Below are 131,118 nucleotides of genomic sequence, written 5' to 3'. Positions count from 1 at the left end.
GTGGGGGGAGGGTACAGACCCCTCTAGTAGTTGGCAACTTCCAGAGCGCTGCTAGGTCTGGAATTTCTCCGACAGCCTCTCCTCGCAGGTCTCTCCTCGTTGAGCACCCACAGCTAGACTCCCAGCTCTTTGGTAGAGAGGCTGTTCAGTTGGCTTGCACACAAATAGGCTAGCTGTCTATTATACTAACTAGATGGATAAAAGGTGTGTGTAAACCAATCAAATTGCAAATCAACCTCTATTCAATTTAACCACACTCACCCAGTACTAATCACAAACAGTAAATCACCTAATTAAAATAACACCACCTTTATAATGTTACTTAAATACAGATAATGTTAATTACTTGAAGCAGGATCACTTATCTATCTGCCTCTGACTCAGGTTACCGCCTTCACTCTGGAGAACCTCTGTTCCTTTGCCACCATTCACTCAAGCAGTAATGGCGTGCTGGCTCCAGTTAGATCTCCCCCTGGCTCCCTCTCCTATGCTGCGACCGTCCGTCAAGGTGAGAGGTGTGGTGCATCTATGCCGTCTCCCTCTGGCTGGAACAGTCCTGCCATTCTGCGTCAGCATGCTGTGCTCCCTCTGGCTCCTCTGCCCTGCCTGGACGAGCCCTACCATTCTGCTTCGGGGTGGCAAGCTTTCTCTGGCTCTGCTCCTCTTCTCCTTCCAGCGAGGCAACACAATCCTTCTACCACTCTCTGGATACAATTTGTTCCTTTGCTGAAATCCACTAGAGCAGTAATGGAATGCCAGCTCCGGTTAGGTCTTCCTCTGGCTCCCTCTCTCCATGTTCAATGCTTTCTTTCTATTCCACCCTGACACCAATGTAACACTGAGTGAAAATAAGGAGACAGATGACCACAGCAAGATCTTGTTCGCTAAACAGCAGGCTTTATTTAACAAGGGTCAGCACACAACAACACAGCCCATAGCAGCGTGCAAGCTGCCCCTTTATACAGAAAAAACAGTGAAAACATGTAACATTTAGAAATAACAAGACTCATTATTGGACCCCACAAACTGAACAAGAGACAAGCACAACACGATTGGAAAACATTCACAAGCACACTGGGGTCACGACTTGATCACACTCCCCCCCACCCCACAGGTGCACTCGCTCACATGCACAGGCACTCAGGACATAGACAAAACACAGAACAGTGACACAAAACATACGTTTGGTTTTATACAAATCAGTGTTGGTGTTTTGTTTTGGTGTTAGCTGTCCTGTGCGTTAGTCAGGGACCTGCATATGTTTAGTTAGTGCTCCAAATAGGTGCTATGTGTTTGTTTTTGTTTATTTCATTTTGTTTATTAAAAGGGCATGTGAGCTTTGTTCCTTTCAATCTTGTGTGTTGGGTCGTGACTTTGAAGGGAAAAGAACCCATGCGAGCCTGTGTGGGGAGTTGCCAGTTCACTATATATATATATATATATATATATAATATATATATATATATATATATATATATACACTTAACTATACACTTGCCTACGGATTTTCCAAAATCATTTTTTGCAACACATTTGTCATCTTCTCTAAAGAGGTAACATTGTTGCAAGTTACACCAAAACACAAAACAAAATGATTGGGTTAGAAAGACAGGAATATAGGGCTTTACTGCACACTGTCCCTGAATAGGAAAGCTTTTCGACCATCAAGGAGGGCTCTTGTGGCAGTGATTTAACTTTCCAACTGTTTTTTTGCTCCGAACAAAAATCTAAAATGGCCAAGTAGGATGATAACAGAGGCAAAACCCCTGTGGTATAATAAATTCCAATTCCGACAGTTTGAGGGATTTTATGCAAATGAAGTGGGTACCTAATTAACATCAAATGTTATTCATTTTCATAAAGTGCAACTGGGTTCATGAAACTATAATTGATGTTAAATTATTGTTATTATCAGCTCTCTAACTTACCTTCTATCATTTTTCTCTTTGCCCTGAAGTGCTTGCTTTATTATGTTCTGTTAATATATCTTCTCTTCTTTCTTCGTATCTCCTGAAACACATGACTGTTTTGTTTTTCCCCACCTTACTACCTTGCTTCAATCCCACCTGTCAATGAGTGAAATCCTGAAATGATGTAAAAACTGTAATTTGCATCATTAACATATGCACTGCTGTGCAAAAGTCTTAGACATGTTATATTTTTCTACTTTAATTTACTCAAAGCCTCCACTAGTGTTTTCTACTATTATAACAACCTTGACTTGCATAAAGAAGGAAAAACATTGGAGTGAAAGAGCTTGCACCACCTGATTTTCAAGGTGTGGTATCCAAAGCATAATCAACAAGTACAGAGAAACATCATCTCTAATTGACAAACCCAGGACTGGAAGACCCAAAAAGCTGTCTAACAAGGATGAGCAATTGTGAACATGTGGTTGGTAGTACAGAGGTGTAGTTGGTGCAGTGCAATAATAACACACACACACAGACAGTTAAAGTTTAATAAAACAGCTCCTTTATTCGGCTGGGTTGCGTGTCAACAACACTTAACTAATAAACACTGATGCTAGACAGACATGTGTATCTGTGCAAAACAAAGGTTTACAGTCCCGAAAACAATAAGACACTTGAATTAACACACAGCACAGACACGGTCAATTCTCCTGATAGTGAGTGCAGGTGTGGTGAAAGACAGTTCGTGAATAAATTGTGCAGTGTAGTCCGAGTTTAGTCCTGGCTCGTAGCGACAGCGCCCAGTTAGTGTTTAGCCATCTGACAACACAAATGACAAACAGTTAGCAGAACAAACAAATACAATACGAAACACTTACGACACAAATAGATTGTTTCCTTTTTCAGTCCTAGTGGTAACCACATCAAAAGGAACAGATCACTGGGGACACTTCCCCTAAATACACACTGTCACACCCGCTTTGGCCAATCCCGTCTCCTCCAATCCGTAACTGACACATCGCCTACTGGATTAAGGAGCTGACTTCTGGTTTCATGGCCCCTCCCCCTTCCTGGATGGCCGGCTTCTGGCTGAACCTGGAATGAGCTGCCAAACCATTCATTACAGGGCACTCTGCTCCTGTTATACAATGACCTCAGAGGTCGAGAGGGAGATTGTTGGCTAGGGTTCATTCGCTCTCTCTCTCACAGCAATACTTAAAGATAATATCCTTAAGGAATAGAAAGAAGACAAACGTTCAATTGACAATAGAACTGATAGAAGGCACAGGTGTTGTTGTCCATCCATCAACAGTCCAAAGCACCTTTGATCATTGTTCCATAGTCCAATTTATGTGTTCTTGTGCATATTTTATCTTTTAGTTTTGTTCCCCTTTCTTAACAGTGGTATTCTTACCGCAACACATCCTTTAATTCCTGATTTTGCGAGCTATTTCACTTAGTGTTTTTCCTTTTTTATGCAAGTCAAGGTTGTTTACAGTAAAAAACACTAGTGGAGACTTTGAGTAAATTGGTGATTCTCATAATGCATCAAAGTAGAAAAATGGAACATGTCTAAGACTTTTGCATGGCAGTGTAGGTTTTTCTTTTAAATACTGAATAGTTATTCCACCACCTCATGTAAAACAGGTTAAAACACACAGACACAGCAAGTTTCAGACTGCCGGAAGACACTTTTGATATATTCAGGGCCACAATAGAAACAACATTTGTTTATTATTTATTAACTTCTTTTATTTTACAGCTATGCATTAAACACAGTAATAATATTTGATATACAGTATATACAGTATATATATATATATATATATATATATATATATATATATATATATATATATATATATATATATATATAATACACAGTGCCTTGCAAAAGTATTCAGACCCCTGACCAATTTTCTCATATTACCGAATTACAAATGGTATATTAAAATTTTGTTCTGTTTGATATTTTATTTTTAAACACTAAAACTCAGAATCAATTATTGTAAGGTGACATTGGTTTTATGTTGGGAAATATTTTTAAGAAAAATAAAAAACTGAAATATCTTGCTTGCATAAGTATTCAACCCCTGTGCTGTGGAAGCTCCCAGTTTGCACCGATGAAAGAAATTGCCCTAACGAGGACACAATTACCTTACCATTGGCCTCCACCTGTGAACCATTAAAGTTGTTGTCACATTTTCTGGATAAAAACCCCACTGTTGAAGGATCATTGGTAAGGCTGTGAATCTGAAGGAAAATGAAGACCAAAGAACATTATACAGAAGTTAGAGATAAAGTAATACAAATGCATAGATTAGGAAAAGGGTACAAAATAATATCCAACTGTTTGGATATCCCAGTGACCACAGTTGGATCAATAATCAGGAAGTGGAAGCTGCATCACACCACCCAGGCACTGCCAAGAAAAGGCCGTCCCTCAGTCAAGAAGGAGACTTGTGAGAGAAGCCACAGAGAGGCCAACAATCACTTTGAAGGAGCTACAGAGTTCAGTGGCTGGGAGTGGAGTAATGGTGCACCAGTCAACCATATCAAGAGCTTTGTATAACACTGGCCTGTATGGGAGGGTGGCAAGAAAGAAGCCGTTACTCAAAAAGTACCAACTGAAAGCACATCTGGAGTTTGCCAGAAAGCATGAGAGTGACCCAGCTGCGATGTGGGAAGAGGTTTTGTGGTCAGATGAGACAAAGATAGAGCTTTTTGGCCAAAACTCAAAGCGCTATGTGTGGCGCAAACCTAACACTGCCCATGCCTCAAGACACACCATCCCTACAGTGAAGTATGGTGGTGGCAGCATCATGCTGTGGGGATGCTTCTCATCAGCAGGGACTGGGCATTTTGTTACAATTGAGGAAGAATGGATGGAGCAAAATACAGGAAAATACTGCAAGAGAATCTGCTTCAGCCCGCTTGGGATGAAATTCACCTTTCAGCAGGACAATGATCCCAAGCACAAGGTCAGAGCAACATTGGAGTGGCTCAAGAACAGAAATGTGAATGTCCTACAGTGGCCCAGTCAAAGTCTTGATCTCAGTCCCATTGAGAATCTGTGGCCCTATTTGAAAATTGCGGTCCACAAGCGTCGTCCAACCAACCTGAACAACCTGAAGCAAATCTGCCAAGAAGAATGGGCCAAAATCACACCGACACTGTATGCAAAGCTGGTACATACTTACCCCAAAAGATTTAAAGCTGTTATTGCAGTGAAAGGTGGCTCTACCAAATATTAATGTGTGGGGGTTGAATACTTATGCAAGCAAGATATTTCAGTTTTTTATTTTTCTTAAAAATATTTCCCAACATAAAACCAATGTCACCTTACAATAATTGATTTTGAGTTTCAGTGTTTTAAAATAAAATATCAAACAGAACAAAATTTTAATGTACCATTTGTAATTCAGTAATATGAGAGAATTGGTCATTGTAGCATTGTTTGCATGACATTTATATCTTTCAAGAAAATAATATAACAAAGGTATTTCAGTGGCAGGTCTTAAGGAAAGACCACCAAAGGGACATATTAGGAAGAGTAGTTCAGCATAGGAGTATTCTATATTTTAAAATGGATATTTTTAAATTGTGTCACTTGACCACATTCAGACATACTATCATGAACTGAGCTAATCAGAGTTTGAACCCAGTGATAAAACCCTAGTGCACCCAATATATCACCTAGTCATTGATTGGTTTAGTTTCAATGTTATACAATACAATTTGGTTTTATTAAGTTCGCTTACCAATAGAATTATCTCAGAATGTAGTGTGAAAATACAGCTAAAATTGAATTAGTGAGCATAGGCATTATCAAACAAGTAAGCTGTAAGCTTTGTCTCTGGGGGTTTACATTAACTTATTCTGGAGTAAGTGGGAAAATCCATTAACGCAGTTTAACCATGAAAATGATACAGCATCTTAAAATCTGTCAAAAAGAACACAGGGTCACAGGAAGGGACATGCAAGCTCCATTCCATTACCATACTGTATGAAACACCTCTCACATTTTTTTTATTATTATTATTTTGCCCTGCATTGCTGTAATTAGTCGGCACCAGGTATCAATCCATCTTTAAGAGTCCAATAAGGACCTTTGAAACTTTATGTACATTTTGAAGATTAGATCACTTAGAAACCTACCATTGAGGATTCGTGAAATCCCAATGCATCTTAATGGGTTGAGTTGTAAAATGTCATCAATAACATACACGTGTAACCTGTGCTTTACTGTTTACACTGATTAAAGAAATGTACTATAAAAATCACAGACAGTAAGGAGCCCAAGTGTTGCAAAGGTTATATGCCAATGTCTGACTTTAACACAGAAAGATGTCTCTGATGTTAGATGAGTTTACCCAGGCTGAACATATAAATAATGACAATTAAGACAGAATGGATCCCTGCAAAATGTTCCAATATAAGATTATAGGTATAAGGTTTGGCACTAGGTGAGGAACAGTCAAAACCAATTGACATCTAAGCTGGATACATCAATAAAGCTATCTTAAGCAATAAATTAAGACATCATTGCCAGTGGTATCAAAAGCTACTTCCAGTATAAACAGAAGACCAGGAAAGACACCCCTGTCAATGTCGATCAGAAGACCACACACCACTTCTCATATTTATATTTGAGACCTGATGATAGCTCTGGCGTTCTATGTGATTTTGTCCCTGTACTTTTTGTCCTTAGACCTTCTCATATTATAACATCCATATTTTTCCTTTTTGTTCTCTCCCTTTTCTCACTGTTCGTCCTTTGTTTTCATTTGTTAGGGTCTCTCTCTCTCTCCCATTTTCTCTTGCCCTGTCTCCCACTTGTTTGGCTCTTGCTTGCACTTGCTGTAGCTCTCAAATTATGACACAGGTTGCTACCAGGGAGATCATATTCAAACAAGCAGGGTGACTGTGGACACATTGCTTTCAGCACACTGCTGTTCTCCCTTAGCAAAACACAAAAGAGCACATTGTATTTTTCCTTTTTATGGCAATCCTGCATCTCTTAGTAAAGGCACTAGTCTTCAGTTAATTGTGGTATACTGCAATATAAAGGCTAAATTTCATGAATCGTTAATGGTTTCCCTTTAATATTCATTCATACTAAGAATAAACTTAACTATACAGCGAGACATATACACTAAAGAGAAACTCTGGCCTGCTAGAGGTACTGTATCGTTTTTAGTTATGGTTCACAAAGGACTATTTTAATGATATAATGACAAATGGAATTAAATCTCCCATTGTACATACTGCATTAATTGATATTATTACTTTTATCAGTAAAATATAAATTGGTTTCCAGCCATTTGAAATGCAGCATGATTATGAAAAGCAAAAAAATACTAGACATATAGTAGGTCAGTGCTGAAGAAATAGTTTACACACTATGTTTTAGCAGCTTGTTTCCAGTGTACTGTTTTCAATTCAGATTTCACTGGTATATCACCTCCCACAAACCAGCAGCAGTGTGATTCCTAACTAGTATCAACATGCAAGTTCATTTTTATGCAGCAAAGGAGCATGGACAAAACTCAGCATGCAGCTAGGTAGCATTTGTGCTGTCTATAAAAATATAATAATAATAATAATAATAATAATAATAATAATAATAATAATTATTATTATTATTATTATTATTATTATTATTATTATTATTAAGTATTATTATTATTATTCTTATTATTCTTCTTTTTCTTCTTCTTCTTCTTCTTCTTCTTCTTCTTCTCTTTCTTATTATTATTATTATTATTATTATTATTATTATTATTATTATTATTATTATTATTATTATTATATATTGATTTCCATTACATGAGAGTAGATGTTAAAACTTCATGCTGATTTGAACTTGGCTCTCGCCAAAATAAGCACCAACTAAGACGTAGCTTTACAGTAAACTAATGTGTTCCATCTGCATCCATATGTGTTTCTTTCCATCTGATGATGTAAATATCCTTCTGCCTGGTGTCAAAGGCTGAAGTTCCAGGGATCAGCTTATTTTGCCTCCCCAGCGCATCAGCACACACAACAATTTATACAGCACAAAAGGTGCGTAATCTTTCCTGGTGATTTATTCATTTTTCAGAAAAATATGTAAAAAAAATCTATAATTATCTATAACACCTTTTAACAAAAATAATATTTTAAATAGTTTTTTTTTTTTTTTTTTAATCTTATTTTGCGGTTGTGAATTTACAGCTGGTCCATAATTTCTTCCGAGGTCCTATTGTAAGCGTAGCGGCAGCTGTGATGCACAGTTCACCCCACAGTCTCTGTAAGTCACTTTTGATAAAAGCATCTACTAAATGTCAAATTAATTCATTCTTTCACACATTCGCATGTGTACTGTATATATTTGTAGTAGTATTCACAATAAACTTTTGGTTGTTTTAAAAATCTTTTATTGATTTTACTTAAAATCGGTGCTGTAGCTGTGAATTGTTACAATAAGACCACAAAACTAGAATATGACTTTTTAACAAGGTGTGTGCTTTGCAGGAGTTTGAGTCGAGTTTGTGAAGCACCTTACATTGCTTTTACTTTACTTTCTGAGCCACACTCAGTTGCCTAGGGAGAAAACATGCACTGACCTTCCAGGGAATCAAATTATCAAGATTTATGGCTTTAACCTACTCGACACAAATTTCTGCAGCTGTAGTAATGTCTTCCACTCTAGCACACACAGTATACCCTCCAAAACAAGCCCCTGTTTCACTTTGCTTTCACTTTGTTAGGGTTGTATGAGGCAAGAATAAAAACTAGGTTAATTTGCTCAAAAACATCAGTGTGTTGGAAACACGGACAGCAAATAACTACAGCACTCATGAAAGCACCAGAGACTGGTATCATGCCAATCAATCCACAAAGCAGGGGCAGCACATAACAAAGGAAACAACTTTTGGGAGTACTTAATTAATTTGTTCAAGGTTTGAGCTGGATTAATTAAAACGGTTTTGAGTACGGTTCTCGAGAGCGGTTATATAGTGTGGATAGGGCATTAGATTGCTTTGGTGGGCCGAAAAATTAACTTCTATTACTAGTTTGTGATGCGCTTTTAATTTCTTGATATAAAACTAGTACACACAAATAAAACACAGGCAAAATTCAAAACAAAATGTATTAGTAAGATTTGACTGGTACGATTTTCCACACATGTCAGTAACACATAAGATTGGAAGAAGAAGAAGAAGAAGAAGAAGAAGAAGAAGAAGAAGAAGAAGAAGAAGAAGAATAATATGAAAATCCATCAAGAGCTTTCTATAGGTATTATCACATATATACGAGATAGATTCAGTGTTGTAATTAACACAGGGTCCTTCTATTGCTAAAATCCAACACAGACGCTCTCCATTCCGATTTTCAGATCAACTTTTGGCGTTTATATATACTGTAGCGAACACTTTAGTAATTGACACACAAGGCAAGACTCCTTCATGTACAATGCGTTTTTTTATTGACAGCTAACAGCAGCTAGCACCATGCACCATATTGGCTGTGGTCAATAAATTGAATAAAAATAGCTGTTGTTTCTGATTTTATTTTAATACTAAGTTTTTGTAAAGGTGTTCAAAGTAACATTGCCGTTAAAATGGAAGGCTCTTTTTTAATGCCCACCCATTACCATTAAAGATTGTACATTATTTATCGAGATTATGACTTTAAGGTAATGTTGCATTTTACCCCCTGAAAATACGTTTTACTCTTGATGTTAAAATTAGAGGTAAGTTACTAAATTGACAGACGTGGCATATTATTTCATATTTTTTTCTGTGATTTTTTTTATTTATTTTTTTATAATTATTATTATTTTCCTGTGAGAAAAATGATAACATTTATTTCACTCAAAAGAAAGTAACACATTAAATTATGAATGGTATATACATATTGTATTTGATTGTATTCTGGAAAGCATAGACTGCTCTAATATAAATTGCATTCCTGAAATATTATACATTAGGTTGTTTGTTTTCTTATCAAGTGCTGTCTTCACTTAGATAGAAGAATATGTCTTATTTTAACTAAAACTACATCCTTTGGCCTTCCGGAAACAAATTACATTTATATTACTGAAGGAATGCAACTCTAAATTGCATCTGCTCCTCCCCTTGACAACAGATCTACTACCAACTGCTCTAAAAATAGCAGGCTCTTAGAAATGACCTTGGCATGACTGAAATAAAGCACAGCTGGTTAATTCTAATCATTCTAGTCTTTGACTGGTTTCAAATGTAATATTCACATAGGCATCCTAACCTATTTCAGTTTTATATTTTACTTGAGTTTTCCTTAACTGACATCAATGAACCTACCTATGCCCTCACCCCCACAGTCCCACCCATCCCTACATTGATTTTGGTTAGGTCCTTTGACCAAAAATTAATGTACTTGTTAGTACGGTATAATCTTAGCAGAAGGACCAGTTACTATGCCCTTTTGTAAGTGCAAAGCTTGACATGTCCTCAATTTGTTGAGATTAGCTTTCTAGTAATGGTGAGCAGGTCTTCTGTGCAGCACTCCTTATACAGATGTCTTTAATAAGGTCAAGTATGCAATTCCTGGCAACCTGTCTAAAGCCAACAACCACCAATGTCTGTTGGCTGAACCTAAAAGTAAAGTTACATGAATTAGTGAAATCCTCAGCTTGTGTGCCGAAACTGATAAAGCATTGCTCGTCATGCGAACTGATAATAAAGCACTGCTCGTCGTGCGAACTGATAATAAAGCATTGCTCATCATACGAACTGATAATAAAGCATTGCTCTTCATGCAAACTGATAATAAAGCATTGCTCGTCATGCAAACTGATAATAAAGCATTGCTCGTCATGCAAACAGATAGTAAAGCATTGCTCATCATGCAAACTGATAGTAAAGCATTGTTCGTCATGCAAACTGATAGTAAAGCATTGCTCGTCATGCAAACTGATAGTAAAGCATTGTTCGTCATGCAAACTGATAGTAAAGCATTGCTCGTCATGCAAACTGATAGTAAAGCATTGCTCGTCATGCAAACTGATAATAAAGCATTGCTCGTCATACGAACTGATGCATAGAGTGCAATTAATGACTAAACCACTGTTCTGTTAGATCCCTATGGTATTCAATGCTTCCCAATTATATCCCAATGCTTAGGGATGTCTCATTATCAAGGTCATAATGTCGGTGCACAGGACCACCGATTCTCAACCTAGTAAGTATAGTATTAAAAGTTAGAGAATCTGTCTGTGGGTGTTTATGAACAATGATTCTAAATTATGATTACAGGTGGTTTTGTGAACCTCTGGCTGTATTTTAGTGATGCATATTTGAAATGCTGGTAAACCCAAAAACCTAAAATGTTTGAAATGCATAAACATGCCTTCAGGAGTTGGTAGGAAATTATTAAATGCTGATAAACCCGTAAAGCTGATAAACGGTTACAGTGGTGCAAATCTCAAAGAAACAGTCAGAAGGAAAGGTACATCCCAAGTAACATAAGCTCAGAGGATGAGGAGGACCAACTGGTACTAAATCATTCCAGTGACTGGGCTGACATTCTATATATATATATATATATATATATATATATATATATATAATATATATATTGAAAAGTGATTAGTTTGAGCCAAAGTATAAATCTATTGTATTTTTTTAAAACTTGGCATGCCTTTCAGACGTAATACAATATGGGTTTCAGCTGGCTTTTGACTCATTTTTGGTTCAGACAGACATCCTTAATGAAAGAGAAACACTTCAAATCATAATTGTGTGTGTCATTGTATAAAAGTAACAACTGGAGTCATTTAAATGGGATGCTTTCTATATATATATATATATATATATATATATATATATATATATATTATATATATATATATATAGCATCCCAACAAATAGTTACGATTTAAACAAAACAAAAAACAGCAATGGCTATTCTATGGTTTCGGGCAGTGAGGAAAGAGTGCACCAGCTATTTTTGAAACACACTAGTTTTTGTAGATTGTATTTGTACACAGCTATATTAAGTAAAATACAGAATTATAGCACTTTTTGGGACATCTGAAATGCTGCTAAAAAAATAAAATCCATCCACAGTACTGCACAACTTGATCAGTCAGAAGCTTTAAACAACATTACAAGCTTGCCTAAGGGTTTTAACACACATTAACTGACTTGCTTTAATTCTTTATAGCTCATTGCCCTTTCATTTCATATTTGCAATAACTGAAGCATTAGCAGCTTCAACAGCAACAGTGAGATTGTGACATGTACTCTACCGTGTAATCTATTTTGGTTAAATCACAATCATACATGCACATCACAATGAAAAAAGCCAACAATGACCTTCAATTACAATTACTACAACCAGCATATCTTAATATAGAATATATACCATATATATATATATATATATATATATATATATATATATATATATATATATATATATATATATATATATATATCTAGTGCTGGGACAAATAGGAGCATCAAGCAGGACTGGTTAGGAGATGGAGAGACTTACGATGAGCTGGAGTGGCTGCTCTAATGCAAGAAGGAGCTCGAAGGGGCTTGGCCTGGTGGAGGAATAGGCAGGCCAGGATCAGCAAGAAGAGATGAGTCTAGGCCAGTGCTGGAGAATGGCGTTCACCGCAGGCAAAGTGCATGGGGCCCAGTTGTGTCCCACAGAGCGGCAGCCTGGCCACGTGTGCTTCTACTGCCTGGGTTTAGTGCTGGCCTTTGGCGACAGCTCCGGATCGTGTTAGCCATCTAAATAACAAACAAGTAAAATTTAGACATGACAAACAAAACATGGGGGTCACAAATCTCCACCCAAATATCAGCAAGGAGAGAACCAGTATCGGGGCGCATCTCCATCTAAACTGCTGGGTGCAGGATGTGTCACGTTGATCTATACAGGATCCTGGTCAGGCCCGACGTCTTCCAGCAGGGAGGTGTTAATGCCATACTAACCACCTGTAAAATCAACCATACAAGAACTGTGTTGAGAATATTCAAATATTCCTTTGGAACTTCCTCTCCTTGAAAAACACGTTGCCACATAGCAGTAAATCACAGCACAAACACAAGCAAAGCAGGCTTGTGCGACAGGGTCAACACACAGGTGGACACACAACAACAACGCACCCAATTCATATTTATTTTTATTTCGCCCAAGCTGTGCAAACGGCAGCCAGCAGAGTCACTCAACTGCATAGATAACGCAAGCCGAGCCCCAGCGGAGGAACGGTGTTCTCCCTGACAGTGTAGGATGGAAAGACAACACACACTTTAACCAAATACTGCACAGGCAGTCACTTACATACGACAAACAGTTGTAGTACAAACAGCCTGTGATGCAAGCAAAGCAGGCTGTGAAAGAAAGAAGCTAGAAATAAACTAAAAAATAGATCCACTGATTCCACGAACGAGGCAAAGTCATCTGTCAGCATGAATGCAAGGGAACTGCAGTCGACTCAGAAGAGCTCTTTCAAAAACACACTCAGGTTTAGTAACACAGAAGTTTACCTTACCGTAGGTGAGAGGCAAAGGAGGAAATGGTCTCTGCGGGTTGACTGTTTAATCGCTCGGTAGGCGGGACCGAGGACGTCACCCCACGGAGGGGCCTATCGGCAGCCCTGACATAAAATGCTCAGTGAGTACCTGACGTGTGGCAGGCATGACCCAAAAGTAATGTTGGTGGTCATTTTTTAGTTGAAAGGGAAATCTCATTCTCCGGGCAACTTCTCTCACAGAGACCTTCAATCATGCCAATAACATTACTCAAGCGGGGCATGGTCATATCTTTTGCTGTTCTTGCATTAATTAAAATCATGTCTTTCCAAATGACTGTTTATACAGAATCTTAATCAACTAATTTTGGCAATTTTAACTCAACTCAAATACCAAACACTGAGCACACGGGCGTTTTTATGAAATCACATGACTTGAGCTCAGTATTTTGTACACAGGAACAATACTGCTCAAAACAATCAGCAAACATATCTGCTCACTATGTAAAATGTAAATAACTATGTATGTGCCCAATGAGCTATTGATGTAAAACTTAGACTGTTGTGTTTTCATTGTGCGTCAGTTAAAACCCAAAACATGTCATCTTAATTTAAACATAAATTTTATATTGTTATGTTCGCCAACAGTACGGTTGTTTTTGGATATTTATGTGAAGTGTTTCAAAACTAAAGCTTGCGTTTACGAGGGAAATCTTATTCATACACATGTTGTATCAACTTGACAACCACGTCGACCAAGAAACTCTGGACTATATCTTGATATATTATATCTATATATATATAGATATATATATATATATATTATATATATATATATATATTATATATATCATATAATCCAGTAGTGTACATCCTTTAGGCCTTGTACCCATGGACGACAAGATCCGGATAGGCCTATCGTCCAAGAAAAAACCCATTACTATCTTTTTTTATTTTTAATATTTAGTAGTGTCTATAATTAAAATTCACGTACTATGTATAAATTTTATATATAAAGTTCTTAAAAAAACTTAATTTGTAAATGTAACCCCATACATTTGAAAACTGATGTATGACAACTGACCATGTGTGTGTGTGTGTGTGTGTGTGTGTGTGTCTGTGTGTGTGTTCTTTGTGAAAACATGTTTGGAGAACCATCTAAAATAGAAGTATTCCAAAATTAAATGTTATTATTAGTATTATTATTATTATTATTATTATTATTATTATTATTATTATTATTATTATTATTATTATTATTATAATAATAATAATAATAATAATAATAAACTTTGTATATTTATACCATGTAGAGTAGGTGCCAGTGCCATCTAGTGTACAGCACAGCCACTGTGAATCGGGTATTCTGTAGCTGGCAAAGAATGACAAGGCTGTGAGTGATACTGGCAATGCAGGACCAAAGCCATTTTTAAGTTCGTAACTTAGATATAATATCCAATTTTATACACTCGTAGGACTTGCTCTTCTGTAAGATCCAAACAGGTGGTCCTTTGACGATATACAAGTGGGGTACAGTGGCTTGCGAAAGTATTGACCCCCCTTGGCATTTTTCCTATTTTGTTATTAAAATGGATTTTTATTTGGATTTCATGTAATGGACATACACAAAATAGTCCAAATTGGTGAAGTGAAATGAAAAAAATAACTTGTTTAAAAAAATTCTAAAAAATAAATAACGGAAAAGTGGTGCGTGCATATGTATTCACCCCCTTTTCTATTAAGCCTCTAAATAAGATCTGGTGCAACCAATTACCTTCAGAAGTCACATAATTAGTTAAATAAAGTCCACCTGTGTGCAATCTAAGTGTGACATGATCTGTCACATGATCTCAGTATATATACACCTGTTCTGAAAGGCCCCAGAGTCTGCAACACCACTAAGCAAGCGGCACCACCAAGCAAGCAGCACCATGAAGACCAAGGAGCTCTCCAAACAGGTCAGGGACAAAGTTGTGGAGAAGTACAGGTCAGGGTTGGGTTATAAAAAAATATCCAAAACTTTGAACATCCCACGGAGCACCATTAAAGCCATTATTAAAAAATGGAAAGAATATGGCACCACAACAAACCTGGCAAGAGAGGGCCGTCACCAAAACTCACGGACCAGGCAAGGAGGGCATTAATCAGAGAGGCAACAAAGAGACCAAAGAATACCCTGAAGGAGCTGCAAAGCTCCACAGAGGAGATTGGAGTATCTGTCCATAGGACCACTTTAAGCCGTACACTCCACAGAGCTGGGCTTTACAGAAGAGTGGCCAGAAAAAAGCCATTGCTTAAAGAAAAAAAATAAGCAAACACGTTTGGTGTTCGCCAAAAGGCATGTGGGAGACTCCCCAACCATATGGAAGAAGGTACTCTGGTCAGATGAGACTAAAATTGAGCTTTTTGGCCATCAAGGAAAACGCTATGTCTGGCGCAAACCCAACACCTCTCATCACCCCGAGAACACCATCCCCACAGTGAAGCATGGTGGTGGCAGCATCATGCTGTGGGGATGTTTTTCATCAGCAGGGACTGGGAAACTGATCAGAATTGAAGGAATGATGGATGGTGCTAAATACAGGGAAATTCTTGAAGGAAACTTGTTTCAGTCTTCCAGAGATTTGAGACTGGGACGGAGGTTCACCTTCCAGCAGGACAATGACCCTAAGCATACTGCTAAAGCAACACTCAAGTGGTTTAAGGGGAAACATTTAAATGTCTTGGAATGGCCTAGTCAAAGCCCAGACCTCAATTCAATTGAGAATCTGTGGTATGACTTAAAGATTGCTGTACACCAGCGGAACCCATCCAACTTGAAGGAGCTGGAGCAGTTTTGCCTTGAAGAAAGGGGAAAAATCCCAGTGGCTAGATGTGTCAAGCTTATAGATACATACCCCAAGAGACGTGCAGCTGTAATTGCTGCAAAAGGTGGCTCTACAAAGTATTGACCTTGGGGGGGTGAATACTTATGCACGCTCAAGTTTTCTGTTTTTTTGTCTTATTTCTTGTTTGTTTCACAATAAAAAATATTTTGTATCTTCAAAGTGGTAGGCATGTTGTGTAAATCAAATGATACAACCCCCCCCCCCCCAAATCCATTTTAATTCCAGGTTGTAAGGCAACAAAACAGGAAAAATGCCAAGGGGGGGGGGGGGGGTCAATACTTTCGCAAGCCACTGTATATTTGGCTGCGATTCCATACGGGGGTTACCAACTTCAGCAGAAAAGTGTTTCATTTTTTGATGGTAATAACGTTCGTTATAAGAGTCGGTTGATAAAACAGGCTGCCAGCGAGATTCGGACTGTCGGAAGAAATTTTTGATATCAGGGACATGATGTACAAAACCAGTTATGGTGGGGATGTAAAATTTGAATAACCCAAAACAAATATAAATAAATAAAGTTGTGTATACAATGTAGTGCACTATATGCATAATACAATATTAACACGTGTACTCAATTGGTTATAATGTTACACAATTTCCACTGCATACTGTTTTTATCAAGCAATTGATTTTTGCATCAAGAGGTACAAAGGAAGTGCATCACGTGTGGGAGTTGCGTCACTGTGTGTCTGAGACGGAAATGCTATAGTCTAAACAATCTGCAGGCAACCAGCGTCCATTTTTATAGAGAGGCTGGAAACAGATAACAGAGATGGGGGCTGTACTCGGACTCTGCTCCATGGCCAGCTGGGTAAGAAAAAACAGAAAGGCAATCTGATAGCTAAATACAAATTAAATTGAATAAAACAAGTTGTAAGGACCTAAGAAGTAACCTGTTGGTACATAAGACAAAACGGCACTGTTCAGCAAACGACATCATGCCTGAGATGAGACAGAAACATAATGGTGCTGCTGGGCATGACTGTGATGACTCATGCGCAGTAATAATAACATCATTCGTATAATAATGACAATGAAAATAATATCCTGTGGATAGACTTGATTTTAACGTATTACCGGTATAGCATTTACAGAAAATGTGTGGAACAGCGTTCTTTAAAGAAAAATATTAGCTAATGTCAATACTTTTAGTTTGTATGTATGAATAAGTTACAACTGACACAGATCAAAGCGGAATTAACCAACTTTAATGGGTTGTTGTTATTTTCCAACCCCCCCCCCCCCCTCGCCTCCAAAATTCCTTTTCTAGGAAAGAAAAGAATAATAATGCTGTCCGGCAGTAAGCAGAGAAATGAGCTGGCAAGACCGCTAATTATTCTACCTGTAAAATAAAACCGAGCGGACTCCAGACGTTATCTCTGGTTAAATTTACATCAACGATGTCTTAAAAACGGTACTAAGTGTACCTTTGCATCCTTTTCTTTGCCATTTAGATATCCTACTAGACCAGGCCGATCAGGCGCTGCCCTTTTGTTTTCCTTTGCGATATTATTAATCAAAAAATCAATAATAAATATACAAATAGGAACATTTCAAAAAGGAAGGATTAAAAGAAAACAACTGATAAAGAACTGACAAAAACTCAGTGCTAAATAACATTAATATACAGGTATATACACCGTGATTATGGTAATGTTTTTGTTTTCAAGATTCAAAACTTTCGCAATGTCCTGCAGCATCAGATGTCAATTTTGGCAGGTAGCCTGTCATGCCCAGCATTTGTGCCTACAAATTAAAAAAAACAAAACACACACATTAGCCTGGTGAAGGCAAATGTTTTACATTAGATATTTGGTATAATTATAGGTTTGTTTATATATATATATATATATATATATATATATATATATATATATATATATATATATAGCTTGAACAACCCGTTTCCTGTTGGGTGATTTGTCGCAGAATGATCCGTAAACTACTCTGATACTCTGACCCTGCTATTATTACACAACCCAAACTATACAAAACTGTTATGAAGTGACATCTATTTATAATATTGCTGATTAAAATAAAACACATTGTTTTTCTAACCTTATGGAAGTATTGCATTTCTTTTTTTAGATCCCTTGCCTATGTGGCAGTGCGCCCTGCCTGCTGTGCAGTTGCTGCCCCAGTGGGAACAATTCCACAGTGACCCGACTCATTTATGCATTCTTCCTTCTCCTGGGAGTAGGGGTTGCTTGTATTATGTTGATGCCAGGAATGGAAGGACAGTTAAACAAGGTAAGGTCAGCTACAGCTACTCTAATACTGGAAAGTGTTCTACTTGTTGAAGCAAATGTTTTGTTTTGTTTTTAATTAAAAAAAATATGAATTAAGCTGTTGATGCAATGGGTCAAGCCTATGACCCAAATGTAAGTGACACAAATATTTTAATGAGATGTTTTTTGCACCAGATTCCTGGATTTTGTGATGGAGGCATGGGGACATCTATCCCTGGAATTCAGGGACATGTGAACTGTGATGTCCTGGTTGGCTACAAGGCAGTGTACCGGGTTTGCTTTGGCATGGCCATGTTTTTCCTGCTCTTTTCATTGCTGATGATCAAGGTGAAGAGCAGTCAGGATCCCAGAGCTTCAGTACACAACGGGTAATAAAGTGTGTTTCCACTAATGCATGAATGTCCACAAAACTGAAATATTAAGTTGGCTGTTGTGCTAATTTTCTGCACGGAGATGGTGTTTGTGAATCTGCTGTACTAATCAGGACAGTACATAAGCCTTACTTGTGACATTAGCTCCATTCCATGAAAATGTACAGTTTGGCACACTGATCTTACTTAAATATTTATGAAAAATGTAAACTATATTCAACAGTGTGTGAACACTTAATGAACTCTGTTCAGAGAGCTTTAGCTCTTGGGTTATTTAAAGAATAGAGTTTGATACTCATAAAACTTTCAGACTGTAAGCTTCAGTAGAGGAAAGTTTTGTAAATGTCATCTTTTTTTATTTATAAAAAGTCACAGTGAAAAAACAGTTATAATAATAATTAAAGCCTTGCGAATAAGATCAGACCATATACCTCTTCAATTGGGTATTTCACAAGCTCTTAAATGTTTTCCAGGTTCTGGTTCTTTAAGTTTGCATCTGCTGTAGCCATCACTGTTGGAGCTTTCTTCATCCCGGAGGGGCCCTTTACCACAGGTAATATAAGTATCTGTACACTAGCTGTGAGTGGTTTCCGTTCTGAGCATTGGCAAATCAGTTGTTGAAATATCATTTGTATCAGTGTTCCTTTCTGTGGTTGAGAGCTGTAACAAGTTTGCACCCTGTATTGCACCCATATTTTTTTTGCTATTTTTTGTTATAGGATTAATTTTGGATAAATTGGAAACATCTCTTTATATTAGTTAATAATAGTAATTAAAAAACGTAGTTCATTAATATGAATGAAGTTCAGTGAGCATAATATTTCTGCTAATATTACAGTTAAAATTAAGAGATGATTCAGGAGCTGCAGTTCTAATGTTGTGAATGCTGAAAGTAGCTGTGGATTAAACTATGTGTATTTGTTGGCTTGATTGGTGTACATTTCACACTGTAAAAAAGAGTTTAAAGTAAAGGTCTTTTGTCTGTAACCCACAGTGTGGTTTTATATCGGCATGGCTGGGGCTTTCTGCTTCATCCTGATTCAGTTGGTCCTGCTGATTGACTTTGCCCACTCTTGGAACGAGTCCTGGGTAGAAAAAATGGAGGAAGGGAACTCCAGATGCTGGTATGCAGGTAAGTGTTTGAAAAATAAGAATCTGGGAAATAGAAGCGCATTTCTCCTAGTGTGCACTGTAGCAATCTGCCTAAAAAGGATTTAGATACCAATATTATTATACAATGTCAATCATACATCCTTATTTTGCAAAAATAAGCCTTAGATCTTTACAAGTTCCTTTTTACATGATGTGATAAAAAAAAAAAAAAAAAGATCGCTATCTCACTCAATACCTTCACGGGAACAGGCACAGAAGAACAACAAGTAGTATTTTACATCAGTGTTCCATAGAACCATGCCTCCCAGTGGAATCATGCCTACCATGTGAACTATGCATATGTTTGTTAGAGCTCCTCCCATAAAGGATGTCTCCAGTATTGTCCGACATTTTACTTAATGTACATTTCATTCAGGATATAACAGGTAGGATCATTCTTTATTATGGTCTGTTCATTTAACAAATGTTCATATTCTTTAAAAAAAGTGTACAGAAATAGTACACACCATTCAAATAAAGGAAAAATAAGTCCATACTAAAACATCAGTTTAATACTAAGCACAATTATTCATACATTTACAAACTAAACATCACTTTATAAAAGGAGACGATAAGACACACTCTTTCTGAAAATGTAATGCCTTCTCTCAATAACAGTAGCTAAGGTAAGGGTATTCAGAATAACTCGTAAACATCTTAGTTTACCATCCTGTAGACAAAGCCAACTGTAGCAAGTACAACACAATTTCCCCTCACCAGGTATCATTAAAGAATATGTCCAATTATCCCCTTATTATATGTAGGCTATTATTTACACTATCCCTGTGTTAAAGTGGTTATTACAGTATTATAAACAACAACAACAAAAAAAGACTAGAATGCATATTCCTTGTGTAATAACTGGGGAATACATATTCGTCATCACCAACTCCTAAATAAAGGAGCATGACACGTATTTTTTATTTACTGTGTGGATGTTGTTCTGTAATATTGACTATGTAATTGTTTGGTTTGATTTTCTGAATGCATTGTGTGTGATTGCGTGTTTAAATAAATTCTGCTGTTTTGAGTAGATTCCTAGTAAATCGTTCACTGCATAACAAACAGGGGCTGTGAACTTTAGATCAAGTAGTTATAAGAATGTATTCATATGTAAATCTGATATCGTTTTCAGAGAGTGGTATCAAGAAAAGGTTTATACTTAGTAATAAATGTAATTTATTATTCCAATAATAATTTGAACCCTAAAATAGCACAATTCTGGAGCAATATTAACTACAGCAAGAAGTTCAGACTGGTTACAATAAGATGCAAAAGGTAGCTTCATGATACTTTACAGTAAGAACTCCAGAACGTTTCACTGTATGTATTGTATTCATGTTAATCAGCAGATCAGTAGCCATCACTGGCTGGAACCCCAAGCTAGGTTAATGTAGCTGAAGCTGAAGAAGGTGTTAAGATCATTAAAATAGACTCACCTTCTTTTTATTCTGTTCCCAGCTCTCCTTTCTGCTACAGCTCTGAATTACATCCTGTCCGTGGTTGCCTTGGTACTGTTTTATGTCTATTACACCCACTCTGATGGCTGCACTGAGAATAAAGCCTTCATCAGCGTAAACATGTTGATCTGCATTGGTGCCTCTGTGTTGTCTATCCTGCCCAAGATCCAGGTGCTGAAACTTTCTAACTTTCACATTTCCTTTGAGATTGTTACTGTTCTGTGGTGCCTTTTATTTATTTTTTCTTTCCGTTTCACAGGAGTCCCAGCCACGTTCTGGTTTGCTGCAGTCTTCCATTGTCACTTTATACACCATGTATTTGACCTGGTCAGCCATGACTAATGAACCAGGTACTGTATATTTCAAGACTTCTTGTTATACAATTCAATTTTTATATTTCCATGAACATAGAAATGTAGAGATATACTAGTTACTTGGGGGGGGTTCCTCATTAAGCAGATCTTTTTTTAAATATTATAGATCTAGCTTTTCAGACTTTATTTCAGAGTGTGCCTAAAATTAGTATTAGTTTTTTTGGAAACATGTTTATAGTCTATTTTTATGTACATTTATAAAATAAATGTGTACTCTTTTCATTGTACTACTCTTAACACGGTTCAATTCATAGCCCCACTCATAGGGTTAAATTGAAATATATATTTCTTCTGTTATTTGGTGACATCTTCAACTTGAGCAGTGGTCAAATGCTGCCACTCTTTATTTTAACACCATTCTTAGAAACCATTTGAAAAATATACTGTTGCTTTTTATTATTATTTCTTTCTTACCAGATGCCCTTATCCAGGGTGACTTACAGCTGTTACAAAATAACACATTGGAGATAAGAGCAGTATAAAATACAATAAAGTCAATCGTAAATAAGAGCAAAATCAAATAACAGAATATAAATAGAGTAAATAATTATGTTTGAGGGTGATTTCGACTAAGATTAGTTAAACTTATAGTAAAACTATTTGCTTATAAGAGTAAATTCCATTAAGAGCACGTGGTAAATACAATAAATAATACAGTCATTGCTCAAATAAGAGCAATTACAAAAAACATGAATACGGTTACCTTTAGGAGTGAAGTCAAGTACAAGATACAGAAAATCTAATTGTAATTGAGAACATTGGTAGAATACAACAGTGGTGGAGTTAAGTGCAACTACAAACTGATGCAAATGCTGATACAATTGGGTGCCATGTAGTCCAGTATAGTCGAGAGTTGTGAGGTTTACAGGTGCTGTCTGAACAGGTGTGACTTGAGGAGGTGCCGGAAGGTCAGGGACTGAGCAGTCCTGATATTCGTGGGATGCATATTCCTTTTGCTTGTATTTTTTTTGCTTATGACTTTCAATGATGTGTTTATTTCCAGACAGAAAATGTAATCCTAGCTTGCTGAGCATAATTGGCTATAACAACACTGGCTCTCCAAGCCACGGTCAAGTTGTTCAGTGGTGGGATACTCAAGGAATTGTTGGCCTGATTCTGTTCTTACTGTGTGTTCTCTATTCCAGGTTAGTGCTGTTAGATATCTAGATATCCTTACTGATACGTCCCTCATTGTGTTATTAATTAATACGGATGTTCACCAGAAGCTAATTCATTGAGTTTTTTTTTCTTTTCTTTATGGTAACAATTGTACATTTGCCAATCTCTTCTTTTTTCTGTGTAAATGTTTAGTGGTACATGTTTTGTTACACATGACTTACTGAGTCTAGGGTACTAACTTCAACATATTTTGTGTTTACAGCATTCGCAACTCTTCCAACAACCAGGTGAACAAACTGACACTGACCAGCGATGAATCCACGCTGATAGAGGAAGGCATCAACAGGAGCGATAGCTTTGACGAGGGAGATAATGTGAACCATGCAGTAGATAATGAAAAGGATGGGGTTACTTACAGCTACTCCTTTTTCCATTTCATGCTGTTTTTGGCTTCACTGTACATCATGATGACACTTACTAACTGGTACAGGTATGTGGCCTTTGCGGCTTCCAGTTGATGTTTCCTGTTTCATATTAAAACTGTAGCTTTGTTTGGCACTGCTAGCGGCTTTTTTTTTTTTTTTTTTTTTAAGAGTACCAAATAAGAAAAAAATGGGATAACTATATGCGTGGTTTTCTACTTTTTAAAGCTGCTTTAGGATCAGCACCACTGTTATTAAAATATAATCCTAGGGTATGTTACTTTTAAGGCGTGTATTTTGTACAAGGGGCCTTTCTTCCCAGATTTAAAGTAAAGAAAAAAAAATGGTGAGAGATGATCTCTGTAATGAAGGAAAGCGAGATGCTAAACTTGCAGCTGATCATTGACTTATTAAAATATAACATTTACTCTTTATAGGAAAGGCTGGTAAAATGGAGATTTATCAGTTATTCTTGGTGTACATCGGAAATGAATTGTGATCGCTGCCAAATACACTTCAACAATTCCCGTTGCCTAAAGGGCTTGATTTGTACAATAAAAAATGCATTTCACTTATTTTTTGTTTTACAGCCCTGATTCTACATATGAAACAATGACCAGCAAATGGCCGTCAGTGTGGGTGAAGATTTCCTCCACGTGGATCTGCATTGCCCTGTATGTGTGGACTCTTGTTGCTCCACTGGTTCTTACAAACCGTGATTTTGACTGAATAGTACAGTTTAACCGTTCTGTGCTTGATGCATTCTTACTCATGACTAAAAAGTAGTTACAGTAACAGGATTCAAAGCTGAAACAAATTTGTAAATATGCATGCTATCATTGTGCTTGATCTTACATACTTGTTTTACTGCATGTTTGAGAATAGTTGTAAGTCTCACATATAGAGCCTAAAGAAAGGTAGTATTAAGACCTTAATGTTATCAAGAAACTTGTGGATTTATGAGGGTTGGAGCAAGATATCAATATACTGGAATATAGAATTTCTAGTTTGTTACACTGATGTTTGGCAAGTCCTGTAAGTGATACAAAGGATGAGAAGAGCTGATGAATAAAACATTTATTATCTAGCTGTTTATGAAATGCTGTAGATTTATGAAGTAGAGTAATATATAAAAAATAGTAATTTGAAAAGTACTAATTACTTGTGAAGTGTTGTGTAGTTCCTTGACCTGCAACCTCTTTAATTACCTACAGTATTCTGATTTTATATTTGATTTGCTGTGATTTGTTTTCGATGTGCATTTTATGGTTTCTACCATGTATTTTAACTTGGTACTGCATTATATATGTACATGTATCTTTTCTTTACAGTAATATCAGATAACTGACTTGTTTATTATTGTTATTGCCTTAAACACAGCTAACAGTATTACTAAAGGAGGAAAAAATGTCAGCAACAGCATTTTTATTTCTTCAATATAATAATTAATATTTAGGATATGTTCTAGCCATTTAAAACACACACATCCTGCACTGGGTATTTTAAATTTAATTTATTGTCATTAAAAAGAACACCTTAAGATTTCACTGATATGTTAATTTTACATAACTGAAGAAAAGAATGTGGATACAAATCAGGAACCGTTGTGTCTATGAACAAGCTCTTGACAATGTTGTCCTGGGCAGTTGTCAGTTTAGGGGGGTCAGAGTTAAAGAAATGGTGAAACTACATTTTGAGAAATATGACAATTGTTGCATCTGCTTGACCTGTAACTGTTGTAACCCTTTGATAATTAAATGAATCAAATAATAATTTGTAATCTGTTTGGATTAATGGATGAATGCACTATACATAAGTGGCTTTCTACAGGTTTAAATATAGCCCACAGTACACAGATGACAAATATATATCAGCAATCACATTATCGTTAGTATTTTTTGTTTATTTTATTTATTTAGTGACTTCACATGGATTTGTTTTGTTCAATATATATATATATATATATATATATATTTTTTTTTTTTTGATCCCTGGACTAGAAATACTGACCTGAACCAAAATGTATGGTATCCGTAGTACTGTACGTAGACACATTAGGAACTGTCAAACACCATTGTGAATTATATCCTTTAAATCAAGCTCATACCCATGAAAACTGACGCATGTGTAAAAGGATAAGAAAAATAATATTCAAAATGACCAGCAGTTTGTGGACCATGTAGCACCAAATACCACTGCATGTATACAGATAGACAACATCAAAAGCAAAACATTAAATTGTTGGCTCTATACATTACCAAATTAATGAAAAACTAGCAACACTGAACTTACAAAGACAGGAACCAAACAAGATACAGGCACTTCATCTCTTTTTGTAAACTCCCAAAGCTTTCAATATAAAATCCAGTAACAACATTTTAAAACATTCTTTCTGGAGCTTTTACAGCAAATGGGTTATGAACAATTCATATAAAAAATTACTAATGTGTCAACTAGCAACAGAAAAAACTTAATTCCATTACCACTCAGCTTGCTGGTAGGTAAATCCAAGCCAAATGTACAAGTTTTGTAATGTTAATGTAGAATTAAAGATACAGTACTCAAAATACATTAGATTTTACTTTTGTCTTATGGAATTGCAGCCTTTTAATTGAATGTTTATGAAAAAAGATTTTTACAACCTCCTTTTTCCTTTGGGATAATATGCATCAATGAACAGCAGTGTACTGCACTACATGTCAAGTTGCATACAAATACATACGCAGTTTACCTTAAAAACAAACTTGTGTTTTTCATTTTAAATTACAACCAATCTGCATAACAAAACAGACTCAGTTCTGTAAATTGACTTGGTTTGACCTCAGCTATGTATTAACAATGGACTGGAATCAAGAGTACATTTATTTGCAAAATCAAATAATAAGTACTACTCATCGTATTTGCACAGAAAAGTACCAAAAGAAACTAGCAAATACATAGATCATCATTTTGATGAATATTTACAAGAAGCATACCCCTTGCTATTCTTTTAAATGTCCAAAAGTGGTGTTTCTAGAGGACTCAGGTCACATAAATTGAACAGAGTTGCTTCAGTGGCTTCAGCTTCCGTCAGGGGCTCCAGCCTAATCAGCTTGCTCTGAGTCGGTTCGTCCACTTCAAAGGCGGTGTCAAGATCACTTGATTCTTTAGGGTGCAGCAACAGCGATTCACTTAATTGAGGAATGAAGGTGTTTGTTTCAGTGATTAAAGTGGAATCTCCATCCAGGAAAGCCATAAGTGGACAGGATTTGTACTCGATCAACTGTTTATCTGAAGGAATAGATAGAACATATAAATCACCACTACACTATGCTCCACTTAAATACAGATTCTGATTAATATATGTAAAATGGTGTCACTTACAGACACCTCCACTTCACTGGATATTGCACCATTTTTTTTGTCATAGAACAGTAAAACATCCTTGTAATAAGATTCAAATAAAGACAAGGTTAGATTTTCCAAAGAGTAACATTTGCTCCTACTGGTATAAAACTGCTTACTCTAGCTCAGTTTCACAAGGTCTAGCTCCAATCAGGCCATGTAACCTGTAGATACAAGCAAGAAATCTGTTTTTGATATGTAGTGTTGACTTTTTTTTTCTTGAACAGATTTAAGGCAAGGGGACCAGTGTAAATGCTGCTAATCCTAATAAACACTCCTTTAATAAGAGCATTATTTATTTTTTCAAGGCATATTTTTCTGAGCATTTCCCTGTAAACCATACTTGAGAATCCTTCTGTTCGTCTTTGCTATCTATTATCAACTTACCAGCATGGGTTTTAGAAGGCTTGTTTTCTTCATCCTTAGGAAGTTCGGTCCCCTAATATTTGCACAGTAAACAGAAACATTAGCACAGGATTACCTCAAGCAATATGATATTACAGAAATAACATCCCAATGAAACACGGTCAGAAACTGAATTGTAATTAAAACATTTATAAAGCATTGCAATTATTGTGGTGTATTGCTCATTTAGATTCTTCTAGTTATACAAATATAAAAATACAGTAGATCTTCGCTAAACCGAGGACTGGTTACCGGGATAAGTGTCTGGTTTTAAAAAAAAAAAAAATAAAGCACATTTAACTGCTCACTTTATTTTAAATGAATTTCCCTTTATGCTAAAATACCATTTCTGTAATGCATGTTCTTTGTACACATTACATTCAGAATGATAGTATACAAATACAGTACATATTGGAACACCTCTTAAGAGAGCACTTCGCCTAAGGGAACACCCTTGTGGTGAAACTGATTTTTCCCCATTGTAAATGCGCCAGCTAAAAGGAACAGGATCTTCGCTTAAAAGAACACCTTATTGGCACCGACAGCGATCCATTCACAACATACACGGTACTGATTTGTAAAAAAAAATGTGACTTGTCATTGTGAGTGTGTCTTGAGAGACACCGATTGGTTTATTAAATCTTTCAAGAACCGCTGTCATATCATTGAATTGTTTTGCATTCCGATTTCTACGAGTGCACCTCATTACTACAAAATGGCAAATAAACAAACAGCAAGATGTGCCACTGTTTCTCTTGCTACACGTAGATGGAAATCATTCGAGCACTTAAAAAAAAAAAAAACTGAAATCAGACAAGTCACCGAGCAATTTGATGTTTCCTGTTCTGGTGAGTTGCTTCACCATTGTTAAACAACGACCTTGTCTTGTATATTGCTGCTGCCTTTTGTATCGTGTGTAAGGGTGCTGTGTTAATTTAGTTTGACAGTTAGTTTATTAATGTTAAGTTAACCCTAAGTGACCATTATTTTTGCCTCTGCCATTGTGATAGACCGAAACACACCTACCAGCTAATTTTATAGTACTGTCAGCACTCTGATATCCGTTAATCAGATGCACATCAGTTGTGTTTTACTGTCTTTGTATTAAGAATAAAATCAATCCCCATTTTATATATAACAAATTAATGCATTCACCCGTTTACGACTCCGTCACCAGTCTTCTGATACAAAGCCCATCTCTTCAATTTTACAATGTACTTGTTTATCCATCACAGTCCGCGTTTTTTTTTTTCTTGCATGCCAAATAAGTCGGTTTTTATTGTGCAGTTACACAGCGCTTCCTCCAAATTCACATGAAGCAAAAAAAAAAAAAAAAAAAAAAGACAAGCTACGGTAATATAAAAGTTCATTATTAAACAAGTTTCAGATACTGTGATGCATTTTAAAATCTGCGATCTTTAGTTACTTTTGTGCATTTTCATTTGCAAGTAAACTGTGACATTAGGGCCTTATCGAGCACTATATTCTGCAATTTTGAATACTGATTTTGGATTCTGTTTCAAGTCTAGAAACTGGTGTTTTTTAACCTTTTGCTAAATTGCATTGCCTTTTACGCTTTACACAGTTTGATTTCATTTTGCTGTTGGGCTGTTAATGGTGAATTTTACATACTGCTACAATATGTACTGGATTTAAAATTACAGTATGTATTACAGTCCACGTGTCCTTTGGCAAGATATATTTTCAGAATCATATTCTGAATTAAAGTTCTTCTGTTGAAAATAGTACTGTACGAACAAAACCAACTACAGTACATCTATCTACATGGAAGCCTACTTAGTTTAAAAGCACAGCTCTTTCAGCTATGTATTTTTGACATTGTACCTTTGTGTTCCCTGAAAAAAAGGACAAGGGTTGGAACGGACCAAAATGAAATGACCAGATATGCGTCACGTGTGTTTAAGTGTCACTGAAGTCAAAAGTCAAAATGTTATAAGGTCGGATATGTGAGTGCTGTCTGTACATAGCGATTTAAGTTTTTTGACCGTGTTGTTTTGCTTTAGTTTTGTTTACATTAGATTGTCTGTTACTTTATTATAGTTTAACATACACTTGCCTATTGTTTTGGTTTTACTTATTCCTATAATTTCATGTTGATGCACTTGCGTCATGACAAGTAATACATATTTATTCATTAATTTATTTACTGATTCATATTGTGTCTGGTGGCTAACTCAGTCTTAGAGAACACTTCGACTATAAGTACATTCTTCTCAAGGGGTGTTCTCTTAGCCGGAGACTACCGCAGTAAAATCTGTAAATACTGAAATAACTAACACAAAATAAATCATGCCTTCCTTGTAAACATTACTGTAGAAATCAGAAATAAAATATTATTTTAAAAGCTGAAACTAAAGGAATTTACCCAGCTAAACAGTATACAAAACAACAAACTAGTTAATGTTGCTGCATTAGCAAGCTATGATACCATACAGTACCTTACATAAACTGCATGCCATAAAGAAATAATAAATCCATTTTAAATGTACATAGAATAGTTTACAGTATATGCGTGACTGCAAGCCTAACTGCAAGTTTCTAAAAAAAGTCCACAATTATTTTCTGTTGGTATGATAACCGTAGTGTAGCATATCTTCCACAGTGTACCTCCATTTTCTCCAATACAGAAATAGATACAGAACTCGTAGTGTTTTTCTTTTTTAATAAGCTGTTTTGAAAGTGTGCTCACTGATGCTTTCACTCACCTCCTTCTCTCAACTAAATCTCGCAAAAGCCTTACAATCACTGAGTCATCGTCCCAACTGCACTAATACAGTAAGACGCAGTGGCACTGGAACAATTTTCAAAGTGGGGGTGACAAAAGTCATTGAACAAAACTGTAACCCCTGTATATCATGGAAGCCATGCAAAGCCAGGGGGTGCTGCCGCACCCCTAGTTCCAGCGCCCCTAACAAGACCTACTAATGAAATATTACTATAATACTTTGAATTACTTGTGGAATAATTAAACCAACAATATCATAAATTCAGTTATCATTAAAAATTGCGATAATAAATACAATTTTTCGATAACTCTGCAATAATTTTTATAATGCTATTTTTTTTTTATTGTGACTTTTGATCGATACAATATTACAAGTTATCGTAAATCGTCCCAATCCTAATAAGTTGTGTTGCTTTATTTTAATTAAATACATAAACCTGCTCTTTCACCAACTTCATTTTACTGAATTTGTATTATGTTGTGAAAAATTCTACCAGGACTGACATACAATAGTAAAAGACCATAGTCTACATTTTTTTAAATAAATATTTAAACCATCCATTGTATTTTTGTCTTTGAAAACACTGGGCGGATAAACTATATGAACATGAATCCATTAGGGGTTAAGTGCTGGTATATTTTAGAGGCCAAACTGGACCATTTCATCACATTTAACACTAGAACCGCTGCTGGCAGTCATTATGACGGTTACATTTTAAACAACATCAGTATTAAAATGAAAGACAAACTATTGGATACAACTCAAGTTTTATTCAAGCACATCATGTCAAACACCTGCACAGCCGAAACACCATACAATTTTTTTTAATTTTTTTTATAGTTTACCACATATGAAGAAGAACTACTTAAAAAAATAAACTATAATAAAAATAAAACATTTCAAAAGCACCTGTAATTTGTCTTTTCACTGTTAACATCCTGACAACTTTTTACACTTTAAAGTCTGTAACAAAGCTCTTTACAGCTCTGTTCCGTACTGTTTGACAATGTGAGCAATAACCCTTACACTATCAATGTACTAGAGCGGACATTTAGAAAAGAGCTTTGAAACAAAGTTATTTTAACAGTTGTAACATTTGGGAATGTGTAATGCTATATTTTCTCGGAACCCTACTACTTACTTTTAAGGCTCCAGAATCTGGCTATACAATGTGCATCAGGACACAATAGTGTGAAATACTGCTTATTCTAATAGCAGGAACGTTTATTCTCAACTATAGGTCACTACAAGATACAGTATATGATAATGCCATGTTTCTTACACATCACAAGTTATGGACTGCAACTCACTTTTGTTGTGCAGATGTTAAAATCGCTTGAGTTCATCTGGCAATTTGGATTGAATAGCTGGGCGGGGGAAAAAAATGAAATAGGTTGTAAGATTGAGGTTTGTTAGAAGGAATACCCAAAACAACCCCGAAACACTGGATTGAAGTAAAAATAAATAAATAAAAAAGCCTTAAGCGTTTCATCATTATGGGGCAACGTCAATTTTAAGTTTGTGCTTAAAATTTGCTTACATCTTGCATGAGATCAGGATCAATATTGAACGGTTTCCCATGCAACATGGCCTGGAAATCTTCCAAGCTGCAGTCAATACTGTCCAAATAGTCCATCAGTTCAACCCTGTAGAAATAAACAATCTCTCTTTAGACACTTCATAATAACAAAAGGTAATTAGAAACACATATTAGTACAGTACTGTATAAAGAACCAACCAACAAATAACTGCAAAACAAATTACACACTTTCAACTACATATCAAGTCTAAACAGTAGAGTGGTATGTCAGCATCATGCACAAGTTCTGTAACTTTTCCAAAATAATTAGGCTACTTCTTATGTCTTATCTACATGTGGCATTGGAATTGGCTGCAGTGGATATCCAAGTTAATTACTACAGCAAAATTCAAAGTGAGGAAACAAATCAAGAGTGTTGGATGTAGCAATGGTAAATAATCTGTAAAAACAAAATAAAAAAATAAAAAAACAATGCACCTTATTCTGTAGCCTGCACTGACACTACTGCCTGGTGATTGCAGTGAACAAAGCGTTGTTTTAAAAGACTGGAAGTACCCAACTCTACTCACTTGCCCAGAAGATTAATATTCTGTGAAAGGGTGCCATTTTCATTTAGAATCAAATCCATCATTTTTACAGGATCTTCCAAACTAAGCGCAGTTTTGTTTGTTTGGGAAGTGCTTTCAGAAACGGCTGAGGAAGTTTCAAGTGTCTCAGATGTAGATACGCTTGTTGACTTTTCACTTTCTTCACCATCCGCTACTGCCATGTCATCACAGTTATCATCTTCCACTTTAATGGTTTCAACCACATTACTGAGACAAAAGGCAAAACAATTCCTTCAACACTATGAAAACTAATTTTAGCATGCAAGCAAGTTTTAAAAATCCAATTTCTATAATAACTGGATGGCAATTCACTCACAGGAATTCACCAGTAAATCTATTCCTAATAGACTACAGCAAGCATTCAGGTATAATATTTCTCTTTAAAAAGTCAATCATATCTGCAGTTCTGTTATAGGTATTTGTTTCTCTATATTGAAAAACATTGAATTACCATTTCTATATATTTACAAATACAAATTGCTTTCCGAAATCTATTTTCACATTTCAATGCTATTGCTTTCAATGGGGCTCATATATTGATTTTATTAATTTAATGGAATACTATACATAAAATGTAACATTTGTTTTTCAAGGTTTTTCAGTTCCTAAAGTTAGCCTCTAGCAAGAAAATTACTTTTATTGAGACCTACGTTGTATTACTGATTTCCTGATTACTCTGGGCGGTCTCCTCTTGGTTTTTTAAGTTGTCTGCAACATCATCAGTAATATCATAGATAACAACATCATCTGAGTTTCTTAGTTTTTTCTTTAAACCATTAGGATTGCTTGTAGAACCCTAAAGACAGAAAACACATTGTTCGTTTTTTACATCGTTAGTTATTCAAAACCTATTACATAAATGAGAAATATACATACACTGCTGTGCAAAAGTCTTAGACATGTTGTATTTTTCTACTTTGATGCATTATGAGCATCAATAATTTACTCAAAACCTCCACTAGTGTTTTCTACTATTATAACAACATCAATTTGCATAAAGAAGGAAAAACACTGAGTGAAACAGGTTGCATCACTTGATTTGTGATGATCAAGGTGCGATATCCAAAACATAATCAACAAGTACAGAGAAACATCATCAATAACTGACAAACCCAGGACTGAAAGACCCAAAACGATGTCTAATAAGGATGAGCAATACTTGAAGGCAATATCCTTAAGGAACAGAAAGACGACAAACGTTGAATTGACAAAAGAACTGGTAGAAGACAAACAGTTCATTTTTAATGGATACTACCTGTGGTCTCAGGACATTGATATGGCCAGATTTTATAAAAATGGGGCAGCTCAAAGCACTAAGTTAATATTAAAAATAAAAAACGGCACAAGATCCCACAAAGGCAACAATCTTAGACTACAGGTCAAAGTGAAGGGTATCGTTGGTGTTTCCATAACTAACAAAAAGTTTCTTATGCTATATTAGCTGATGCGGAGTTGGTGACAGCATGTTTACAAAATATACACACACACACATATTAGGTAAATCCCCTCACGTTTTGGGCTTGCTGCATTCTTACTCGTGACTAAAAAGTAGTTACAGTAAACAGGATTATTCTTGGATCATTTCTGACAGCACTGAAAAATATACCACAGTACTGATTTATCTGACGTGACTTCTTCAGAGGACTAAGGAATTCAAATTAAATATATACTTTAATAATGAATTAAAATATGAAAATCTCCCAAGTCATACTCTTTATACAGTTACATCTTCACCACTGTATAAATCCATTCACAAACTGTAACTAAATCATGTTTTAGTTTGTGAGAAAGAACCAGTGTAAATCTAGCGATCTGTGAAAATTAAAGTCAGTGGATTCAACAAGCTCCTCATACACCTTGTGGATGAGTTCTGATTGGTTTCCATTGTTGTTCATCAATAAAGGTCTGGAAAAAAACAAACAAAAGGTAAAACATTCAGTCACACGTTACATTTCAATGTTGTTAAAAAGTCGAATGGAAAAATCAAACAAAAATGAAGGACCTTTAAAATGTGCGACATCTTAAATAGCATGTCCTTTAAATGTAAACGTGTTTACTGTCAAGTATCAATAAGGCAGGGAGAGAACATTACTTTTTATCTCTAAAAGACCAGCGTTAGATATAATTCACCTAGGCTACGCTTACCTTTTGCGCTTCAAGCTCAAGACATGGTTATTTTGAACCAATGAAATGATGAACTGTATAATCTGCAAGAAATTTAGAAGATTCTTTTTTTATATATACTTGCTGCTATTAAACGCAACACAACATAAGTTTATTCCAAGAGCAAATTCAATTAGTTTGAATTCATTTCGGAGAAGTGCGAGTTATTATAAAACAAGCTACCAAAACTATGAAATCAATCCAATGTTTCTAATCCAAAAAGATGGCTCCTTCAGTAGGCATAACAGAATGTGTAGGTCAGTCTGTTCTGGGAAAAAAAAAATACCTGAACTGAAGTAAGACTCAGTTACATACCTTTCTCATGACTTCTTGTTGATTAGCATGCTTCTGTCTCAGATCGGACACCTCTCTCCATAGTGCTTCATTCTCCCTATATAGCACAACATGACAGCCAAGTTATGTTATACAATAAAATATAGAAACAGCTTGAGATCTAGTCATTTATTTTTATGTCTTGCAGCATATACATTAGTAATAAAACACACACACACACAACCTTATCATTAAAACAAACTACAGCTATGGCTAGAAATTCTGCATCACCTAGAATTGTAGGATTAAGACAATTTTAAAAAAACAGTAGCATTTCTCTCATACCTTACTCTGCAGTTTATATGACTGATCCTCAGTGAAAACATATACAATTACCAGTATTCGTTTTTTGTTTGTTTGTTTTTTAAACATGTATATTATTAGTATCTTTCATTATGCTGGAAACCATTGCTAATAGAGCTTCCTGATTTGTAGATGACTGAGGTTTGTACCGCCCCCATGTAGATATGCGTGAGGCCCACAGTGCAAATCGTACTGGACAGTGGAGTACAAATACCTACAGTACAAGAACAATGTGGATACAATTTCAAGGTATGAAGTTTATTTTATAGACCAAAAGTAAAATTAGATAACTGTTAAAAACATTATGATTTTATAAGATAAGAGGCAATGACCCAACAGGACATTATGATAATTCAGTGTCTATAAAATGCCACTTGAATCTGTCATGGAGAATGGCGACTCCTGTTTTGTTATAATGTTAATGCTGGTTTCACCCATGCTAAAAATGAACACATAATAGGTAGACAATTATTAATCAAAATTCTGACAATAAAAATAAAATAAATAAAACAGGCGCAAACTGCTAGCTATAACGTTACCATGATCCAAATAACATCTTCCTTGTTTTATCAGTACGAATACTAGACAAAATATCTGTTTTCTTTTTACAGTAGATTATCACTACCTTGTATACTTCTCCTGTTTAATTAGTGAAACGTGTGTTTTAACAAACAATTAAGCGATACAGCCTGCCTACGGCTCTGGACGCATAACTCCAGTCGCGGTCATCTACCACACAGTACAGCCCGCATCGAGAGGGCTCTATCGCTATTAGAAAACTATTTATTTCTTTTAACAAAACTTTAAAACCTATATTTACCTTGTATTTCTGATATTTCGCCAGGTAACATTCTGCCGAGTAAAATAGTCCAACATAATTAGAATAGAAAAACGACACACACATAGAGAAAACGTTATTATTATTATTAAAATTATTATTATTGCTAACATATTTATTTATTGGGGTCTTACTCTTTCTTATAATTTATCTGGACACGTACAACTGTTGAAGAGTCAGTCCGTGTAGTATTGAGTCTGATTTGAAACTTCTTGTTGGAGGCGGGGTGTCACTCAAGCAGGCAGGAAGTGGATTGAAGTGCGGAAAGAACTGAAACAGGGTTGGGAGTTTGATTGGCTGGTTTTGTGGGAGGGACACGTTTGGATGCAGCCAATGACAGAATTGTGGATCAATTGTGTCTTCCCTGTTGATTTGCTGTCCAGTAATTACAAATTAAGCCTTCATTACAGTGCCCTGTCACAGACATGATTTCGCATAAGAAAGTATGTATAAGTAGCTCTTTATGTCATCAGATTATTTGTAGATTAGAATATTAAGCAAAAAAGCCGGTATTTATGCGTGGATTGATTTTTAAAATGTAATTCACAGTTAAGTACTTCAACGTTACAGCAGGCATCTATGCAAAATAGAAGCCTGCTAGAGCTGGAAGCTGATTGGCTGTTCACACCCAATCGTTTTCTAATGTTATATAAACTATAACTTACACACCTCGCTAATTAATGTCACTGTTTAATAAAATGAAGCCAGCTTTTTTTTTTTTTTTAATCTTGGTTGATATCCCTTATTCTGTTACTACTTAGTTAATTTCTTCAAAACTGTACAGCATTTAAATATGCAGTGAAAAGGCAGGTTGTGAGCATACATATTTATGAAAAAACCAATTAGTATAACAAGTTGCATGAATCTTAAATATAGTGGTACTTTGCTGGAATTAGCTTTCATTTTCAAAACAGCTCGGTTGTGGTTGTAACCTTATAATTTATAAGGTCATACAATGCAGGATTCTATGATAATTTGACACACTTTTTTTTTTTTTTTTTTTTTTTTAAAATCGCTCTCTTTATAGGTGTATTTGATTTGTTAGTTACTGAAATCTCAGTCAACAACTGAAGACATATAGAGGATAATTTTGTAACACTTACTTTGCACCGATGAAACAACCTGGTTAACCGTTAACCGTATTATCAAATGCTTAGATGACAGATATGGCTGCATTCTAGAACTTATGGATGAAACAAAATACATTTCGACAAGGAATTGCATTAGTTCAAATTACCTAGTTAAGCACAAGGTGGTTTGAATAAATACTTTCCGACTTAAATATAGGCCTACTATGTGATAGTTTGGGATATTCAGTCTATTTAAAATAGTAGGTAGGTGTTTATTTTTTAAATTATTTTCATATATAACCATTAGTCGAATAAACCGCTACTGAATAAGGCCAATGTCACATTTTTTTGAAATGTTTTTCATTAAGTATGTGGAAACTTACAACGCGATACATAATTCAATATGTTAACGTACCATTATTCAGCATGTACCATTATTCAGCATGTTTCATTCCTCTTTATGAAGTAAAATTAGTTAATTCTATAGGTTAATGCAAAACTGCTGGCCATAGCTGTGCATAATATCTATGATACAAATTTAGGTGATCAGTTTTGAAGACTTATATTAGCCAATGAGACAAGGCGGCATGCTTATATAGGTCTCCTAAGGTTGAGATGGTAGTCGATTATTTGATACATTTTGTCAGTATTTATCTCCTTAATTAACTGCAAAACAAATTTAAGGTTTATTATAGCAGGATGAAATTGTTTACTTATAACTACTAGTTGTGATAATACAGCTCCATTATCCATTACCATGTTTCTACCCCACATACCAATCTTGGAAAGTATGGCTTGAGAAACATCATATATATGCATTATATCCTCAACAATGTCCATGTCATTTTACCTCAAAATTGTATGTGTGGCTCTTAACGCATCGCTATATTTTCTTCACTATGAAAGGAGTTTTTAAGAAAGGATGGTTCCAACCTCTATACCTCTGCAATGTTGTAAGCATTAATTCAAGACTCTGCTGCTTTGCTTGCACATTCTGGGCAGTGGACCGGATCTTCATGAGGTCTTCTTGGCAAATTCTGTTGTCCTCTGGTCTTGCTGAAGAAACCTACGCAATTACCAAATGTATTTATTTATTTAAACTATTACAGTAATGCCATTTTAAACAAAGAGAACTCTCTAAATTGTTTAATTTTTTTGTGTCTTTTATAGTCCCATGTTGTGTCCTTAACAGTCATTTTTCAGGTATTTTAGCATGGAACACATATATATCACAGCTGTACATTCAAAATAACAGCGATCAGTATGATGACACAGTTAATCACCACGACATACACAGAATGTAGAAGAATGTAGTGTAGAAGAATCAGAGAGAGAGAGAGAGAGAGAGAGAGAGAGAGAGAGAGAGAGTGCCTATAGAAAGTCTACACCCCCTTTCAAAATGTTCACCTTTTCTTGCCTTATAGCCTGGAATTAAAAATATATATTCATAAATTTCATTTATATACATATCCTACCCCACAAATTCCAAGTGAAAAAAATATGAAAAACTGAAATAGTTTGGTTGGATAAGTGTCCACCCTCCCTTGTAATAGCAATCCTAAATTAGAGCTTGAACAGAGCTTGAACAGTTTTGTAAAGAAGAATGGTCAAATATTGCCAAATCTAGGTGTGCAAAGACCTATCCCAACAGACTCACAGCTGTAATTGCTGCCAAAAGTGCTTCCACCAAGTATTAACTCAGGGGGGTAGAGACTTATCCAATTATGATCTTTCAGTTTTGTATTTTTAATATGTAACTTTTTTCCCTAAACGGTGTGGAGTACGGTGTGTAGAGAAGTGGAAAAAATCCTCATTTAAATGCATGAAACTCTGAGGCACTGACACAACAAAATGTGAAAAAAGTTCAAGGGGGTGTAGACTTTCTATAGGCACTGTGTGTGTGTGTGTGTGTGTGTATATATATATTATATATTATATATATGTACACCACACACACACGTAAGTATTGTAAGCGTGTAAGTGTGTGTGTGTGTGTGTATATATATATATATATATATATATATATATATATATATTATAAACATGTAAGTGTGACATGTATAGTACATGGAATCTGACATTTTCAATAACTTAAGCCAGATAATGTTAATACCAAGTTTCACAATAAGTGAGTAGTTCTCCAGATATATGGCCACGTTTGAGAGGTCAGATCTTTCCAAGTATTCATGGTATCACCTTGATACGCGCTGGACACAAAGAACTGTTCTGCTAGTTTAATAACATGTCAATGGTTTTACCTATTTGTGACCATGGATGTTAATGCACTGGAGGCAAATAGATTTAAAAAAAAAAAAAGAAGTGCAATGATGCCAATACAAATACCAAATTGCACTTGCGAAAACCCCTGAATCACTAGTTATCACCTTCTCTGTACTTTCTCTAGTTTATCTAACAACAAAAACTATATATGCAGTATCAGTACCACTGTAATCTGAGTTCTGATTCCCCAATATGGACATCAAGCCAGAAATGGCATTCGTTCAGCACCTCAGAACCCCAAAGGGATATCAGATACACACTTGTGCTTTAAAGATGTCTTAAAGCTATGGTTTTTTAAGCCTGGAGAGGAAAACAAAGAAAAAGAGGATTGTAACATTCATCCTTCTACTTAAAACAGTAACACTTTATCCTTAGAAACGACATACTTTTTCTATACTCCCCCACCTCCACTTCTCAAAATGCCTAGTTTACCTTTCTTTTAATATTTTCCAGTAAGTCATCTTGGTCTTGCTTGAAAAATGGATGCTGAAATTCAACTGGACCATCCCGTTCCTGTTTCACAATACCCGTGTCCATGTGTATAACTTTGCGAAAGCCATCTGTAGCATATTTTACGAAAACAGAAAAAACAAACAGGTTTTTTATTTTATGAACCAACTGTCAATGATAAAATTCATTTATCAATTAATTTCAGTGTGTAAAATACGATTTTTGTTAGTAATTGTGTGGAACAATTCTAGTTTGAAATATTGCTTCTTTTATTTTTTACTGTAGTTAATTTAAGACCGGGTTAATATGTCTGCATTGAGTCATTCCATACCAACTCAACCGGAGCGTTGAACCATTCACCTGGGGGTTTTCAGTGCCTGTCGAGTTCAGAAATGCTAATCTTTTCTCCCCCCCCCCCCCATTCGAGCTGTGACCGGGCAAAGGTCAAGCTAAAGTGAAAAAGTGACCTTTAGACACTACCATCGTGTGTAGCACCTTGTTCGACTCATAATGAATGACTTTAGTAGAAAAACATCAAGAACACTTAACTCACTTTTGGCAAGTTGCCTGATAAGATTTAAGCGACAAACTTTATTCAGACTTCAGCCCAACCCTTTACCCTGTAGGGGTTGTAGTTCCTAAACTGTTAGTATTGCTGTATGAACCTTAAGGATCACTCTTTTCAAATGTTGGTATTTCTACCAAGTTTTGGACGAAATAACTCATGTGGGGGAGGGTGGGCTCCAAAAAATCACCCAAATATATTTTTGGATGACTATTGACAGAATCTACAAGAAATCAAGCAAAACATTTCGGTATCTGTGGACTTTGGATTTTTGAAGTTGCATTTGTCATGCATTCGAGCACTGGTTATGGCAGTGTTCTTCACTCATTTTCAGAGGGGGGCCACTTTCGCTGACAAGACATCAGTGAGAGGGCCGCCACAACTCATTTTTCACATCTGCATATTGTCAGGGGCCCGCGGGCCTTGCAATGAAGAACACTGGCTTATGGCTACTTTGGTGAGGAAGTACCACATAGTCCCAACTGCACTTGCGTTATTCTTCAATATTGCATTGTTTAGGGTTAGATCTACAGTAAAAAGTGTCAGAATGTGCTTCCAGCGGGCCCGAAAACACCCAGGTGAATTTTTCTAGCAAAATCCGAGACGGTCGAGCAACAAAATGCCCCATTTCTGGTTGGGTTGGCGTGGAATTACCCTATTGCGTATTTCATTGTGGAATTACATGTTTGTGTTTGATTTTAATGCTATACAACTGTAATACTGGACACAGGTCAAATAAATACCAGTTAAGTACTCACACATATTAAGCTGCCTGACAAAACTTGCCGTGTTGTTGTGCTTAAAATATTTTGGGAGTATTTCTTTGGCAAATCGCTGCTCATCCAACACAAGAAAGCTCTGGCCATTCTAAAAAAAAAAAAAAAAAAAAAAATTCATAGGATATATATAGCCTACATATTAAACTACCATATATATTAATTTAAATTGCTATATGAATATATGAATAATATGAATGCAGTACCATTGCAGTTTCTCTACTACAGTATGAATACAGTACCATTGCAGTTTCTCTACTGCAGTATGAATGCAGTACCATTGCAGTTTCTCTACTGCAGTATGAATGCAGTACCATTGCAGTTTCTCTACTGCAGTATGAATGCAGTACCATTGCAGTTTCTCTACTACAGTATGAATACAGTATCACTGCAGTTTCTCTACTGCAGTATGAATGCAGTACCATTGCCATTGTTAAAGTTGCCCGCAAAAGTTTGCATTTCTGTTTTAGGAGCAAAGTTACTAAAACAATTTAGCACAGATAAACTTAGTGTAAAGTGATTAAAGTTTCTGTAGAAATCTACACTCACCTTAAGCAAACTATAAGTTGTGTTTTATCCTTTCTTTTCTCGCCTACCTTTCCCCAACTCCTCAGGCATTGCAACAACTGGAACGTTAGCACTGTTGACACCTCTTTCAATTTTTTTCGTAAATTTCGATCTGAATCATAATGTTTTTAAAATAGATGATTTAGGTTAATACTTTTGTTATTTTAGTGTGACTACTAAAGAAATCTGTTAAAGTGAAATATGCTAGAAAATATGTAGGTAATACAGGTTACATACGTGTGTAAAACCAACAAAAAGTTCCGCTTCGACAGAATCTTTGAATATATTTTTTTTTTTTTTTTTTTTTTTTTTTTTTAATTAAAATGTATTTTTTTTGATATATATATCGGATGTCAGGTCACGATTATATATATATATATATATATATATATATATATATATAAAACCTCAATACTTGTTGATTGTATCACATAGTCTAAATTGTATCACACGGCACGGGTATTTTTCTTCCCCAGATTTCGCTCGCCAGCTGATCGCAACTTCTTCATCTCTCTTCCACTCGCTCAAGTTCTCATTAGTCAGCATTATCAGTTCAACATCTTTTAAGTCAGATATGTGGCATATGTGTGCCGATTTCTCAAAATAGAAATCCAAAAGAACAAAACGCGCGATTCGTCTTCGTTTTGTCCATTCCTTTATCCACATACCCAGATCAGTCTCAAATTAAAACCGCCGTTACCATTTAACACAAGATGTTAGCTCGCGCAACAATGACAAATGCCACCCGCGAGGGCAGATATGCACTGCTCGCTTTTTCCCCGCCCAAGGACACATACTGAGGTAATTAACTAATCCATGTTTCGATTTATTCTTATTATTCTTCTTATTATTATTATTATTATTCTTATTATTATTGTCTCCCATTGCACTGCACTTCAGTGTATTGTATTGTAATATAATACAGAACAGATAATGTAAACATTTCATATTTCCATTACAGCACATATTTCACATTCACAGTACACAAAATAACATTACTGCAATAATAAGTTGTTAAACTGCGTATGTACTCCATGTAAATGTACTACAGTTAACTGCAGTATAACTGCATTAGTACTGCAGTTTATTTTTGTAATGAATCTTAATTATACTGATGTAACACAATTTTTGTTCCTGGGTAGTAAGTGTTATTTCCGAATTGCTTATTACTCAAAAATATAGAAAATGGCTATTATTCCCCACAAACTTTGCTTTTGTGACCAGGACAGTGATATTTTGAATTTTACCTATTTCCAATGAGAAAACTGTCTTTTCGTTCACATAAAGTCAGAAAAAAACAACATATGAATCCAAATTAACATGTATTTATACTAAAGTAATACAAAAATGACTACAAAAGATTTAGAAGCGAGTAGTTTTTAGAGATTTACGATTATACTGTAAATCATTTTCACAAATCAGCCCCCAAATATAGTCTCCCATCATGTTCTTGTTATAATGTCCTTGGTAGCGGCGTTCAAAGTCCAGTATATCCTGGTGGAAGCGCTCGCCTTGCTCCTCCGAGTACACTCCCATGTTCTACCTGAATTTATCAAGATGAGCATCAAGGATATGGACTTTGAGGGACATCCTACAGCCCATAGTGCCGTAGTTCTTCACCAGAGTCTCAACCAGCTCCACATAGTTTACGGCCTTGTGATTGCCCAGGAAGCCCCGAACCACTGCGACAAAGCTGTTCCAAGCCGCTTTCTCCTTACTAGTGAGCTTCTTGGGGAATTCATTGCACTCCAGGATCTTCTTTATCTGTGGTCCGATGAAGACACCGGCTTTGACCTTTGCCTCAGACAGCTTAGGGAAGAAGTCTTGAAGGTACTTGAAGGCTGCCGACTCCTTATCTAGAGCTCTGACAAATTGTTTCATAAGGCCCAATTTGATGTGCAGTGGTGGCATCAGCACCTTCCGGGGGTCCACCAGTGGCTCCCACTTGACGTTGTTCCTCTCCACAGAAAACTCGGTCCGCTGTGGCCAGTCCCGCCTGTGGTAGTGCACCTTGGTGTCCCTGCTGTCCAAAAGACAAAGATAGCAGGGAAAATTGGTAAAAACGCCTTGGAGACCTATCAAGAATGCCACCATTTTGAAGTCTCCTATGACCTCCCAGCCGTACTCATCATACTTCAAGGCGTCCAGCAAGGTCTTGATGCTGTTGTAATACTCTTTTAGGTGCACCGAGTGAGCCAGGGGAAGAGACGGGTACTTGTTACCATTATGGAGCAGCACGGCTTTGAGGCTCCTGGATGAGCTGTCAATGAAGAGGCGCCACTCATTCTGGTTACAGGCGATTCCGATTGCCTCGAACAGACTGGCACAGGGGCGATGGATGAAGGAAGGTCTAGATACGTGATAGCAGGTGCATTCTTGCCAGTCCGACGTTTGGAAGGGTCCACCATGCAGAAGTAGCAGTTGCTTGAGTGGTCAGTGGGTTCCCTCTGTACCATCCTACAAAAATACATTTATTTCACCCATGACTAATGTGTAAGAGATTCTCGCAACATTTTTTCATGTACGATATATTTTTTCAATAACACTGAAAATTGTAAAACATTTTAAAATTAAACTTTTACAATTTTAAAAATTTTAACAAATTTTATAACATAAAATTCCAAGCTACAATTGTCCATCTTACCTTCCAGAGCTTTTTTTGCAGTGCTCACAGGTGAAATGAGGTGCCCAGGGTTTGTCTTCATCCCCGACAGGCATGCCGAAATATGCCTTGTTGGCCTCACACATCTTAGCAGATGCTTCCATGGAGTACTTTTTCGCTCTTGTCTTGATAAATTGGCCGCGGACATAGCAAAATGCGTCTGCTGGATGCTTACAGCCTCTTGATGCCATCTCAGAAAAATGCAGATATGTATCCACTTAGGCAGCTGGAACTAAACTGAACTGGTGGGCTTAAGGCCCCTGTATTTATACTACTATTTATATTACTGGAAAGTTCTAGAAGTTACTCCAAGTTTACTCAGCACTGAATCTATCTGGAATGTTCTGGAAAATAGGTACATTTCAAAATATCACTGTCCTGGTCACAAAAGCAAAGTTTGTGGGGAATAATAGCCATTTTCTATACTTTTGAGGCATAAGCAATTAGGAAATAACACTTACTACCCAGGAACAAAAAAATAATAATAATAATAATAATTGTTACACGGTGTAATGAACTGATATTTTTTTATAAACGCAAGCCAAAAGTTTGTGAGTCATTGCCGTATTGTATTTCTGTAAAATGATCTAATAGACAGATAACTAACTGCACATCGTGTTCATCTCATTCTCCGACACGTCAAACCTGAGAAGTTTAAGGCCTTAACTGGGTAAAACAAACAAAAAGCCACACACTATTATTTTCGCCAACCCCAAAATCAAAAATCAGTCTCATCCTAAAACATAACCACATTTATTTATATATTACCACCATTCTTTGCGTACGCCTGCTGTATTGTGTATACCGTAAAACAATCGTATATAAAACAAGATAATAGCATTTTGTAACAATTACACATACTTAACCAGAACTGTCCTGATCAAACTCAGCTGGTATCTAAGCACAGATAAGTAAGATGCAATGCATTACTTCCCTTCCTGTGATTGGTGAGTGTAGTGTAGTAGTAATACTAGTATTAATAATAGTCATCTATTATTATTATTATTATTATTATTATTATTATTATTATTATTTTGTTGCTGTTTTTTTGTTTTTGTTTTTTTTACCTGGCTCCAACAGATGTATTCGTTGGTAGCGGCATCCTCGACTAAACTCCATAGCTTAGTAAGAAAAGCGGGCACATTGGAATTTTGTCTCATTTTGATTCAGATGAAAACATGTTAGTTTAAAAATAACGACAATGAAGACAAGGGTACAACTTGATTCCTCTTCTGAATGATCACATTTATCATGTATTCCTGTACGTGCCTGTCTGTAACTGGCGCTGATTGGTGTTCTTTTTTGATTACGTCACCATGCTTAACGTGCATCTGCAAGCTACAGGTTACGCATACGCACACTTGTCAACGTGCCAGTCGAAAGCTGGGTTAGAACGTAGGTCAGGGGTGTAAATCGCAAAGAAAATGTGTGCTAAACTGTTTTGTCTCGACAGAGCTTTTAGTGTTTTGTGGATGAGTGTGGTTAGATAACGATGTTATTATTTTTTTTTTTTTTTTTTTTTTTTTTTTTGGACGTAGCTGCCAATCTACGTGTTTCCAGATGTTATGTTCCCTGTTATTTTGAACCAACATTCAGGAAAGAAAATCTTTGCAGTTATCCCACCATTGATCAGACAACTGCATTGTAGCATCCTAGATGTGCGTCTCTTCTACATGAGTGTCGACTGCACATTCAGAATGTCCTAAATCCGCATTGTCTGCAGAGGAACAGCCCATTAACACTAAATGCACTGTTGCAGTTATGTACTGCTATTATATAAGTTAAAGTATAGTCATTTGAATAAACCTGGCTTGGCTTTTAATGTGTCCTTACAATAATGTTATACTGTGTTGATCTGAATCGATTTTATTGTACACTTTACAGAAATAGGCTGTTGGTTGAAAATCCCACCTTTAAAAATAGGGGACAATTCAAAACTGGTTAACTATGCAGCCATGTTAATACATTTCAGTCTACTGATCCAGGCAACTTTGTGACATTTTCACAAATAAATAAATAAATCTGTCTGTAACAACACAATCTAAGCTTTCTTGATTTAAGAAACCCTTGAAAAGAATTTCCAAAAATAACAACACAAATGATGTAACTTGTTGTTACTATTGAAACAATCTATAAAATGAGAAGGTCAAGGGTTACTAACATTGTGAGTTCATGCCATGTCTTACCATGTGGGTAATGATTGAACAGATTTCCTTGTACATGAACACTACATGTTATTCATGTGCAATACCACATTAAAGGGGAACCATTTTTCTTTTTTTACTGACTTATTCAGTGGAAGACTTATTCAGAGCAGAAGCAGCACATACCTGACATTTTATTAAAATCCAGGACTTTAAGGAAATACCAGACAAGTGCTTCTTTCATTACCCCATCTCAGATCTTATCCACTTGGAAGACAGTTATTACCTTATACATTCAATGGCCTGTAATTACTGATTCATTAAATACAAACCTTTTTTATGCTACATTTCAGTGGAAACTATACATTTAGGTTTTAAAATGCACTGTATTTAATATTATCAAAATATTTCCAAGTCCTCCTAATACTTATATATAAATCATTCTTGCTTAAAAAGTCTAACACAGTGGTACTGCAGGCCATTTCTATTAAAATGTAACATATCAGGGACTGGTGATGAAAGTGCAAAACAGGACAAAACTAATATCCAGTTTGGCTTATGGACAGTGCTTTACTGCAAAAACCTTGTCGATTCATTAACAAGCAGCTGTTTTTCTTGCAATTTTTCTTGAACAATGTGAGCCGCCAGGAGGAATATTTTGTCATGGCCTGTTTTGCAGATGTTTTCTTAGAGTGATTTGTTATTCTTGTAGGAGTCTGCATGTTTTCTTGGAGTGATTTGTTATTCTTGTAGGAGTCTGCATGTTTTCTTGGAGTGATTTGTTATTCTTGTAGGAGTCTGCATGTTTTCTTGGAGTGATTTGTTATTCTTGTAGGAGTCTGTATGTTTTCTTGGAGTGATTTGTTATTCTTGTATGAGTCTGCATGTTTTCTTAGAGTGATTTGTTATTCTTGTAGGAGTCTGTATGTTTTCTTAGAGTGATTTGTTATTCTTGTAGGAGTCTGTATGTTTTCTTGGAGTGATTTGTTATTCTTGTAGGAGTCTGTATGTTTTCTTGGAGTGATTTGTTATTCTTGTAGGAGTCTGTATGTTTTCTTGGAGTGATTTGTTATTCTTGTAGGAGTCTGTATGTTTTCTTGCTCCACCACAATTTTCATCATCCCATTTAGCTTATTGATGCTAATAGGGTGGCATTTGGACCAGAACATTTCTGATGTTGAAATGAAATGGTTAAAGGGTACATAAGGACCTTTTTATTTTATTGTGTTACATGTTCCCGTTTGTTGCTACAACTGCTTATGTAAGGTGTGTGTATTGTTTTAATTTATTTATTTTTTTTGTACATTTTGACCATTTTCGGCACCAATGTTGTACTGGACTGTCAGTTGACTAACTGTAGCTCGTCTGTTGCTCTGCATAATTCGTGTCAGGCGCCTTTGGACTCTTTCATCAATTCTAACCCCCGGCATGGTCCCGTCCTTAACAACACATGTACCTGCCCTGCTCAACAATCAAACATAAGAGTCCCTTCAAAGTGCAGCGCCCTCTACAGTCTCCAGGTTGCTACATGATTTTATATATATCTGTGTGTGTGTGTGTGTGTACAATTGTGTTTATGTACTGTATTCCTTGCTGTTTGTTTGTGTTCCACCATTGCTGTTTACCTTTTGTGCGTGTATTACCATGTAACCGGCCACTTGTTGTCTTCCCTGGTCTGTTCCTATTGGTTGTTGTTTGTCTGTGCCCTTTGGTCTAGTGTGCGGCTGAGGGCTAAGCCTATAAGAAGGTGCTGTGATGGCAATTGTTTGATATTTTTTTCTTTTTAGACATTTTTGATTTTTTTAAGCAACATCGAAATAACTCTCTGTTTATTGTATGTGTACTTACTTCAAAAGCTAAAATTGTACCTTGTGAGGCTGATGTGAAACGCAGGTAGAGGCTACAGCCATGTGTATAGCATTATTTCACTGCGTTATTTAAATATTTTAAATTTAATTCCAAAACGAACCACTAGAGGGCACTGCTCGATTATTTTATGTAACTAGGCACATCCTCCACGCTACGACTGCTGTGTTTTTTTTCTTTTGTTTTGTTTAGTTTTTTGCCGTTGCAGAACTACGTTTCAAGCATTGTGAGACAGTGTTTTAACACAACCCAGCCTTTGCCTGTGGAAGTCACCATGTTCAGAGGGGAATTTGAGATTATAAAAAAGCAAAGACGAAACAGCTCAAGCTCTGAATCAACCTTATCTGCTAGGACAGTAAAGAACAACAGAGCTTCAACCAGTACAATTGAAACTCGGAATCACTATGATGCTCTTACAAGCAAAACTAACCATCCAGAAGATGAAGCTCCTCATAGCAAAGAGCATGCACCGACAAAGATAGACAAAGATCGCAATTTATCATAAAACTGAGTGACTAGTGTATTCCATCAAAAAGACAATGTAGTCAGCGTAACACATCAGGACCTCAAGCACGGGCCTTGATGCCGATAATAAAGGCTCCATGTCCTATAGCAGTGCCAGATATGTCTTCCAGCGAAGACCAGAGCATGCAACACACAGCTGAACGGACCTATGCTGCAGCTTTGATGACCCAGCTAAACACTACTGAGGTACCTTCTGAACAAGAATCCAGCAATATAAACTGGCTGGTGATTATTTTTAAGATTGCTAACATAACCACTGAGATGCACATCAATCCAATCATGACAGCAGTGGCACAGCTTATTCCAAGCTTATTCCAGGGTAACCTAATCCATCAAAATGACAGTAACTAGATGCTGTACCAGTATCTTGATGCTAAGAAAACAGATGAGCTTCTAGATCTACTAGAATCAGCTGACATCTGCGCTGCACTCATGTCAGAGACTCACCTCCATGCAAACCATAAACTAAGCTTTGCTAATTTCAATACTTATCGAATGGATCATCCAGGAGCTACTAGTGGATGGGGGACAGCGGTGATAATCAATGTGAAGCTTCATCATCGTGAAATTGCTTTACCGCAGCTACAGAAACTAGAAGCAACTGGCATACAGGTCCAAACACCAGCAGGAGCATTGTGGCTGATTTTAGTCTATTAAAGCTCCTAAACCAAAACTACAGATGGCAGATTTTGACATCCTGCTTGACTCCAATATTCTGATCATAATAGAGGAGAAGATCTCAACGCTTAACATCAGTGCTGGAATTCTAGAGTAGCCAACACAAAGGGATGGGCTCTTCTTGTCCACTCAAGGAAAAATGATTTTGTGGTTGCAGGACCAACTGAACCCATACACTATTCTAACAACATGAACCACAGACCTGATGTCCTTTATATCATGCTACTAAAGAACTGTTGCCAATCTGTTGAACTAGAGACACTGGAAACCCACATCTCTGACTATAATCCAGTGATGGTGATGGTTGGCGACGAGCTGGAGAACTATCAGCCCAGCAAGAAGTACAACAGAAAGGCAGACTGGAAGCACAATCAGGAAAAAGTAAATTAACTGTATAGATCTCACTCTCCTAGACTCCATAAAAGACATTGAGCAGGCTGTAGACCTCGTTACAACATCTATCCAGGAAGCCATTGAGACTAGCGTCCCACAATTGAAGCCAACTCATTATGACCTGCCGGACGGCATCAAAACAGTCTATAGCTGACAAGAACCGAGCTTGGCGCAAATGGCAGCAGTGCCAGACACCGGATCTACTGAAGAAGTACAATCACCTCAATAAACTACCTGAAGTACAGATACAGCAGCACAAGCGGAAAAGTGGGAGGTTGTAGTTGCTGAACTGGAGGAGACCAACAACTCTGTGTGGAGGATGACTTGCCGCCTGACTCGTGCGAAAGAACCAAATCCACCAATCCAGGAAGTCCTAGCTGAATCACTAGAAGCCTCATTCACACCTAATCCAGCCAGCCAGTCGAAGCCTCGAGTGGAGAAAGAAGTCACCATTCACCTTACAGAGCACAAGCCTGAAATGAAATCACACAATGCCAGCCATTGCACAGCTGATGAAGTCCTCGCATTAGCACTGAAGCTGCCCAACGGGAAAACCCCTGGCAATGATGGAATCACCAACTTGGTAATCAAGATGCTGCCATCCAAAGCTTTTGAATGTCTGACTGAGATCTTCAATGCATGCCTCCAACATCAACACTTCCCTAAATTGTGGAAAGAAGCTAAAGTCATTGTTTCACGAGGCTGGAAAGCCGTTGCAGGGCCCCACGAGCTACCACCCTATAAGCCTGTTGTCCTGTCTCTCGAAGCTGCTGAAGAAAAGTAATTCTGGCTCGGCTCAATGATCACTCTACTTGCAACAAACTGCTTATTAACTAGCAGTTTGGGTTTAGAGAACATTCTACCAATCACCAACTGCTACGGGTGGTGGATACCGTCAGCCATGGGTTCAACATCAACAAATCACTGGGCAGTCTTGTGTGTGTGGCATACAGGTCTTCTCCACAAGATGATTAACCTCAGCTTTCCAAACTACTTGGTTAACTTGGTGAGCAGTTATTTTTCTGGCTGCACTTTCCATGTTGCAGTACAGGAAGAAAGGTGTACACCACGATGCATCCTCACAGGACTACCACAGGGATCAATCATCGGGCCTTTCCTGTTCAATATTTTTACCAACGATATGCCGACTGACTTACCGGGGACAGAGCTGGCACTCTATGCCGATCATGTTGCAATCATCTCAGTCTTTCAGTGAGAAGTTGGTGGCCAAGAACCTGCAGATCTTACTTGATAGGAATGGTATGTCAGAATGGTAGTGACCACGGCAACACTATTCACCAAGAGGCACACCAAGGAGTACCCACAACTCTCAGTGTTGATGCAATCCAGTGGGAAAAGAGCAGTGCCTATCTGGGTGTCACCATAGACATATAGCTCAGCTGTTAGAACCATATTGAAAAAACACTGCAGAAGGCGTCCCACAAACTTGCAGCTTTGTACCTTCTCTTGAAGACGAGAACTACTAAGAAGCAAAATTAAGATCATCATGGCAATTATGAGACCTACCTTGACCTATGCTTCCCCAATCTGGAGTGGTTGCTTGGACTTAACTCATCTCTTACCCATCACAGTGCTGTGCTTGTGAAGTCCATAAACCCACCATCCATTACAGTGCTGTATAACTGTCAACTTAAGTGGCTGTTAATTTTATTACTGTACTGTATTTGTCCTTGATCTGAAAAATGTATCTTTAGTTTTTGGAAAAAAACAAGGCTGCTGACAATAAGCAGTTACAGCTGACCATACAAAATAACTGTCATGAAAGGTTTATAGTAAGGAATTTTTCTTGGCCAATACCCATGATCAAACTTGACCAAGAGAATCACAGAAAAAAATAACTAAAAATGGTCTTTATCATCTAGAAATATTACATAACCCAATCTGGCAGCCAGCTTAGGTCACAGGTCAAAGTAAGGGTGTCGTTACATATTACTTGAGGAGTAGATATATTAGCAGCCATATAAAACTTAAAGGATTATTTTACCTTTGCAATGTATAGCATCAATATATTTTTCAACACAATCCTAATTTATTTTGTATTTTTACTCACACAAGATGGATCTTAAATCCAATGTGGAACTAAACCAAATTTCTCCAGTTTAGGGAGCGTCAAATATGAGAAAGAGGATTTGTGTCCTACAACAACCCCACTGCTCTGCTTTAACGGACTGGCTATGGTGGAACAGGGAAAAACAGCTGCCTTGTTGCTGGAGGGAGCATGGTCTGGATACAGTATGACGCTCTGAAGACTATGCTGAAAATGTTTTCAAAGAGATAGGTACAACGCAGCATACTGCAAAGGTAAATTAGTGCGGTTCTTGTAAACACTAAATTTACGATGAATGAATGAATGAAGGTAAATCACCACACAGTGCTCACACAATGTAAAATTAATTCAAACCTACAACAATCTAAGTTGCTATTGGTGATTAAAAATGCAGCGTTTATTTAACTGCCTATCTAGTAACTCCCTAATGCTTACAGGCCTCAAACTTCTTCTCTCTGTTTTACCACTGGTAGAAAACATAACACGCTGTACAGTAGTGTAACACATTTTACTAAATACATAATACATTTTCTTTATGTAATTTTACAACACTTTAAAATATATGGCATATAAAAAAGTATATATGGTATATAAAACCATTACCATATATGACAATGTACTCTCTCTCTCTCTCTCTCTCTCTCTCTCTCTCTATATATATATATATATCACACACTATATATAGTAGAACGCATATGATCTAAATATTAAATCTTTCTTTTAAATGACGCCTCTTTCAGTGAAAATATATTGACACAGATTTAACAACTGCTATTTGGAAGAAGAGTATTCAAAGAAGATAAAGCTTTGAGCCATATGGAATTCATTCTTATAAGACAAATTACAATAAAACTAAATTGAACATCATGCATTAAAAAAAAAAAAAAACACAATAATGGCTTTCCGCTACTACTTGTTGAGGTCAGTGGTATCATTGTAATTTTGCTTTCAAATACAACTGGTTTCTAATTGTGTTAGTGTTCTCTGGCAATAGCAAGAATTCTGAATTGGCAGAGAATTTCTTCAGGCTACTGGAAAACGATGCACACCTTCTTGGCGTCAACACATTGATGTGTTAGTGCTGCTTTGAATCAGGTTTCAAGCTGATAACATATTACCACATATGTGTGCCAAAAATGTAGAAATGCAATAATATCATCAAAGGCAGTATATGACAGAACACCTGTTAGACGCATGCAGGCTACAGATAGGCATGCTCTGGGTCACCTTCCAGCTACCTAAGATGACTGCGGAATAAATTCAGCTTCTGTGCTGGCTGTTTTTGGAGAACTGTTAACTTTCTTCTAAAATATCAAAAGTAATGGTAAGTAATAAAAATGCACAATGCTCTATATTAAGACCTGGATGGTTTCATATAATAATAATAATAATAATAATAATAATAATAATATTCCCTTTTCTGTTTATTTATTTTTTTGTCACACACTGTCAAAGGCTGGGTTTTGGAAATTGAAGTCAGCTGGTAAAGAGTCTTCATCAGACTCGTCCATAGGGGATCCCTCGTCATCCGGGCTGAGGTCTGCCTGAAATATACGCTGCAGCAGGGCATCAGCGGTCCTGTATCCTGGAATGAGGCAAAGGAAAGTGTAGCTAGGGTGCCTCACAATGACCTAATCTGAACAATGTATCAGCTCAGAACACATCTGCAATGATACAGGTCAACACTCGTGAACACAGTTATCATCATGTACAGAACAAAATATATTTTATTAAAGTTTCATTTTATAACACTTTTTTTACTTGGATTACTTTAATAATTAATACTAAAAAATGTAACCGGCACTTAACTAGTTGCCTGCCATGTAAATTTGTTTCATAGACTAGATCAGGGGTACTCAAGTATTTTAATGAAGGTCCAGAATTCTTGGTTACAGCAAGGCCAAGGTCTGGAGCATATTGTCATTCTGACTCCCACCCACATACCGACAAACAAACTTAGAGCTACACAAAACTAGTTTTTACACATGTTGTTGGTTCTTCACTAGGTTTAAAGGAGTTTTATTGGGGGAATCAAACCCGTCTCATTTTTACTCGTCTGCCTTCTACACTGACTTGTTACTGCATGTTCTTTCCCTGCCATAACCATAGACTTGTATAACTACTGTATTCTTACATGTATCTGTGCTATCAGAGCCAAACATTGTGTTTCACCACTGCAAAAACAAACCTAATTGTAGCAAACAAAACTGAAGCACAAGAACAAAACGGAACTAAAAAACACTGTGCTTTCTCTTTCAAGTGAATTAAAAATAAAAACACCTGACAAAAAATAATAATAATAATAATAATAATAATATAGTCATTTTACATTCAGTGCATTTATAATACTTACAGTAAATGGGAGAAGTGGCAGGTCCTCAAGGGTTACAGGTGAGCTCAGCAAGAGCAATACAGAAACGCAAAGATTTGCGGAACTGAACGCTGATATTAATATTAATAATGTTAGTCTTGGAGAACGAATATCCGCACACATAATGTAATCTGCAGATACTTAAGCCTGACATGAATCGCAGCACTTGACAATTTAATCACCAGTACAATCAGCATAATCATTGCTCACACATAGCACTTTTTTGGTGGATAGCAGAATGATACGATATCTGTCGTGGCCGGGATTCTGTCTGTTGCGCTACTGTTTGCAAAGTGAAGTTTCGTACACACGAGCAGTACAGTATGGTATAATATCGTGTGCTTTCCCTGAGTCAGCAGAACCGACAGTAGCAATGTGCATTGACTCGTATGCGTTTTTAAAAATATTATATTTTACCGGTAATATTTTTTAATTGGCATGGAAAAGGTAACTGATAAAAATGGGCTCTGTAGCACCGGTACTTGTCATTGTTTTCTCTGTTTTTGTGATGTGTGATTTTCTGAACATGTACCAGAAGGTATGAAAATGTTATCTTAACTGTGTATTTTCAAAATTACTAGTGACGGTTGTTTAATTAGCCACAAAGAAGGGAGATGTTGATGATAACAAAACAGGCCACAGCAGCCAATGCAGCCAATGCAATGCACTTTCACTTCATTTGAGCTGCTAATACTGTTGTCTTCTTGTAGATTTTATTTTATTCATAGCTTGCACCGAGTGTCTGCTACTTACTATCACAGCGACACCTACTGTACCCTTACGCACCCCACTCTAATAAGAACTATGCTGTCTGAAAACTTCATAGCATTTCCAATATGACTTGGCAGTCCAGTCAAAATGTTCTGGCAGTCCGGATTCAGACCCCTGGGCTAGATCATAAAATAGTGAGGTGAGATGACAGTAATGTCAGATACGTCACGTATCAATAACTAAAGAAGGGACAATGCAGCTAAATCATCCAATTTGAGGAGAGGTTGTAGAAGGATAAGAGGAAAATCCATGTTATTTATATACAAGCTATTACTTACTTTTTGAAGCTATCTCAAACATCAGAGTAGGTTTCACCTTCGTGTTTTCTGTAGACCCAAGGTCATTGTCGGGCGTTTCCATGTCATTGCACAAGGTTCCTTCCTGCTGGTCCCTGAAAGGAAGAAAATTAAAGCTTCAGACTTTATGGTAATTTGATAATCAGCTTGCTACTCTCTGATATCTGCTACAAGTGTTAAACCATTCCACATTATTAATAGCACAGTATATGTTTTTTTTTTTTTTGGGGGGGGGGGGGTTCCCCATAATGTATGCCTAAGGAACAGCAAGCACTTAAACGGTTTGGCTTTTTTTTTATTTTAATGGGAAATGATACAATTTCAACATAACACTTTTCCACTGCCTTTTTGCAGTAACTCTGCTATGCCAGTGAACTCCAGCTGAGATCTAAAGTTCCCTTTGTATTGTGTTCAATAAAGGGCACTGTTGCTTATCAACAAGAGTACTACTTTAAACAGTCACATGCTTTGTAGATTTTATACATGCCATATAATTATCAAGATAATGAATTGATAACATGAATTGTATTTTTCATTATACTCACTCCTGGACCCCTAATTGAAGTTCTTGGATTTTCTTTTCAATTGAAGTCTGTACATTACTCTTTTCTACTGTATATTCCACAAAGAAAGCTTCCAGTATGAAGGCTATAAAAATGCTGTATTAAATGAAAACATACAGAACAACACAGGTTAACTTTATTCCAAACAATTTAATTCAGTAGCTTTTCAATTGCTTCAAAATGCTAGGATCCACAGTCTATCAGAGAAACCCCCCAAATTAAAAAAGCCCAAATCTGGTCCTCAGATCCACTGCCATTTCTCAGTATCCTCAGATTTGAAAGCAGAAGCTGGGTTCAGCACCATGACACTAAGCCAGTAATAAATTCAGCTCCTAGAAAACATTTATGCAACTGACAACATATGGCATCTCAACTTCTGGAAAAGCATCTATTGTGATGAGCGTATTGGCATATGCATGTATACCACAAACACATTTAATACAACGTATATGGACAAAACATTTATAGACAAGAAATTCATAAAGACAGACTTACTTGAGGATAATGATGACCACCACAATATGAAAAATGATGAAATACAATATTGCAGTAATATGGGTTACCTTTGTAAAGCCACTGGCCAGAAGTATGTTTGAATTAAGGAAAATGATCACAAATGCTTGGTACTGCTCAGAAATATCTGACAATTTTGGATATACTAGCTTTATTTTACACCCAAAAAGCACTAAAGACATTACAGTCTTGCAATGGCTGCCATGAATCTCTACAGAGTACAGTTTCATGCTTTCTCTTCTCTCAGTGTCACTAAGAACATAGTGTATGTGTTAATAACAGTTTACCTTGAAGACGGTTTCCATTTATGTATCTTCCTCATGCATGGGCTATGTATAATATTATTGTCCAGTCCTATGAGGGCTAAACTTTTGTTTTAAAAGGATATCATGCCACTGGTTGACAACAGTCAACTCCAACAGGACGATGAATGAAGACACAATGTTGTTAAAGTTATTCTTGCAGTATTTATAGTTCGCAAACTTGGAGTCTTTCAATAGAATATTTCCACAAAATTCACTTTCAGGGTCAGTTGAATCTGGGCTATAAGATTTTATTTTGTACTTGAATATTTCCATCCCTATGATAGCAAATATATAATACACCACCTGCAAAAGAACCAAAGAACAAGCAATCGGTGGATATCACAGTTAATAAAATAGAGATTTTATATTAGTCCACCTTACAATAACACCACATAATTCGTTGTTTCACTTGATAGAAGTCCACGACTGAATGGCAGGGTATGAATGAAGACACTTGCTAGTAATATAGTATCAGTGCCTGACTGTAGCCTTTGCCAAAGTTGCTCACCTTACAAAAAAGGTATTACAAAAAAATGTAAACTGGAGTGATGAAACACTTACTACAACAAGTTGTCCGAAAGTAAGCATTGTGGATCCAATGTTTATCAGAGTATTGATAATAGAACGGAACCTGGAAATGGTTTCAAAAGATTATTATAAGCAATTTGAACATTATAAATCAAAAGCACTTTTTTTTTTTTTAATGGTTGGACTTGAGTTGTGTGATTATGCAAATGCAGGGATGGAAATAAGACTCCTGCTGCATAGCAGTTTCACCCATTCCATGTTTTAATACAACTTTGATTAGCCACAGTATATAGGTAACAAGCTCAAATGTGTCGTCTTAAACTCAGAGTCTTATTTCCATCCCTGAAACTCAAGAAACCCTAACAGTTCCCAAGACTTTGTGTTAAGGCTGGTTCATACTTCAGGCCGACATAATTTCTGGTCATGGTCGAAGGTTTCCGACCCTGTGCGAGAGGTTGGAATTACGTTATCCACACTTGCAACGTGAATCTTTTTTGGAAAGTCGTACAGCCTTTTCTCATGCGTCAGTGAGCTGAAATCGCATGGGGTCAGATGATGTTGAAAAATGTCAACATTTGCTGCATGGTCGCACTCTGGTAACCATGATAGAGCAAGACTTTGAGGAACTTTTAATAGAAGATGTTTGTATACATCCACATTTATACAACTCCTCACTTAAAGAATATAGAGATGCCCAAATAATAGAAACCGCGTTGCTGGATACTATTAAGATAAAAAAGAAAAAGGACAGCAGATCCTGTGGCCACACTTTGCTGTGAATTAACAGTTGCTCTGTGCAGTGTGACTGCAAGTCTTTCTGCAGGTGTCACTGGCATCGCTGTGTGTTTTAGCACTGAAGCGCTGGTCCCAATCTGTTGAACAGATCGTCAAGCATTTCACCTGTCTTTCTAAAATACCTCAAACATCTCTCACTGTCACATACCCGCATCTCTCTAATTAATGCACAAAATTCTCCCTTTCAGGCTCTCTGCTGGTTGAGAGGACGGATGTACCAATGACGTCGTTTTTCATTTTTTTAAACCTTGTATAAGAGGTACAAACTCAGCACATCTCCTAAAATGTAAGTGTTTCCAATTACGCGAATGCAGTCTGTATTTAAAACTGTGAAAAACAGTTGCACAGCAAACAGTGAAGCTGCAGAGCTTTTACAGCTGTCTGTGTCTGACGTACGGCATTCATCTGCGACAGAAGTATGAACCAGCCCTTACCTGCTTGAAAGAAGAGATACAAATACTAATAATCAAAACTAAGAATTTGATTCTAAAATGTAGTAAATGGTCTTACAAGTGTGATGGCTATTGCCACCTCCAAATCAACAACCACAAGTCATACCCTAAATTAAACTGCAAGGCAGCAGAAGCTATAAAAAAGGCTAACAAGATGCTCGGATACATTGTGAAAAGTGTTGAATTTAAATCAAGGGAAGTAATGTTAAAACTGTACAATGCACTAGTAAGACCTCATCTTGAATATTGTGTGCAGTTCTGGTCACCTCGCTATAAAAAAGATATTGCTGCTCTAGAAAGAGTGCAAAGAAGAGCAACCAGAATTATTCCAGGCTTATAAGGCATGTCATATGCAGACAGGCTAAAAGAATTGAATCTTTGAACAAAGTCTTGAACAAAGAAGACTACGTGGCAACCTAATTCAAGCATTCAAAATTCTAAAAGGTATTGACAGTGTCGACCCAAGGGACTTTTTCAGCCTGAAAAAAGAAACAAGGACCAGGGGTCACAAATGGAGTTTAGACAAAGGGGCATTCAGAACAGAAAATAGGAGGCACTTTTTTACACAGAGAATTGTGAGGGTCTGGAATCAACTCCCCAGTAATGTTGTTGAAGCTGACACCCTGGGATCCTTCAAGAAGCTGCTTGATGAGATTTTGGGATCAATAAGCTACTAACAACCAAACGAGCAAGATGGGCCGAATGGCCTCCTCTCGTTTGTAAACTTATGTTCTTATGTTCTAGATACCCAGCAAATACTGTAGCTGAACCTACAGAAATTGATCTATTCAGACCCTACCACCTTACTACTTGATAAACAATTGTACACAATTCAACGATACAAAAATGTATCTGCATGGGTTGCACAAACAATTCCATTCACTTATGTAAAAAAAATACAACTTACCAAGAAGTAAGGTAACAGCTAGGAAATTCAAAAATTAACAATAAAGCTTGCATCATAAAAAAAACAAACAATTGATTTCACTTTTTGCAGCACATACCACAGACAAATACTGCGTGCCAAGCAAGTATTACAATACAGTAGTTCTGTACTGTACTATAATATCCACACTGCATTCAAACAGAAGTTCTTTAATCAAAGTAATAAATTACCCATTTACCTTTTGATGCTGTCAACAATTCGAATAAGCCTCAGGACTCTTAAGATAAAGACAATATCAAGTACCTGTTGACTATTGTAACCTCCAGCTGAAAAACAAAAGAAAAACAACCATTGCAATATGATCTTATTGATTTTATTATCATTATGATAATCATACTACTGGATTCAGACTAATCAATACTTGCAAGGAGGTGCTGTAGCAATATAAACCCAACCAGTATCACAGCATAGTGTTGGACAATGCATGAGCTATTTTACCTCCGTGATAATATGATGTGAACAATTACATAGTGGTGTCTCGACTAGGCTCCATATTAACAAAATAAAAATTATCACGGCAAAAATCTCATACTTATTAACCTAAGAAACAGGAACTAAGGACCTTATTATTGGAGACGCTTTGTACATTTCCAACGGTCGTGTAACATTTTTTGCATGCAGTTCTGATGTACCTTGCAGCAAGTCAAGCTACTTGCATGCCATGTTAAAAGATAAACAAATTAATAAATAATGAGTTCCACATAAATTTTATGTGTAAAGTAGAATTTCTTCACAAACACTAACTGGAAAAAACCCCTCCAAAATGGGGAAAAATGAAAAGAATAACTTGCAGGAAAGAATAACTATACTGATGCACAAGAATGTGTCCCTCGGATGAGACATTAAACCAACGTCCTATTGCAAGTGACTCTGCAGCAGCAACATCCCCTAGTCTATGTAAGTCGCTTTGGATAAAAGCATCTGCTAAATAACCAATTAATAATAATAATAATAATAATAATAATAATAATAATAAACCAAGGCATTATCTGTACTGCGAATTATTCAAAGCTCAGTTTGAAACATAATTACAGATTTAAGACAGCAGATGTTAGCCCACATATCCAAACTTAGTATAAAATGTCTTGATAACAACTGAAACATCCTTAACAGGTAGGAAGCAAGCAATTTCCACAGCCAGTTAGGAGGGGGGAAAAGCAAATAAAAAAAGCTCTAAAATCTCAGCAAGAGCCCATATCAGTGAAACATAAACCCAGCTCATATTTAACGGATATTAAGAGGACTGACCTGATAAAGCAGGAACCATAATAAAAAGCAGAGTATAAGCACTGCCTGCTGCTGCTAATATTTGTAGGAGGCACTTCAATGTAACCAGTTTTAGTTTTGCAAAAGTATAAGAAAACTAAAACAGACAGATTTTTTGTTTGAAGCCTTCAACAGCGTTTGCAACGGTTTTACCGTCAACACTTTGTTACACATGCTGACCGAGGAATAGGAAGTTTGGCTTAGAGGTCTCATTTTAGCAAGGTTTCCTTCATGAGGTACAAGCCACGCTTCCTCTGTGTTAAAATTAGACTAAAACTATTCACACACCATTATGAGCTCTCCCACTGACTTCATTGTAACTTTTCCACAAATCACCACCTGCATCTAAAAGCTTCCCACTTTTAACAAGCAGCACTACTGGGTTCCAGCATTCTAGCTAGGAGACAGAAAAAAGAAACACCCATCACCAAGAAAAGCACTCCACTCCCGTCACCAAGACCAGCACTGTCTCACCTGGCTTTCTGAATCAGCTGTTGTCACGCTGGCATACAGTCTCATCTGTATATACCTTCTGCCGGATAGAATTTTACTATTTATTTTTTAACTGCCCACTTACGTTATCTAAAATGTAAAGGCAAAGACTATATAAAACATTTAAATACCCTCCTCCCCCAAAAAACACCTTAAAAGAAATACTTTATACAGTAGCATATGCAATTTCTTAACTGTTTGATAGCCTATTGTTGGAAAGCATAGTAAATAATGATCCAATAATCTTGGATTACCTAATGTTACTTTAGGCAAAGAAGTTCAAGACTAGTGTTAATTAGGGTCTGTAAAACCAGCCTCTAGTGTTTAGGTAAGGTAGTCCAAGAATAGTGCGGTGGCTGTAAAACTATCTGCTAAAGCATACCTACAAATGCAGAATACAAAATGTACACTCACATGATCTCAGTATAGAGGTCACTATAGTAGCAACCAGGGCTGCAATTATGATGATTGTGTCAAACCTGGAAAGAGAAAAAGAAAAGTGATGTAGTAAAACAATCAGCTGTAAGCTGCAAGATTCCTACGTGTGTTTTTATTTTATTTTACTGTCAAATGCTCCATATGTTTCTGACTCTTCTGGTAAAGTAATTGAGTCAGAAACCAGTGTCAGGGACATATTTATATAAATAAATACATAAATAAATAAAGTAGGATGATGCCTACAAATAGCATTTGTCAATATAAGGTTAAGAGCTTATCACTTGTCTACCACACATGCTGCCAATTCAAACTCATTAAACTGTTTTTACTGTGGTCCAACTGCAGCAATAAAAGCTGATATTCATATGTAGTAAAATATCCTTACCAGTTCCAAAACTGGTGCTTTGCAAAAAACAGTCGGGGCTCATAAGTGTAAAGCTTAAGGGAGATCTCCACCAGATACAGCCCCAGGAACACCCATTCAGCGTAGGCAATGATCGCATTCTCTTCATCCAGGCAAATGAACACGGCATTTATCAGAATAATCAGGTCGTATGCATAAACAAACCCTCTGCAAGAGGCAGGGGAAAATGTATCGGTCAAATCTGAAGTCAGAGGTACCGTATACATTTCAAGGGTTTCTATCAAACACAGCTCATTATTATCTACCTTCATAATGATATTAAAAGGAACAGTTTTGCAAATATGTCATCGTTTCTGTTATAACTCAAAGAGGGATGGAAATAAGTGTTTGGTTTGAGTTTGAGTCATTCCGCATAACCAAACACTCTAAACTCCATTCAATCATTCCTAAAAGAATGTACACATTTTATGTACCACTCCACTAGCAAACTTCAAATAATGTGCTTATATTTGAAGAGTAAACAATGGTCTATTCAGACATACCACTACATTTAGCAAGCAAGACTGGGCTACAGCAGCAAAGCTTTATACATGTTTTCATGGCCAGAGCATATTATAGGTTATTAATTGTATGTCAGTCTCATACATAACTCTGCAAACATGTGGGACACACCCACTAAGATATTGAAAGGCATACTTATGCTGAACCATTTTGTGTATGAGCCTGCTCCCTGCTGAATGGTACAGGCCTGGCAGCCAGGTTTGTAATGGGTGAATCCGGGCCTTCACTGTAATAACCCGAATATTCAGAAGGTCAGCCAACTGGACAAAGGCAACTTTTCCTTAAAAACCAGATAAAACAGCAGGTGTCAGTATATACAGAGGTACCCGAAGTAGAACCGCACAAGCCTGTTATTTGGATTCAATTCTGAACAGTAAGCAGATGATGGGGGCTGCCGAGTGGCGCATCCGGTAAAGGCACCGCCTGGAGTGCAGGATGCGCCCTATAGCTTAGAGATCGCTGTTTTGAATCCAAGCTATGTCACTGCCGACCATGGCTGGGAGTTCCCAGGGGCACAACTGGCCAAGTGCTGCCCAGGTGGGGTAGGGGTTAGGTCAGCTGGGGAGTCCTTGACTCACCGCACACCAGGGACTCCTGTGGCTGGCTTGGCACCTGCAGGCCGGCCTGTACGCAATTCAGAACTACGTGGTCCTCTGACGCTGTAAGTTCTGGATATGGCTGCATGGCTGGCTTGCAGTACGGAAAAAAGCAGATGGCTGACGGCACTTGGGTGATCGTCTTCGCCTTTCCCGAGTTAGTCTGGGGGTTGCAGCAGTGAGCCAGGTTGAATAATTGAACACTCCACAAATTGGGAGAAAATTGTAAAACGAATTTAAAAAAAAATTGTAAAAAACTTTCACTTCAAGCGACTGCTGGAACAATAGAACTATAATAGCCACCCAGGTTATTACAGCTTATTGCTAGGGTTATGCAGTTTGACATTTACTCACTGACCTATGTAGCCTTTCTGTTCATCATCTGAAACACTCCATAGCAGCTCTCGGTAGGCGTTGCTGATACTCGGCTCGACTGTCTTCACCAGCTGGTTCCAGTGGGATTGTCGGACGATGTACTCAGTGCCCTCGCACACTTGCAGGACTTTAAAGGCTTTCACCATCTTGTGGCGCTTTACACTGACCAGCTGTTTCACCTCTTCCTATGGGAGTTTAGAAAACAGCGATGCCCCATCTCTAACATACTTTCCATTTACTCACAAATAATCAAAAAGCAGAAACAAAAGTGGTTTCATTAAAAGTTTACCTTGAGGTGTTTCTTGTAATTATTGTAGATGACGGCCAGGAAGACAGACATGAAGACGTACGTGTTAATGATAATATACAGGATGAAGAAGATGGAGAACCATGTATTGTTGTCATAAGCAGGCATCCTACAAACATAAATAAATCAATCAATAAAAGTGAATAACCTGAAGATTTGGGAGCCACATTATTTGCATATTCTGTATATTACCAGAATCTTTCAACACTTACAATAACTTTAATAATCCTATATAAAATACAGATTCCCCAACTAAAAAAGACGACCATTGCCTGTGGCACTACATGATTAATATGCTCTGAATATTTAATGATATTTCTGTGCTGTAAAATATCCACTCCGCTCCAGCAACTACCCATCTCCGCTCCCCAGCTCCATATACAACTGGCATGCTCCACTCCCCGCTCCGCTCTCTGCTCTTGATGAAGTGAATGAAAACAAGAAGTACCTATTCACCAAGAAAGGCCGCTCTCTTGATGGAGTTCCTCCTACTCAAATAGCTCTGATACAGCACACCCTCAGGGCAGCTTACCAGGCTGGCCATATCTGGAGCAGAGTACAGTGGCTAGGCCTGTGTGGCCAAGTCCAACTGACGGGATGGAAGGAGTTTATCTGCAACTGTGGAAGACACTACCTGAAGCTTCTGATTCATGTTATCAGCTAAACCACTGTGGCTGCAAAACTGGGTGCAGTACAAGGTGCAAATGTGTCAAAGCAGCGCTTCAGTGCACTGCTTTATGTGCACGTGATAACAAGTGCACAACAGACTAGACAAAGAGTTTGGTCAAAACTAAATATTAACGAAAGAGTACAGCAATCATAAACACACTATCTTCTATGTTATTGATCTTGTTTTGTCAGCTAAAAAGCATGAATAAAAGCATATTGTGATTGTGATTTGTGTCACCTTCAACTCCTGAGGCTTTCTATTCATTCCTGTAAGCTACAGCACAACGGAGTAGAAAATGTAATGGAATTTTGAAGGCTTATAACTACCATTCTAAGGCAGATCCAGCTTAGCACTCAGTAATTCATCACCTTGGAAGAACAGCTGTGCCAAATGGTAGGCTTCTGTCACGAAATGCACAATCGTTATGGAAACGTCAGCTCTGCTGCCCCGCTAGTACAAACGAAGTTTTTGACATACAGGAAAGATCAATATTTAAACAAGCTTGTGAACATGAACCAATATAGAAGCATTTGCTCTGATGTTTGGTAAATCAGTGACAGTGAGACGCTGCTACTGACAATGAATCAGTTCTTTCTATCACAGCCTGACACCAGAACTTTAGTGTGCTTACCTTTTGAAAAAAGCCACAAATGTTTTGCTGTTAAAACTGCAATCAAGAGACTAATGCAGTGTATGAGACAAATCAATAAACAGTTTGATCATTTGACCCTTAGAACAGCCTTTAATGTAATAGTTGTAATCAAGTGTGATTTCCAGACCAGGCTTGGTGTGGTCAGTTCTTTTTCTAGGCGTGGTGGGCAACTGTGGCCTTTCCAGGCCAGGGCTTTTTTCTAACCCTGTTCTTAACAGTTTAATTGAACCAATTTAACCTCAATCTAAGTCCTAAAGCAGTTACCCAGTAACTACATTTTATCTGTTCATCCTGGTGTATAACGGCCCTCCAGGACTGCAATTGATTATGCCTGTTCTAGGTTAGCTATCAACAGGAACAGGAAAACCTGACCTTTTACTTTTAATCAAATAAACAAATGTAAAGAAAAAATGCACATTGTTGATACAAATGCAGAGTACAAAAACAGCCAAACCTTTTTTTTCCACCTATATTTCCCTCTAAAACACTCTGCCTGTTTTTGTTTTTTGCACTGGAGATGGAGAGTAAAAGCATGAAAGCCTCAATGGCCAACAGTAGGACGGGTAGCTATCATACTTACAAAACAAGGAACAAAACATGTGAGGGAGGTATCGATTGAGGAAAAAAAAAATACTAGTAAAGAAGTAAGAATAATTATTTCTTATATAATTTGTTAAAGCAAAAGGTAGACAGGAGCTGAGCCAGATATCTCTAGTGGTCTGTCAATGTTAGCTTAGGGTTTATTAGACCCCGACTTACAGGGTTAAGGTTGTTTATGCCTATTTTAAACTGCATTTAAACTATATATATATATATATATATATATATATATATATATATATATATATATATATATATATATATATATATACACACCCACACACACACACACACTCTCTCTCTCTACCGGTCAAAAGTTTTAGAACACCCCCATTTTTCCAGTTTTTATTTAAATTTAAGCAGTTCAAGTCCAGTGAATTTAGATTAAATTTTGTTAAACAAAACAATTCCATGATTTCTTTTTTATCTCCAATTGTTTATTTGTTCTATGCTTTAATTTCAGAGTACATTGAGACATTAAACTGTGTAAATTTCAATAAAAACTGGAAAAATTGAGGTGTTCTAAAACTTTTGACCGGTGGTGTGTATATATATATAAAGCTAGGCTCATTATGCTGCTATGTAAATATAGGTCATTTAGATGGTTTTAAGAAAAAATAGGAAACTCTTTAGTGACCTATTCACAGTTGTGACCTGTTTTAAAGTGCCTACATACAGTACATATTCTGTGTTACCTGGTTAGGAATGAATTCAGTGCAACCTTAAAAATAATAATAAAATGCAGAAACTTACATGACATCAGGGCTGTTGGCAGTGGTCACTAAAACGTACAGGTTAAAGACCACTTCTAAGTAGTTCGTAAAGTACGGCTTTCCTTCAATTGTTAAATAGTTTCTATTAAGAAAAATGAAAAAAAAATATCAACATCAACATTGGCTACCTTCTGTACACGTTGTACCGCCGAGAATGGAAACAGTTGATTCAAGTAACAACCAGCAATTAAGACCTCATAAAGAAAACTGAAAAACGGATATACACATACCTTTTTCCAAACAACTTCAGGGCCATAAGTGAGAACATGAGAACACTAAAAATAAATAGCAAAAAGACATATAGGATTTGTGGCAAAGTGTTTCGAATACTCCGGAATGCTCTTCGTACCTGCAAAAAACAGAAAAGGGAATTTCCATTCACCATCTCACTGCCACAAGAGTAAAACTGAAAAACATACATTGTTCTATTAGTGGTTTATTTTTAATTTTACAAAAAAAAAAAAAAAATATATATATATATATATATATATATATATATATATATATATATATATATATATATATATATATATATATATATATATATATTATATATATACAGTGAAACTTTGTAAGCTCACTGGGGCTGAAATAATTTAAAAAGCTCTCATTACAATGATATCTGGTTAATTTGGACAAACAAATATCCTGGAATACTAATTAATATATACACTATATAGCTAGATAGACAGACAGACAGACAGACAGACAGACAGATAGATAGATAGATAGATAGAAATAAATACCTGTCGACTTTCAGTGATGTTGACCAAGAAGAGAGGCCGTAATACTCGAGACCATCGGACCCCATAATACCCTGTCACTTTAAGTGACCCGTAAATAATCATATCCACTAGTGTAAGCTGGGGGGGGGGGGGGGAGCAAACAAAACAAGTGTTAGATTTTAATTTTGCCAAACATTTCTTTCCTACACACTGCTGTGGAGATGACGTTTGTGTACTTGACGTTTTTTCCTACTCAATATAGTTCAATCAGATCACAGTCCTACATGATTAAGCGAACGCAGAGACTGATGTGTTCTGGCCTTCACTGCTACCGTAAACTTAGGGTTATGAATTTGAGACTGCTAATCAAAAGCATTCATAACTTATTACAGAGGACTGACCTGTTCTATGTCGAATAATGATTAAGGTCAATAATAATCCTGTCTGACACTTTATCTTTTCAGAATTTCTTTACACCTTCTGACTTAGCCTGTCTTAAATGTTGACTTTGTGTTGGACTGACAAATGGCACATCTGGACCAATCTGTGGTGAGACGATGTGGCTTTCCTGCTGGCAGAAGCTTTGAAGGACAACCTTCATCCATAGTTTTGTGTTTATTTTCCATTAGCTGTCCAGAGCACAGTCCATCTACAACTGACACTAATAGCCCTGCTGCTAACAGAATTCTCAGAATTCAAATGCAACATTCCATAACTGGTGTTTTTTACAATATATTTCTCACGAGTAGACTAGTATTCACAGATCACTGGTTTAGATTATCCTCCTCACTCTATTAAATTAGCAGAATTTGGGGGAAATGTAGTTAATACCTGCTTCTACAAAAAGGGTCATAGCTCAGCCCTGCCACTGAATGACAGCCTACCTCATTTTCTACTACAGGAGTCCCTCCATCAGGCTGACACAGGTAAAATTTTATTCTACTCGGGTGAAAAAAATCTTTAAAGAAGTTTTTTGTATGGGCCCCAAACTTTGCCCTCCACTAACAATAGCCAGAATGGGAGTCTGATTCGCTGGTGCAATGGATGGATGACTGTGAAGCAGAAAATGACGGTGGAGGTAACAGATCAAATAAACAAATCAGTAGTTTATTTGTCCGACGTGCTTTAACCAGTGACCATTTAGATGTGTCAGCCGATTCGAGTCTGCATGATGATGATGTCACTATCACATGAATTCTAAAACAGCGGTTCTATGTGAAAACATGTGGTCTGTATCATTGACATGGGCTGAGATTAAAGCAACTGAGGTTAATTTTAATGGACAACACTGCTACAGGAAAAGTAAGAAAATCATAGTACGTTAACAAGAACTTACTAAAATCGTGACTATGATGCAAAGGTTTTTTGCATCTTTCCAGAAAGACTTTCGGGGAATAACTTTTGCAAAGTGTATCAGACGCCCTGTAAAGGCCAAAAGACACAGGAACTCTACCAATGATGTAGCCTGGAATAGAAAGTGACCACTGTTTTAATCACCTGAACTCATGTTATTGCTTACAACAATATATTTGAAACATGCATTTCTATATTCATTAGATTTAAACATGCCTCCAAATACACAGTGCTTTAATCTGATATGTAAAAACTGGTCACTTGTTTACTATACTTTGAAAAGGAACTAGTCAAAACAAAACAAATGTGTCAGTATAAACCTTCTTCATAAGTTAAACTTTAACTGGTGAGATTAGAGAAAAGGCGCTAGCAATCACTGCCAAGTCAGTGTTTCTGAACATTACATTACTACTAAAAAGCTTACCCATATAGGCAAAGGAACAACTGCTGGCTCTTCAAATATAGCAAGTGCAAGATCCACAACAATAAAAATGTAAGTAATTGAAAGCAAGCCCCAGTGGTTGTACAGTCTATACAGCCTTAATGAGAGAGAAAGAGAACATGTATGTAACTCAATAACACATTTACAAGTCAATTAATAAAACACAATTATGCTATAGCACCTTTTAGTTGAAACTAGAATGCATCACTGTGAAACAAACTACTTCAAGTGTATCTTGCAGGTCAAACAAAGCAATACATTTCTGTACAGATTTCATCAATAGAAATAAAAATTGTTTTATGCAGTTAAAAAATATTAATAAACAAAGATATGATGTATTTTGTGTGGCGTATGGCCACACCCACTCAGAATCGTGCTGGATAGAATAAAACCAGAAGTTACGTATGAAAATATAAACACACAAGGCGCCTGCCGCTGTAAACATCAAAGATGAACTCAAAGACCCAATTAATTTTAGCGAACGGTACACTGTAGGCCAGATATACAGGAGAACCGCTTCCCTTTTGAAACGTCATGCGCGATGTGGCACAAAAAGGTTGTGTTTTTGGCAGTCGTGGTCCGTGATCCACGATTCACATTAATCGCATTTTAGTAGCCTATAAAAGGTTTTAAAAATTAAAAATATAAAAAATAATAATGCTAATATTCTTAATAAACACTGTTGAATCAATTTCAGTCATAAAAAAACCCTACAAAACTTTAATTCCTAGAAGCAGTGGTGGGTTTTAATTAGGCTGCCTGTTGACTGTCAGTATTTTGTAAAGTTAAATAAATAAAGGGACAGCAGGTCTGCACACCCCTCTCTGACTTTGATTTTTCATTAAATATTTGTGTTGACTGTAACAAAGTTTGAAATTACAATTATTAGAACATACCAACAGTATGCAGCAGGGGATAATCTTTTAAATTAACTCTTCTTACTCGAAAAAACACCCCTACTGCACACAGCTTTGGCATGGTACATTACGTTTTGTTACAGAAAAGTAATCAAAACAAAAAACATGATTCAAATCGCGTTACACTTGAGAAATCCACACATTTGTGTCGCTATAATAAAAGTAACATGAGGCATTAGTTTTTCTTGCTACAAAAACGTTAGCCTTATTTGCAGATGAAAAATAAGTTTTATATTTGTGTTAAGGTGGCAATGACTTCATGAGAGATTTAAAAAAAAAAAAACACACACACACACACACACACACAACTAAGCAATATCATGAACGCCACAAGTGTATTTCCCCTGTCTCTGTATATTGTATGCACCCAAAGTTTGCTATACATCAGCTCCTGCATTGTGCAAGATGATTTTGCTGCACTATTCTTCTTCTCTGGAAAAAACAGAAAACAGTTGATTTTTCAGCAGCTTTTTGAAATGACGACAAACAGCTGCAGAAGAAAACAGTGTGCTGCAGTAAAGACTTAGGCGTATAAAGCAGAGCTCTGTGGGACTCGTACACCACTGATAATAGGATTCTGTGTCCTGCAGAAAGTCATTGACCCCCGAGTTCATTTCTCATACTGCATACAGATGCTCAATGTGCTAGGACCCCTGGAAAAAACAGCACGGGAGGCAGCAGTTTAACACTCCTGATAAAAAAAAATAGCAGTGAAACTGGATAATTGTGTATGTCATATACACAGACAGATATTACTGACAAGCAGCCAGTTACAAAACTGATAGTTACACTCAGGGCCGGGTTTACAATGGCACAAATGGCTCCACAGCGCCGGGGTCACACTCAGCAAAGTAAATGCTTTTAACTTAATGTACTGTAGAGTGTTTTGAAAGTACGTAGCCTGTTGTTTTGAACGTGACCTGAGTGGTTTTTTTGCGTGAGTGTTTTGAGCGTACTGCACTGGCGTATATTGCCAGGCGCGCAAGAGAGGCAGAGCGGGAGAGTAAGCATAGAGGAAGAACTAGTGACTAAGAAAATGATGAAAACATACTTAAGCGGCGCTCACAAACGTGATGTGTCAAAGACAGTGTCTGTGTCGATATCCTGTCTTTTACAATGGTTCCACAAATGGGGGCCCACAAATCTGTTTGGCGCCAGGCCCACAAAAGGTTAATCCAGCCCTGGTTATGCCAACCACTTTGAGGCTGCAGGTGAACTTGTGTACTGCAGTTTAGCATTTAAACAGTAAAATTATGTGCCTAATAAAGAGGCCTGTTTAAGTTACAGTCTGGGCAGAAAAAAAAGGTAGAAATAGGAGATGTTAAGGAAGTGGATCAGAGGAATACACATTTTTCCCCCTTGTTTTATTTTAAGCCTGTATTTCTGTCAGTCATATTTTATTCAATTATGACAACAAAATGATACATACTGTAGTGAAACTACATTCATCATGAACATAAAGCTGTATTAACTGGTAAAATTCCCATGGAAACATACCTGAAGTAAATAATAATAATAATAATAATAATAATAATAATAATAATAATAATTTGCCAAAGAAATAATCTGATCATAATTCTTTTTAAACATGTTCTCACACTCAAATTTGTAGCAGATTGCTTGTTTTAGCATGAGTTCAGACAAATTCTTACCTGATGCCCTCTGGCGATCTGTCAAAGAGAATGTTCCTGTTGTACTGAGCATCTGAAACATAGGCTGCTGCCAGCTGAATCTCCTAATAATGTAGACACACAAATAAATACACAGCAGTACAGATCCCTGTCAGCTTAATACCACTGACACTCCCCTGTAACTTAAATGCTGTGGAAAAAAAACCTGATTCAATCAGATTCAACTTGCTCTGAGGTTAAACCCTTAATTATTACTTCAAATGTTACACACGTTAATTGCACAGGTTGGTGTTTTCTGTAACAATCGAGTCATACGGACCCTGCTGTGTGTTATAATATTTGGGCACATAAACACACTTGTCTATGCTGTTGTGCAAGTTGACTGTGGATGGGATTGAACTGTATTATGAACCCACCATCCTTAGTCATAGTGGATTTAGAGAAGTACCAAATAACAAAACAAACAAAAACTGTGATAAAGATAACCGAGGGGCAGGCAGGCTGGGGTTATGCATCCTTTACAGTTTTAGCATAACATGACTGGAATATCTATATTTTTATTGGGTATTTCTTTAAAGTCAGTACAATGACAGCGACACTTGGATTTAAACTTTATCCCAGCCTACCAGCTGATAACAGTTCTGTATTTACAAAGTGGATTAAGTGCAAAATGATGTCACAACAGTGACCAGCAGGAAGAACTAAACTTTAAACTTAAAGGTTCTGCAATTGTGTACCTTTTACTATAACATTGTTCGATCACTGAATGAAAGCTTTCAGTTCCTGCTGTTAAGTTTTGGGGGTTTTTGTTTTAAGACATTCATTTCAGAAAGTCACAGTCCTCATTGCTGGTGTTTGTGGTTTCACATCACCACCTCGGATTTTAAAAAAGGAAGCTAAACCATTTCCCTTTTCCTTTTGTGGTTGGTGATCAGGAAAGGAAAAGGCTATATCAACATGATTATTGACTCCTTCAAACCACACTGCACTAAATAATATAGAATCCTTTGCAAAGTCACCTATAAAGGAATTGAAAGCACTCAAATGAGTTAACTCTCACTATATGAAAACAAGTAGTTTTGTTGTTGTTGATTAAATATTAATAAAATTACAAAAACTGAACTGGATGAGAAAAAACAAATAAAAAACACTTAATTAAATAATAGAAAAAAATTGTATCTGGAAATCATTCCATTAACACTTGTAGTGTGTGGTTACATCTTATGAGGCGTGGTAAACCTTATCGCTTGTGTTATGCAAGATATAAAAAGCACTGTAGTCTAAAAATGAAATGTTATTATCTACTTAAATTCTACATAAAAGTTGACCAAGGTAATTTTGCAGTTTTCCCATGGTAAAACTATACATTTAACTTGGTTCGCCATGTTTATTATTATTATTATTATTATTATTATTATTTATTATTATTATTATTATTTTTATATATTCTTTACCATACCTCACTGGACTTTAGTGCTTACCTATGGGTCCTATTTTGAACCAAATGCAAGTGCATTTTAAAGTAGATTTAATCTTAATTTAAACATGTCCGTACACCTCAGTCTTTGTAAAATTTAAATTCCATACTAAATAAATACAGCGAAAAGTCACAATGTTTATGAAATCTGTTCTGCGATGTCAAAACGTTCAGAAAATACCACTTACTACTTTAGTTCTAGCGTGCTGATTTTCGGAAGATTTTTCTCCTTTCACTGCAGTATTTTCCACGGAGATCTCATTGTCTGGTCCGGTATCTCCTTTTTCAGTTTGTGACATTTTATTTTGCAAACTCCCTCCTATTTAAAAAAAAAACAAAACAATGTCCTAATCAACTGCACAAAGCAATCGCAGCGTGAACTTCTAATTAAAAAAAAAAAAAAAAAAAAAAAATCTTCCAAACTTTTGTGACTCGTACAAACTGTTAGACGTCTTTCTCTATTATTTCCCCAAATGCATTTGGTAATGGTAGTACTAATGATTTAAACTTGCATTATTTTACCAAGATTGTGTTAAGATGCGTACAGTCTTTTTCAAAACGTTGTAAGAAAAGTGATTTTATGTCTTTTTTGCTGAAGCTTTGATTTTTTGACCTGTCATGTGACAGAGACCTAGCGGAAACAGCAAAGCAGAATTCAGTTCGTTGACATTCCTTCCTCTCTGAATGCACAGACAGAGACTTGGGAATCACAAGAGATAAACCTGTCGGTTACAAAAAGACTGTTGTGCTTACAGTATACAAAACAAAAAGGGAGAATTTAAAGTAAAACATAAAACTTTTTTTTTTTTTTTTTTTTTTTTTTTTGCGTATATCATTTCAAGGATGCAAATTAATTTTAGACTGCAATAGCACATATATACTTGTACATAAATCCACTGTGTATTTATTACAAGTTATAGTCGTTTACAGCGCAAGAGTCGAACAATAAACCCTAAAAACATGAATAATACTTAGCATGACATAATCGCAAACACAAGGCGTTATAATAAGGCACGACGCAAAGCGGACTTTAACCTTTATGCGTGCGGTTATATCAATGTCAACCCACCCACTGGAGTGCATTATTAATGCTATTATAAAACGAATATAACATTATTTGATGTGCTTACTTTTATTAAATTAACACATAACTTTAAAAAAAATCTTACTACTCACAACAAAACAGTTCCAGTGAAAAGTAAATAAAATGTGTTTTAAAGTGTTTTATTTTAATAAATAAACATGAATTTATTAATAAATATAATACATATTGATTAAAATGTGTAGCAAGTAAATAATTTCTGTATAGCAATTATATTAACTAATTGCCTGCTAATGTACTATTTCATTAGGCCATACATATTTAAACTTAGTAAATTGTATAAATAAATCTGATAAAACTTTAATTAAGTTTAATTATAGATCAGTGGTTTTTAGAATAGATGTTCACTTGAATTGCCTGTTGGTGTGCTTAGCTTCTCGGGAGAGGGGGCGGAAAAAAACAAAACAGACGTGTTTCAGGAGATACGGAGAAACAAGAGAAGATACATAATAAAGCAAGTACGTCAGGACAGAGAAAAAACGTAGTTAGAGGTCATTTGAATGTAGATTAATTTTGAATGTTCTGTATTAATTCGATTAGTTTCGTGTACCAGGTTTTGGCAGATATTGTATGCCAAAATGAAAAATAAATACAATAGCATAGCCTTCTGCATTCGATATCTTGGTAGCACTTGCTGTAAGGTCCAAACAGGTGGTTTATTTAATTTAGCAGCCTGTTTGAAATTGGTTCCCGACTGCATTAGGACTCTTTGAAGCAGGCAGAACCATTTTAGACGGAAAATACCCATTCCGAACACATCAACCCTTTAGATTTTTTACGACGTTAATTAGGTACCAATTAATTTTCGCATACTTCCTGGTCATTTAGTTTTTTTTTTTTTTTTTAATTTTCTCAGAACACGTAAAGGAGTCGGAAAGTTAAAACACCACAAAACCCTCCCGGACGTTCGGAAAAGCTTTATTCAGTACCATCGTGGCGTGGGAGCGAGCATTCTGCAGCCCTGCTGGGTACGACTGTAAAATTAATACCAGCCCCTACAAACATGTGCTTACCACATTTACTTAGCACACGTACAGTTTTATTAAGAGGTGTTTTTTTTTTTTTTTTTTTTAATATTGTAGCATTCTCAGTTAACGCATCACACAGGCGGGGGGACGAAACCGAACCCGGGACTTTAATTGCAGGTAAGTATTTTTTTTTAAATTACATGTACACTTTTTTTTTGCTTGTGTTTTTTTTTTTTTTTTTTAATTATTATTATTTGCTTGTGTTTTGCACTTCGGGGCCACCGTACAAGACCTCTCACAACAAATTACGTCACCTACCAGCCCAGCTGCTGCCTTTCCCTGTGCACACTACACACCAAATCAGATTATAGCTAGTAAACAGCATGGTGCAGTGTTTTGCGCAGACTGCAGCCACCATCCTTGTCATCTGTCAGCCATATCTGTAAAACATTTAACAACTAAAGGACGGAAATAAGACCCTCATTTCATAGCAATTTGAGCCATTCCAGATTTTATGGTGACCTAATCATTTAGACGCAATGAAGCGTGTTACTAATGAATGCATCAGTTATTCAGGCTAAGGGAAAAGGGCGACTCCAAAATGTTGACTTATTTTGTACACAGGCACATTGCAGATTATGTTTTAAAAGGGGTTGGACAAGTAATGGAACCTCTTAGCACACCTCTGTATCAGCTCATGGTTGCAGTACTATGGAATATTAACAACAAAGCTTTTTTTCTAATTAATAAAACAGTTTGATAACTGTTCGGAAGTGCTGTTTATGTAGCCAGAAACTGCCTAGTTTCACAATGTCAAATTTTTGTGCATAAGTCAGTTTTTTTTGGAATATATTCTTAAAACATATTTACAATAGCTTTATTTGCACCAAACTACTAGTTTAGATCACAAAACTAAGAACAATTTTTTCATTATGTAATGATGACCAAAGAAAATTACAACTTTTTTTGTCATTTAAGAAACCTTGCCTTATTGAGAGGTATTTTCTCCAGACAGGTTGCTGAGTGTTTAATGCATGCTTTTACACGGTCAATAATTTATTACTGTAATGGTCTTTGAATTGGTATTGGTAGCAATGTGGTATCCTGTCTGCAACTTGTAGAAAATTATGCTGCAAGAGTTTTAACTGGGACTAAGAGATGAGATCTTATCACTCCTGTGCTGGCATCTCTACACTGGCTTCCTGTCTGATTTACAATCAATTTTAAGGTGGTGTTATTAATGAATAAGGCTCCAAATGGCCTTGCTCCACTTTACCTTAAAGATCTTTTAACACAACGTCCCCAATCAGTCACTCTGATCTGAGGATGCCAGGATACTTTCTATACCCATTATTCAGAAAAAAAAAAAAACTCAGGTGGCAGATGCTTCTGCGATATTGCACTGAAATTATGGAATGACCTGCTCAGTACTGTAAGGGAAGCTCCTTACGTTCATGTTTTTAAATCTCGATTTTGAAAAAACAACATTTTTATAGTCTGGCAAGTCCAGTTATCTAAAATGATATTCTCTTGTCTCTATGGCATATTTTACTATTAACTTTTTAGCATTATTTGACTGTTTTGTTTACTCTAAATACTTTAAACTATTTTATTTTAAAATATTTTATTGGTATTCTTATATAGAATATATTGGTATTCTTGGTATTCTTATTATTACAATTCTGTTATTTATTAGTTTTTTTCTTTTTTTCTTGTAAAGTGTCTTGTGGCAGCCTTTGTTAAAGGTGCTATACAAAAAAAAAAAGATTGATTGATTGTCACAATGTATTCTACTGTGTGCATTTTGATACATTACCTTAGCTACTTAAAGTCCACAAAAATTGATCTTGATTGATTAATAAATGTGATTTATAGTTGGTAAGAAAACATTTCTGCTTGTTATTTGTTTAGTCTTTTAACAAAATATTTAATCATTTGTGATTATTTTCTTATTAAACATGAGTATCCCATTAGGACCACAACATATATTTTGACACACCACTATTCAAGTCCATATTGGCTAATTAAATAATGCTTGCAGTTTATAACTCTTCATAAAAAAAAAAAAAAAAAATTAAAATGTTAAGAAAGGGTTAGCAGTTTATTGATATGTTTTATTTGTTTGAAATATTTACCAAATAAATAAATAAAAATCTTTCTAAAATTTTCTTTAAAAGAAACCCTTAAAGTTTTGGGCCTAAGCATATTGTGTTTGTGTCATTTTAGCACATGTGTAAATGTATGGTTCAGAATACAGAATTCATGTTTTTGGATTCAAAACTGATGTCTAGTTTCACAGGTCTTGATTAGCACTAATCTTAGGCTACCTGATGTTGCAGTTTAACCCTATTTGCAAGTAAGGGATGACATGTATTATGTGATGCCTTCCAACAGTGACATTGTAACTTTGAAATACACAGTACAGCCAAAGAGAAGCCATTATGTCACAGACAATGGAAACTTACCAATAGAACCCTAATGTGTCTGATTTTATTTTTTTAATAAACTGACTATACTGTGGATGTTATGTATGATATTAAATAAGAGGATCAGAAAAATGAATGAATAAATGTACTTGTTTTCTCTTTTTTTTACACCTAAGATCTTGTTCAAAAAGTGCACTATTGGGTTTGGGTTTGTTTTTATGTAGTGTTCAATATAGGGGTCAAGGTGGGAGGTGCAGAATATGATTTTAGCTATGTCACACTTGTAAACAAGATAACGTCTTGCAATTATGTGTATCTGTCATCTATCATTAATATTTTTTCAACCCTTGTTATTGTTAGGATCGTTGTGCTGTTTATTAACTCTGAGAGTTATTGTTTTTCAGATTAAATATGTCTGATTACAACGATTAAACAATTAAAACAAAGTTAAATAACTGGGATGGTCCTGGAGAGCCACTATATCCCATCAGGTTTAACTGTTGAAATGAAACTCATTTAAGACCTGAATTGAATTAAATAAACACTTTAGAACGGGTTTTAAACTTCTTTGTGACTGTACTCCTGTCTGGAGGTTTCAGTTCAAGTACCCCTTTACGCTCTACTGAATGGTAGAACAATTGCAGTAAAATGGTGAATAAATCTGATTAACACGGTTGTTTTTGTATTTAATAAATCATTTATGTCACAACAGTTTGGATGACAAACTGCTGGGTTAGGACAGAATACCAAACAGTGTAGGCTTAGTTCTTAAAACGTTAATTATTTATGTTTACCTGAGCATTTATACTTCTAAAAAAGTGCAGAAAGATTCTCCTTCCCTGATTCGGAGGCTTGGTGGTCCAGTGGTTAGGAGGGACTTGTTACCAGAAGGTTCTCCCCCAAGTAGGCTATATGTAAGTCGCTTTGGAGTCTGCTAAATAACTAAATAATAATCACATAATGCTAATTAGTACCGGTATTCAATTATACAAGTTGAAAACAGCAAACTTCATGAGCAGCACACAGCGCTCTCTGTAGGCAGAATCACCAGATGCCTGCTTCCCCCACATTTGTTTAGAAATAATATATATACCACTGTTACATGTTTGGGGTGTTACGGTGGTGTGGTGGTTAGCGCTACTGCATCACCGCGCCAGGGTCCTGGGTTTGATTCTGGCCTAGGGGTCTGTCTGTGTGGAGTTTGCATGTTCTCCCTGTGTCTGCGTAGGTTTTCTCTGGGTACTCTGGTTTCCTCCCTCCCTGTTCAGGTTGATTGGTCAGTCTAAATTGCCCTCTGTGTGTGTGTGGTGACCTGCAATGGACTGGCATCCTGTCCAGGGTGTAGTCCTGCATTGCGCCCTGTGTCTGCCAGGTTAGGCTCCGGCTCACCGCAACCTTGTAAAGGATTAAGCAGTTAATGATAATGGATGGATGTTACATGTTTGTAGAATGAACAAAAGAAGCCATGGGTTGCATTTTAGGAACCAAGGGTACTTTATTCGTCTACTAAACACAAGATCGCCACCCGCAATGTACTCACGCAGCCTCACACTGAGCCTCATCCCCACCACAAGATAGTGCACACAGACGGTGTGTTTAAATAAAAAGCAAAAGCCTTTTTTATACGAAAGTTGAAATGTGTTTTTATTTAAAGGTGTAGTGCCCCATTAGTACCGTTTAAGCTCATGTTGAAAATACTAAGTCCTGGGAAACTGGATTGGGTCAGGTATTTTAAGGTGCTGCTGAGTGAAAGTAATAATATTATCAGATTTTGAGTGGAAAACATTTGTTAAATTGATATTCTTGTTATCACAAAGCAGATTTACAATAGTATATTGCGAACAAAGAGGCCTATATATATATATATATATATATATATATATATATATATATAATTAGTAACAATTTTAATTGCAACTGAATGATTAAGGTCCCTAAAATCTGGAATGGCTCGGATTTCTATGAAATGGGACTTATTTCTAGTCTTGAATTGTTACATGGCTGATAGATGACAAGTGTGTTTGGACTACATTTCAGGTTTTTTCTTTCTGAATGGTGGTTGCAGTCTGCCGCAAAATACTGTACCATGCTGTTTACCAGATACAATCTGATTTATATTAAAATACGACTTACTACGCAATGTTACAGATGTTTTAATACGCACTAATTACTGTTGCTATAGTATAGCCTCGCCTGTTTGTTTGGAACAACCTTGAAACAATCACTGCGGATGTGACGTCACACTAAAGAAACGTATGGTGCCGCAGCGTATAGAAATATCCCCTAGAAAATGTCCCGAGAACACTTTGTCATTTAGCCCCACCTTTCACTTCCAGAACTCGGCAACTCTACGAAATCAAGCCACCCTGTCCATACCCCAACCCAAACCCCAAACCTAACTATAAACAATCACCTGCTGCCGTCGGGACACTTTGAGGATATCCCTGTGTGCTGCCTATGGTACCTTCTCTCCACGTTTTGTCGCAGTCTTCTGACGTTTTATATTTGTCGTAGCTTCCATATCCTAGCGACCAAACGGGGAGCGTCCTGAACCCCTGTCAATAAACCAAATACAGTTCCTTTACATGCAACAAACAAAATCACTTTTGAATTGCACAAATTGCAATAAAAAGATTTCGTTTTAATAAATATTTGTTTTTTACAAAGTTTAGCAGGCACTTGCATATATATATATATATTTTTTTTTCTGCCAGTTTTTTTGTTTTGTTTTTAATCTTAAGGCTTGTTTTGAATGTTATACATTTTGTAATAATGCCACCATCGAAGAGATCAGGTCCGTTGCAAACTGTACAAAGAAGCACAGACGACCTTAAAAAGCAGGTACGTACTATTGTTTGCACAGCTGTGCAAATTGCAATGTTGTGTACGACATTACTCGATAGCTAGCAACACCACCAAGTTTTGACATTTCACTTCTCAGATGCGTGTCAGTTTGTGGTATCCAAAAAGTAGGCTCAGTGTCATAATGACAGTCATTTTAGAAAGTTTAGGTTTGCAATAAAGCACCGTGGGAAGCGACTAGGCTACGGCAAAATTGAAGTATTTTTTAGGAGCTTCAAAACAGTGTATCTGCAGCAGCAGTTTCGATGCATAGATCACTGCCAAGTCTCTGCAAGTCGCTTCGGATAAAAGCATCTGCTAAATTACTGAATATCAATAATAATAATAATAATAATTAATAATAAACATTTGGATATGTTTATGGTTAATAAAGCTAACTGCTTCATTACGTTTTTAAGTTCTTTAAAAACAACTGCAGGCTTTCATAAAACCAAAACAAAAATATAGTCATTTGATACCTCTGGGCTTTATGGAAATTACATTCCTGAACTCTTTCAACACTTTTTTTTTTTTTTTACTGTAGGTTGGCAGTTTGCTCAAAGATATTCAGCATCCAGATGCTGCTCAGCCTGCTAAAAGAACTGAAGCTTTTCAAAGGTGAAATATATTTCTAGTAAATACCTACAACAATTTTAATCAGAATGTATACATAGATAAGTATACATTTCATGTCAGTAGGTACAAACTAGGGACGTAATGGTTAAATACCTTTCTGCTTGTGGGTATCAGAATATCAAGCAGTAGTAATTTTGTTAGACATTTATTTTTGGTATAATTACTGCAGCATTTTGCCAAGTTCTTGGGGTTTAGCCTAATTAATCAATAGGAATATAACTGCACTACCCATTTGCCCAATCAAGTGGATAATATCATTTATTTAAGGGTTGGGACAGGCACATGTTTGTTTTATGAGCTGTGCAAAATGCTAAAAAATGAAACAAATTGAATGATAAAGACATAAGTGGCGTGTTTAAGAACAGGACTCTTTCCCTTTTTCTCAACAGGAGTATTCAATTACAGAAATCTGTTAAAGAAACTTTGACTACTTTACATAAGTTAAAGAAAGTAAGTATGGCCTGTGATTGTTTCATACGGTAATTGAAACACAGCTTGTTTGACCAATTTTGGTATCAGTTATTGTGTTTTCTTGAGAAATTAGATTAAAGTATTTTGATCCTTGAAACTATTAAATCCTATAGGATTTTAAAAAGGCAAGCAAGTATACAATTGTGTGGTCAAATGTACGTTTCTATTTGTATTACATTTCAGAAAGTTGCCATAAATCACTTTTGATTTAACGCTAGAATATAAGAGCTATATCTGGTTAAATTGGACCATTGTGTATGAGGTGTTTTTAGCTTTCAAGGGCAATAAAGAACATGGCATTGATACACTAATATATTACTGATTGGTTTGTATATGTTTTAATATAAAAAGGCTGATGAGCCTGCACCGGTGGGCAATTATGATCAAAGAAAACAAGATGAAGAAAAGAGATTGCTAAAAATGCTCCAACAGCTGCAAACTGTGGCAGAGCTGTTGAATGCAGATAAAGTATATCATCACAAGTAAGTAAACATTTTGAAAAGCATTTATTTGTATTTATACCTGGGAAAGAAAGGTTCTATTTGGAAACATTAACCTTTCAACAATTTACAACTTTGTGAATAGGATCCTAAATTGTAATTAAGATGACCTATTTGTCTGTCTGTTTATGCTTGGGTAGAGATGCTGAAGAACCAGGCACTTCTCAACTAAAAGAAGATGAGGAGGAGGAGGAGGAAGAAGATGATGATGATGATGATGAGGAGGAGGAGGAGGAGGAGGAAGAAGAAGAAGATGGGGAAGATTCTGTTGAAGAACAACCTACTATAAATCAATATATTTCCATCAGTGACTTTGTTGCCCAGCAAGATGGAGATCTAACTATTAAGGTAAAGCCTTAAAAGAACTAAAGACACTGACCATGGATCATTTTTGCAGATTGTCTTTTGATCATGGGCTGCTGTCTTTATTAGAAGTTATACATTCTTGGTCATACACATATAAAGGTCCATTTATTTTTTTATTACTATTTTTTTTTTTTTTAAAGAAAGGTGAAGTCCTGACAATTCTTAATAAAAAACCAGATGGCTGGTGGGTAGCGCAAGACTCCAGAGGAAACCAGGGTGAGGTTCCAAAAACATATCTGGAGGTATGTTGAGTAGGACAACACGATTAGTGTGACAGATGGACACGATTAGTTTGTAAGGGTTCACAGTTTGAATAAGGACCCTAATTAAATAAAGAAGTGGGAAAGCTCTGGATTATGTTATGTGTTGGTCATTTTGCAGTTGTATAGAAAGACTGGCAAAGAAAACAAGTCTGAGAGCGAAGAAGAAGAAGAAGAAGAAGAAGAAGGAGGAGGAGGAGGAGGAGGAGGAGGAGGAGGAGGAGGAGGAGGAGGAAGTGGTAACTGCTCCAACAGTGAAAAACACAGAAAGGTAATGCCAGTATTACACCAGTAGGTGGTACCTTTCTACCATAAACACAGACCACAGACCGTAGACATGGAAAGGCTATCTCTCAGATGACCAACTCTCAAATTTTATGACTGGTTATACATTTATTAATGTAATCCTATGTTCAACTTGAGATATCCAGGATCAAGTTTTATTTAAACAACACATCTTTGATTTTTATTGATTTTTCTTTCTCAATGCAAATTGGTATAACTTGCTTGTGGGTACTGTTATTGTAATATATGAGTTCTGTATTACCACTTCCCTTTACAGGTCTATAGGTGTTTTTTTTTTCTTTTTTCCTGAAGATTAATTAATACATTGATGTTAGGTGTAAGCTACATATAATTGTATTAAATGTGATACAATGTATTTGCTTTCCCTTTTTCCAGTGGTAATCTGTCAAATTTGGATGCTGCCATGAAAGCAGTTTCAGAGGTAAACTGAATAAAATATAGTATATACTCAGGACATTGTACAATAAACAGGACCTTTATTTAAAGTCTGTATGAAAGTGAAATCTCTTTTATTCTTATGTTTACACACATTATATATATATAAACTTTTTTTTAAATAAATGAAGCATCTGTTTACAGTACTGTATTGATCCTGATATTCTGAATACAACCCTTTACAGTTCAGTTAACTTGCAACATTTCTTGTAAAATCAGATTAATGCAACTGATGTACTGTCTACCATGGGAACAATCCCAACTGGATTTAGACCATCTACATTGTCACAGCTCCTAGAAGAAGGTACGATTCTTTGAATAGTTTCTTAATACAGATGTTTAAATATTAACTCATAGTATCATTATCTAATTATATGCTTGCCCACTTTACACTTCATAGTGGTTTCATTCTGTCTTACATCGTCAACATTTTATGGTTTCATAGACCAGTTTTATTAGCTGGAGTTGGATATGGGTGTTTTCAGTAGGTCACCCACTTGGTGTTTGCCATGTTATACATACTACTTTGTTATGTAATTCAAATTATCTGCTGAAAATACATGTGTGTAGAGGTGTCATTTACCAATAAAGCTAATCTACTGTCAAGTACACCTTCTTGGATGGAGTCTTGTAGATTGCATATTTAATAACTGAAGAGTTTTTTACTTTATACAAACTGCCTTATTGTTACAAACTGTGCTATTGATTTGCATTTTTTTTAAATATATAAGTGTATATAATAGTGTGATTTTATTCCTAGGAAAAAGATTTAAGTCAAGTTACTACATTCAGCCTGAGTTAAGTCATTCACAGTTGGCTTTTAAAGACCTGCTTTGGGACCCTGAACAAGGAAGTGTAAGTTGTTAATTTATAATGATTGTTTTTTTTACTTACACTGTACATTATATAAAGGTATGTCTTTACATCTGTCTGGTTCATGGATGGACGCATTGGCTGTCTAGTCCATTCCAACCAGTTCCTTCATTTTAACTGACCTTGCTGAAGACCAGCAACAACAATTAGGACTTGGTTGGAACAAAATCTTGTAATGGAATAGACTGGAATAGGTGATATGATGGGATTGCAACTTCAACATGGTCCTGCATTAGCTGAGATAACACTAATAAGTAGTGGATGTTGACCAATTTCTTAAGACTTGTGCAATTGGGGAAGTAATGTAATGTTGATTTTGTGCAGTGGTTGTCTCTATTATGTATTGTTTTCTATATTTAGGTACGTGCCAGGTTGGCCCGGGTATCATTGAATTTGACACTATGGAGCTGTAGAATGATCCCCCTGCCTGGGGCAGGTATTTATGTTCTCAGTAGACATGTCCGACTTTGTGTTTTTGATGGAACCAGAGTAAGTAACCTTTGCTTAACAATTTAAAGTATAGTGTTATACCAGAATTGTTTTCTCACTCATACAATTTCCATGAAGCTGTTTGTTAAACTTACATTTTCTTATTAATTTTTATGTGAGATGTTGTGTTTTTAAGATCGCGTTCATTAACAGCAAAACCTTAAAAACATATTAATTAAAGCTTTTTGAATAGGACCCATTTGTTTTGTTGATTTATTATTATTATTATTATTATTATTATTATTATTATTATTATTATTATTATTATTATCTGCATCTTGTAAAGCACTTTGGGATGGTGGTCCAGTATGAAAGGCACTATATAAAATAAAGATTGATTGATTGGTTATTATTAGTATTAGTAGTATTATTATTTATTTATTTGGCAGATGCCTTTATCCAAGGTGGTTTATTAATATTATCTATTATTCTATCTGTCTGAATATTTCTTTACAAGCGGTTTCATTAATGGTATAAGCCACTAGAGACAGTCAAAGTTATTTTTAACCCCTACTATTGAATGATCATACATACACCTCTCTATATGATATGTGCTTTTTATTTGTAGGTTTTGAGCAATATCCATACAGTCAGAGCCACAACCCAACTAAAGAACCCTAAAACCTGGACCTTTTCTCCAAGAGTATGTAAATATTTTATGAAAGCTTACAGTATGTCTTGAATAAACATGTCACTCTATTTTAAGTTAGATTGTACTGTTTAAAGATTTCATTGTGAAACATCTAAGTTATCTTTAACCAGTATTTTATTCATGTAAGTAATCCTGTGGATAAAGAATCTTTCATGCTGCTCCTGAGTGGCGCATCCGGTAAAGGCTGTCCGTGTGGAGTGCAGTATGCACCCTATAGCCTGGAGGTCGCTGGTTCAAGTCCAGGCTATTCTACTGTCAACCGTGGACAGGAGTTCCCAGGGCACACAATTGGCCAAGCGCCACCCTGGTGTGGAGGACTTAGGGTGTCCTCGGCTTACCGTGCACTAGTGGCCCCTGTAGACTGGCTGGGTACCTGCGGGCCTGCCTGTAAGTTGCCCAGAGTTGCGTGGTCCTCCAACACTGTAGGTCTGAGGTGGCTGCATGGCCGCCTGCAGAGTGGTGGCAGCAGTGAGCCGAGTTGAAATAAAAAATAATTGGGCTTTCCAAATTGGGGGGGGAAAAAAAAAAAAAAAGAAAAAAAAAAAAATTCCGATTCCAAATTAAAAAAATAAATAAATACATAATAATTCCAGTAAACTTTACAAGACTTGCATGTACATATACCATCACTTGCCAGGTATCACATTTTCCTATATAAAAAATGCACACATTTTACAGTGACATTAATAGGCAGCATTTCTACATTCCACTTCAAGGTGTTACTGAGGAACACGGGGACATTGAAAACATGACTGCATTAAAAAAAAAAAAAAAAAACACTATTAATAATGAAATTGATCGTAATACATGTAGAATTAGGTTAAATTTATTATTTTGTTTCCTCAATGATCTTAACAATAGAAAGATCGTTACAAAAGCAGCTAGTCTCCGGAAAATAACCATATACTTCCATATCTCAGGACATTTACTGGTATATTACATTTATACATGTATATTTTAAGATTTATTTGACTTTGTTTTGTTCCAGGTATCAGGTATTCTTCCAAGCCTTCTGGATGGAGATTGTTTTATAAAGTCCAGTTCCCAGTCTCCAGAACTAGGAGTTTTATTTGAACTTGGGGTCACCTACATTCGAAATGTAAGAGCTTTCACATCAAAATATTTGAATATCAGTTCTGTACTGCAATGACAAAATGTCACCTGTTGTAGTGTAATATTTGTAACCTGTTTCATGCAAATAATTTCCTTATTGTATAATTGTGGTGAATCCAGATTTGTAATATGATTGTCCACCATGTACAACAATATCTGACAGTGTAAAAAACCCAGATCTTTACTATGCAGCTGGTCTTATATGTAAGTTTTAATAGTATGAGCAATTTATGCAATAATTACAGGGAGGGATTTTGTATTTAAAAGCATGCAGCTCATTTCAGGAAAATGAGGAACTATTTAACTATTGAATGAATACAGAGAGTGAGAGAGAGGAAGATGAAGCCATTCTAGTATATCTATTTAAAATGTTAAATTCTTTTTTATTCCAGGCAACAGGGGAGCGTGGGGAGCTGAGCTGTGGTTGGGCTTTCCTGAAGCTTTTTGATGCCAGCGGAGTTCCAGTTCCATACAAGTAAGGCAAAATCTCTGTATGATTAAAAAAATGTATAAGAAGTGCATGGTAGCAGTTTATGTTTTGCAGGAAAAATGGTCAAATTCTCTATCGTTTTACAAGTTTCTCTTGGTAGTGTTATAGCTTACAATTGAGTGTTTTATAGTTACGGATGATTGTTAATTAAACAGGAATAACATTGCTCACTATGGGGTGTAGTCTTAAAAAAACTACTGTACCTACAATTTAACTGGCATGCAGAACTAAACCTCAGTTGGTACAAACTAATACAAACAGAACTTAACTATACCTTGGTGTTGCTCTTAATTCATGATTCATCAGCATGTTCTATACACTTTTAGTACAATGAATGATAAAGCAAACCTATTTCAGTGTCACACTTTGTGGCAAAGTGGTGTGTGATTACAGATTCGTACAGTGCAGAACAGATACAAAAACAGATAGAAAATTATTTCCAGGTGCAAGGGTGTGTATTGAATTAATTAGCAATGTCCAGAGCCTTATGGCGAACAACTGTAAATAATAAATGATAGAAGTGAGTACAACGGCACAACTAAAAAGTCCAGTTTAACACACCAACACTAAACACAAAACACAAACACAGTTCTTAGTGATAGTGAATAAGTGCTTGTGGTGTATTTACAGTTCTCCATGAAAATGCAGGGGTGAAAGTAATGTCTGGGTTTATGCTGGCTTTCGCTACAGCTCCAGGTCATGCTACTGGTAGTCTGTTAAAAAACAGACAACAGTTAACAAACACTACCAAACACAAGACAAAACTCACGCTTCACAATACGGAAACACAGGCTCCTTGTAGGGTAAAACACTAACCATTTACTAAGGAACAGATCACTTACACTAAACCCCCTATTTGTACCCTCGCTCATGACCCCTAGGTTAACAAGCGAATCCGCTCCTCCAATCCTCGGATGCCACGCCATCTCCCATCCGAGTCATTGAGCTTGGGTGCCGTAGCTCAGTGCCCTTCCTAAATGACCCGCTTCCACCTACCCTAAGGATTAAATTTGCATGCCATTTGATTAAGGGTACTCTGTTCCTTTTACATAGTGCCCTTACAGGTCAGCAGGGAGATCTAACACCAAGAATCATTCGATCTCTGTCACACACCTACATTCAAAGGAAGGATAAAACTGGTTTCTAAAATGCTTAACAAAAAGCTTTTGTTAGAGCTGTCCTGTGCAAACTATCTTGACAAGAAAAAGCACAGACTGTGAAGCTTTGTGAGTTTAAATTGTTGGCATGTATATACATTATTATTATCTCCATTCCTTAGGTTTCCATTATTACCCCAGGCCAAGATACAATAGCAGCTCCCACTACTGGGTTCAGCTTCTTATTTTTCTGCAGTCCATCTAGCATTAATGTAATTTCCCACCAAAAGCAAACAGCAAGCTAAGGTGGCACTCTGTAGACAGTGTGGTAATCTGAGACAACAGTTATTTGAACAATGTCAGTATTTAGATCTACCACTGTCTAGATCAATTGAATAGATTCCATAGTCAAGAAACAAAAATTAATGTAATTATTTTATAATAAAATACTGTTTTTACATTTTTACCCAACCAAAAGAAGAGACAATGGCAGTTCTGTTTTAGTTTTGGAAGAAAAAAAAAATTGGCCAGCTTTTACTCCAGAATTACACATATTCCCTATCTTTAGGACATTGACCCTGTTATAAGAATAACTCTGCAATGCCATTGGGAATGTGTATTTCACTTTAATATTATTGTGTCTCCTATTTCTTTTAGAACATATGACCTTGTTGTAAATGGGGGGACACCATATGAGAAAGGGGTTGAGGTTGACCCCTCTTTAACTAGAAGAGGTATTACAGTATTTCATGTTTTTGTGATAGTTAGAATAATTCTCCATATATACAATCCATGTGTACATTAATAAAATGATATATTAATTACCTATTTTAATTACTTGTGATGCCTTCACAGCCTTCTTATTTCGTAAGAATTCTATAGGGACAGAAATTCCAAAGTAGTTCTTTAGAATTTCATTGTCAAGCAGCTAAGATAAAAACTGCTTTGTACAAAGTTAGATAATTGATTGAGTAATATCCAGTCGATCTTGACTGATTTTAACTGTGCAGTGTAAGATACAAGAAAAATATGTCTGTGTTTTTCAGCAAGCAATAGTATTTTCCAGCAGATGATGACATCAAGAAGACATCCTAAACTCCTTGTCAAGCTGAAATCTCCCAACACTAAAACAAGGACAACTTTGAAGTTGGTATTAATTACTAAAACTGATTATTATTTATTTTATATTTGGCAGATGCCTTTATCCAACTGATACCTTGCATGTTTGTGTAAATAAATTTTTTTTTTGTCTAATCTTATTTTTGTCTTACAGTACTCCCTTTTTTCTTTTTTTAAATCTGAATTGCACATAAAAAAAAGAGGACAGTGAATAAATGTAGGTACTATATACAACAAAGTACAGTACATACAAATTTACCAGCCTAATAGTGTATTAACTGAAATTGATAATGTATAAAAGTGTTTCAAAACCCACTGTGTCTTAACTTTCATTTGTGCTTCATAAAAGTGTAGTAGCTTATTACAAGATATAGTGGATCAACCCACTTCCCTTAAATCACATTTATCTTTCAAGCTTCCTATAGTGGAAATGTGAAAGTTTCAAAACATTACCTTAAAAGAGGATAGTAACAGGAATTGACTCACTGTTGAATATATTCATTTGAACTATTTTCTTTACAGCCTCCTCCCTGACACCTTGGTAGGCAGCACATGCTGCATTCACTTGCTGGCATTTTATAGACAGATCCTTGCTGATGCACTGTTGCGAGACCGGATTAGTGTGCAGAATGCTGGTAAGTGTACACCACCTAAATAAAATGCATAAATGCACCATGTCTCGTGGCATTATGCAGAGTCTTACATTTCCTTCTGTTGTGTTGTGGTACAATGTGCTTTGGTAAAACCCAAACCACAATTAGTCACAAATAACACCATACATTTTGAATAGCTTTTTAGTGTATAGAGGATAGGTAAGCAATAAGACCTGACAGGGTGGGCGGAATTGGGCAATACCGGACCTTCCAAGGGCGTAATGAGGCCCGACACCACAGGGAGGGCTTTATAGCCCCTGGAAGGTCCGGTATTTCCCAATACTGCCCACCCTGGAGGGTCTTATTGTGATTAGAAAATGGGCAACTGTTATGAAAATATGGTCACTCCTGATGAGTTGGTGGCTCAAGGATATTTGTCCAGGTGAAAAGGCACTTATGTTGGTAATGTTTGTATTTCCTGGTTATCTATTGAAAGTTTATGTACCCCCCTGCCAAGGATACTAGCCAATGAGAATCCAGGAAATAAAAAGCCAACTTTCTAATATACATGTAAGACTCCTTGTAAGGATGATGAAGTGAAACTAGTTAGTATCTCAAAAACACTGCATTTTATTAAGTGATAGAGTCCGTTAGATTAAAAGCTGTAGAATGTCAGTACGACAGATACAGAACACAAAAAGAAGAATGATGATTAAAAAAATAAATACCTTTTTATTGTCTGTTTTATTCCTACAGAACTAATCTGCAGCCCCGTGCTGGCAACTTTCCCACAAATCATGGAACAGGCAGACCTTATGGATGCTCTCAGGGTAAGTGTTTTTAATATGTTTGAAGTCCATTTCCTTAGTTTGATAATATTATAGACATATTATGCTTGAAATGGTTACATATATAGTATACTTTTAGGTAAGTCCAGGTTTGAAAAGTAAATAATTTGTAAACATTTTTTTAGAAGTACAAATGTATATACTACCTGTATATTACTACTTTCACAGTTAAGTACCACAGCCCAGAGTTTTCATATCTATCTTTGTCTTTTTAGAGTGTGTGGTCAGAGAAGGAAAGCAGTTTAAAGAGATCGGAAAAGGTATGTAACTTTTTGCTCCAAAAGAAAGTTTCTAGTTTGTGAATCTTGCGCTAGCTTCGATTATGTCTCTAATCACACTAATGCATTGTATCACTTCTCAACAGAGAGACAGTGAGTTTCTGAAGTCCACGTTTAAGCAGATTTACCATGACAGTGTGTACTCCCTCCTTCACTACACTGCTCTGCCCCCTCTCAGATGGGCAGATGAAGAGGCCGAGGCTTCTCGATGGAAGGTCATTGCAGACTTTCTCAGGTTAAACAGAGAGAAAAACGGCTCTCTCTTTTCCCTGCTGTCTCCTGAAATGGCACATGAAGCATTTGATATCTCAGAGATATCGTATGATTTTCTAGGAATGGCAAGAGAGGCAGCTGCTACAGCATAATGTCTCAATGTAATTACATTTGCTTTAAAAAAGTCTTATTTTAATGGCAGTTTTTTTATTTTTACACTGTATTTTCCTGTTTTCATAGTTGTTTTTTTTTTAATAATTAAAAGTAATAAAACATCTGGTTAAAATCCTGCGCACATAGCCTTGTCCTTAAGTAAGCATAACTGCACAGCTGCCTTTCATTATGTAATCAGGCTGTGCTTGAGCTTCTCCACAGGCAGGCAGCTGAAGAGACCAACAATAACCACCCACCCCCCCCCATTATTCCCACAGCAGACATTACTGGCTTTTTAAAGTGCGAGACTGTGTTTATTTAAACGTCAAAAGCTGTAAAATATATATATATTTTACACCTTTTGACGTTTAAATAAACGCAGTCTATCTATCTATCTATCTATCTATCTATCTATATATATATATATATATATATATATATATATATATATATATATATATATATATATATATATATATACTGTATATATATATATATATATTTTACACACACACACACACACTATATTTATATATATATATACACACCACACACACATACACACACACACACACACAGTGGCTCTCAAAAGTATTCACCCACCTTGGACTTTTCCACATTTTATTGTGTTACAACATGCAATCAATATGGATTTAATTGGGAGTTTTTGCCACCGAACAACACCAAAAAAGTCCATAATGTCAAAGTGAAAAATAAAATCTACAAATTGTTCTAAATTAATTACAAATATAAACAGAAAATAATTGATTGCTCACCCCCTTTGCTATCACATACCTAAATAAGCTCTGGTGCAACCAATTGTCTTTAGAAGTCACATAATTAGTTAAATGGAGTCCACCTGTGTGCAATTAAGGTGTTTCACATGATTTCAGGTTAAATACACCTGTCTCTGGGAGTTGGTTAGTACATTTCCTAACAAAAACTACATCATGAAGACAAAGGAATGTTCAAAGCAAATCCAGAATCAGGTTCTTCAAAAGCACCAATCAGGGGTAGGATATAAGAACATTTCGAAGGCATTGAATATCCCCTGGAGCACAGTAAAGTCCATTATTAAGAAATGGAGAGAATATGGCACAACTGTGAACAGCCTGTCCTCAAAAACTGAGTATCTGCGCGAGAAGGACACTAGTCAGGAAGGCCACCAAGAGGCCTATGGCAACTCTAAAGGAGTTACAGTCTTCCAGAGCTGAGCTGGGAGACACCAACAATGCATACAGCAACAATAGCCTGGGTGCTTCACAAAACTGGCCTTTATGGGAGAGTGACAAAAAGAAAGCCATTGTTGAAAAAACTCTCGGCTAGAGTTTGCCAGATAGCATATGGGAGACTGAGACTAAGTGGGAGAAGATTCTATGGTCTGATGAGACCAAAATAGAGCTTTTTGGCCTCAATGCTAAGCGCTATATTTGCCGTAAGCCTAACACCGCACATCACCTTGAGAATACCGTCCCTACCATGAAGCATGGTGGTGGCAGCAACATGCTATGGGGATGCTTCTCTGCGTCAGGGCCTGGAAAGCTTGTGAAGATAGAGGGCAAAATGGATGCAGCAAAGTACAGAGAAATCGTGGAGGAGAACCTGCTGAAGTATGCAAGAGACCTGGGACTTAGGAGAAAATTCATTTTCCAGCATGACAATGACCCCAAACATACAGTCAAAGCCACACTGGAGTCGCTTAAAAACAAAAAGGTCAATGTCCTGGAGTGGCCCAGTCAAAGCCCAGACCTCAATCCAATTGAGAATATGTGGAAAGAGTTGAACATTGCTGTTCATCAAAGGTCCCCATCCAACTTGATGGAGCTTAAGCAATTTTGCAAAGAAGAATGGGCAACAATTTAAGTGTCCAGATGTGCAAAGCTGATAGAGACTTATCCAAATAGACTCATGGTTGTAATTGCTGCCAAAGGTGCCTCTACCAAATATTGACTCAAGGGGGTGATTACTTATGCAATCAATTATTTTCAGATTTGAATTTGTAATTAATTTAGAACAATTTGTAGATTTTATTTTTCACTTTGACATTATGGACTTTTTTTGTGTTGATCAGTGGCAAAAACTAATTAATCATGTTGATTCCATGTTGTAACACAATAAAATGTGGAAAAGTCCAAGGGGGGTGAATACTTTTGAGAGCCACTTTATATATTCCTCTTAAGGTTTACTAAGCTTTTGCTCTTGCTATTAACATAATCTGTTTCAACTGCTCTAACCTGATATACTGTATGCCTTACAATTCCCTTTGCATTTGATTATAACACCATGTAACAATTTTTGTTTTTTTTGTTCCTGGGTAGTAAGTGTTATTTCCTAATTGCTTATGCCTCAAAAGTATAGAAAATGGGTATTATTCCCCACAAACTTTGCTTTTGTGACCAGGACAGTGATATTCCAAGATATCACTATTTCCAATGGGAAAACGGGCAAATGTGTGTCTTTTCATTCACATAAAGTCTGATACAGTATATTATGTAAATACACTATAATCGTAAATCTCGAAAAACTATTCACTTCTAAATCTTTTGTAGTCATTTTTGTATTACTTTAGTATAAATACATGTTAATTTGGATTCATATGTTGTTTTTTTCTGACTTTATGTGAACGAAAAGACACACATTTGCCCGTTTTCCCATTGGAACTAGTGATATTTTGAAATACCACTGTCCTGGTCACAAAAGCAAAGTTTGTGGGGAATAATAGCCATTTTTTATACTTTTGAGGCATAAGCAATTAGGAAATAACACTTACTACCCAGGAACAAAAATTGTGTTACATAGTGTAATCTGTTGCACACAGTATCCAAAAATGTGCCAATTATTTTCTTTCTTTGTTTTGTTTCATATTGTTTGTTAAAGGTTTGTATTTATTTAGGTAAAATGAGCAGAACTCCCCCTACAGATGTTTGTCGATTCTGATATAATTCAATAAATCAGGGGTTTTCAACCAGGGCTACTTCTAAGGGTCATAGGGGGTACGCAGGATGACTCAGAAATGCACAAATAAAAATTAATGTAAAAGAAGATAATGTTTTTTTTTAAAAATTTATTATATATTCTCTAAAAGACTGTATAATTATTTAATCGTTGTTTAGCAGCTCAAAGTGAGCCGCAGATGAAAAGAAATACACAGAATCGATCACGTTCACATTTTCCACCTGTACGCATGCGCGATTTCGATTGCGTGGCTTTTATATAGGTGGAGCAGGCGTCTTTCGATTGTGCCTATGAAGAGTGGGCTGTGCTGTTCTTGATTTTTGGCATTTTCAGCTTGTCGTATCAGTAAAGCACGGTGTTTCTGCTTTTTGTTTTTTAAGTATAAATGCTCCAGTAAACATAAATAGTAGGCTAATCACAATACTCATACTTTGACGGTTTTAGTTTTATTTATTACCACGGCTGCATTTCAGTAACAGCAATAGCGTCTGGTTGATTATGTTGTCAGTGTCTCTTAATTGCATAATAAAAACAAAGGAAGAAAACGCAGAAACAGCAAAGCGACAGAAAGTAATATAGTCCTTTATAGTAATTATGCTGGCTTTAATAATAAAAAGTGTAGCAGTGTTAGGTGTTATAGTTTTATCTTGAGGTTATGTTTTTCATGTTGTAAACATTTTAACTGGCACACAATTATGCTGAGGTGGGAAGTAAATGGCAACGTGATAAATATTTACAGTGCAGACTGTTTTGTAGAAGTGGAATGATTTGCCGAACAGAAAGCAAGTGTTTCCAAAGAAATTCCTAAATACGGTCTTTTAATTCTTTGCATCCAAAGACATGTAGTTAAGTTTTTAGAATTAAGCCTACAGTTTGGTATTCTGTCTTAAACCAGCAGTTTGTCAGCCCCAGACAGCTGTTAAAAATTGGGGGGGTGGATAATCAGATTACTATGCCTTTCATTGCAATTGTGGTATCATTCAGTGAGCAAAAATTGTAAAGGGTACTTTAGCTGAAACCTCCTGACCAGAAGGGGGAACAGTTTCAAAGAAAGGTTGAAAAACCCTGCACTAAACTAGAATCAGTGGATACAGATGCAGGTAATGAACATCACTTGAAAATGCTTCACACTTTCCAGACACTGGCCAAACTAGCAATGTGAATGTTACGTGTAGTGATTGATGTTTTGTTGTGATCCTATTTTCTTTTGAGAAGAGTGTAATAAACGAAAACCAACATGGTGTTTTTTGTCTTTGTGCAGCGCCCCCTTTTCCACATTTATTTCTTGAAGAGTTTAATTAAGTTAAATTTAACAGTTTTCACTTGTGTGCACACAATGATTAATTAACCTATTGCATTTGACCTGGTGTCTGCATTTTTTTCATTTAATTTTTTTTTATTATTGAATGGCGATCAGACATTGTATCATTGTTAGTAGTTATTTCTGACATGTATTAGTTGATTGGTGCAAGTGTAGTGTTGTAGTCAGCTTTACATGACCATTTAAACAACCCCCCCCCCACCAGTACTCACATCTTGAGTGCCCTGTGGACCCCCAAGGTTTGGCCTTATCTGGCCTGCCAAAGAATGGAATTGAGTATCCCTGCTGTAGCATATATCATGGGTACCTACTCAGGACAAAAAAGTCATGTTTGTACCCCTAAAATATATTAAATTAGCATAGCTAGGGATTCATTGCCAGTGCATGGCTTTATTAATTGCTGGGGGCTACCAACAGCATCACCACCTAGAGTTGAAATAAAATCTCTTAACCTAATTCATCGAGTAAGATTTGTTTTAGAAGAACAAAAACAAACATGAAAAAAAAAAGTTGATTCCACAAATTTCTTGAAAAAGACAAACATTTTTATATCATTAACCTAAAGTGCTGGTATTTTTGCTCCATTCATAGACTATAAGCATCAGAATCGCTGAAGCTATGGTTCTGTAGGAAATATATATTATATATATATAATATATATATATATATATATATATATATATATATATATATATATATATATATATATATAATATATAATATATATAGACACACACACACTGTATCCACCACTTACACTGTACAGGGTTTTTTTTGGGCAGCTGTTTATAGCTGATTGTAGCAGGGGGAGATCTGTGCTGACTCTGCTGGCGTGTTCATAGTGCTGCAGGAAGAGGGCAGCAGTCATCCAATAACCGCCTGTGAGTCATGGCAGTGACATGGGAGGGGGGAAAGGGGGTGTGTGGACTTTCCCTCTCTCTGAGTGGCTGGGAGGTGGGTCTTGGGGAGATTGTTAGCCCTATAAGATAAGATTTTTTTTTTTTTTTTTTTTTTTCTGTGTATGTATATATAATTATATAATGAAATTACATAATGAACTTATGCATTTTAGAACCTGCAAAACCTGTGTGAGCCTGCTTCATTTCGTATGGTATACCCCGTAACAGTGCGCCCATTGCTTTCTGAAATATGCCAGGCGCTGCCAACACCCCAAATGGTAAGCGGTTATAGCAAAACAGTCCACATATGGTTTGGATCCTTCATCCACCATGACCTTATAGTCCCCACATATTCCTACACTGCCACCTAGCTTTTTATACTGTGAGAGCTGCCCAATCTGAAAACTGCACAGCTTCAATAACGCCTTCTGCTATCAGTCTGTCAAGTTCTTGATCCACTTTATTTTTCTTGACATAGGGGACTGACTTTAGCTTCAAAATAACATTTTTAATCCCCTGTTAATCCTCTCAGTGTGCCTAACCCCCTCTGGAAAAGCTCACAATGTTTCTCCAGAAGTGTTTGGTTCGATGTAACCAGTGTCGAAAATAGCTCTGCCCCGTTCAGTTTTAACTGCTTTAACCAGTCATGAGCAAGCAGATTGGGGATCTCCCCTTTTACTACTGTGAGTAGTAACAGTATTTATTACCCTCTATATTTTAATCAAAACGCTGATATAACCCAGAGTTGGAACTTGTTTTCATGTATAGGTGTGAAGAACTACATCAGAGTAGGTGTGCTCCTGTCAGGATGGGCGTGGTGAAGTGCAGAAAGGGAATGTTCACACAAAGTTCAGTAAAACCTGTGCTTTATTATTTTAAAAACAGTCGGTCAAAATAGTAAAGTCACTCCTGCTACCAACAATAGTATCAGGGAAAAGAAAAAGACAAGTCTCCAAACAAAAAGACAATAATTAATCCTGCACAGCGGTGCCACCTTGATCTCTGTGCACGAAAACTGTGCTCTCAATGCCAGATTGTGCTGGGCAGGGGATAGTATCCTGGATCCTCTTGCTGGCTGTATCGCCGCAACTCCTGTGTAAATAATAATAATAATAATAATAATAATGTACATTTATATATATATATATATATATATATATATATATATCCTATATATAATATATATATATATATATATATATAATTTTTTATATTATAAGAACATTGTAATTAATAAAACATTATATATTAATTAACTATATTTATTTATAATTTTATTTGCAAGTTCAATTTTATCTGTCGGGCCGAAAATCACCCAGGTTGAAAGCTGTGTGATGTAATATGATACCTTTTTTTCTATAGGGGTTATAAACAGATGTGTGTTCCTACAGTTTACATATTGAACTGCTCAAGAAACACTTTAGCAACACATATTGTACACATGCTGTTGGGGTGTTGCTAGTGGGTAGTTTATGCAGAGCGTCTGGTCCATGCTTTTGTCATTTCTTAACAATGGTCTATTTGTACTGCTTGCTTTATTTGAATAGAATATCAGTACCTTCCTGGTTCCTCCAAAGGTCATCATTTAATCCCAGATCTGGTTTCACTATACATACTGTATCCAAAAGGATCTGTTTACATTACTATTCGATGCAGATTCCTAGGGCTACACAGTGCCCTAATTAAAGGGGGATTTTTGATGCTGGCTGTTATATCTGTTGCCGATTTTGAGAAAATAAAAACATGAAAACATATTTTAAGCATGGCATCAGTAGAAAGAACCATATGCATAGGTGACCACTCAAGTGCCAGTGCAGTGGTGTTTCTCATTTCATTATACTATAGCAATGTAGTTTCAATGAAAATGTCTCATTTTTATATATTTTTGAAATTCATTTTTATATATATATATATATATATATATATATATATATATATATATATATATATATATATATATATAGTTTCTACTGTTGTATTGTAATGACTCAATCATTGATATCTTTTGAAATTTCAGTTCAAATTAGGCTTAACACACAAGTGCTTTTTGATGTTAGAACTGCCCTGGGGTTTTTTGTTCCAGTGATCCTTCGGGCACTAACTGTATACATTTGCTGGCATTATTCTGTAATTTAACACTTTACCAGCAGTTAGATTATTATTATAGTAATCTCAAATCTCAGGTACAGTGTATTTATAAAGCAGCTGAACAGCGGTTACAGAGTTGGTAAACGTTTGTTGAACACTATATGGGAATATGCATATTACATCCAGCGCTCTGTGTCTGCCTCGTTATTATCCGTTGACAACCTACACACGTAGCGAAACCCCTGTTACAGTTCAGTTCATATTTTTCTATGCCTTGAAAGGTTTTGAAGAAATAGTCCTCTGCTCTTGAAAACAGAAACCCGGAAGAAAACAGAATTTTATCACTGTCACAGAACAGGTTTTAGAACAGTAGTTGGTGGTGATGGCAGAGATGAAAAGTTACACTGGAATTTGGAAGGCTGTTCAGTTTAAATAAGGAGTGGCTCTTATTTTGCTATGTTTGACAGTGTGAAAGTATTTTGTTGAGAAGGTTTGTAAACAATATTTTGAATAGTAACATAGGAACATAAGTACCAGAGCCCAGGTTAGGTTTACTTTAGTGAGTTTCACCACAAGATTGTTGGACCATTATCAGGTAGCGTGGTTTTAGATTTGGGAAAAACACTTAGGAAGCACTGTGAAACATTAATTACACATCCTGCTATCATTGGTATCACCACAGTATGTACAGATATGACAACAGACGAGACCGCACAATATATCGTGCACACATACATACAGACCATTCAACTATACAACTGGCTCCGTAGCTAGGCGCCAAGTATTCAAATTAATGTACTGATAACGCCACTGTTTTATTGAATGCAGACAGTATTGGATCATGAGGAAATACTATATAGGTTTCTTTAAAGGCCAGCTGATCTGACATAGCTGTATGTTTTTGAAGTAAAATTTTAAAAAAAGGCTTTGGATACTGTCTGTTTTTTATTTTTTTTTCTAAATGATTTTTTTTTTTTTTTTTTTTTTTTTTAATTTAAGTCATGCCATGACAGAGTCTACTGTGGTAGCGCACTCTCTGATTTGTAAATGTAACGCGTTCATTCAACTGCAAAGTAAACATCAATTAAGCATTTTTATATACACAATACATAGAAATGTGTTATGTTATTCATTCTACTCACCCATTTAAACATTATGATTAAGCCCAGTTTGTAAGGTTTTGAATGTCGCCGGAATGGATTTTTTTCGTTATGATTTTTATTTTTTTTTAAGAATAATAATTAATTCTAAATACACCCCTACAATTTACATTTTAGCCTACTATGATTTCTCAATAAATTAACAGTCTCTACAACTAGCAACATCAACACTTTATCTCGATTTGTTTAAAATATGCCTTTATAGACCGAAATCGCTGGTACTTGGCAAAGTTGGGAAAATCAGAAATGTCATAGAAATTATTTTTCAAGTCTTGTAAGTACACTCTAACTATCATGAAAATTAGGCATTTGGCTGTTCGCCAAAATGCTTTGAGTACAAATGGCAACTCACGAGAAAAAGCCAACAATTGCGACTGTTTAAAACGTGCTTACAAAAATTCTTAGCAAATTGATGCAATTGTAAGTGTTTCTATTGTTGGCAGCTTTAGTACATCTCATTATAATATTTGAGAACCCTAATTTTTACCATCTCTGCCCCCTTTTTTCATTTATTTATTAAAGAAAGTAATGCTCCCGTGTGAAAAAGTAATCGCCCCCTTAGACTAAATAACTCATTACGCCACCTTTAGCAGCAAAAGTGCAACCAAACGCTTCCTGTAGTTATTGATCAGTCTCTCACAGCGCCGTGGAGGAATTTTGGCCCACTCCTTCATGCAGAACTGCTTCAACTCATTGACATTTGTGGGTTTTCAAGCATAAACTGCTCGTTTCAGGTCCTGCCACAACATGTCATTCAAAAGCAAAAAAGCATTGACAATGTCGACCCAGGGGACTTTTTCAACCTGAAAAAAAAAAGAAAAAAGGACCAGATGGCGATTAGATAAAGGAGCATTCAGAACAGAAAATAGGAGGCACTCTTTTACACAGAGAATTGTGAGAGTCTGGAACCAACTCCCTAGTAATGTTACTGAAGCTGACACCATGGGATCCTTCAAAAAAACTGCTGATGAGATTCTGGGATCAATGAGCCACTAAGAATCACTTTCTTATGTTCTTATGACTCATTTGCAACTGGTTTGCGACTATTGCGACAGGAGCAACACTTTAGTACATCTACCCCATAGTGTCTGAAAAGTTTTCATGCAGTGCATGTATTTGTGAAAGCCAACTTATTTTAAAGGCTGTGAAAGCAATTAATCCCTCCCAAGACTTTACTGCCTGTTTATAGCATTTGGCAATATTCCTTAACCTAATGCAGTGTAGTTCACTGACAGTCAGACTTGCTTTTCTTGTATTTCCTCTGGATCCTCATGGTGCCATGCTATCACATGTCTGTTTGCTCCAGGGCATCGCTGGATGATGTCATCTCATTGGTCTTATCCTGTGTGGTTATCAATTAATGACATATACATCCTCCATACAACAACCTTGCCTTTCCACGCACCACCTTAGTCAACAAGGCTTCTCTGCTAAGAATACTTGTCACTATTTGAAATTTCTTAATTTCCTTTAGTATCTGTATAATTTTCTATTTGGTGTTTCTGATCTGATCTTGTTTGCCATGCTTTCTAACTGTTCAAGCACTAATTAGTACCGAACTAAAGTTCATGAAAGAGGTGACCTAGAGGTGATTTTATGTCAATCCTAAAGAAAAAAAAAAGCTTCCAGCCCACTTTGATCTCGCAGTGTGACTGTTGTATATCAGTCTTTTAAATCTGTTGGCATCAGGTTGCCAAAGAATGTGGTTTGAGATAAAACTAACATTCAATATACAGTACATCCTATTCCTTCACATTTGGAATCTATGAACAAGTGTTTTCTACTGCTCACTGGTTGAAACGCATTCCTTCAGCTTTAATTCCTGGCTCAAACACAAATTGTGTTTTTTTCAGTGTGGGAACTGGTTAGAATGTGTAACACCAACAATGCCTGCAAGAATCAGGCATTTGCAATCTGCACCCATGTGCAGTCTATACCACAACCCCATAGGTTAACGCCGAAGCTATGTGTCCTATTAACTATTGTGATTTCCTAAATGTCTTGTCTCTAGAGCTTTGTTTGCAGTGTGGTGTGTTGATGGACCCACCTTTAGTTTTTGTCCTGACTTTCTATAACTTTTCCTAAGGATGTGATTAAATTATGATAGCCCATGCAAAAATAAAAAAAAAAAAAAAAAAAAATTATATAATATATATTATATATATATTATATATATATATATATATATATATATATATACTCTAGATATGAGATCATCAGGATGGAATGCATCCACTAAAATAGTTACATTTAGTTAGTTTGATACATGCTTACAGCCTTGATTTAAGTTTGATACATTTTCACCTGCGTTCCACAAAGAATGACACGTTGTATAAAATATAAACCAATGAACATTAACTGCTAAGTAAGCACCACAGTCCTGTGAATGTTGAACGTAGAAATATGTAGCAAGTTTTAAATAACATGTTTACACAGATAATCACAAATAAAATTAAATTAAACGGGGTGACATCTCACTTTCATCTTTGCAAATTCATCAACCAGCATTTGTAAGTCTAATGTTTTTGCTTGTCGGGTTAGCTTGCAATAACTATACGCAGGTATACTTTGAAACTTTTCCTGCTCAAAAAGAACCTTTCATTTGCCAAACTAATACCAACATTTGCATACGGCAAAAAATTGTTAGAAAAATAAATCCATTGATTTTCATGTATAACATCGCCTAATCATTTCTTCCATGTAAATGCATAAATAATGTACCATTTTAAAACAGTAACAGTACATTTCAACCAGTATATTTAATACTGTAGTGTACCACCTTAATTTAAATATCATTTCCCTCTGAAAAAGGCATCTCACAGAGCAGCTATACATTACAGTGTTATTTTCAGGTAGAGGAGACCGGGGTTGGTTGTTACAGTGCTCATAGCTATGAAACTAGATGGTGCAGACAGGTAATACTAACACTGAATGTGTGTTCTGTTGTCTGGAAGTCAACTATCTTGTAATTTGAGGTCAATTGCATCTAACATAAAAGTTAGCACATATTTTCTTTTTTTTCATACCCAAAGTAAAAAAATGCATGTCTTGTTAATATGTTAGAACTCTTAGTAGTATTGGAGTTTGTTTGAACTGGTGGCCATGTTAAATAGAACCAGATACTGGCTAACTTTTGGTGTAAAAAAAAAAAAAACCAGTAGGTTCTCCCAGTAGTACTGAGAGAATTAAGTTATCATGTAAAGTCTGGTTGGGGCAGGTTGTCACATAGTTTTGGGGGTTGGTTGTCACATGCAAATCCTATAGGAAGAAGTTTTATATTTTTTCTTTCTACTTTTTTTACACCAAAATGTGGGATATGTCACCATGTAATGCTTATTTAAATTATTTACTGTTTGTCCTCTGGTTCTGTGGAGACTGTGGTATAATTTTGTAGCATGGGTCAACATTTCAAATATATATATATAGGTCTGCATTTTTTATGTTCACATAAAAAGTAAAAATACAACTTTTCTGTCATTGTGCACAGTAGAAACTTTAAGTTGTTAAAAAAAAAAAAAAAAAACTAAAAATGTTGCATTACTGTCTGCTGTAAAAGCAAGAACGTACACTGTGATAACCAACTCCAGTATGGAGCAGGTTGTCACAGGTGACCGGCGCATTTTCAATGTTCAAAGTTATGCTGAAATAAAAAACATCAATTTGTAAGTGAAGACTTATTCTTCAATATAACGAGCAACATAACCTCGCAGTATGGCACCAGATTGAGGAAAATAATAAAGCGTAAAAAGTGTGACAACCAGCCCCAGTCTCCCCTACTCGGATAAAAAAATGGTACGCAGCACATTGTGTTAGCTAGCGCATGCCAAATAACTTACAATTAAAAAGTACGGAAGTGCCCATTCAAATCTGGTACATTATGCTGTTTTTGGACTTTTTCATCTTTTTAAATTGAATTTATCATATTTTTTCAACCTTAAAAAAAATAGTGTACAAATATTTATCCTATGCAATACATTGGGTCTTGTACATTTTTTTTTACTTCTGCAACTGAGATGGACTTCTCATTTTGTCTTGTTCGTCGTGAATTGTTTTTTTTTTTTGTTTTTTTTCTTTTTAGAGAAATTTATTGTCTGTTACTAAAAAAATTATGTATAATTAATGGTTTGCAAAAAAAAAAAAAAAAAAAAATATTGTAACAACCCTGGTGATGGTATCATGCAGGACACTGTTTGTCTTCTTGTTTGTTTGTCACTTTTTGTTTAGTGTTATGTGTATTGTAAGGGGCACCATTAGTGTGTGTGTGTGCACAAGAGTGCAGCTGTTAGTGTGTATGGTGGGGGAGCTGTAAGTATATGGGCACACAAGCCTCTTGCAGGATAACGCGCAAAGATTTGACTGTAGTCGTTGCTGTACAACTGTGAGGGACAGAGAGGGAGGCTGAAAGAGAAGGCCTGAACTGTGAAACAGTGCGAAGAACCCTTGAAGTGTGTCTGTGGCCTGAAAGACGAGGAATCTGTGATTGGGAGAACAGATAAGAGGATTAGGGAAAGAAAGAGGACGAGTGGAAGAGAAAGATAGACGTTTTATTATTTTGGCTTGAACCTGGCCCAGGGATTCATTGTGTTATCAGACATTAATAAAAATGAAACTGGTTTCTTTGGAAGCCCACCTGGTCTCCCCAAGTCTTACTTCACTTAATGATGTGAAAATCATTACAGTATAATTAATGGTAAATATACCTTTGTTTGACTATAGGAAAAACACATCACATCGCAATTGATTGCACTGGTACCAGAATCTCACCGCGCACCACTTTATGCGGCAGCGTAGCACTTTCTAACATTACACGGGTCAAGTTTTGGTATGCCTACCACATTGTGACGATGTACCACTTTCTAACACTACACCTGTAACATTACAAAACAGACAGTACATCCCTACACATGAACCCAAAACTAATTTTTTTCTTTACAGCATGTATAAATAATTGTACCTGGACATCAGCAATATTAATATTAATTTTATTTGTTTGAGAAATAAAACTTCAACCATGTTATATGTGATTATATTATGTGTGTGTGTGTGTGTGTGTGTGTGTAGAATACATAATGCCATGTAGATCAATTGCTCTCCGACCCCCATGCCCGCCTATAGCAAATGACACCCCTGCTTTTAGTTATCATTCTACCTATTCTGTACTTTTAATAAAGCACGGTTATTACAAAATAGTATTCAAACCACGTATAGGCTATAACTTATATACCAGGGCTTCTCAAACTCGGTCCTAGCTATAACATTTGATAAGTAACCTGAACTGTGCAACTGTTTAAGAGCTGAAAACAAGTAAAAAGGTCTAATGAAGCAAATTATCAGTTCAATTAAGGGTCTAGTTAAGTAATTATGAGCTCCATTGGAATGAAAACCAGCAGCCCCAGGGGGTCACCGGGACCAACTTTGAGAAGCCCTGGTGTATACCTTAACAAACGTCGTTCAGTTGAAAACCACCAATAAATTAAAAAAAAAAAAAAAAAAAAAGTAGTAGGACTACTGCACATTCCAGAAGATACAGAGTCGTTGATATTAACCAACTGAATTGCCACAGGTGGTACATTTAGAGGGCGTGGTTCTACATGGAAACAGGAAGCCAAATGAACACCTGTTTCTAACTCGTTAGCTTGAGGATTTGGTTTAATTTTGTTGATTATACTACGACTAATAGAGGACATGGAATCGGAAACACAGGGAATTAGCTCGTTGCCAAGTGGACTTGGAGTGTTTACAACTGTGCCAGATGTCTTCTTTATCCCAGAACTTGTAAGTAGCTAGAGCAATCCGTCTATCCTGGAACGATGGTGTTATAGCTTAATGCGTGGCCTGCTGTTTGCAGTGGCATTTGTAGCACAATTGAATTCAACAACAACTTTTTTTTTTTTTTTATTACTCTGGTGTGTTGCTTTTTTGAACGTTTATTTCTTGATCAGTTATAGAAAATATAAAATTCGATGTCGCAACTTTAGTCAGGTAATTACTTTTATAAATTTCTCAATTTGTAAGCTAAACGTTTATCAAATGCATAGGCAAAGTGTGTGTGTGTGTGTGTGTGTGTGTGTGTGTGTGCGTGCGTATATATATATATAATATATATAGCTATAATATATATATCTATATATATATATATATATATATATATATCACTCCGACGTGTTTGGCAAAGTTCTCAGGAAATTTTAACAGAGTTAATACAAATAGTACAGTATGATTAAAAAAAAAAAAAAAAAAAAAAAAAAAAGCTTTAACCGCGACGAAGATTAATGCTTCAGACTTTGATCTTTGAGTCGGACCATGATTTAATGAACACGTAGTACCACAAATACCATTATATTGACTAATTGTCTGTCCAACGCCAACCAAAAAAATAAATAAATAAAGTACAATATATACATAAAGGGTGTTCCCAATGATTACAAAGCAAATGCATCTCATTAATAAAGTAAATATAGTCTACAAACACTAGTCTTTTAAATCACTTAATATTAAATGTTTACAGTTAAAACTGTATATATATATATATATATATATATATATATATATATATATATATATATATATATATATATATATATATAGATAGATAGATAGATAGATAAAATATAAGTACTCATGCATTCCTAGTTTACATGAGAAATACAAAATGGGCCCTAATAGTACAATAAATAAGTCAAAGTTTTCTGTACACAGTGGTGAGGGAGATGGTTGTCACAAGGGAGAACTGTATTCCAACATGGCAGGAAGACCAGAAGGACAGTTTATTTAATGAATAGGAAACATTTATGAGTATCTGTGTGTGTGATGTTACAGTATCTAATCAATGTCCATTCAAGCCCTTGTAATGTTACATTGAAGGGATTAAGCAAACGCTTAGAAATTGAAAGGAACCGACTTCATGCGTGGACAAATAACCAAGCAAACATTTTGCTGAAGACCATTTGGCATAAAAGTTTTGAGAGTTACAGTACTGTGCTATTTGTTTAATATTGTATGGGTGAACGATACATCAACAACTGCTGTTGCAGAATAACTTAAATTAGGACCTCAGGTTTCATTCATTTCTTTTTTTTGTGTGTAACCTACGGTAATGTACACAACATACTGTACTTGTAAAACTTCAGAAACTATGACCACAGGCAATGGTAGCTGTTGAGGGAGGGGATTGCCAGCTAAGAGGTATATTCTTCAAAAGGGCAACCCTGGGTCAAACCCTACAAACTCCCCTCCGCCCCCACACAGCCATTAACTCTTTTATTATTGACTCCATTCCTGGTAAAACCACCACATTCATCACAATCGAGCATTTTCTGCTTGTGAAAACCCAGGCCTAAATGGCAGGTATGTTCATGCCAACTCTCCTGTGGTGCTTCCCACTAAATCTGTAACCTTCCCTTCTCCCTTACCTTTTTACATTTTTTTTTTTTTTTTTTGGTGTTTTGAATTGAAATAACACCTGCCTGTTTGGAACACTATGAAAAAAGAAGTTGTTCTGAAAATTAGAACTAATCAAACTGGCAACGTTGAGTAATCCACTGGAAATGTGTTTATTTACAGGGTATTGCTGCAGAACAGCAGTGTTAGTAGTGGTTGACCAAAGCAGGAGGCTAGTCTTCTTTATTTTTGTCCATCTTTAACCATGAATTTCACATCTCACAGGTTTTCGGTGGACTGGTATGGATCTTGGTGGCATCAACAAATGTGCTTCTTGCAAACCCTCAAGGATGGGTGATGTTTGTATCTGTGCTCTGCTTCACCTTCACATTTCTCTGGTTTCTACTCTTTATGTTTGGAGTTAATCAGAGCAGCCCTGTGTGGATTTCACTTGTAAGTTAAATAAATAAATCAATGTCTGTGTGGCTTAAACCAGGATACATCGCATTTTCAAGGGGATTTACTGTAGTTAAACATGGTAAAAGCGTATCTAGTATAGTAAAGCACTGGCAAGCTTGGACAATTCTTGGGCGCTATAGTAAAGCATGGTTAAATTCAAAGGTACTGTGCAAATATACCAAGGCAAAATGTAAGACCATCAAAAGCGCACAATCACACTCTTGCCAGCTACAAAAAAAATGTACAAATTAATATACAAGTTTTATACTATTATGTTCCAAATTTGTAAACTTGGTTACTTTTCTGGAAGGAGAATCCACCACTAACCAGTACGTTCTCAGCAAGCTCATAAAAGCTCTGTGTATTATTCTTTCTTGTTGCTGCTTTTTGTTTCGGCTGCTCAATCAAGTGCTGGGAGGCCAAAACGGGAGTTGACCGCTTAGAGTCTGGAGGAAGGGCTGCCCCCAGCCATGGATTTCCTGAGGTTTCCCTTTAAAAAAAAAAAAAAAATATGAGTAGGGGGTTTTCCTTACCTGAGTGCTGAGCGGTTCGTATTTAGTAGTTCTGTGGGGTGCGTGGTCGGGTTTGAGAGGCTGGGCAGTTTCCCTCGGTTCAGTCATGCTCTGGGGGACGGACCATGTCTCAGCTGCTGATTTTCATTAAATTTAATATTTGGGGATTAGGTGGCAAAGTGCCACTGTGGAGAGCATTAAATATTTATTATTATTCATTCATGGTTTGGCGGCCTCGTCTTTTTGGGGAGAGGTGGCTACAGCCTCTTATCTGCGGCACTGGGATGCATGTATCTGTTCATGTGTTTCTAGCCGGTCTCATGCAGGTAGCCGTCAGGAACCCACGGACGAGGCCTCCGGCCAATATTATCTCTCCAGTTGTGGGGTGCGTAATTATTTATTATTATTCTCCATTCATGGTTTGGCGGCCCATAGCCACGTCCTATCTGCAGCACTGGTATGCGTGTAACTATTCATGTATTTCCAGCCGGCCTTGTGCAGGTAGCCGTCGGGCACCCACCGACAAGACCTTCGGACAATTTTATATTTCACTTGGGCCCTGAGCGCCCTCGACAGTGATAAATCCTCTGCAATTGCAATCACTGGCATCATCATTCTTTCAGTGCCATTCATTTAAGCGGATTCTCCGTGCTGAGCTAACATTATAGAATTCCAAATCGAATGTTACTGTTGTATTGTATTGTATAATACATACATTCATTACCTTCCCTAACCTAAACATTGAAAAACAAATGTGTAAGTCCAGTTTTTATATTTTAAAGCCGTACAGCGAAGTAGTTTTATATTTAGACTGCTGTAACAAAGAAAATTGAGTTAAAAATCGGAGCTGTCTGGTGTACAGTATATCATAAATTATAACACATGACTTGTAACATCCATTATAAAGCTAGCTACATAGAATAAGTTAGCTACAAACCGTATATTACTCTAGAACATCTTGCAATAACTGTTACAACATAGACAGATTGTTTGAAGATCAGAGATAGATTTTGATGTTGATTTAAAAAGTAATTTTCTTAGATTAATAGGTTTATTATAATACGTGCAGGGAATCATGTCCCATGCATAGAACAGACAGATTAAAAATCTTAAGACTTTACAAGAGGGTAAATACCCTGTAACACAGGGTGTTTCCCCTCCCCAGTCTCTGGCACTTAGCCAATGCTAAAGCGACCTGTTATTGGGTGTGGGCACTTTTACATGCCCCTCACCCAGCTAAGCCTACATTTCAAAGGGTACTTTGAAATTCAAAGTAACCTGATCTTATCCTGTTTCCCCAGGCAGACAGGGTGTCGGAGGTGTGTGAGATTACAGGCAGGGAGGTGGTTAAGGATTTATTCCTTCTTACTATAACAAGAGAATTGTAAAATGGTTAAGAATGTCCGCCCATGTTGTTGCCTGATCTGAGTGAGATACTTAAAACATAAAGGAACAGAAAAGTTCAGATTTCTAAATGCACACACATACACAGAAAATGAAAGTAGTGAGTGTGTGTACCTCAATTGAAATGTGTTCAAAAGATGTGACCATGTCATGTGCTGAGGTAGCCTTGAAAATGAGTTGCCAGCATGAAATTACCATTTTTGTTAACCAGTTGTTGTTGTGATTATTATCTTGGGTGTGTCCTGTTTTTATTTCTGTCAGCTGCCTGCAGTTGTTAGTTGGAGAAGGTGCTGTTGGTTAATTTAACCATCGTCTCAAGAATATGCAACTTCAGATGACCTTACCATTAGCTCCCACTTCCTCTTCTAATCCTTATGAACTAACAGTGCATAGAAGATTTGTGAATTTAGTCACTCAAGTGCACGAAATGTGTGCTGTAAACAGACAGATCATTTAAACCAAGCAGAATAATATCTGCTGTTATTTCCCTTTTCCATGTTACAGTAGATTTTTAAATTAATTTTACATAAATGTATTTTACATAGCAGAGGACTGTCCAGTCATATTGGACTGTTAATTATCAGATAACTTTAAAAAAAATGTGGATTGTACAGTACATTTTTAGATATGGTGCATGTTTTTTGTGTGTGTGTGTGCTGAATTCTATTTATAATATTTGACATGACTGTTGTGTATTGTTTTTCAGGATGTGGCTTGTCATGGAATTGCTGCCTTATTTTACATGAGTGCTTCTGTTGCACAGGCCTTCGCTACAATTACATTTCAGAATAATTTATTTCTTTTCAACCCCTACCAAGAGAACATAGCTGCAGTAGTAAGTAAACCACTGATGTGTGTTGGTACAAATTAATTGGGTTCCCACATGGCTGCATGCACAGAAAATGAAAATGACCTATGCCATTGTCCTGCAGGGATACATGGCCCTTCCTCAATGATTTGCCTTTGCCTCAGTGATTTGAAGCAAAGTCTGTCGAATGGCATGTAGTCAACATGTGTGAGATTCTACTGACATGATTGAATGACAATTGCATGAAATCAGTCTGGCTGTAGGATTTATGTATGCCATTTTAAAACAATACCAACCTAACCCTGCAATGTTTCAGATATTCCCACATTGTTAATAATGTTTCAATCTTTCTTCCAGGTATTTTCCTACATTGCCACCATGCTGTATGTGATCCACGTCGTGTTTTCTGCATACAGATGGAAAACTTCATAAATACATTGAGGATAAACCAATGAAACCCCTGCTGGACTGGATCAAAGACAGGAACAGCAGAATGCTGGGGGGGACGGAGGGAGGGCGGCATTCAGTTTGATTGAGACTGCGTTTTCCACAGCAACATTGCAAAGCAGAGGATTAGCTTTATCACTACGTTGTACTTGGATTTGTTATTGATAAATAAAATGATTTGTAATTGAAGGGTTGATTTAAATGTTTTTAATGTCAAACTATGATACCTTTGTGTTGTGTTCATATATATATATATATATATATATATATATATATATATATATATATATATGTAATGTAATGTGTGTGTATGTATGTGGTTGCATTTCATTTTTTAAAAATCTTTGCTTAAGTTTTTATTTTGTATCCCCAAACTATGACCTTGTTTTTGACACCTGGATTGTAAGTTGCAATAGATGGGTAAAATAGTTATCTTGGACTTTACATGTGGGAATACAGTGCTCCCCTTTATAACTAGAGTTGGTAGCCATGGTTACAAGTGTGCTTTTTGGGATCCACAACCATGCTGTCTTATAACTGGTTCTGTGATTATAAAAAGGGAGAGCACTGTAACAGTATTGTTTAGGTTAAGGCAATAAAAGGGATATGCAGACTCTAGTATAGGTATTTGTGCCAACCATGCCCATCATTTCTAATTGAACCTCAAGTACCTAATCAATTATTTGGACCTGCAGTATTGAACTTGCAAACAGAATCCCCTGCTACTATCCTCTTGAGACCTTGTGTGCATGATAATATTCACTGTTTCTATATATATATATATATATATATATATATATATAAAGACTGATTTGTCTTAAAGGTGCAGGGACACATTTTTCAAAGTTTTGTGGCACGTGACAGAATGATATAGTTCATATTTAAAATTATCTCAATTTTATTGGAGTATATTTAAAGAATCACTGGTACCTGGCATTACAAGGAACATACTTACATTAAACACTCGGGGTCAAGTGCAACGAAATTGCAGATTTAGTACGGCACTGTGTATAAAGTTGCAGACTGGCTAGTACGGTACTATCTTGGGATTGTAGTGAAAAAAATTAAGCTGAGAAATGGTGTTTGATTCAAAAACACTTTATATACAAAAAAGGTATACCTCCAGTACAATCATATAAGCATGAGATTCAAACTTACTCTGGACAAAGCCTCAGTACAGCTCAGTGCATATGTTTGTATCAGAAAGTAGAGATATCCATGGAGTCAATTCAAAAGAGATGAAAAGACTGCCAAAACTTTACAGTGTTGGGTATTTATATCTTTGTAAACAATTGCTGATTCCACTCCCATCCATCTTGTCTTTCAGTTCCGCTTCCCCATCTCACACTATCTCTGCTAATCGCCTGCCTTTTGGCATTTAGCTCAGACACCTGTCTGCAAAACTGCACGTAGCTGGTTTTGCCAATGGGAAATGAAAGAACTTGAATCTTACACAGCATATTAAAGCAAATGAATTAGTAAACACATTAAAACGACTAAAACACAATTTAAACATGACAACAATGAAAGACACACACATAATGTAAAACTTATGATTAATAACATAATGAATACCTCATGCAGAAAACCATCACTACAGACCAATCTTTTTGTACTAAATTGTACAACTACAATCAAGCACAACCAAATTACTATACACCTTATTAGTTATTCCTGAGCTTAATAAAGCTATTGAGCAAAATTATGCTTTGTAATAAGTCAGAAACTGTTGTATCCAAGAATTAATGAGGTTGCTATGGCATTCTTAATAACATTGCTTGCAGGATTTTGTTCCCCTTTTGCAGCCTCTCACCATTGATCACCCTTGAAAATCAGGATCAGGATTCTCATTTGCTATGCAATCTGAGCTCCATTAATCCTTTCCTTGAAAGTGGGCTACCGCTTCATCGTGGTGCGACTGACTGCATGCTTTTTGCAATCTGATTTCTGCCGACCCTTTATTGGCAGTGTTCCTCTCTGGATCTCTTCCTTGTTCTTGCTTGGGGTGGGGGGGGATTCTTTCCCCACCTCCTTGTATTGGGGTATGATGCTTTCCACCTACTCCGTTGAAACACGATTTTCAAAATCGTGCAATATTTCTATTTTGTCTGCAAATCATAGCTTAAGTGACACGCTTTAATGTCGTGGCCACAACATGTTTGATCACTACGGCATTAGATTAAGTCGATCAAATGGTATTGACAGTTATTAATTAACTCCAAATATTTCAAATACTAGGTGAGTGGTTATGGTTGTGTTAATTGGGGTGACTGCATGTCATACCACATGTGTCTTTGTTTCATAACAGCATGCTTAGTGCGCCATATCATAATCCTTTCTTTGAAAGCACTGTCTGAGATTAAACATAACGTGTCGATAACATATTTACCTTATTCAAAACAGTTTTACCTTCTGGACCAGTGATGATATCTTTCTGCAGTAGGAAGGCCTCTCCCTTGGTTGGTCATTTTTGCAAGAGGTCAATGTTATATTTCGAATTGATTTCCAAATACAATTTTGACTGCTCATGTTAATACAGTATTACTCAAGATATAGGTGTTGTCCAGCCATTCTTTTGGTGGCTAGCATTATCCCTCCTCATATGTTCCTTCATACTGTACTGTTTAGAGCATCATTATTGGATGCTCTTAACCTGTAACCCTCTAAAACCTAATTGGATGCCCTACCTCTAACCAAACATTGTTGAGTATTGTGGAGGCACAGTATCTATGATCAAAGTTCATGCTTGATTCGTTTAGTATAAGGTGCTCTTGTTCTCCTTTTCTCCATTGAAAGATGTGCTCAGGTTTTTCATATGGGTCTTGACGACTCCAGTGGCAGGATGCAAGCCTTTTGGCCGTGCCTGTGGTCCCAGTGCACATTTTAACTGCGATGGTACATATTGTCCTTGTTTAATGCACTGTGTCTTCTTCAGCATGGTCGCAGGAGGGTCCCATCTGACTTCTGTTATTCTGTGGAGAGAGAATGATCAAGTGTAGTATTACTGTTGTGCAGTTTTTATAACTTATGAAATGTGATACCATTTTATTTATTTATTTTTATAATGACTCCCACACACACACTGACCTTGTCGGTTAGTGTGTATGGACCATGTCATTTTGGGGTGAGGGGTCTCTTTGGTATAAATACCTTGGTCAGTATGCTATTTCCTATGTTAATTTCAGATTAGCATGTTTGCAGTCATTTTCTTTTGAGTACCAGCTTTAACTTTGAGCTACACTAACCTGTTCTGCACCTATGTCAAGTATTCAAATTATTTATTTTTTTATTTGCGTGCTTACCATTGGATTAGGATCTTTTGGTAGCCTCATTATTCTCCCTGCCATCATTTCATGTGGGCTGGTCCCTATTTGGTCAAAATTGTTGAAATGGTTTGAGGCCAATTATTTCCTTTTATGATTTTGTTATTCTACCTCTTTTTAATGCAACCTTAAAAGTTTATGTAGCTTGTTCTGTCACTCCTAAACTCTGAAAATGATAGTCTTATATGAAGTTGACGTTGGATTTACAAGTTAATTTCTGATATTATTCATATAAAATGACCACCTTTTATCAAAATATTTACAGGTATCTCCAACCTGTATCAAATCAATCCCCATAATATTTTTGCTCAGTTCAACATCCAGCTCAACATCCAGCATCATCAACACATACCCATCACTTCATGCATATTGGCAAGAACCTTACATAATTAATCTATATTAACCTAGAGGCAGGCTGCAAAACAGACCACTCACAATTTAGCTTTGTCTCACAGTATAGTGGCTAATTTAAGCACACATTCATTGTTACGGTAATTACCCTATCACTGCCCATTTGAATCAATTTCATTTTATTTTTACATTCAATATGTATATTCTCCCTTAATTGTGAATCTGATATAAAATATCATTCCGCAGCTCCTCACTCTCTCTCTCTATGTTAAAGTATACCTGCCTATAGAAAATATGTTGTCTGTTTTTAAATCAAGGTCTAAAACCTTTTTAAAAACATGTTAGTATGATTAAATACTACTACAAGCATTTTCAAAAGTTAAATTAATTTGTTAATTGGTGAAAAATAGAAAGTTTCTAAAACTTTACTCCTCTGTTTATTCATACAAATAAAAGAAAGATAGTTTTGGGTTTAAATTTAAATTTTACTTTAACCACAACAGTATTAAATTAGTACCAATTGCAACAAAAACAGATGTGGAACAAAGTTGAGGACTAGCTGATGTCCAGCTTTAGTACGGAGTTCAGGATTCTTTCTTCTTCTTCTTCTTCTTCTTCTTCTTCTTCTTCTGTATTTCTTAGCAGGTACCCTTAGCCAGGGCAACTTCCAACTGTGTAGTGTGCTACAAAACAGGAACCAAAGATGGGTGGTGGGGCTCACAATCTGAGTGATTGATTCCAGCTATTATATTTCAGGAGTTATATTTCGTTACAAGATAGGTATCTTTTTTTTTTATTTACATTTTTCAACTTCTGAAAAATTATTTACGGAAATGTATTTACGGACGAAACTAAATAAGTCTGAGTTGCATAAGAATATTTTCCTATTTTCTTCAACCAAATTCGCATGTATAATCTAATTTTCCTAAACACCACCAAAATTAACAAAGCTGCATTAGACGATTGATTAATTCACAAAACAAATGCATTTGTTTATAGGACACGAGGTGTATTGTAGACTATAAGGTGTAAATCGAATCAGAAATGCTAATTGCACATTTCAGGTATAGCCTATAAAAGCTTATTTTCTCAGTACATCCATACAAAGGGAGTCATGGCCAGTAGTTGTGTGCAAAGTTATACAATGAAGCAAAAACTTTACTTCATAGTGTATAAAAGATTTTATTGAAAATGTGGAGGATGGCTGAAAGGATTCCACAGCAAACGTGCAGCACACAACTGCATGGCACACACTTATAAGCAGATTTAATGTTGCCTTCCCTGTGAAAGAAGCTGAAAGTAGAGACACTGGAGTCATGCTAGAATTTTATATATATATATAAATTGGCCTTCGTTAAGTTGAATAAGTTAAATAAGGATGAAACTTTGTTGCAAACGTTTTGACACGTATTTTTTTTTTTTTAATTTTCCATAAAATTTCAAATCATTTTATATAATGTTTGTTTATGTTCAGTTTCATAAAAATTGTCAATACATTTTTTAATTTTTCATATTTGCTCCAGCTGGTAAGTCTTTAGTTTACAGAAATTGCTAGATTAACTTAGTATTGCGTTTTGCTATACTAGTCAAGAGATCAACAACAGTTACTCTGGGTTCATTGTAATCAAGACAAATTGTAATACGCAGCTGGGGACTACTTTGAGTTGCTTAGTTTATTGCAATTGGTACTCACTTGTGTACTAGTTTAGTACCGTCCTCCATGCTGAACACGAGATCATACCCAGTTAGTACGCTTCTGTGGCAAAGTGGTTTGTGAATACAGGCGAGTGCTGTGCAGAGCGGATTAATCACACACACAATAATTAACAGGTGCAAAGCTGTTTATTGAAATTACGTCAATGTCCAGAGCCTTAGGGCGAACACCTGTAAATAATAAATGATGGAAGTGAATACAGCGGCGTGTATCACTTTGTGTGTAAAAAACCCACACTAAACACAAAACACAAACACGGTTCTTAGCGATAGTGAATAAGTGCTTGTGGTGTATTTACAGTTCCTTGTGAAATGCAGGGGTGAAAGTTATGTCCGGGTTTATGCTGGCTTTCGCTACAGCTCCAGGTCATGCTACTGGTTGTCTGTTAGAAAACAGACAACAGTTAACAAAACACTAACCATTTACCAAGGAACAGATCACTTACACTAAACCCCCTATTTGTACCCTCGCTCATGACCCCTAGGTTAACAAGCGCATCCGCTCCTCCAATCCTCGGATGCCATACTGTCTCCCACCCGAGTCACTGAGCTTGGGTGCCGTAGCTCAGTCCCCTTCCTAAATGACCGACTTCCACCAACCCTAAGGAATAAATTGTCATTCCATTTGATTAAGGCTACTCTGTTCCTTTTACATAGTGCCCTCACAGGTCGGAAGGGAGACCTAACACCAAGAATCATTCCATCTCTGTCACACCTCCTTTCAGCTTGTTGTAATTGATGTTGCCACAAGCTTTTTGTTGTTGTAAAATCTACAAACTAATTATGTGCAGATCTTCTGACAGGCCTATCTTTATTATTCTCTGTAATTTGACAATAAAATAAGTAGCTTGATTGAGCATTTGGATCTTTATAGCAAGTCATTACTATGCTTTTACTATGGTACACTTTTATAAAGGTAATTCAACAAAGAAGCATTGTTTACTACATAGTAACACTAACTTTCAAAGTGATTTTCAAAAAATGCGGTAGAGATGCTGCAGAGCAGGTGAATGTAAGCTTCCACTCTGCCCATGTCTTTATGTTTATTGGGTGTGTTACTTGCAGAAATCTCGAGAAGCTTGTTTGTCAAGTTTTGGTCTGCCTTCAAAAGGAAGGTTTGTTTTAGAAACTCTTCATTTCACATTTTGGTGGCATCAAGTACAGTAAGCAGAAAAGATGGCAACAACAGCCCAGCCTTTGAACAGCCTACCCAGTGGGCTTGGAGTGTTTACAACTTTGCCTGACATTTTCTTTATCCCAGAACTTGTAAGTAGTATTTCTTGTGAATATCTGAATTTAAGTTACTTGTTTTGTACTTTTACAGATGTATATATTTATTTACTGTAACCAATCTCCCAGAAGTGGGTTTCTTTTGGGATGTTACGGTAAAAAAACAAAACAAAACATGTAGACAGCAGGCTTGTCATGATAGGGTTAAACATAGAAGATGTATGCTGTTTATTTGCATTTAGAAAGCACTCTCCGTGGGTTTGGAATGATGGGATGTAAAAATGTACTGTATGGAGCCAAAGTATGTGTGGCATAATCGGCTAGTTCATGGAAGAGTGATAGTGGTAACTTTAATAATACCTCTCACAGTTACCCAGGAGTACCATCGTTTGTTCAAACAATTTCTCTTCATTTTTCACTATGACATACTTAGCGGCTTTAGAGATAAGAGTTGAAGAACGTTATGATTACAGGTCCATATGTTTAAAAAACAAACAAACAAAAAAATAGTTTTCCTTTCAACACCAAGTGCCAAGCTTTAAAACTTCATACATGCATTATCTCCCCAGTCACACCCCTGGGTGGAACAGGTGTTTGGATATAGAGCTCTACAAAGTTAGTCTTAACCAAACCCTTATACGGAAAAGGTTTACTTTACAATATAATAAACACTTCACATCACTGAGTTACAAAAGCACAACAAATCCTCACAAGTGTGCTGCTTAGGTAAAAGCATAGGAGTGCTGTATTTCAGACGGTCTTGTTTCTTTCTCGTCTACTTTCACCTGACGACAGGAAGTTTGCAGGCTTGAAAGCCTGTGCTGTGTTAGAATTAGTTAATACAAAGTACATTGCTGTTATACTGATAAAGTGACTTGAGTCCACTGAACTACTCAGAGATAATAAGCACAAAAGTAAATGTAACACCTGCCCTTGGTAGGTGTTAAGTGTTAATAAGTGTGGAATTATTCATGAATTGACCTTGATTTTAAACTGAATATTGTATGTATGTTTTTTATAATTATAATATATATTTTTTAGAATTATCCATTACTTCTTTTTCTATATGTTACAATTCAATCTGTACAATATAAGATATTCATGTTACAATCAATATCTTTTATGTGTGTTCATCCATAAATACATTTGAATTAAATACAAGTTAATCCCAGAGCTCCTGAAATAAACCTGCTGATTCTTCTGGATTTATTTCCAATACGTTATCAACCCAAGTTAAAACATAAGAAAAAGAATAACAAAAAAAAAAGTGATCCCAAAAATAATCATGCTAATCGCTCTGATTTATAAAAGCAGGTCAGAAGAAGTGTTTGTGCTAACCTCCAAAGAGGGCGTACATATAGCTTTGTAGACTTATTTAATCATGCCTCACCAGAAAGCAGTGTGGAATTTTGAACACATAAATGTGCATTTAGAACTTAAACATATATTATATACAATTTTGCCAAAATTGTGACACTATTAAACTCACTTTTAACCTTAGATCAAATCACATAAACATCAAGATATTTTATGCACTTCCAATACTCAGAACAAGTGGTTTCAGTTGCTGGTATCATAGTTGTCCTCCAGTAACCAATATGTCCAATGGATTGGCAAGGAAGGGACTTAAAGTATACTGTACCTCAATCCATTACTTCCCTGCTGTGCATTAGCTTTCATCTCCTCCTCACCTCCTCACCAGTGTCTACCTGCTTTTTGGGTTTGTCTAATGGGAGAACAGCTTTCTTGCCCTGCCGGCCATGGCTTCCCAGTTCCCTACAGTCAGCCTCCCCACTTATCTGCAAGTTAAATTATGGGTAGGGGTAGCTCAGAGGGTGAAGCCAAAGACCACATAATGTTCTGTAAAAATATGTATAATGTAATATTGTTACCTAATCTGAGCCTTGCTAAATCTGTGGCATGAGTTTGCTGACTGAATCTCAGGTCCATACTTTGAGTGAGCAATTATTTTGTTAGGCACTGTGTATTTGCTTTAATAAGGGGCAACCCTTTATGTGTACACATACATAATATTTTGAATGTCTTATAGGTTTTTGGTGGGCTTGTTTGGATCCTTGTGGCATCCACAAGTGTGTTTATGGGGAACCCTCAAGGATGGGTGATGTTTGTGTCGGTGTTCTGCTTCGTATTTACATTCCTCTGGCTGCTGCTCTTCATCATTGGTGTGAACAAGAACAGCTCTGTGTGGGCATCACTGGTAAGCTCTCTCAATGAAATTATGAAGAATGATAAAAGTTCTTGATATAAATCCAGTAATAATGAAATGATTACATACATATTTTGCAAGGGTGCATTTCCATTTTCTATTCATATTCTGTTGTTTTAAAGGTTTTTTGGTAAGAAGACCACTGGCCTCTGCTGTATTTGATTGTTGAATGTTTTGGAAGTATAACACTAAGTCCAAAGTGAGCTGTGCCTTTACTTGTTCCATTGCATTTATTGTTTTTTTCTGATACCACTGTTCTATGTTCTTTTCTAGGATGTGTCCTACCATGCACTTGCTGCTTTCTTTTACCTGAGTGCTTCTGTTGCATTGGCCTATGTTACAACAGTTTTGGGTCAAAGCAGTTTTGTAAATAGTACAGTTTTCCAGTACTACCAGGAAGACATAGCTGCAGTAGTAAGTACTCCACTAAACTGATACACTAGTAAACACTGCAGGATATCAAGCTGCGTAACACCTTATTTGGATTTACTTGATTTACAAAGAAAAATATTTGGTATGACATTATTTTCAGATATAGGGTCCTATTCATAGGGCAGTTTTAAGGAATGTTTATACACATTATTTTAGGTTAAACAGTGCTTTGGTATAATAATAATAATAATAATAATAATAATAATAATAATAATAATAATAATAATAATAATAATATTAAATTATTAGTTAATATTATTAATATTAATATAATAATATTATAATAATATTATAATGCCTTTTAATTGTGATTAAACTAATTTGTCACGGAATGGCCATACACAGCTATGGCCAAAGGTTTTGCATCACCTACAATTTTAGGATTGAGACATCATTTAAAAATAATAATAATAATAATACGCACACACACACACACACACACATATACATATATATTTAAATGGTCTAATTCTAAATACTGCACTCTCACCCTCACTAATTATGTTAATGACTTGATATGTATAAGATCATTTATGTTAAAAAAGTAAGTATTTGGTAGCTGTATTTTTCCAGTTCATCAATACAAGTGTAGAAATAAATGTGGTACTCCATTCATCGGGGAAAACAAAACAACAAAAAACAGCAGAAGTAATTTATGAGAAACTGGACTGTGTTAGTTAAAAGTTGAAAGTCTGTTAAAAGTTGAAGTCCTTCAACCAGCAGACAGGACAAGAAAATGTTTTGGAAACAATATAGTGCATTTAGAGCTTCTATCTAACAATCCAGTTTGAGTACTGTACCATTACATAATATTTAGTTTTTCCAATCTTCCAGGTGTAAGGTATTTATTAAGATAACAATAACCTGCACGCAAAGCTTACCATCTCTATCATAAGCCCACACCACAGTGCGGAGGCATAAATAAATAGCAAGAGTTTTCCACATTTTACAATTGTTTGCAAATTAATAATCAATGAATTCTACCAACTTAACTTCAGCATATTTCTCTACATTTTCTCTAAGCCTTGTTTAATGCAGGAGAGTTATGATGAGTGAACATGAAAACAGACAATGAGGTTTCTTCTTTTTTTTTTAAATGTTTAACATTATTATTGTTGGATTTCCTGTCTTTCAGGTGTTTTCCTATGTCGCCACCCTGCTCTACACAATCCACGCAGTGATGTCTGCATGCAGATGGAAATCCTTATAAAGGCATCAGGCATCAAAAACAAAAAAGCAATGCTGGACCCATTCATTAAAAGACAAGAACATGCAGGTCTAAGGGTCTTATACACAGGAGTCTCTTTGTCTTAGTTACCCATTTTTATTCTTCAGTAACGGTTTAAGGAAAACGTTAAAAGTAATAAATAAAATAAGAAATAACTTCATGAGCAAACAGTTATGTTTTCTATTTTAGACTTCCATGTGCTTTCTTTTAATGAATATGGACCATTAAAGCAATTTGCGGACCAGCTCAGTCAGAAATAATGTATTATTTGACTAAAGATTTTGACTATACTAAACTGAAAAGTGTGACATATGTTCAGCCTTATATAGGTCCACCCACCTCTACTATATCCCCTGGCATTACACTGTAAGAACAATTCAATAACTGATAAATCGGAGTTGATCATTGTTGATTAGTTCTCTTATTAATAATATTTAATTGACATGTTACAAAGATCGAGGATTTACTATGAACACACATACACACTCTAGACACAAGGACTGTTTTTATTAAATTAGTTTCATTAAAAGAAAATGCAACTGGAATTATACTCAACGGTTCCTTGAAGCTTAGACTTTTGGTCCGCTGGTTTGGAAACTCAATCTGTTGAGTTTCCAGTACAAAAGACTCTCCTCTCAGCAACAGTCTTCAATCCCACATTGACTCTGCAACAGCTTTCAATTCTCGATAGAATCAACAGAATCGACAAGCAGCTGCAACAAAGCCTTCAGTCCTCGGTATAGGATCCACAACAGCGCCCGTCTGCTCTGTCCTCTTCACTGAATCTTTTAGCTACGCAGGTAGCAGGGCACCGTGTCTCTGTAAGTATTAAGGCAGGCCTCCAGCCGGGCCTCAGTCTCGTTGCTTGTAGTAGTGACACGCTTGAAGCTTGTTTTCTCTTCTTGGATCCATTTTTAGGCAAAGTCCAGTCTTGGGTCCGTTTTTAGGCATAGTCCCGGAGTTGCAGCTTCAACTTAGCAGCACCTTGTTTAGCATTCGATGTGAAGCGCAAAATGTTTAGTTTTGCTTGGATAGTTATACTTTTAACTCTGCTGAGATGCAACTTTCATGAGGTCACTTGTGTACCTCACCTTTTTAACTCACGAATCTTTGAAGATTGAGTCTTTCGTCTGCTTTCTTTCGTCCAACGGCGTGTTGTTGCAGTTGGGACTTGTTGACATCTACATTTTATGTCTTTCTTATAAACTGAATTTAATTGAAGCAGCCACAGACATCCTTTTGATAAAACTGCTATACTTCATACAGTGGTAAAAAAAAAAAAAAAAAAAGTAGTTTATCTCTACCTTATAGTACCTTGAAATCAAGTATTAAAAAGACACAAGGGCCTTATTTCAAATGATTTGTGAACAAAACAAATATAAATCAAAGACTATGGTGCACTGAATCAATTACAGGGGAGCTGCTACAGACAGACTACTGTGGCATATAGAAATACTGGAAATGTCAGTTCTAAACAAAACTTAGTGGTAATAATACAAATTCCACCCAATCTTTAAAGGCACAGTACTTTTTTTTTTTTAGCAATAATGTTTACTGATTTTGTTTCTTTTATTTCAGCTTTGTCAAAAGAACTCACTGGTTTCTGAAATAGACACTTTATTGTAAAGTGTAGAACAGTTTTATTTTCATTCACTTTATAGCACAGCAATAATTGTCTTGGAATAATGGTGAAGGCAACTTTTTTTTACAGCAAGCCATTTTCATACTTAGATCATTTTTGTCATGTATCATCATGTATTTAGTTCTCATGAAAGCTAAGGAACAACAGTACTAACTATAGCCAAGCACTTCAATAAAGAATAAGTACGATACCTTTTGAATGGCTTCCCAAACTAAACTTCACATTCTGTACCCTTGGCCTTACCCAGAAGCTTGTGTGCTTTCACTTGAGTTCAGGAGCTGCTCTTTAGTTCCAGGTGCCTGACATAGACATATGTAACATGGACTGGATCAGCCTACATAAGTGTCTTCATAGAAGTAATATCCAGAGGTGCACTTAATAATATAAAGACCTAGCCAACATTATACATGTCTATGGCTGGCGGCTTGAACAAAGAGCAGGTCCTGAATCCACTGCCCAAAAACTGCTTGCAAAATGAACCACTCAGAATAATTTGTAAAAAAAAATAGAAGAAAAAAATACAGGACACTGAAAAAAACTGACAAATTAAATCTGAAGCTGCTTCTTTTAGGGCACATATTGAGCCTATGAGCCACTCTGAAGAACATACTTTGTTACAGATTTCCACCCTGACATTCCTGATTGTAATCAATGAGAACTGATCACTTACTCTATAAACCCAGCTCAATTTTAAGGTCTTTCAGATCTTCCCACATTGGTTCTACAACTTACTGACAGTGCTATTGTAGTTGTTTGATAAAGTGTGGTAATCCGATTGAAAAGGAAACATCAGAATGTAAAAACACAGAAGCATTGTCATTCTGAGAATGACTTTTCCTGTAGACAATACAAATAGGATTTTGTAATGTAGTCAATTATTACGCAATGTACTGACGAAAAAGGGGAGTTGCTGCAGGTTGGCATACTTTTGTGTGCTGGAAGTGTTACTTCTGAGTAAAACATAGGGTTGCTATTAATAAAACAAATTCTGCCCACCCTTTAAAGGCATATCATACGTTTTTGTATTTATATTTTTTATCTCACTGTGTCATCCGTTAAGTTGATTACAATTAAGTTGAAAACAATTAAACTGCAGAACAATAGCCCAGAACTCCATTGAAAAGGCATTTGGATCACTATGAGTACAATTTACCATAAAAAAACACACAGATTCACCTTCTGTTAGATACCAGCCAACTCTAAATGGGTCACATGTTCAGCAAGTGAAGAAAAGTGAACAAGAGTATTTAACTACTAGGTTTCAACTTTTTGTTACAACCCTACAGAAAATAAGTAAATGACTAAGTACCACCGACTATGACTAGGTGCACTATAAAGCATTGTAGATTTAAAATGAATATTTAGAACCTGGTTGGATCAAACATGTGGACTATCAATGGCTCCCAAGGTCCAAACTGATCACAGCTTTCTGAATCAGAATTTCCAATGACTCTATACTAAAAGAAAGTGCTGTATACTGAACACAGAGGGTTTAGGGGGGGTTTGAAATACAGGTTAGTCCAGAGGTACTTAATTACATTCTCTGTAAGGCCAGATAAGGCCAAACCTTGGGGGGCCACAGGGCGCTGAAGATTTGAGTACTGGTGGGGGTCGTTTAAATGGTCATGAAAAGCTAACTATCGAATCATACTGTACATACAGTAACAGAACTTTGCAACACTACACTTGCACCAATCAACATATGTCAGAAATAACTACTAATAATGATACAATGTTGGATCGCCATTTAAAAATAAAAACAGAAAGCAAATATATTTTTCCTGATATTTTTCGGACAATATTCAAATTACATCTTGCAAACAAATAATTATACAAATTGTATTGAAAAGTTTCTAAACTAAATACATAGCATGACAGTAAACAGGGAAAATAAACTTAAGTGCATATCCAAACAGGTTTTTTAAAGCCCAAATAAAAGATCTTTGACAGGTTCAGTTTCTTCTGCCAATTTCCTGTGCCTGAACACTTACTGGTGGCAGCAGCATGATAGATATATATATATATATATATATATATATATATATATATATATATATATATATATATTATATATATACATACATAATGTTTCATGTTCCAATCACATGCTGCACAATTCCCAGCTAAATCTAGCAAAATTACCAATACTGTTTATCCTAAAGCTATATGTAAAACTGTAATATTCCAGAATAGGTTGTTATTTTGATCCACTGAATTAACTATAAAGCAGAAGATGTTAAAAAGTTAGTTATACACTTTTACAGCAGTATATTTGAGGCAGAAACAGTACTAACGTAGACATCGCCCCTGCCATTGTAGTTTCTTCGCAATAAACAAAGTGGCAAATGACACATTTTCATAAAGTAATAGCATTACAGGGGTGTTTTTTTAATCTGTGCAAACAAGTGAAAACTGTTAAATTTAAATTAATTAAACTCTTCAAGAAATAAATGTGGAAAAGGGGGCGTGGCACAAAGACAAAAAACACCATTTTGGTTTTCTTTTATTACTCTCTTCAATAAGAATCCCCTCAAATGCACACATTTGTTTCCCATTCAGCCCTAGAGGCTTCTGGCCACCATGACACCTCTCCTGTGGACTACAAAATTGTGACACACACAATGCCCAGCATCTCGCCCTGCATATATATATATATATATATATATATATATATATATATATATATATATATATATATATATATATATGTGTGTGTGTGTGTGTGTGTTTTGAACCCAGAGAAAGGGAAACCCTCAGTCATGGATTCCCTAAGGTTTCCTTCTTTCTCCTTACCAGAGTGCTAAGTGGTTTAATTCTGCAAGACTGACCAAATAGTAGTACAAGTTAGGCTGGGCAGCGCTCTCGTGTTTTGTTTTTTTGGGGGTCGGTGGCTTGGCGCCACTCTTCCCCGCTGATATGATATGTTGGGTACAATCTCATTAGACAGTCGCAGGCCAGAGGTGGCCTTGTCCTTTTGGGGGAAGGTGGCCCATAGTGCCACTGGTCCTGCCGCTGGCATGACTGTCATTAATCAATAACCATAACATAACAATTCTAAAAAATACAAGGGGCTACATTATAAAAGTAATATTCCTAAAACCTTCTATATGGCTAACAATATTTGTCTGACATACTATAAGACTAATCAAAAGGAGCTTCCATAACATTTAGTGCTGAATGAATCGACCGTGTGCTCCATAACACCTCCAGCATACCACTTGGAAGGGTGCTTGTTGCTAACTCTTGAAGATGTGGATGTTTTGGCAGTTATTTTTTAGAGCTGGTTTCATTGTCACAGCAGGGATCAGTCAGGTTGCCAGATTGTCTTCTACTCAGATGATTGATGCTGAAAGATTAGCAGGATGCTATTATCTGGACATTGATACAACTGACACTGGTCAGAGCTGGCCGGCCTGATTAAGGTTGTTAAGTGTCTGCTTAAGCTGGTCCAAGAGAAAAATAGACCCATTAAACATAGGATAAGTTTGTTGTCTGTTCTTTTAAAATTATTGATTTTATATAAATGTCATTTTATCATAATGTATGTGGTGACTGTTGGAAGGGAGGCTGTGTTGTCCAGTGGTTAATGAAAAGGGCTTGTAACCAGGAGATCCCTGACAGCCATAGACTTATTGTGTGACCCTGAGTAAGCCACTTAACCTCCTTATGCTCTGTCTTTCGGGTAAGACGTTTTTCTAAGTGACTCTATATCTGATGCATAGTTCACACACCCTAATCTCTGTAAGTTGCCTTCGACAAAAGGTGTCTGCTAAATAAACAAATAATAACATTAGTGGAAGCCATTGATGGCAACCATGTTGCACCTGCTTAGGTTACAACAAAAGACATTGTTGTTGAAGCTGACACCCTGGGATCCTTCAGGAAGCTGCTTGATGAGATCCTGGGATCAATAAGCTACCAACAACCAAACGAGCAAGATGGGCCAAATGGCCTCCTCTTGTTTGTAAACTTTCTTATGTGCATTGTGGAAATACAGTAGATGTTGACATTTTGTTTACTTGGTTGTGTTTTAACTTCAGAGTATTTATTTTACAAAATGTAGGATATAGGGCATATCCTGCACTCCACGTGGAATGCCTTTACTGGATGTGCCACTGAGGAGCCCTCAACTTACTTGATAAACACTTTGTCTATAACTTCCAGCCCTCAATCAGACACTGGGTGCCACCATGTAAGTACTGTAGAAACAGTATAGCTAATAACATGAGTCAGCATCTCCTAGCAACTATTCCAGGAGACCTGCTGTGTTTTGAAAAGTAAGTTTTAATTGAGAAATAAGTCAAGAAGAAATGGTAAATGAAAATCACAACAGTTAATGTAGTCCTGAAAGAAATAAGCAGATAGCAAATTGATTACAGGGAGAGACTGTATACCAGAATAACTTTACTACACAATAAACAAAAATACAAAAAAAAAAGTCCTTTGCCAGTATCTCAGGGACATGCACGTTTTACTATTTTATTTAGCTTAAAAAGTTAATTGCACCACTCCCTTTTAAGTCATGCCATGTGTTGGATTCACAGGTGTAACTTTGATGAGGGAACAAGAGTTGCACAGTGGGGGAAGAGGCATATGAAACTGAAACATGAATTCCAAGCTATCCTGAATTTCAGGTTATTTAGGGTTGAATCCAAACCCAAAGATGTGAGAGCCAGTGAGATGTACCTCAACTAGGTAGTGTTAGCTCTCTGGTCAAGAAGAAATATTCAGTTAATACTGAACTCCAGCATATGTTTAACTGGAGCTGACTCACATACATGCATGGCATGCCAAAATATTGAGTATATAGTTATTAAAATCAGAAGATGTGAAAATCAGATTTTAAGCCTAAAGTTGGGTGGGGCGATTACTCTACAATGTAGTACTATTGCGGTTGCTACAGCAAACATATATTATTAGTACTACAGAGATGAGCATTATGGGTTACATGTTCTAATATATATATATAAAAATGAAGGTTCTTGAGATTGTTTGTCTATCTTATTACTTACATAACATTTTGTGTGCGATTTTCAACCACAACTATTGATCCACGTGGTACTCCACATTTTGCAGTTTTTAGTAACAGCTGTTTACTCTAACCCTTGGCTTCTTGTAAAGTTTGTCCACCAAATCCCAGTGCAGCTTAAAGGATGCTCTGAATTAAAGCATGATTGTTTGACTCTAAACAAGGGTGTTTCCTCTAGGTTGGGGTTTAAGTGCTTACTGGAAGACCATGTAGCCCTAATACACATTCCTCAGACTGAACAAACACTTCCATCAGCATTATTCTACTGCAGTTGAGTTTCAGGCCAGCAAGTGGCATGGGAAAAGAGTTTTGTATTACAAAAGGTAAGTATGCTCCTGCTCATAAGAATGTTTTAAGCATTAACATGCTTAAATGTGTTTGAAGTCACATTCATTCACATTCACATTCACATTCACATTCATTCACCCACTCACTCACTCACACACACACAATTTATAAAATGGGTCTTTTAAATAGTCTATCCTGATTGGTCAAAACAGGTCACATGGGGGGTGAATATTATAGCATATTCCCATGGGTTGAAACTTTTTATCAAAAAGGGGCCACTAGAATTTTGAAAAAAAAAAAAAAAAAAACAGTAGCCACTTATAAATTTATATTAATAAACATGACTAACCACATTTTATATATAATTTTGAAAAAAAAAAAAAGGTAGCCATATTTAAATTCTTAATTAAGATGACTGACGAGGTTTATCAATTTGAACTTGTGGGAAATCAAACTCTAGATGAGATTTTGGATGAGTCTGAATCAGACAGCAACACTTATTCTAGTGGTGCAAAAAAAAAAAAAAATACTGCTAGGCATCGAACTTACCAAAGCACTGCTTCTAGACATAGAAAAAGAAAAGGACAAAATATATAGAATCCATTGCCTGGGCATTGGGTGTCCTTTTTATGCCACTGTCTGGGTATTTCAAAATACAAACATCTTTGTTTCCACTGTGAAACGATACCTCAAATCTGGCATGGACACATCCTGTCACTACTCCCGGAACACAAAGGACGATTAAAATAAATAAATCTTCCGCAACCCTGTCACCTGACACTGCCACAGGTCTTGTGAGAGAGGTTTGTTTTAATGTGCAACTAAATATGGCCAGACGTGCCAAAGAAGGTCTGCGTGATTGTCCAGCTGCACTTCCTCAGAAAACGACAGCAATGAATGAAACACCATGTTGCTCGAAATCGCTTGCTGCAGCGCCACCTACTGTTGAGAATGAACATCTAAGAAAAGGGCATGTAAATCTTCAAAGCTGCAATTTCAATGGCAGTGTTCAATTTAATATATATAAACAGTGCTTCTTGTTTTTAATAAGTTCAATGTTTAGTAATAATAATAATAATATATAATAATAATAATAATAATAATAATAAATGCATTTTTAGTTTTAAGGGACTATTTTTTAGGTCAGAGGCGGAAGGATATTTAATAACATTGCTTTTTTGTTAATTAAAATATGTTTTTACGTTTTTTTATTTATTTTTTATTTAGTTAGTTTTATAAGCGTTATAAGGCACTTCAGGGTATGGGATATACTCTAATATCCACACGCCCCGTGCTTTACTTTGTGACTTATAACGCACCCGGGGCGTGTGGATATTAGCATATATCCCACACCGCGTCGTGCCTTATTGCTTACATATTGTAGTGTGCACGAGGGCAGGCAGCAGCAGGGCTGCTAGGTGACGTGAAGATATGAGCCCGATATATGCTCTTTGCAAAGGAGCCAGCTCTTTTGTACAGTGGTATGGGCGCTATGCTTTAGTGTGAGAGGTCCCAGGTTCACGCCTGTCCTCCGCCTGCCCTTTGTGATGCACCTGCCTGCGTTAACTGAGATCGCTACAATATAATCTATCTGGGACAATAAATAGACATTTGCTTTGCAAAATCAAGCTGGTACATGGATGATTATAGGGTGTGGTTAACATGTAGAAAACAGAAAGAAAGTACTGATTAGAGGAGAAACCTCAAAATTGAGCGAGATAACCAGTGGAGCACCGCGGGGATCAGTATTAGATCCTCTGCTTGTCATAATCTACATTCTTGACAGATTCTGGTATAGAAAGCAAACTTGCTAAATTTGGAGACAAAAATAGGAGTGGCAAGCACCGTTGCAGCAGCAAAGGTCATTCAAAGTCATCTAGACAATTCAGAACTGGGCAGACACATGAAATGACATAAAATATATATATATATATAGAGAGAGAGAGAGAAAGATCATAGAACAAACAAATGTACTTATCTGAACAAGGCTCTCCAATCAGGTCAGTCTTGAAAGGAAAAATGGCACTAATATCTGTGAGCGCAGTCCTTTTGTGCCCTTGGGGGCGGGGCCATGACTGCATCATAGCCTCAAAGAGCAGCTTTGGTATACAATTTTCAGCATTCGGGTCTTTAGGAGGTAAATACCCATTTGGTAATAATTACATTTCATACTTGAACTGGAACTCACAATGCCCAAATGTGAACTACAAGCACCACCAGGAGGCAGCAATCCAACACTACAGAGTAAGAAAGGTCTTTAGCATTGTGAAAGAAAGGAGTGTCAAGGAAGCTGCTGAAATTTTTTATTTTTTTAATTTTTTAAATATACAATCACAGTCTGCTGTTAGGCAGCGTGGGAAGGAAGATATCCTAGAGCAACAGTATTTAGCATATATTTACATGCATTTAAAAAAAAAATTACCATGAAGTGACATCTACATTTGTCTTTACAAAACCCTACTGCCGGGTCTAGTTTTTAAGAATATGTGAATCTTTGGGTATCACAAGCAGCTGGGTTTAATAAGACACATGTTATTGGGTTATGCAGGCATGGGCATGAGAAGATGCAGATTTGCCTCTTGGTATGTGAATGCAAATATATGCTGTCACTACTGCAAACACTGTTGTATGCACTGAAGCCTGTGAATGCATGAATGAAGATTGCTGCCAAAATCCTTACAAAGTTCAACTTTTTGTCAATGCCTCAGAATCTGAGGAAGAGCAAGATTCCAGCTCTGATCAGTAACTGATGTATATACACTTCAGCCCTGAAATCTATTCAATACATTGACAGAATTAACTTTAATAAAAAATGACCACCCTATTAAAAAATATGTTTTATTTTTTTAAACAACTACTTTTTAAAGCAGAAATTATAATAAATGTACTATGCTCACTCTATTAAATTAGCTGAATTTGGGGGAAATGTAGGAAGTACCTGTTTCTCTAAAAAGGATCATAGCTCAGCCCTGCCACTGATCTGAGACTG

At 36.3% G+C, this 131,118-nt stretch overlaps 6 protein-coding genes across 10 annotated transcripts; 4 read left to right on the top strand and 2 right to left on the bottom strand.

The window, feature by feature from the left end:
• Positions 1-17,016: 17,016 nt before the first annotated feature.
• LOC121316898 (serine incorporator 1-like) lies at positions 17,017-25,233 on the top strand. The gene is made up of 10 exons (XM_041252207.1): positions 17,017-17,124; positions 18,402-18,563; positions 18,737-18,930; positions 19,407-19,486; positions 19,928-20,065; positions 21,547-21,716; positions 21,805-21,895; positions 22,923-23,064; positions 23,301-23,528; positions 24,051-25,233. Exons 1-10 carry the CDS (start codon positions 17,086-17,088, stop codon positions 24,187-24,189), a joined length of 1,383 nt encoding a protein of 460 aa, XP_041108141.1. The 5' UTR covers positions 17,017-17,085; the 3' UTR covers positions 24,190-25,233.
• A 355-nt stretch (positions 25,234-25,588) lies between these two features.
• LOC121316897 (heat shock factor protein 2-like) lies at positions 25,589-45,433 on the bottom strand. 4 transcript variants are annotated; one of them, XM_041252205.1, is made up of 14 exons: positions 45,219-45,433; positions 40,905-41,013; positions 39,564-39,691; positions 37,793-37,917; positions 34,623-34,698; positions 34,290-34,351; positions 34,001-34,049; positions 32,795-32,940; positions 32,106-32,351; positions 31,537-31,642; positions 31,307-31,363; positions 27,232-27,283; positions 26,964-27,008; positions 26,647-26,730 (listed from the first exon to the last, which is right to left on the bottom strand). In XM_041252205.1, the coding sequence occupies exons 1-13, from the start codon at positions 45,309-45,311 to the stop codon at positions 26,995-26,997; spliced, it is 1,263 nt and encodes a 420-aa protein (XP_041108139.1). In that variant the 5' UTR covers positions 45,312-45,433; the 3' UTR covers positions 26,647-26,730; positions 26,964-26,994. The 4 variants fall into 4 exon arrangements, with proteins under 4 accessions (XP_041108137.1, XP_041108138.1, XP_041108139.1 ...); XM_041252203.1 differs by lacking the exon at positions 26,964-27,008 and having other exon boundaries at positions 25,589-26,730; XM_041252204.1 differs by lacking the exons at positions 26,964-27,008; positions 45,219-45,433 and adding an exon at positions 41,472-41,742 and having other exon boundaries at positions 25,589-26,730.
• A 5,263-nt stretch (positions 45,434-50,696) lies between these two features.
• On the bottom strand, positions 50,697-75,139 carry tpcn3 (two pore segment channel 3). The gene is made up of 20 exons (XM_041252200.1): positions 75,036-75,139; positions 73,193-73,323; positions 71,549-71,631; positions 68,962-69,076; positions 68,521-68,649; positions 67,206-67,322; positions 66,690-66,808; positions 66,440-66,541; positions 63,747-63,873; positions 63,441-63,642; positions 62,622-62,766; positions 61,947-62,132; positions 61,538-61,602; positions 59,544-59,631; positions 57,206-57,275; positions 56,728-56,947; positions 56,322-56,412; positions 55,809-55,922; positions 55,246-55,358; positions 50,697-53,410 (listed from the first exon to the last, which is right to left on the bottom strand). The coding sequence occupies exons 1-20, from the start codon at positions 75,109-75,111 to the stop codon at positions 53,265-53,267; spliced, it is 2,439 nt and encodes an 812-aa protein (XP_041108134.1). The 5' UTR covers positions 75,112-75,139; the 3' UTR covers positions 50,697-53,264.
• A 5,066-nt stretch (positions 75,140-80,205) lies between these two features.
• nphp1 (nephronophthisis 1) lies at positions 80,206-91,517 on the top strand. The gene is given in 19 exon segments (XM_041252202.1): positions 80,206-80,341; positions 80,886-80,959; positions 81,367-81,427; positions 81,800-81,930; positions 82,089-82,296; positions 82,455-82,556; positions 82,754-82,813; positions 83,460-83,619; positions 84,076-84,170; positions 84,549-84,677; positions 85,246-85,320; positions 86,318-86,428; positions 86,835-86,917; positions 88,687-88,763; positions 89,076-89,175; positions 89,671-89,783; positions 90,498-90,571; positions 90,805-90,849; positions 90,954-91,517. Coding segments are annotated over 19 exon segments (2,046 nt in total). The 5' UTR covers positions 80,206-80,272; the 3' UTR covers positions 91,233-91,517.
• Positions 91,518-105,235: 13,718 nt separating this feature from the next.
• LOC121316894 (myelin and lymphocyte protein-like) lies at positions 105,236-110,855 on the top strand. Of its 2 annotated transcripts, XM_041252198.1 has the most exons (4): positions 105,236-105,431; positions 107,322-107,489; positions 110,118-110,246; positions 110,577-110,855. In XM_041252198.1, the coding sequence occupies exons 1-4, from the start codon at positions 105,342-105,344 to the stop codon at positions 110,649-110,651; spliced, it is 462 nt and encodes a 153-aa protein (XP_041108132.1). In that variant the 5' UTR covers positions 105,236-105,341; the 3' UTR covers positions 110,652-110,855. The 2 variants fall into 2 exon arrangements, with proteins under 2 accessions (XP_041108132.1, XP_041108133.1); XM_041252199.1 differs by lacking the exon at positions 107,322-107,489 and having other exon boundaries at positions 105,237-105,431.
• Positions 110,856-117,185: 6,330 nt separating this feature from the next.
• LOC121316893 (myelin and lymphocyte protein-like) lies at positions 117,186-121,414 on the top strand. The gene is made up of 4 exons (XM_041252197.1): positions 117,186-117,319; positions 119,334-119,501; positions 119,784-119,924; positions 121,078-121,414. Exons 1-4 carry the CDS (start codon positions 117,230-117,232, stop codon positions 121,150-121,152), a joined length of 474 nt encoding a protein of 157 aa, XP_041108131.1. The 5' UTR covers positions 117,186-117,229; the 3' UTR covers positions 121,153-121,414.
• The last annotated feature ends 9,704 nt before the right edge of the window (positions 121,415-131,118 follow it).

This window comes from Polyodon spathula, chromosome 6 (genome assembly GCF_017654505.1).
Source record: "Polyodon spathula isolate WHYD16114869_AA chromosome 6, ASM1765450v1, whole genome shotgun sequence".
In the NCBI taxonomy this organism is placed as follows: domain Eukaryota; kingdom Metazoa; phylum Chordata; class Actinopteri; order Acipenseriformes; family Polyodontidae; genus Polyodon; species Polyodon spathula.
Note: the sequence above shows the minus strand (reverse complement) of the source record. Positions and strands in the feature narration are given on the sequence as shown.

Excerpts from the sequence above, each read along its gene's own strand:
- LOC121316897 (XM_041252203.1), bottom strand. The coding sequence starts at position 45,311 with ATGAGACAAAATTCCAATGTGCCCGCTTTTCTTACTAAGCTATGGAGT. Across the intron at positions 41,014-45,218 it reads AATACATCTGTTGGAGCCAG|AATGGCCAGAGCTTTCTTGT; the intron begins GTAAAAAAAACA and ends TTTTTTTTTTAG. Across the intron at positions 37,918-39,563 it reads TGGAAAATATTAAAAGAAAG|GTTTCTTCAGCAAGACCAGA; the intron begins GTAAACTAGGCA and ends GTAATTGCGTAG.
- LOC121316893 (XM_041252197.1), top strand. The coding sequence starts at position 117,230 with ATGGCAACAACAGCCCAGCCTTTGAACAGCCTACCCAGTGGGCTTGGA. Across the intron at positions 119,502-119,783 it reads GCTCTGTGTGGGCATCACTG|GATGTGTCCTACCATGCACT; the intron begins GTAAGCTCTCTC and ends GTTCTTTTCTAG. Across the intron at positions 119,925-121,077 it reads AGGAAGACATAGCTGCAGTA|GTGTTTTCCTATGTCGCCAC; the intron begins GTAAGTACTCCA and ends CCTGTCTTTCAG.
- LOC121316894 (XM_041252198.1), top strand. The coding sequence starts at position 105,342 with ATGGAATCGGAAACACAGGGAATTAGCTCGTTGCCAAGTGGACTTGGA. Across the intron at positions 105,432-107,321 it reads TCTTCTTTATCCCAGAACTT|GTTTTCGGTGGACTGGTATG; the intron begins GTAAGTAGCTAG and ends CACATCTCACAG. Across the intron at positions 110,247-110,576 it reads AAGAGAACATAGCTGCAGTA|GTATTTTCCTACATTGCCAC; the intron begins GTAAGTAAACCA and ends TCTTTCTTCCAG.
- LOC121316898 (XM_041252207.1), top strand. The coding sequence starts at position 17,086 with ATGGGGGCTGTACTCGGACTCTGCTCCATGGCCAGCTGG. Across the intron at positions 19,487-19,927 it reads GGAGGGGCCCTTTACCACAG|TGTGGTTTTATATCGGCATG; the intron begins GTAATATAAGTA and ends TGTAACCCACAG. Across the intron at positions 20,066-21,546 it reads CTCCAGATGCTGGTATGCAG|CTCTCCTTTCTGCTACAGCT; the intron begins GTAAGTGTTTGA and ends TTCTGTTCCCAG.
- tpcn3 (XM_041252200.1), bottom strand. The coding sequence starts at position 75,111 with ATGTTTGTAGGGGCTGGTATTAATTTTACAGTCGTACCCAGCAGGGCT. Across the intron at positions 69,077-71,548 it reads AGATCGCCAGAGGGCATCAG|GCTGTATAGACTGTACAACC; the intron begins GTAAGAATTTGT and ends TCTCTCATTAAG. Across the intron at positions 57,276-59,543 it reads ATTGTTGACAGCATCAAAAG|GTTCCGTTCTATTATCAATA; the intron begins GTAAATGGGTAA and ends AACCATTTCCAG.